We start from the raw sequence: 125,305 nt of genomic DNA, 5'->3' as shown, positions 1-125,305 counted from the left end.
ATGCTGAACGTAACCACAACGTGTGAAGCGAGAAGTTCATAGACACGTTTTCACCACCTGCTGTTTCGAAGCCTCTGAAGTTTCACATTTCTCCAGCGCCATCTTGGTTTTCTTAAAACAGAAGTAACCTTCTTAACCTCGTGGACACGGCACTGCTTTGACATAGACACAACCAGCGGAGGTGCCCTCTACTGGTCACTTCAGAGAATACAGGTATACCCATTGGCTTCACTTATGGTTTAACCCAAATTCTGCCTGTTTGTGATGAAAGTCTTTCTTCAGCCGACACTGAGCAGCTACTGTTTGGATTAATTGTCGGAGTCTGGCCCAGAAACCAGTCTGAGTTTCCAGAAGCACCAGTGATGAGTGTTTAACAAAGGCTCGAGGGCACGAGAGGAAACTTCACGACCACTAATGACCTCTTGTGGTGTCAGAAACCCGGGTTCAGGCCCTCGTGGTGAATCGTGGAGGAAAGTGTGTTGCTGAGACGTGTGGGTGTTTCTTCATGTCGTTCCAGATCGAGGCTTCTCCTGCTTCCAAACCCACAGACGGGCCTGAAGCTGGAGGGCCTCTTCTTTTTAATGCCACAGGAAGACATTTGTGGTCGTAATATTTCCTCTCTGACTCCTCTGTGAAATCTCTCGCCTCGCTGAATATCTGTGGTTGTTGGTGGGTAGGTGGTTTGGTGGGTAGGTGGTGGGGAGGGGGGGGGGGGGTCCTGAAGAGCTTCTGCTGTATCACAGACAGAGGAGGATGTTTCACAGTAAATCAAGGTGACTCCAGATGATGCAGGCAGAAGGAACTACAGAGGAAACAGCAGAAAACTGCACCAACACACGTCAGCTGTTTTTCAGAACTTCACGGAAACTGGATCCAGAGTTTGTGTTTCACATGTGAAGAAGCAGCAGGAGATTCATCAACGGGGAACTGTGACAAACATTCAGACCGTTGGTCCTTATCTCCAGAAGCTCTGGAATCTCATCGTCTTCCCAAGTTGACGTCTTCATCTTCACGAGCTTCTCTTTTTCATGCTGAGATATTTGTTTTCTTTCAGTTTCATGTCTGTCACATGTTAGTTGAGTGTCCTTAAAGCTCCTGCCTCACATTAGGATTTTATTAATTGCATTAGAGTTGTTCCCACAATCGCTGGTAGCAGAAAGAAGTTGTGGATTACAGCATCAGGGAACCCGGTACGCACTGTCACGGCTGAGGCACGTTTCTCTCAGACAAGGCACACTCGGGCCAGAGGCGGCGTGCCAGCGGCAGGTTTGTGAATGTGCTGGCGGCGTCCGGCGTGCTGGCGCTGGCAGGTGGGGGGGTGACACAGACGGGCTGTTGAGAGGCCACAGGTGTTGGAGACGGGAGTTGGACAGAAGAGGGGCCCGTGTAAAAGTTAAACAAGCCTCAGTGTGCTGGAAGGACCGAGGCAAGTTTCCTAGGACTTTCCACAGGTGGACCTTTGTGTGGCTGAGCTATAGGAAGTCTGCCTCAGACTATAAGGAAGTGTAGATGTCTGCATGTAAAGGCTAACATGAACAGACACAGGAAAAGGAGGGAACTTTAAAAAAAGACTCAATGAAGCCTTTGATTTGGAAACTCTGCAGAACGGAGGCTCTGAACACCTGAATCCAGAGAAGCCACAGAAACAACTCAACCACATGCACGTATTCGGTTGATTTTTATAATCTATATAAATGTATATCTTGGAGTTCTGATTCTGTCAAACAGCTGTGAAACTTCAGTTTTTCTATCTTTAAACTAAACTGAACAGAAGTTTCGAGGAATCTTTGTTTGTGTTTGTTTCTCTGAGGAGTAAAAGTATCGTCCAGTAAAAACATCCTGAAAAACATTCTAGTGCAGTTGTTTTAGCGCTGCGGCTAAAGAGGATGCTATCGTTTAAAATATGATTTAAAGTTATCTATTTATTATTATATGTTACACAGAATTTTATTCATTTGTGATTTTGTCGGTTATTTTTGATGTGGCTCTGTAAAACACTTTGTGACTCATATCTATATAGTTTTACATAAATAAACTTTACTCATACAGAAATAAATGCACATATTCTGTAAATTCATATGCACATATAGGTTAATTCAAATTTACTGACAAATAGACACAAATCTTTCTGCCCCTCCGAATGTTTGATGCTTTTGCACAAACTTAAATATGATATATTAGAATTATTCTAGAGGAAATAACTTAATTTATATCGATCCACTAATTCCACAAACATCTGTCTGTCTGTGACTCTCTCTTCTCCAGAACCGTTCATCTTATCGGCTTCACACTTGTACACGTGTTCAATTCGTTAAAGCACAACGTTCAAAAGGAGCACGGCTCGATTCCCAAAGGTCACTTTTACAGGTTCAGAGAGAAAAGCTGCAACCAGCGTCACCAGAGTGTTAAAAAACTGAAAATAAAATAACTAATTTTCAACCTTTTGAGGTCAAATCTCAGGGAAACGCTTTCGGTTGCAACTCACACACACACACACACACACACACACACACACACACACACACACACACTCACACACACAGACAGACAGAGCTTCTAGGAAAGGGCTCATAGTACATCCCGTGTCCTCAGGTCCAGTTAGGCAGCCTTGTTAAAATAAGCAAACAGCTCGTCCCGCCCTGTTTGCAGTCTGGCTTTCTCTGGCACTAAATATTGGTGACAGGTGTCTTAAGCAGGCGCAGCCACACCTGGACTTCATTATCCAACCAGACACACACACACACACACACACACACACAGGGAGACGGACACTCAGTCAGACCCAGCTACACATGTGAAGGCATTGAGCCAGTGTACACTCATACACGACGGCCACCGTGCACGCTCATGCTTGAGCCACGTGCTCGTACAGGTATGCAAATGTCCCAGCATGAATGTACACACTCAGAAACACACACACACTTTCTCTTACTCTGCCTCACTGCTGCTGACAGACCATCACAGACACAACACAACCATCACAGACACAACACAACCATCACAGACACAACACAACCATCAGACCTGAACCTGAAGCTGGGATGTTGCCCTCACATGGTCTCTGGAAGACGTGGACTGACTAAAAGACGGGACTTCATCCCGGTAACCCTTGTTTTTACCACAGCGCCCTCATGAGGCCAAAATGGTCTAATTTCCCGAAATATTATTCATTTTACGGAAGGTCCCCACAAACATGTACTGGTCTGAAATTACTAAAAACGTCCTAATTTGACCACATTAACACTTTGATAACCCTAAAATGTCCTCATTTTGCAGATATGCTCAAATCTTTTGGAAATGTCCCAGTTTATTGAGATATTGAAACACTTTGGCAGTGTGACCACAATCTCCTCAATGTACCTCGGTGTCTTCACTTCACCAGATTGTCCTCGCTGTGTCTCACCTCCTCACGTCCCTGAACCAGTCTCACTTTGTCAAACTGTCCTCGCTTTGCAGAGACCCTGTAGTTTAACGACCTCATCACTTGCTGCGATGTCCCCACTCTGCTTACTTCACCATAATGTCCTCACTTTGCTGAATTCGTCACTTTAATGATCCTCAGTTTGGCACATTTGCTGTGATGTCCCCACTTTGTGTGTCTTCAGATGTGTCTTATGGAGGCTGAAACACAACGTCCTCAGTGTCCTCACTCCAACACGAGTGAGGACACTTTGCTGAGATGACTTCACGTTAGCATCCGTTGAAAAGGCCCTAACTTTCACACTGTCCCAGTGATGTCCTCACTTCAAGATGTCCTCCATCTTTATAAAGATTCTAGTAAATGTCCTCACTCTGCTACAATTGTCTCAGCGCACTCACACACACAACAAACACACATACACACACACACACACAAACAATCGTCCTGTAGCCTCCTGCTCATCCTAACACGGTCTTCCTCCTCCCGTCTGCTCTGGGCAGCTCCCTGAGGACAAATGTAAACACCCGTCCCCTCATACCCCCCCCCCCCCCCCCGTAATGTCCCCACCCGGGGCCCCTCGCCGTCGTCTTGTTTTCGTAGCACAGGATGCCTCAGCAGACGGACAGACAGAGGGACAGACAGACAGAGGGACAGACAGGCAGATGGACAGACAGACAGATGGACAGACAGACGGACGGACGCAGTGACGTTCAGTGATGCTGTGTCTCATTTAACAAATTCAAACAAACACATTTAATTCAATGAGAGACAGACATTCGTTAATATGAACTACAGACACAAACTACAGACACAAATCTTTTCTCTGCTGAGGTCCAACTGTCTCACAAACTGAATCAAGCTTCACCAAATTAAACGCACACATGAATTATTTTGTGTGAAAAGGTAACAACACCAAAGGACGTCTTTTAAGAGAATTGTCTCTCTCTCTCTTCAGTTCACCTGTCACTCAGAACATGATGAGAGCGATGTTCGTGCATGTGATTTTTCTTTCCTGTGGACGAACTCACATGTTTGGTTATATGATTGTTTTGCAATATATCGATTATCGTGATATATTTCATTATCGTGAGCCGTGTATCGTGTAATGAAAGTTACCCTGAGATTCCGAGCCCTACTTCATGTAGATAAACATCATGTTTCTGCAAACATGAGATTATTGATCTGAAGACTCGACCACATGATGCAGTGATCACACCGGCTGCCGTGTGGGGGAGGCCCAGTCACATGGTCAGAGCAGGAAGTCCTAATGTGCAGAGCTGCACCCGAGAGGGGGTTTACGTGTTAGGACCTTTTTGTTTATTAAATTTGTAAGAATCACTGCAAACTTTCAAATGAAAAAATATGAAAAATGTATTTCAATCTCAATCGATTCTCTCTTTTTCATTGTCATTACTGCCGACTTTCTGGTTGGAGGACGACCGCTCTACCCCTATGCCATAGCTGCCACACAGTACTATGGAGTACTGGAGTACTGGAGTACTGGAGTACTGGATGAGTACTATGGAGTACTGGATTACTGGAGTACTGGAGTACTATGGAGTACTGGATAAGTACTGTGGCTGAAGGTTCTGATGCTGCTAGTGATACCATCATGAAGCTCTTCATTAATTTTCTCCATTCAAACAGAAGGACTACATACCCCCCCACCCCCCCCACTGACAACACGCTCTACAAACCAATCAGAGTCAAGCACGGGTATACTCCGCCCACGTAGTAATTCTCCAGTGGAGCTAACAGATGAAATGAAACCACATGAAGCTTCAGACTCTCGGCTGTGAGCAGATGTTTCAGCTGCAGATCTTTGAATCAGTTTTTCACTGAGCTGATGATGAAACGTTAAACGTGACGTGTCTGATATCTGATCCTCCAGCAAACTCATCAGTTCCCTCCTGACTGTGAGACTGACCCTGACACTGTTTCCTCATGTTCACACCAGGACCTGGTTCTGACGCTGGAAAGAGAAGGTTGTTGTGTCGGAGCTGAAAGTGAAACTCGACACTGGAGCAGGAGATTTTATCCTGTAATTCTCTGCAGCAGTTTAGAGCCACAAGAACCACAACCCCCAGTTTGACAAGTAGCACTGGCACCAACACACACACACACACACACACACATATCCCAACAGCTGACAAGTTTCCAGACAGACTCTGGCCTCTCCAGACATACACACACACACACACACACACACACACACACACACACACACACACAAACACTCACACACACACACACATATACATGCGCCTTCAAAAAAAACAACACACTTCTGGATGAGAGTCAGCATTATTTTGTGGGTTTGTTTTGGTCTGGTGCAAAACACAAGTCTCATTGGCTCTGGTGCACCTCGTAAACACACACACACACATACACACACACACACACACACACACAAACACACACACACACACACAGAGCTGAGGCTACCCACACCAGCCCATGCAGACATGCAAAGAGCCAACAAAGACACTCAGAGCTAACACACTTATGCAAGAAAATGCAAACACACAGAATTACACACAAACTCCACACAACTTACACAAGCTTTAACACAACATACACACTCTCTGTCATGCACACAAATATTTACCCGCTCACCTCGCCTGAAGCAGTCCAAGGGCGTCTCTCTCTGAGCTAAGGATGCCACTCAATGTGTGTGTATGTGTGTGTGTGTGTGTGTCTGAGAGAGTGTGTTTGAGTGTGTGTGTGTTTGTTAGTGTGCTAGTGACAGCAAGTGGTGTGTTGTGGTGTGTTAGTGAATGGTGCTGCTATTGCTGTGGAGTGGAGAGGGAGAGACAGAGAAGAGGAAGAAAGAAAGGGAGGGAGGGAGGTAAGGTGTACTCTCCCTGCATCCCTCTTCCTCCTCCTCCTCCTCCTCCTCCTCCTCCTCCTCCTCCTTCTCCTCCTCCTCCTCCTCCTCCTCCTCCTCAGTCAGCAGGAGCAGCAGAGCGGCAGCCGACGGAGACAGACAGAGGGAGGATCTGAGTTCCACAGAGAAAGAGGAGTAACTGACAGAGCAGCAGTTCATGAGCATCTGATGGAACGGAGGCACCTTCCTGCTGTTTCCCTCCAGACGGACAGACAGAGCCACAGACAGAGCCTGAGACAGAGCCACAGACAGAGCCACAGACCGAGCCACAGACAGAGCCACAGACAGAGAGACAGAGCCACAGACAGAGCCTCAGACAGAGCCACAGACAGAGCCACAGACAGAGCCACAGACAGACAGACGGGAGCTCCCCAGTTCCCACAGTGCTCTGCTCCCCTGAGTCCTCTGCTCCATCCTGAGCTGGAACGTTCTCATTCATTTCTCCAACGTTGCACTGATATGGTTTTTTGTTTTTCTTTGTAAGATGATCTTCTCTCAAAGTTCACGCTGCTGTGGTTGTTTTCACAGAATAATTAACTTGAATCAGATTCTATAAAATAATAATCAGACGGCAATTTGTAACCTGAACCGAACCAGAGCATCCAAAACTGCATCTCCCCTCATAACCTGTGGATATGAGATAGAGCTGTGTGTGCACATAGAGAGGTTGTGTGTGTGTGGACATTAACACAATTCAAAGCTCTTTAAGTGACAGTGTCTGTTTCATCATCTGTAGATCGTGTGTTGATCTCCTGTGCCACGTCTTCACGGCTCACGCAGGCGGACAGCGCTTTTCAACTCTCAAAGGTCTGTTAAAACATCCATAATGATTTTATGGTTTTTGGTAGGAAGGTAGGATTTAGCATGAAGTCAGTAGATACCACTTCCCCTGTGCCCTACATACACACACAGTTCATTCTGCAGGGGTGTACACCTGTTTATTAGTTGTATTACTCTTGAACTTAACATTGACTTTCTCCTCAGTAACACGTGAAGAGTGTGACGCGGGATGAACAGTGCATGAGATGTGCGTTTCACATTCAAACAGTTGTGTGGAGTTAGTCGGTAGATCTCAGGTCTCAGGTTATTAAAAGGCCACGGTTAGAATATCTGAGGCTTCTAGAAGGTCCATGGAGTCAAAGCTGTTCTGATAAAGAGCTTTATTTAATAAACAATGAAATGATGATATTATGTTATTGTCGCAGCAGAGCTGTAAGAAAACAAGAAACGGCCGGTAGATCATCTGCTTCTTTTTCTGAAATGTGAACGTGTCGTTTCTGAAGCAGCTGGATAAAAATCATATCCTCATAACTTACACCGGTAGACAGACATAACTTTCAATGAGGAAACGTTCCTGCTCAATTATGACGCAGACGCGTCTTCAGTTCTCGACCCAGTGACATCAGCAGCTGGTTAACGACCCCGCGGAGGTTCCACAGGGGGGACTCCCCCCCGCTCAGAGCTGAAGAAGTCGTCCAGTTGCTTTCGGTTCAACTCGTCTCCGATGACGAGATGATAGAATGTTTTCTGGCAGCGCCGGCCAGCGGGAGAGTCTGAGGTGCGATAGGATTTCAGAACCGAGACAAGACCGAGATGTCAACTTTATGTCTGTGTGATAAAAAAAAGGAACGAAAAGTCGCATCTTCAATTTCACACCTGTTTTTATTATTTCACGCAGATTGTGACCTTGTCTTGTTCCTTTGACATTTCTTGTTACTTACCAATGTCACTCTGGTGTTTGATCCTCTGTTCGTGTTGCTCATGAGTTTGTGTTTAATTATATTTGATGACTTAAAAACTGAGGGTGAAACTGATTCAGCCGAGAGTTCAGAGGCCGGTGGGAGGTGATCTAGATGCTAGAGGCTAGCAGGCCGATGCTAGCTGACACAGGATCAGGCTTTAGAAGAAGCTGTGGTTCACGCTCACTTCTTCTTCATGTGTCTCAGGGAGGAGAATAATCATCAGACTGGATTCTCTCATGGTTTAATACTGTTTAATAACGTTAAAGACGTATTTCATCTGTTTTCATTTAACTCATATTCATGAGTCCAGTCCACTACATCCAGATTAATATTTGGATCTGCACCAAATAACACATAAATATCTTCTGAATAAGTCCGATTTAATTTCATCAGGATCCATGATGCAAAATGAAAAATGTTAAAAAACACGTGCTGTCCCACAATGTTAAAGAAAGTGATGAAAAACAAACCAGGACACGCAACTGATTTTGAGTTCTGCCTTTGCTCATCTTCCATCCTTCCACCAAGTTTCATGGAAATCTGTTGAGTAGTTTTTAGTTTTACAACAAACAAAAAACATAAACCGGGGTGAAAACATAACCTCCTGCTCAGAGGGAATTAATACAGAAGCAGGTAAAGTTCAGAAATTGTTCACAAGTAGTTTGGAAATTCAAATGTAACTGGTGAAGATGTCTCAAGGAGAAATGGATAAATGAATGTGATGTGTGTGAAGTGTGTGATGTGTGTGTGTGTGTGTGTGTGTGTGTGTGTGTGTGTGTGTGTGTGTGACATGACGCGATGAGCAGATAAAGTTCTGATCCCGGGAACTTCTCCTTTCAGCGACCTGGGAATCCTCCTTCTGCGAAGCACTCAGACGAAGCCAGAACCAGATGGAGGACAGCGACTCAGACGGAGGAATGAGACGAGGAGAGTGAATGATGAGAGGAGGACGAGCAGACGTCTGAGGACCACCGTGTCTGCCCTCCATGTCGTCTTCCCCTCTTGTCCTCATCTGTCTGTCTGCCTCCTCCTCTCCCCTCCGCTCACGATTCCTCCTCTCCTCTCGCCGTGTTTTTCTCTACCTTCTTCTGCTGTTATTTCTCACCCCTCCCGCTCTTCCTCTCCCTGTGTTTCTTGCTCTCCTCTTTCCATCACACTCCTTCCTTCTCTTCTCTCTGTTTCTTCAGCTGTGTCTCTGCAGCTTTGCACTTGTCCTCTCTGTTATTCTCCTGTCTCCTCTCTCTTGATCTCTCACTTCATTCTCTTCATGGACATTTAATCAGATTAAAACCGGACACGTCTCAATCGTTTTACAGTCAATTGTCCGAGGGCGTTTTCATTGAGTGGAGTTCATCAGCCACAGAGGTCAGCCAGAAGGTCGTCTGGACCTGAAACACCTACAGAAAGTGGATTGTGTGGAGAAATGTTTGACTTGTGTAATAATCGTGTGGACCTGCTCTTAGTTCTGCTGCTTCATCGTTTGCAGATCCAGGATCAGAGCTGCAGCTGCATCGTGGATCGTGGTGTCAGCCGACACGTCTCCTCACAACTTCTACCATCAGGAACTCCTCAGTTCATCTGCTCCTTCATCTCCATCAGACTTTAAAGATGATGTTACAAACTGTAGTGAATCCTGTTGTTGTGTTGATGTGTTCAGTTCCATCAGCATGTGTGTGTGTCCTGAGAGGATCCTCACAGGGGACTGAGCTTCACTCACTCAGTTCCTCTGGAGTTTGACTCGAGTTGAGTTAAGACCAGAGGAAGTTGATCCTTGTTAACATCTATGAGACAAGTCAAAAGAAATGTGATTGATTGAATTTGTCTTAATGTGTTTTATGAGAGTACTGTTTATTTATACATTTATAAACAATACAAATATATATATATATATATTGTTATTGTTTGTATAATTTCCTGCCACATACGATCATTTTAAGCCTCTGATACTTCAACATTTCCCATCTGGCAGCACCCCCCCCCCCCCTGCTCCGTCTGCTGCCTACATTAGCCAGCGCTCTGCTGCACTTCCAGATTCATGAGCTGATAGACAGAGTTCAGAGAGGAGAACAGACCCTGCCCACCAGCACCAGGCCTGCCACCCTCCACTGTACAACACAAATAAAGAGGAGAAAGAAAATGTGGTGCTAAGTACACTCCCACGGGTGTGTGTCTGTGTGTGTGTGTCTGTCTGTGTGTGTGTGTGCACACTAGCAGCGTGCCACACGAAGTCTGGAGTCATTAGGTGGTTTCACGCAGACAAAAGAGCAATTACAGGAGTTATAAAACACAAGCCTAACCCTAACCAGGAGAACAACATGGAAACGGGAGAAGCTGCACATTTCAGACTTTCTCTAAAACGTGTGAAACAAAAGACACAATTAAAGAACCTGGAGTTGAAACTGAGTCTTTGGTTTCATTCTCTTCAAAGGAAACAAACACCAGCAACAAAGTATATTAATAAAAAACAGCAGCACTCGCGTGTGAATGTGTGTGAGAGTTTATCCTGATGAAATATCTGGAAAATGTCAGAGTGAGCAGGACGATTTCTGGAGAACTCCCAGAGTTTGTGTCTGGAAACGGCTTCTGGTGAATTTGATGAGGATGGGATTCAAACCCACACCTGCAGAGCACAATGGATCAGCCGTCCACTCGTCCACCTCGTCCTGTTACAGACCCGTGTCCCACCACTGTTTGTCCCTTAGATTGACACAACACGGCTTAAATACCTCAACTACGTCTTTCTATCTATTTGGTTTATCTGTGATATGAATTATTGAAGAGAAGAATCACTGGAGTTTAAATCAGAACAAAGAACCACAGTCAAATATCTGATGAACTAAAAGGTGAAACAACACAGTGACTCTTCAGCTGAGACACGAGCTCGGCCCTACAGTTGTTTGTGAAAAGGGTCGAGGGGTCAGAGGTCACCGCTATTTATTACTGAATCAAAAGGAAGCGCAGTGTTTTTTCAGATGCGTCCAGGAAGTCTGCTCCAGATTCCCACACTAACCCGCCGTGTTTACACTGAGGGGTCCTGAGGCGAAAGTCACCCGGGGCCACGAACCCTCCTGGACCAGAAGGACACAGGGTCCGGGACAGACAAAGAAATCCAGACTAACCAGACGTGACAGTTGTGAAACTGAAATATGCAGACAGAGCAGAATTTAAGATTAAATGTCCAAATAAACCTGATGATTGAATGATGATCGATGTTGAAACATGTAGGAAGCATCAGACACCTGCTGCCAGAATCAAATAATTATCATGTTTAACTTTATGTGTCTTTATAAAACAGATCAGCTGGTGGTTATGGCTTTTAAGGAGCCGTTAAACTGGTTTGTTGTATAGTTAAACTGGTCCCACGTCCTTACAGATGTTGAGTTGTAACAGCAGATGTTGTCTCTTCCATCTTCATGATTAGAAGTTAGGAAACGATGACACAGACACTCACAACCTTCACTTGACTCCAAGAGGACCGTGGTCATGTCCTCCATCTTTAAATAACGTCTAAGCTTTCTCCCCCCCTCACTTATTTAACTTTCCAAAGTGCACCTTTGACCTCCTGACCACCAGGGTGAGCTGGAGGTCTGGGTCGGGTCATCTGAGGTCGTCAGACTCCCCCTGACAGTAAGTGTGGTAATCAGATTACCTCAAATGGCTGCTCACTCACAGGTGGGTCGGACACATGCACATTCCTCTCACAGAGAGTGACACGCCCCCTGCTGGAAACCGAAGCTCAGTGAGCCCCACAGAGCGTTTAGCTCCAGGGACGTGAACGTCCTCACAGCCTGTGCTGGACGGACAGATCATCAGAAACAAGGGAACAGAGACTTAGACCAGGTCCCGTCTGCAGAGGGGTCCCGGCCGAGGGCGTGGTGCGGCCCCGGCAGCTCGTCCACCACCGTCGGGTGTGTGAGTGTGTTGTCGGCCTGGTGCCCGGCGGCTCGGGTAACAGAGGCACTCTGAGAATCTGAGGCGTGGGGGGGGGACACCCCTCTGCAATACTGCACCCTTTGTCTCGCTGCCTCGAGCCTCTGAGCAGGTGTAACAGCTGAGAGCCGAGCGGAGGAGGCAACTGCTGCCGCACCATCGTGGGATCAACTCATTCAGACACATTCATCCGAGCAGCGTCAAATATGGCCTCACCCAGAGGAGGCGGCCTGGCCTTACAGGGGACAGGGTTTTATTCTTTTACGACTGTTATAATTAGTTTTTATGTGATTTTCTGTGTTCTTACTTGTGTGTTTTCTACCTCGGATGGTTAAAATATCATGGCTGATAATTAAAGAGCCTACTGGTGGGACACTGATCACCTCTACAGGCCGGAGACACTTTTAAACCAGACATTTGTGTAGAGAACCAAATGAGTTGAGAGCAAATAAACCAATGAATAAATTCAAGCAGAATTTGAGTCATTGCATCTTCTGTTCATTTCCTTGAGCAGGATAATTATCATGTTGATATTTTATTGTAGATGTGACCCAGTGCATGTGAAGCCCGGCTCCTGCCCGGAGCCCCTCCCACGGTCAAACAGCTGATGAGCGATGACGCTGCAGGTCCAGGCCCCCGAGGACCTGACAGCCTGGAGGGACATTTAAAGTTTAAAGGCCCCCCCCGGACAGCTGGGTGTGTCCGTGCAGCCTGGGAGTGTGCACGAGGGCATGTGTGCAGCTTAATGAATCCTGAAGCTCAGAGTGTGGCACACCGTGAGGACTGAGGGACCTGAGGACATTTACCAGCTCAAACTTCTTCTCCTTCATCTGAATCCTGCAGAACGTCTTCTGCTCCAGAAGTGTTTGTGTTGACGTTGTGTTGACGTTGTGTTTGTGGTTCCTCCACCATGGGAGCGTTCATCGCCAAGATGCTGCTGCCCACAGTCAGCAGCCTGGTGTTCCTCCCGGCAGCCAGCGTCGCCGCCAAGAGGGGCTTCCACATGGAGGCCATGGTCTACTTCTTCACCATGTTCTTCACCGCGGTGAGAAAGTGCTCCTCATTAGAGGTTTCCTCCTGAAGCTGATTAACTCAACCTCATAGAATCATATCGATATGAGCATCAGTGAAGTTGTGATTTATTATCCAGAGGCTCTGATCAGAAGCTGAGATCTGGTTAGAGAATCTTAATCACTCTCTGATTGATTAACCTCAGATCTTAGAGCTGGTGGAATCCAGATCCTTCATAAATCATCTTCTCAGTAGCTTGTAAATTAATACCTTGCAGATAAAGAACAATAGAAGAAATAAGAAATCTGATTAAAAAATATCCATTTAATGTTACCAGACATTTTAACAACTTACAACTAAAACCTAAAAAATATGAATAAAGTGGCTGTTCCCAGAAGATTCCATATTTAGTTTTATCTGTAGAAATAACTTTTAGGTTGTGTATAAAGGGTTTCATGATTTGTTTGCTCTTATATTAAACACCAAGTTTTAAGTGTTTAACTCATTATAATCAACGTGTGTGTTTGCGTGTTGTGTAGATCTATCACGCGTGTGATGGACCAGGTCTCTCCATCCTGTGCTTCATGAGATACGACGTCCTGGAATACTTCAGTGTTTACGCCACGGCCCTCTCCATGTGGGTCACACTGATCGGTACGTTTCACTGTTCAGTGTGTGTGCGTGTGTGTGCGTGTGTGTGTGTGTGAGAGAGAGTGTGTGTGAGAGAGAGTGTGTGTGTGTGTGTGTGAGAGAGAGTGTGTGTGTGTTTGTGTGTGTCTTGCAAGAGAAAGTAAATAAAGATTATTAATTGGAATTCGACAACTGCTCGTCTCAAGGTTAAAAACAACCAGCTCCTCCTGCAGCAGTTGTCCACAACATGTGTTGTGTCACTGAGTCGCTGCTCATGTGTTCAGATGGGCACAGTGTGGTTCTCTCGTATGACTGCACACACACACACACACACACACACACACATATTACAACATTTGCTGCTCTAAGCCCGTGAGGTTTTCCAGCGATGGTCATGGAGGCCTGAGGCTCGGACAGCTGACGGCTCTGATCCTCTTCACTCTGTTTACACCCACTGCTCTGATCCAGAGTGAATCCAGATCAGATTTGGATGTGATCCCCTTCACACCCGGTGTTAACATGTGTGCACACTGAGATCTGATCTCTGTCCAGCTCTCCTCACTTCCTCCTCGTGACAGCAGATGAAGATCAGAGGAAGTTTCTCTCACGTTTTCTTCTTTCCGTCTCGTCTTCACTTCCTGTTTTCACTGGCTGAAGCGTCTTGATCACCCCTAGTGGCTGCCTGCAGTATAAACCCCACCTCCTCCATGTTAGCAGATGGGACAGGGACCAAAATTCAAAGTAGATGTTAAATAAATGTTCAGATAAATAAATAAATGTGGTTTCTACTGTTAAATCCTGCAGGAGCAGATCAGATTTAGTCGTTAACATGAACACGTTGAAGAAGTCTGATGATTCGTCTGCGTCTCTTCGTTCCAGCTCTGGGCGACTTCGACGAGCCTCAGCGCTCCAGCATCACGATGTTCGGAGTGCTGACCACCGCCGTGAGGATCTACCAGGACCGCTGGGGCTACGGGATCTACTCCGGACCCATCGGATCGGCCGTCTTCATCATCACCGTCAAATGGGTGAGTGGTGTCCAACATGGCAGCGATCAGAGGTTGAGGTCGTCTCGTCTTCCATCGTTGAACTCTCTCTGTGTGTCTCCTGGTGCTCCAGCTGCAGAAGATGAAGCAGCTGAGGGCCGTGTACCCGGACAAGAAGGTGTACACGCAGCAGGTCGGTCCCGGCTGCTGCTTCGGCGCCCTCGCTCTCATGCTGCGCTTCTACTTTGAGGTGAATCTCTTCAATCTCATCCCGACAGATTAATATCAGATATATTATTAAATTACTTTTTGTATACATATTGTTACTGGAGCAGTGATGTCTTCAGCGTGATGTTTCCTCTTCCGTGCAGGAGTGGGACTACGCCTACGTCCACAGCTTCTACCACCTGTCTCTGGCTGTGTCCTTCGTCCTGCTGCTGCCGAAGAAGAACCGCTACGCAGGGACGGAGCGGAACGCTGCCAAGCTCAGCTGCTACACGTTGTGCTGCTGCGTGCGTTTACATTCACTACATCTAAACATGAGGGGGGGGGGGGGGCACGATGCCTTTAAATCAAATCTTTCATTTTAACGATGTCTGGAGCATTTCAAGTTTTAGTTATCAAAGATTTAAAACAGGGTCAGACTGTGCATCGACAGAAATAACAGTTCAATTCAAACTTCAACCAAACCTGTAAAGCTATGAAGGTTGAGTGGTTTCTGACCACGTGTCACTTCAGTCTCCTGTAGGAAGACGATCAGGGACTTTAAAGATGATCCCAAATAATTAGGATCGATGTTTCAGTCGTCGCTATCTTTGCAACAAGTTGAATTTTTATTTCTCTATTCTAGATTTCATTTTTCTTTTAGGAATCATGATATATAACGAGTGATTGATAGATTTAGAGCATTTTGAATCTGTGATTAAAACCCACTGTCCTCCTGGTTCTCCCTGCAGTCCATGTCCCCGGGCACCGTCAAAGACAAGACGGACAAATCCAAGACGAAGAAGTCTCGCTCCGTGTGGACGGTCCCAACGGAGAAGCTGTGGCCACGAGGCTGCAGCACCCCCACCCTGCCTCTCTACACCCCCCCGCCCTCCACACCTGTCAAAGGCACCAGCATCAGCAAACTCAAAGAGATGAACGGCTGGAAGTGAAGCCGGAGACTCGAGCGCAGGAGGACTTCGTCCCGAGGAGCGGGCGTGGAACATCACCAGAGAACTGTCGGCCAAACGCTGATAAACTTGTACGTGGCTGGTAAGTTCATCTCCTTCAGCAGGAAACCAACCTTCATGAGGACGTTCCTCTCCACTCCAAAGAATCCTTTTGGCCAGTCGAATATTTAAGGTCAGCAGCGACTTCAGGAATCCAGCCGCCGCCGCCGCCGCCAGTCGCGGAGGAGACGTCACATCAGTGCCCTGATGTGCTCGTTACATTTTTAGGGCACGAGCTAAAAGGCGAGTCGGGCCCCCGAAGGCCCCGGAGAGCCGATAAGAGGACAGCTGTGAGGAGGCGATCGGACGCACACACAGCACGAGCAGCGAGACGGTGGCTGAGACGAGCCAGTAAAACTGACTGGGAGATTTACGAGGAGAACAAACAGGCAGATGGTTTATCTCTCCAAGATATATAAATTATCTTTAGAAATGTTCCTCAGGGGACGGCCTTCGTCTGCTCGCCTCCGTCTGTCCACCCCTCCTCTCCGTCAGGAAGAGGAACCGGTCCGACTCGTTTGTGAGAGTTACAGGACTGTAAAGCACGTTTTACCGTTTCATACGTCCTCGCGGTGCTAAATGTGTCATGAGGAGCATCAGACGCTGGAGGAGAGGAAGCAGCGGCCCAGACGTCCAAACTGCAGCGTCCCGACGTGTCTCTGGATCCACAGGTGGACTCGTCTGTCTCCAAGGTTCAGACTGTGTCACGTCTCTGCTGGAAACCTTCATCAGCACCTCATTTACTGCAGGATTTTGTGTATTCAGTATAATGTGTGTTGTTTTTTAGCAAATAAAATGAAATGTTGTGTATCTGTTGGGATCTGGTCTCTGGAGAGCTTGGGGAGTTTCACAGCCTCACTGATCTGATTCATTCTCATTTCATGAACTTAGTAGAAACTGACCATTGACAAAACCCCCGACTGGCACAGACTTCACGGCCTCCGCAGCTCTAATCCCGAGCTCTCGTCTCCTGTTCCCCGCTCGCTTCGGGGCGACGTGGAGTTGTGCGTCCGCGCACGTCACCTGCCCGAACACGACCCAAAGACTACACACGTCTCGAGCGTATCGCAGACAAAACAGTGGTCGGCCAAAACGTGAATGAACCTCCCTTCCACCAGGGAATGTTTTGAGTCCGGGCCAAGCCGCCAGCTCCTGTGCCCAGAGAAAGGTGTTTTTGTCTGGGCTCGGAGACCCAGCTGGCCGGGCCACCGGCACCTCCCTGCTGGCTGCACCGCGCGGCCCTGACAGGACGGTAACTCGAGCCTTTTATTGCACAAGTGTGAAACACTTCTCAGCTCCTTTACGACCGCTGCCTGTCCCACACCGCTCTGCTGAGGGGCTGAGGCCCACACACGTTCAGGACTGTGTCTCTACTCTTGTGGAGACTCAAACACACATTCATATAAGAACTGAATCTGAATCTGACCTTCACAGAAAACTGTCCTCATAAAGGAGCCGCTGCACAGGTGCCACACGTCCTCACAAACACAGAACCAGCCACACACACTCGTCTGAGGACCTGTCCTCGATAGTGCCAACTCAGTGAGTCTTGATTGACAGTTCTCCGTGGTCGTCTGCACCCACATTCCCCGGCAGCGTGGAACTTCATTGGGTATCGAAATAAAATAAAGAAATACATCTGAACAAATAAAAACAGACTTGTAGACGAGAAGGAGGTTTCCTCTCGTGTTCCTCGTGTGGCGGCTCGTCCCAAAACGGTGAAGGAGGAAAAACTCCGTGTCAGTTTCCATCAGAGTCGACGAAGCAGCGAGGGTTCGAGCAGCGCCTGCGACAGCCTCTGGTATGTTCGGCATGTTTGTGCTCTCGGGTTCTCGATGGCGAGACAGCAGCGCCGGTGCCACAGGTCGATTCTCCGAGGGCCGGCTGTTGCCACAGCTGCTGTTAATGCTGCGAGGTCAGCTGACTCTCTGAGAACACGCTCATCACATCTTCACAAGGCGACCACCAGGGGTCAAAGTTCACCGACATGTGAACAGGTTATTCGCCTCCTCGAAAAGAGATTTACAGGAAAACTCACATTCACACGTTCATACAACTCTTCTACACAACTCATCAACAGGGGCAGTTTGGGGTTCGCTCTTGCCCAAGGACACTTCAGAAATCAGGCTAGAGGAGCCGGGGATCAAACCACAAACCTTCTGTGTAGTAGACAACCCGCTCTACCGCCTGAGCACACTGAAGAGAGTGTGTGTGTGTGTGTGTTTGTGTGTGAACAAAACATTGACCTCTGACCTTCAATATGACTCATATTAAATCACTTTAAATCAATTATTAATCCTGAATTTTTATTATTTTTATTTTTATACAATATGAAGATAAAGAACCAAACCTTTGAACTTAGATGATAAAAATCAAACCCAGTGGAACTTCCCCACAAACCACCGTGTCTCTGCCGCCCTCTACTGGACTCAGGCTAGAACTGCTTCTCAACGTCACATCCATTTTTCAAATTATTTCATTTTTCTTTTTAAAATGTTTCTCTTTATGAAGCTTTCATAATTTGTCATGATGTCTTTTATATTTTAAATGAAGTGAAAGGCTTAAAGAAACAGGACTGTGGTTTGATTTGTTGTTGTTTGTTGTTGTTGTTTGTTGTTGTTTGTTGTTGTTTGTTGTGGTGGTTCTACCTCACTTTAGTGGATAAGAACATGATGATGATGAAGTTTTTCCCATGAGCCCTTGCAGGAGGCCCCTCACAGTTAACTCCGCCTCCTGTTGGTTCACACTCGACCTCGGCTCATCTCCTCCTGAGGAGTCACCTGACTGAATCGCTGGCGTCTCATTGGTCAGGGTCGTCAGTCGGATCTTCTCGCTGCGTCTGATCAAACATCACAAACAGAATCAGGTTTCTGTTCCTCTCAGCCAATGAGTCGTTCAGACACGTCGGGTCCAAAGTGAAGTTCTGACCTTCGCTGCTCAGAGACGGCGCCGCAGGCCTGGATGGCGTCCGTCAGCTGACCTCTGACCTGCTGTCCTGCAGGACTCGACAAAACATCAGAGACACAGCGTCCAGGGAACAGACTCATGAGCATCGGAGGCAGCTACACACACACACACACACACACACACACGTAAGTTTATTTTTAAGATGAAAGTGAATGTCAACTTTGCAAAGGAAGGTTTGATATCTGAGGGTGTGCGATTTGGTGCAGATCAGAATCAGGAGTTTTCATAAGGAGACTGTTTGGTATAAACTTTACTGAGGGACGTTCTCGTTGTTTCTGAAAACTTAAAATCAAAAATGAAATTTGAAAATGAGATAAAAAAAAGTTCTGGTTTAATTGAGCTGAAGGAAACTTTGAGTCCCTCAAACTGGACTCGTCTCCTCGAGCCTCCTGACGGTGAGGAGGCGCTCTGACCTCCTCGCTGCTGGGATCCAGGATCAGGGTTCGGATCACGTCCTCTCGGGCCCCGTCCAGCTCCCGGAGCCTCCTGAGGGCCTTGGCTCTGTCCTCGTAGGACCGAGTGGCTGAAGGGTCGTAGTGGACGGACAGAGACAACATGTCCACCGCCTCCTGGAAACGCCTGCAGACGAGCACGACACACAGATACAGCATCTGTGAGTCTGTCTGTGTTATTGTGTGTGTGCGTGTGTGTGTGTTTCTCACCCCTCCTGGAAGTGGAGGGATCCCAAAGTGTGGTGAAGGACAGCGAGGCGCAGCCGGAGAGCCGGGTCGTCCGGTCGCATCATTTCCTCGGCCTGCTGGTAGTCGGACAGAGCGTAACACAACTCCCCCTGTTTAAAGAAACAGTCTGACACACACACACACACACATACACACAGTGGTGGGGGGTCTGACTCTGAGCTTAAATGTGTTAATTACATAAATCCAGTTGTACAGTGCAGAGCAGTGAACCGGTTCAAACTGTGTTTACTGCAGTCGGAGAAATGCTGACCAGGTTTTTCTGGTTTGTGTCCGTGTGATGGTTTCTGATCCGACAGGTTCATATTCACACGTCACCTGACACGTCCTTATTCGATCAAAGAAGTTTAACAAACGTCTCACCCGAAGCAGAATCCAACGTTTTCTGCCCTGAAGCAGCAAATAATCAGATTCACTGAGTTTTTGATTTATTTTTAAGATTCAAATATTCTGTTACTTTTAAATCTGTAATTTTTTTTACATTAAATCTTTTAAATTCACTGATTCTGTTTGTTTGGGAGAGGAGGAGGAACCTGAGGAGGATTCAGGTCCTCCTGAACATCTGGATCAGGAGGTATCAGAGAAACACCAGGTTCTGCTCGAGGGGGGGGGGGGCTCACCTCCTCGGTTCAGGTACAGCCCCGCCTCCTCCTTCTCCTCCTCGATGGCCTTGTTGAGGAGCAGAGCAGCTTCAGCGTACAGACCTCGGCTGAAACACTGAACAGCAAAGTCATTGTAGGTGAGAACCAGCTGAAACTCCGCCTCCGCCTCCAAAGAGCCGTCCTGCCTGTGTCTGACCTCCACCTGACCTTTGACCCCACCCTCCTCCTTCTCGCTGAGCTCCACAGCCTGAACCAGATCCTCGATGGCGGCGGTGAAGTCCTTCAGGCGTCGGTAGAGGATCCCTCTGATGAACAGAGAATAGACTGAAGGACAGAATCGATCTGAAGACGTCAGCTAAACAATAAAACAACTGATTCATGTGATAAGTTAATAACAAAGAGAAACAGTCACCTGTTGGTTACTGATGGAAACACGGACGTACATATGATCAACTTCATCACCAGAATACTACGTCACCCTGTATCAGCTGCTTCCTGTTTCCTGTCGGTGCTGCTCACCTGAACAGGTGGAGGCGTGCGTCCTGCGGACAGTTCTCCAGAGCGGCGTTGATCCTGCAGACGGCTTCAGTGAGCCGCCCGCTCAGCGCCCGCTCCACGGCCTGAAGTCTGGCTCCTTCCCCGGCCTCCTGCAGCTGCAGCAGCAGAGCCGAGGCCTCCGGACACGTCGGGGTCAACGCCAGCGCCGACGTCACGTCCCGATGACACTGGGACGTCTGGGCGGGAGTTCAGCTCCATTAAGAGTCAGTGGGAGGAACTTTAACAGAATCTCCACCAAATCATTCTAAGATAAACTTAAGTTTTCATGCACCTCACAAACCTCTTGGAGAAATCTGGTGATTTCAATCTTTCTAGGACTTTTGTTTTTGTTTTGACAGAAAGACAAACTTCAGATTCAAGTTCTGTAACAAGTTCAACCGCCTGAATTAAAAGTTGAATCTGTAACTGTTCCACATTAAATCGTCTAAAATCATCCGACCTGTTTTATCTGTCGCTGAGTCACGTTATGTTTTCAAATCTGCAGAGATCTTTAGATTTGATCAAGGCATGAGCAGCTCTGACCTGCTGGAGTCGTCGGTGCAGCCGGGCTCTGAGGACGTAGAGGTCAGAGGTCGGACCGTCCGATGTCATCCAGTCGTTGACCAGCTTCAGACAGTGAGCGTGAAGACCTGCAGCTGCCAGACAGGCCAGACTGAGAGACACCGAGTCATCAACATTAATGTGACACAGACATATGAGAATATCTGTAATAACGTCCTGATTGACTCCTGATTGGTTCAGGGTCCAGTCAGGGTCTGATCTATAATAATCCTGGACAGTCTGAGAAAGTTGAGACACGTCGTCCATCTTCATCTACAGTCTGTGGTTTGTTCAGATATGACAAACTTCTGACATCATAAATACAGAATGTGTTTGCTGGTTACCGTCTGGCAGCGAGGACTCTGCAGCCGGGCTTCAGCTCAGCAGCTCGGCTGAACGAGTCCAGAGCTTCTGAGAAGAGAGCTCTGTCGAACAGACACTGACCCTGAGGACATGAGGCACAACGACCACGTGAAGCATGAAGATGAAGATGATTTTCACATCACAACTACTCTTTTAAATCACAAATGTCCTTGTGTTGTGGTGATTTTGTTCATAAACACACACACAGGTGTAAAAACATGATCCTGGCTCTGGGTAGCAGGGTGATAGACCCCAGTGGGAACAGAGGGGGCGCTGTGGAGCCGCTCACCTGGAGATAGTAGATGAAAGCCAAGCGGCAGCTGAAAGCTCCGGGCTCCAGGAGCTCGGCCTTTTGAAAGCAGGCTGCTGCCGACTGGAAGTCACAGAGCTGCAGGTACGATTCCGCCTGAGCCACAAACAGCCGAGTCTGAAAGACCCACACAACTGAGGTTCAAATCGACAAACACACAAAAACATACAAAAGTAACAAGATGATACCGAAAGTGAAGCCAAAGCATCTTGATCGCCCCCTGGTGGCTGGCTGCAGTATTGATGGTAAATGCTTCCTTCTCCATGTTAACAGATGGTTTCTGTGATTTTATCATGTTCACTCACAGACAGTGGTGAATGTGTATTACAGATATTTCTTTCCATTTATTGCTTGAATAGATTTTTCCTGCACTTTACTTTATTGTTATAATCATGTTTTTTATAACTTCAGTGAATTTACAGATATCAAATTTTTAATGTATGTATTTCTTCCCATCATCACCAGTGGAAACACACACATTGTTACACACAGTCAGTGTTTGTGTAGTTTTGTGTGCAGCACCTGCTCCGGCTGCAGCGTGGCGGCTCTAGAGAAGCAGATCACGGCCTTCTCGTACTGACGCTCCCTCATGGCCTCTTCTCCACTTGAGTAACTGCACAGAAAAATACATTTTAAGTTTTATTCAACCACAGAACTTGAGTCACTGAGACTCAGTGAAATCTACAGTCAAGTCCAAGCTGATGGAAGTGTGTTGTTTCCTCTCAGTGCTGGTCCTCACTGCTCTGCAGCTCTGCTCTGGAGGATGAGTTTCCCCGTCAGCTCCATTCTGTGACGGAGCTTCAAAGTTTCACTGGAACCAAGAAGCTGCTTGAAGGAGTTTCTCCTCTGAGCCTCGTCCGGCTCCTCCTGAGACACCGAGGGAATCGAACCCTGCTCCTCTGCTCGCTGCTGGAAAACAAAACCACAATGGTTTCCTCAGGGTTTTAAACTCACACGAGGACAATTAGACCGACTCACAAAACAGGTTCCTCTAAATTTGTATTGTTTCCTCTTTTACAGACATAATGTATTGTTGAAAAAGGAAATCAAATTAAATGGTTTAAAATTAAAAGCTCCATAACAAAGTTAATCTGTAGTTTCTTAACTTAGCTGGGGTTAAAATACTTCAACAAATAAAATAAAGCATGATTCAAACTTCTTCATAATAAAAACGGTTTTAAGCAGATTTAAAGTTCAACCACCGAACCGCTGTTTCCGGTTTATTTCCCCGTCTCATCGTTTCTCTCTTCAGGCTCCATCCGGTCGGTCAACTCGCTGATTCAAGCTGTTTTAACTTTTCATTTTTTACTTCGTTGACATTTTAAAGTTTCTGCGTGATGTTGGTGAACCTGGACGTCACCATGGAAACCACAGGCTTTTATTTTTAAAACAAAAACAGGGATAGTTCCCTCCCTTCACTTCCGGTGTCGTTTCTATTCGGACGTTTTAGTTTTAGGAAACAACACGGAAGTTCGTCCACTTTGTAACTGATTCTCATCGTTTACACATTTGAAACCCACAATAAAGAATTAATACCTTTATTATACAAATTAATACAAACTAGAAACCTGCATTTCTCAGAACGTGACGGTGACGTGTTAGTGTTACTCTGTTCCGATGCCTCCCGGAAGTCTCTTATTCTGAAAAGATCCACCCAGGAAGCCGGACACGGTGATCAGCTGACTGACTTGTTGACAAAGCAAAGTGAGGAAGTAACAGGAAGTGAAGCTCCAGAGAAACAACCCGGCTCGCAGGCAGCGTCAGGCCGAGATCCGCGCTCCATTCACGGCTTCATGTAGCTTCAGTCTCCGCTGCTCCTCTTCCTCTTCTTCTTCCTCCAGCTGCTGCTGCTTCTGCTGCTGCTGTTGTTGTTGTTGTTTTTGTTGTTGTTGTTGTGACTCAGTCCGACCTGAGGTTGATGGTTTGAAGACAGCACAGGAGGTGAAGTCAGGCTTTCTGCATGGAGACTCCCAGTGAGCGGAGGAGGCTGCTGGAGGACGGCGGAGGAGAGGAGGACCCGGCCGGACTCATCTCCGAGCAGGACGCTTACCTGAGGTCAGTTCACACGACTCAAAGACACACAGAGAGACTAAGATACAGAGAGACAAAGACTCATGTCTGAGCAGGACGCTTACCTGAGGTCAGTTCACACGACTCAAAGACACAGAGAGACTAAGATACAGAGAGACAAAGATACATAGAGACAAAGAGTCATGTCTGAGCAGGACGCTTACCTGAGATCAGTTCACAGGACTCAAAGACACAGAGAGACTAAGATACAGAGAGACAAAGACTCATGTCTGAGCAGGACGCTTACCTGAGGTCAGTTCACACGACTCAAAGACACACAGAGACTAAGATACAGAGAGACAAAGACTCATGTCTGAGCAGGACGCTTACCTGAGGTCAGTTCACACGACTCAAAGACACAGAGAGACTAAGATACAGAGAGACAAAGATACATAGAGACAAAGAGTCATGTCTGAGCAGGACGCTTACCTGAGATCAGTTCACAGGACTCAAAGACACAGAGAGACTAAGATACAGAGAGACAAAGACTCATGTCTGAGCAGGAGGCTTACCTGAGGTCAGTTCACAGGACTCAAAGACACAGAGAGACTAAAATACAGAGAGACAAAGACTCATGTCTGAGCGGGACGCTTACCTGAGATCAGTTCACAGGAGTCAAAGACACCCAGAGACTAAGATACAGAGAGACAAAGACTCATGTCTGAGCAGGAGGCTTACCTGAGGTCAGTTCACAGGACTCAAAGGGACAGAGACACAAGGACACACAGACTCAAAGATGCTACTATTTCTCTTATGTGATGTGCTTTTTATTCGACCTGTGTGATTTGTTGTGAATCCGAATCCTTGTGAAGTTCTCTCTGAATGAAGTGTGTGTCTGTGTGTGTCTGTGTGTGTCTGCAGCAAAGTGAGGAACAGGAACTTGTATCTGGCCACGTTTGCGTCCGTCCTGGGGCCGATGAGCTTCGGCTTCGTGCTGGGCTACAGTTCCCCGGCGCTGCCTGAGCTCATGCAGATCTCGGACCCGCGGCTGCGGCTCGACGCCGTGCAGGCCAGCTGGTTCGGGGTATGACATCATGTGTTGATGAGTCACTGTGTGAAGTGTTTGATCAGCAGAGTTACATCATGACTCAGCAGGTTCACGTCAGGTCAGAAACCTGCTGCCGAGCCTCGTCTGTCAACAGAGACTTTCTACCCAGTAGATTTAAAATTCACTTTTCAGATCTAAGTGTTTATTTGAAGCAGAATTTAAAGCTTATTACTCTTTGAATCAGCAGCTCTATTTATTTAAGAGAAGAAATTTCAATGTCAACTTTTTAATTGAATAACTTTCCATATCAAAGTTGGTCACACCCAAATGTAAGAAGCAGATCAAACTGCCGAGCTTGTTCCCTGAGGTGTGGTGTGGTTCAGTCCATAGTGACGGTGGGGGCGGCGGTGGGGGGGCTGCTGGGCGGCTGGATGGTGGAGAAGATCGGCAGGAAGCTCAGCCTGATGTTCTGCTCGCTGCCCTTCGTCTTCGGCTTCACCATCATCATCGCGGCGCAGAACGTGTGGATGCTGTACGTGGGCCGGGTGCTCACCGGCCTCGCCAGCGGGGTCACGTCCCTGGTCGTCCCGGTAAGAGACGCTTCAATGTCCATGATGAAGCTTCTGTCCACTGTCTACTTTCACACACTGACTTCCTGCCTCGCGGCCTCCAGCCCGACGACTATTACATCACAATTAAATTAAATTAAACTCTACTTGTGATTTTACTTGTGTATCTGAGGTACTTTTACAGGAAAACCTTAAAAACTAAGCTTTAACTTTATCAGTGAATCAAAGAAGCTTCATACAAACATTAAAAACATGAATCAATGACTTTTCGAGCTTCTGGTAATTAGTGATTAGCATTTTCTCTTTTTTCTGCTGTTTTACAAACCAAACTTTAATCAGTGAAACAGGAAATGAATCAATGTTGGTTAACGAGTAATGAAAGAATCAGATAAACATTCTCATGTGTCTCCTCCTGTGTCTCCTCCTGTGTCTCCTCCTGTGTCTTCTCCTGTGTCTCCTCATGTGTGTCCTGTGTCTCCTCATGTGTCTCCTCATGTGTCTCCTCGTGCTTCTCCTTCTGTGTGTCCTCATGTGTCTCCTCCTGTGTCTCCTCCTGTGTCTCCTCCTGTGTCTCCTCATATGTCTCCTCGTGCTTCTCCTCATGTGTGTCCTCATGTGTCTCCTCATGTGTCTCCTCCTGTGTCTCCTCATGTGTGTCCTCCTGTGTCTCCTCCTGTGTCTCCTCCTGTGTCTCCTCATGTGTCTCCTCGTGCTTCTCCTCATGTGTCTCCTCATGTGTGTCCTCCTGTGTCTCCTCCTGTGTCTCCTCCTGTATCTCCTCATGTGTCTCCTCGTGCTTCTCCTTCTGTGTGTCCTCATGTGTGTCCTCCTGTGTCTCCTCCTGTGTCTCCTCGTGCTTCTCCTCCTGTGTCTCCTCATGTGTCTCCTTGTGCTTCTCCTCATGTGTGTCCTCATGTGTCTCCTCATGTGTGTCCTCATGTGTCTCCTCCTGTGTGTCCTCCTGTGTCTCCTCACAGCTCTACATCTCTGAGATGGCCCACGAGCGGGTCCGCGGCACGCTTGGCTCCTGTGTGCAGCTCATGGTGGTGCTCGGCATCATGGGAGTTTATCTGGCAGGTATGTACGCTCTGAATACTCTACGTGTCTTTATACAAAGTCATTTAATAACGACTGACTCCAGGTCTGTGGAACTGAGTGAAGTGAAGATTAGAAAGAGAAACAAAAGAAACGCAGGAGATGAAACCAGACGTTTGATCACGGCTTCAAATGACGTCTTCAACATGGCAGCCTCTGATCTCAGATCAGATCCTTTCCTCTGCTGGAAGTTTTCACCCGAGTCCAATCGTTTGTTTCTCATTACTTAAAAACTAATGAACTCATTTCCTCTCAACTTGGTGGAAGGATGTGGTCATGAAGTAATTCATTACATTTTGGCCTCGATCCAGAATTTATATCCGGACAAAAATCCCACGATTTCTTTCTGTGAAGGTCTTTTTCCACATTTCCCTGATTTGTCAGAGAAGAACTCGGATCCTGATTCGTTCAGACGACTCGTGAGTCTGTGATCTGCTGCAGCTTGATTGAGTTTGAACTGTTGGGCCTCGGTGGAGGTTGAACCCTGAGTGAGCTGTGAATGAAGAAGCCCTTCGAGGTCAAAGCTGCAGGTTACGAGCTGTGAAATGAAGCAACATTGAGTTTTATAACATTGAGTTTTATATCTTGAGTTTTATAACCTCCACACACAGACTCAGGATCTGTGCTCTTATCTGAAGTGTGTTGATTCACTCTGTGATGATTGAACAAGCTTCTCCTGCTGAGACGAGCAGGAGCTGATTGTCATGTGACCGATCGTCCTCAGATAGGAGCAGCCCCCCCCCCCCCCCGAGTGACATGGCTGCTCGCTCCCTAATCTTGTTAACTGCATGCCATTAGGTCACGTGACACCGGGGTCTCATGACGGACGTGGTGCAGCGGGCGTGAGACTCGGTTTTTGGGTTGTTGGTGTGTTTGATTGTTTGAGTTGTGTTAATGATTATAATAAAGTTAAAAATTAAACCGTTAGTGGTTAAATCCAGGAATCAGATGAAGGCGAAATAAATCAGCTGTTTTTACGATGCTGGACTCGAGGCCGAGGCCGATACCTCGAGTCTGTGACCTCCGATAAATTATATTAACCTAGAAATGATCAGAAAGTTTGAGGATTCAGAAAGATTAGAAAAGACCAAACAGGATGATGGGTCATGTAAAACGATCAGCAAGGTTGAGCTGTAGACATCATGATCTCTTTCCATAGGAACTCCTCTTAGATCTTATGAGGCTGATTTCCTCTGGATAATTCACTGTCAACAGTTTTCACTGGAACAACAAAGTCTCTTCTTTCATTGGATCGAGGCTCAAATGTCAAACGACTGGAAAATCTGGACAAAACCAACAAAACCAACTTCATGAGCTCTGAAAACATGTTTGTTGCTGGATTTGGAATAAACGTCTCTTTTATTCACTGGACAGATAAATGGTTTCATGAACCAGATGCCTTTTTAGAGTTTTCTAAATGTAAGGGCGGATTCACGTGTCAAGGAAGAGAAGTCGACCACGATCTGGAATAACCTGTCTCAGGATGAGGAAGTGGATCTCACGTAATGTGGTTTGTTTCATCACAGACCAGCGGCTGCTCGGCCCAGAGCTCCACACTGTGGTCATTGTGGAGAACTCAGTGGAACAATCAGATCAGTAGAGAAGGATATTTTTAGACGGAGATATTCGTGAGGGAACTTGGACGTGACAATGCTCCTCTGTGTCGACCAGTGGCAGCTCCTGGTCGCTGGTTAAAGCCGACGGACCACCAGTCCTTACGTTCTTATTATTTAAATGATTTATTTAGAACTCATACGTCCCCAAAAACCACATTACACCCACTCATAAATGTCTGTCCTCTGAATATGTCTCATTGTTTCATAAAGATGGAGAAATTATTCTCTATGAAATCAACTAAAGTTCTGAAAAACATTGTTTCTCAGAACTTTAAAGAAAGTGAAAAGTTAATAATGTGCTTCTTCCCGACACAGAAATACTAAACTTTAATAATAGTAATAATAATAATAATGGGCTTTTAAAATCTACATTAAACAGACACTTGAATGAAGTGAGCAGAGATTAGCAGAAAGCAGCTTTGGGGGAGAGAAGGTGTGAATAAAGATTCCATATGAAGAACAGTGCTCAGCATATTGTTAAAGATTCCATATGATCCCATACTTATTGATTTCCTGCTGACAGATATCATAACTTCCTTCCAGAAGCTCTGAGCAGTGAACCAGGATCAGCTTCATTGTGAACTTCCTCTGCAGGTCTCTTCCTGGACTGGCGCTGGCTGGCGATCTGCTGCTCCGTCCCCCCCACGCTGCTGATGGTGTGCATGTGCTTCATGCCCGAGACGCCTCGCTTCCTGCTGTCCCAGGGGAAGCGGCGCGAGGCCGAGGAGGCCCTGCGCTTCCTGCGGGGGCCGGACGCCCCCGTGGAGTGGGAGTGCGCCCGCATCGAGAGCGGCTGTGACGAGCGGGTGAGTCCGGGTGGAGGTTTAAAGGACGGTGGAGGTGGGGCTTGTGATGGAGCTGAGGAATAAAGAACAGAGTGAGAGGTCACGCCTGAAGGCCGAAGATGTTCTGACCACGACAGCACCACAGGACAGGGACTGTTAAGGTCAAAGGTCAACCCGAGTCTCGCTGGTCACATCTGACCTGTCCCGTGTTCCTCTCAGGGCTCGGGCTTCCAGATGTCCGACCTGAAGGACCCGGGCGTCTACAAGCCGCTGGTGATCGGCATCATGCTGATGATCTTCCAGCAGTTCACGGGGATCAACGCCATCATGTTCTACGCTGAGACCATATTTGAACAAGCACATTTCAAAGTAAGAGGGTTTTTAAATCGTTAATTATATACATACGTTCAATTTGACAAAAGACTGGTTGATAAACTTCAACAGATTTAATTTATATATGGTGAAAAACAATTTGTATACACAAAGGAATCATTAAACATCTCGTTAGAGCGATGAGTCTCAGTGGGATGAGCCTGAATCAGGTTCGTTCATACCAGTCCGATCACTGGGATGTGGGATACCACAGGGTTCTATACTGGGTCCCTTCTTTTTGTTATGAAATACAAATGAGTCTGTTCACGTTGTTGTGGTGAAACCTCTTGAAGATGTGAGTGTGTTGTTTTTCAGGAGAGCGACCTGGCGTCGGTGATCGTGGGTCTGATTCAGGTCGTGGTCACTGCGGTGGCGGCGCTGATCATGGACAAGGCCGGAAGGAAAGTGCTTCTCATCATTTCAGGTAATTTAGAGCACGATCCTTTTCTTTACTCATTTGATCTGATGGAGAGGCGGTGGTCTAGTGGCAGAAACTTGGACTATGGGCAGAGAAGGTCTCTGGTTCGACTCCACGGAGAGACAACAAAAGACGAACCTGGATTGATCTGTCCAAAAATCCAAGAGTCTCCCTACCCTGTCTAGTGCCCCTGAGCAAGGCACCTTACTCCCCCAACATCTGCTCCCCGAGTGCCGCACATGGTCGCTCACTGCTCTGTGTGTCCTGCACCAGATGGGTCAAAAGCAGAGGATAAATTAACCTACCTGCATGAGTGTGTTGTTTATGTCTGTGCATGTGTTTGGTACAAATAAACGTATCTCTTAATCTCTTAATTTGAATTCACTGATCACAGATTGTTTTTGTTTGATAATCAAGGAACTGCCATGGTGGTCAGCACCACCTCGTTCGGAGTTTACTTCTACCTGATGTCCAGGATCCACGATGGCGGCACCCCCCCGCTGAGCCTCCTCGGAGCCGAGCCGCACTCGGACCTGACCTGGCTCGCCCTCGCCAGCATGGCCGTCTTCATCGCAGGTGAGACCGCCGTGCACACGCAGCTGTGACGCATCCGCATCATGAACCAGTCGGACGGAGCAGATGGGGCCATTTTTAAACTGGAGAGTCGGTCAGCGGATGAGCACGGGGGTTTGTGTGTCTGTGTGTGTGTGTGTCGTACCACCTGAATCACTGGTTGTGTTCTCAGGTTTCGCTCTGGGCTGGGGTCCGATCCCGTGGCTCATCATGTCGGAGATCTTCCCCGTCAAAGTGCGGGGGGTTGCCAGCTCCATCTGCGTCCTGACCAACTGGAGCATGGCGTTCCTCATCACCAAAACCTTCCAGGATATGATGGTGAGTCTCAGCACCACAGGGACACCAGGAGTCTGGTGATGGTGGGGATTTGTGTAATGGTCTCACTCTGATCCGTCCCTGTCGATGCTCCTTTGACCTCCAGATACTTCTCACCAGCGCTGGAACCTTCTGGTTGTTCGCCTCCATGTGCATCCTCAACGTCATCTTCACCATGGCCTTCATCCCCGAGACCAAGGGCAAGACGCTGGAGCAGATCGAAGCCACGTTCAGAGGAGCCTCCGGTCGGTGAGCCGGACCAGCAGCTGCAGGAAAATCCTCTGTGAACATTCAGCGTGAAACAGTTTGAATTCTTCACAAACAGCTGCATGATCTGAAAAGTGATTTTAAAAAATGGACTAAGACGCTCGGGTGAGCGCGAGCAGACAAACGACCTCCGGAGGGAAACTGTGACCTCGGTGAGGAAGACGCTACCTCCAAGGACACAACTCGACACTGCCCCCTGCAGGCCTCACCTCTTAACTGACATGCAGGTTTAAATTCTCCTCTGGCGTGTGGGACAGTCTGAAGTTTTAATATATGCACTAACTATGTTGTTTTAAAGCTGGGATTCATGAACACAGGAACAGTATAATGGGTTAAGTATCTGTCCTTTGTTACTAAAGGTAAAACATTTAACTTAAACCAAAGAAAGGAGACTAAGTGAGGGCATTACAGTTTAATGGGTTCCGGGGTTGTATTTTGGGGAAAGAAACTAAAATGTTTATGGATTTTCTTTGTATTTTCTTCTCTGTTCTTTTTATAATATCAGTCTGAGAATTATTATTCCCAAACTGATTTTTACTAAGAAAATATGTTTGATTTAACGAATTTAAAAATACATTTTTTTCCACTTTTAATTCAGTTTTAAAAAATCCCATGATTATGTGGATGAATAATGTGTCAAACACTATCATCAGTAGAATTATAAATTGTAGAGATAACATGGATGTGTATTTTAAATATTTTCTCTTGGGATAAACTTTTTTTTACAATTTAAATAATTATTAATAATGATCGTGGTGTTTGCTATGAGTTCAGTGAAGCTATGAAACAGAGACAATAAATAAAAGTTCACTCTAGGTTGAGTCTGAACAGGATCGAATGAAGTTCTTTGTGTGTCTGTGTCTCTTCTGTGACTTAGAACACATGTTAAACTCTGGAATAACGATCTTAAAACCATCAATTTACCCTGAGTCATTTATACAGCATTATATTTCACTCTGACTTCAGGTGTTGTGGGTCCACTGTCATTATCAAAACTGAAAAATAAATGATTCTTATAATTCGGACAGTAAAGATAAGAGGCACTGGGTTTATTCCTGAGAATTTATTTAATTACGGTTGGTAAGTATCTATGTTTTCATTCAACTTTGAAATTCTGCACCCGATTAGATTTCATTAAGACGATTTTATTTATTTAAAATGTTTAATATATTTTATTTTCTACCCGTTATGACCTGTAGCAGGTCGGACTGAATGAAGTGATCCTGTGTCGTGCTTCCGTTCTGTTTTATCCACATTATGTTTTTCATATTTTATTTATTGCACTTCTCATTAGAACGTTACAGATTCTACGTGTTTTTTCCGGTTGGTTCGATTCTCAGATTAAATCGAACAAAAGAAAACTGTTGATACTTTTCTGTGCAGTTTAAATTCCCGAGTTTCCGCAATACAGGATATAACTCCCTTCAAAATAAAAACTCTGTCTTGTAAATATAGTGGTAATGTAGCTATTATATTGTTTTTATCGGATCCAGTTGATTCCATTTAAGAATATGTAAAACACGTGATAAATTAAAATATCTTTGAGTTTTATTTTCACTTCAAATCCTTTAAAGTCTGCACCCGGTGGATTTATTGTGACATCTGCCCGACACACGTTTCCGGTGCGCGGTCAAAAGCAGCGGAAACGCTTCCCGAGCTGCCCCCGGTGTCACCTCGCTCTTGGTCCGGGTTAGCCTCCGGTGCGTCGCCGCTGCTCGGGCTCGCAGTCTCCGGGATGATGCTGCTGCCGCTGCCGCCGCGGAGGTGATGGAGCTGGGGCACACACGCGGACAAGTGTCGCACAGAGTTTGAGACAAAGAGCCGGAGCTTCGAGTCGCTTCCCCCGCCCGGTGCCGCCCGCTGGACGGGCTCTTTCTCGACCCCAGGCCGGAGGAGGGTAAAGAAAGTGTCGGTGACCATGAAGCTGCTGAAGCCGAGCTGGGTGAGCCACAACGGTGAGAGCCCGCCGGGAGCCGGGGAGCCACTCGGGCTTTTGTTGTCGGGAGGGGGGGTCCGCGGGACTCGACGGCGGAGCTCCACACGAGCTCCCCCCGGGGATGAACTCCCTCGAACCGGATTAAAGTCAACAAGTGAAACTCACCTGCTGGTTGTAGCTCGGCAGCGGCTCTGCCATCTTAATGTTTGCTAACCGCAGCTAGCTCGTTAGCCTGTTAGCTCAACTGCTAGCTCCACTGACCTGCCACAGCCTCCAAGTTGGGCTCTCGCCCCGACTCCATCTTACATCCTGACGCCCATCGAGCCCGGCTGGGTTCCGGTCCCGGTCCCGGTTCTGAGGGTTCGCGTGGAGCCGAGCCGCGGGGGCTGTCAGTGGAGTTCACCCCAGAGAGGAGTCGAGGTTCAGGGCGAAGCTAACGAGCTCTCACATGGAGGCGATCCGCTCCTGATGGAGAAGTTCACCAGCTCCTGTTGTTAAACAGTGTTCACCTCATCAAGTTATAAACTGTAGTTACTGGACACACACACACACATAAACACACAACCAGCAGGGTAACACAACCAGGATCATACCTCTGCTAATGACAACAATAATCAGGGTTATCTGTATTTCTTATAAAACATTTCACAACAACAATAAAAGTGTCTCAACAAGGAGCAATATTCACACAAAGGAAGTGGTTTCAAATAATAGAACACAATAGAACCTCTCAATAAACCAACAGATGTTTGTTGTTGATAAATAACAAAGGGAAATTGATAAATGTACACATAACTGAAATTCAACCGATAATGTGATAATAATGATAAAAGCAACATTAAAGTGTTTCCTACACGAGATAAAAAACAATATAAATAAGTTATTTACATTTATGAATTGAACTGAACCCTGCAACCATCAGATATGTATTGTTTTGAGAAATTTCCTTAACAAAATGTCAGAAAACAAAGAACGAGTGATTTGTTCTACATTTAAATCTTAATATATAACTTACACAGACAGAGCAGAAGGCAGGTAAACATTGTAATATTCATTTTTATTTGTAAACAAACTTTTTCTACACCAGATTCATCTTAAACTGCTTCACACCAACAACAACAAAACATATTGACTTAATAAGAAATACGTATTTGCACATATAGCAATAATATTAATAGCAGGCGGCATGGTGGTGCAGTGGTTATCACCATCGTCTCACAGCGAGATGGTTCCCAGTCCGAATCCCAGACAAACCGCCTGAAGCCAAGTTTATAGAAACAAGTTCAGTTCATTATTTCTTGATCACGTTTGATGTTTTTTCCGTGAAAATCTATTTTTTCTTCTTCTCTTATGATAATAACCTGTTTGTGTTGTTGACGTTGTGTTTCTCAGGCAAACCCATATTTTCAGTGGACATTCATCCTGATGGCACAAAGTTTGCAACTGGTGGACAAGGTAAGAGAACTGCTCACTGGTTTGTTCGGAAATGGACAGATAATTATAGAAATGTTCACTTTTTTTAAAAACATGCACTGAATGGATATCATAATGTTATCCTCCTGTAGCCTCAGGTTATAGATATACTTGATGCTTTCCTCTCTCTCCATACATGTGAGGTTTTCAGATTAATCTCCTGGACCCATTGAACTGTTTTTTTTTTTGGGGGGGGGGTTGTCTTCACCACTGTCATGACACAGAAAATCAGCTGTGTGTGTGTTCGGGTTGTGTATTTTTTGTGGTTGTTGTTTTTCTAAGTGTTGTATTTGTTATCAGGGGAGGATTCTGGAAAGGTGATGATCTGGAACATGGCGCCGGTCCTCCGCGAGGAGGACGAGAAGAACGAGAGTATTCCCAAGATGCTTTGCCAGATGGACAATCACCTAGGTAACCAGCCCCGTTGTGATATCTGTTGTTGAGTCAAATCATCGCGTTGTGCGTAGAAATGTAATATTTGTGGATTAAAACACAACACGTCTTCAGGTTCTTATCCAAGAGGGATTTCTTTTGGTTTATTGAGTAAAGTACTGCAACGATTCTTCTGCTCAGAAATGCGTTGTGCTGCAAAAGACATGTTCTGACGTCAAACTATCAAAGTTAACACGAGTGTGTGTGTGTGTCTGTGCAGCGTGTGTGAACTGTGTGCGCTGGTCCAACAATGGACTGTACCTGGCATCAGGAGGAGACGACAAGCTGGTCATGGTGTGGAGGAGAGCTGCGTACGTACAAACACACAATCAGCAAATACACATGATGCATTTACAACAAAACAAGTAGAGATGAAACCAAATCTGTAGAAGTTGATATCGTGACATTTCCATGATTCTCAATAAAAAATTCATGATACAAAAACCAACAGTGGCCTTCAGGTCATAAATACAAATCAGAGATAATGCTCTAGTGCAAAGGATTAGTTCTTGTCCCTGTTGAGTCAGCTGCTCGTTTGTGTTGACCGTGTGTGTGTGTGTCTGCTTGTGTGTGTTTCTGCAGATTCATCGGTCCGAGCACAGTGTTCGGGTCGAGCAGTAAACTGGCCAACGTGGAGCAGTGGAGGTGCGTCACCATCCTGAGGAATCACACCGGAGGTAACACAACAATACATTATGCGGCATGTACACACACTATGTTCCCACAAGTTACACAATGAGTCAGATGTGCAGGTGAACACTGTAACACATATAAACACACTGTGTACTAGTATCTTAACGAGTAACATTTTAACTTTGACTTTTCTCTAGACTCACACGTTGATATCTGATTGTGTGTGTGTGTGTCTGTGTGTGTGCTGTAGATGTGATGGACGTGGCCTGGTCTCCTCACGACGTGTGGTTGGCCTCCTGCAGCGTCGACAACACCATCGTCATCTGGAACGCTCGGAAATTCCCAGGTACGAGAATCTGCTCCGACGTTAGAGCTGCAGCTGAAACTCGACCGGCTCCACAAACACGTGGATCCATCAAAAGTTGATTTCATATCATCACACAATTAATTCACGTTATTAAAAAGCTGCCCTGAGTTTATCAGTGTTTGTTTGAATGAATCTGTACTTTTTGTTATTAAATCTGGTGCTGCTTGTCGTTGGAGTAGGATTTATGTCTGAGTCCGTCTTCATCCATGTCCCTCTGTCCCTCTGTGTCTCCAGAGATGGTCACATGTCTGCGGGGACACACTGGGCTGGTGAAAGGCCTGACCTGGGACCCGGTGGGGAAGTACATCGCCTCCCAGGCCGACGACCACAGCCTCAAAGTGTGGAGGACGATGGACTGGCAGATGGAGGCCAACATCACCAAACCCTTCAACGAGGTACACACACGTGCTCCTCAGTGCTCCTCCTGTGTTTACCTCGTTTCTTCAGGTGGATATTTCTGTATCTTCTGTCCTGTTGCACAGTTTCACTCTCTTCTCTCTCTCTCTCTCTCTCTCTCTCTCTCTCTCTCTCTCTCTCTCTGTGTCTCAGTGCGGCGGGACGACCCACGTCCTGCGTCTGTCCTGGTCCCCGGACGGTCAGTATCTGGTGTCGGCTCACGCCATGAACAACTCCGGCCCCACGGCCCAGATCGTGGAGAGGGACGGCTGGAAGACCAACATGGACTTCGTGGGTCACCGCAAAGCTGTCACCGTGGTGGTGAGGACGTCTTACCCTCGTCTTCGTCCAGTTGACGATGTACTCCCTCGGGTCTCGTCCACGTTCTGACCTTTCTGTCTCTTCTCTGCAGAAATTCAACCCAAAGATCTTTAAGAAGAAACAGAAGAACGGCAGCTCCCCGAAACCCAGCTGTCCGTACTGCTGCTGCGCCGTCGGCAGCAAGGACCGCTCGCTCTCCGTCTGGGTCAGTTTGGGTTTGAAAGTTTATGATGCACCTTACTCATGTTTAAAGAAGGGGGGGGGGGGGGGGGGGGGGTTGTCGAGTCTCTTCAGTCGATCTGAGTTCCAAAAATTGTTGGCGAGTTGATAATTTAGCTAAAAAGCACAGAGTGAATTAGAGACGACCTCCGTGTTCGATGGAATGTTCCTCACCTCGAGGGAGAATACATGACGGGATCACGAGTGTCCTAACGTCTTTCCTCTCTCTCCAGCTGACCTCACTGAAGCGCCCCCTGGTGGTCATTCACGATCTCTTTGATAAATCGATTATGGACATCTCCTGGTGAGTTACTCCTGCCACACACGGACACACGAGTCTGTGTCTGTTTCCCTGAATCTGTCATCGGTGAAAGACCCAAAACTGAAGTCAAAGTGTGTGTGTGTGTGTGTGTGTGTGTGTGTGTGTGTGTGTGTGTGTGTGTGTGTGTGTGTGTGTGTGTGTGTGTGTGTGTGTGTGTGTGTGTGTGTGTGTGTGTGTGTGTGTGTGTGTGTGTGTGTGTGTGTGTGTGTGTGTGTGTGTGTGTGTGTGTGTGTCAGGACTCTGACGGGTCTGGGGATGTTGGTGTGTTCCATGGACGGCACTGTGGCCTACCTGGACTTCTCACTGGATGAACTGGGAGACCCGCTGAGCGAGGAGGAGAAGGTAAGACTCTCATCCGGCTCCTAACACAAACACATTCAATTATTTAATCTCAGAACACAAAATCAATCGTTGGAGACAGAGAAGAGATTTTCACCCTCTGCACAAACTACCATAGAAAACTGAAACATAACATTTTTCCTTTGAGAGCAAAGGAGAAACTTCTGTTTTCTCTCAAGCACCAAAAGAACCCAAATCAAAGTTCTGCTCTCTCTCCCTCCGACGTACAGAACAGCATTCACTCCAACATCTACGGGAAGAGTCTGGCTATCACCAGCACGGAGGCTCAGCTCTCCACCACCATCATCGAGAACCCGGAGATGCTCAAGTACCAGCAGGAGCGACAGAACTCGGCCCAGGCCACCGCGGGGCCGGGCAGCGCCGGGCCCGAGTCCTCCGCCCCCAAACTCAACAGCGTGATGAACGGGGAGTCTCTGGAGGACATCAGGAAGGTATGGAAAGAAATCATCTTCAAGGGACGAAGTCAGAAGTCTGAGGCATTTGATAAAGGATCATATATTAATTCATTGTATATTAATTAATTTCTTGCCATTAAAATACTAAGTTTACAGTTTCACACACTGTAATGATGTTCAGGTTCAACAAGGTGTGAACGAGCCTTTAGACGTTAGAGCAGAAGAAACAGAGAATAGATTCAGAGCCGACTTGGCACATGTTCAAGTCTTCATGGTTTTATAATTTTATTTATGATTTTTTTGGATCTTGAATTTCTCTGACGGGTCATTTTCCTGCAGAACCTTCTGAAGAAACAAGTGGAGACGAGAACCGCGGACGGCCGGAGACGGATCACGCCGCTGTGCATCGCTCAGCTGGACACGGGGTGAGTCTCAACGTCCTGATGTCCTCTATCTCAGTACGATGGAGCAGACGATCACTGTTCCTCTGTCTCTGCAGGGACTTCTCACCGGCTCTGTTCAACAGCGTCCCCATCCTGCCCTCGGGCTGCTCCATGTCCAATCATCTCATCCCTCAGATCAGCTCGGACTCCTGCCCAGGACCGGCCTCCTCTCTGGGGCTGAGGCCCGGCAGTGACCTCCTGCTCACCTCTTCTGCAGCCGGCGGCCTCAAGGGCCTGGAGGACAACAAAGACGGGTACAAGACCACCTCCATTTTCTCTTCTGTTCTCACACTCGTCCTTTATTCTTTGTTTTACATGAAGATCGCTCTTGATTTTCTCGTCAACCTCCTTCTCTTCGTCTCATTTTCTGGTTTCCATGTGTTTCAGTGTGAAATCCACTCTGCTGCTCACGTCCGCCTCCAAGATCGAGCCGATGAAAGCTTTGGACTCCAGGTTCACCGAGAGGTCAAAGGCCACGCCGGGCATCACGGCCGTCATCACCTCCATCTCTGGACTCATGCCTCTAGAAAGGTCTCAGTTCAAGTGAAGTAGATTTCAATAGTTCATAAATGTGACGCAGCAGAACTTTGAGAAGCAAAGAATCCGTTCAAAAAGCAAACTGAGATTCTTCTGTTTGTCCTTCAGGCCCAAAGACGGTGTCTCTGTCCTGAAAGACGTAAAAGCCAAAGAAGACTCCAGCAGCGACAGCGAGGACAAGATGGCCACCATCAACAAAAACCTGTCGTTCAGCAAGAGGAAGCCGGATCTGCTGATGGACGGAGCGGAGGTGGTGGAGAAGAGGAAGAAGGGACGGCCCAGGAAAGACAAGATCTCCGCTCCCATGGCCCAACCCTTCACTCAGGTAGAGACGAGGCTCCAGTCAATGATCAAATAACCAAAGAACAAACATTAAAGTGAGACTGTGCAGGTAGCTCTTTGGTGGGAGATGCTCTGTGATGCTCGGGGGGGTGATGAGTGTGTTGTGCTTCCTCTTCCTGTCAGGTGACTCCTCCGGCCGAGCGGGAGCCGAGCAGAGTGACGGCTGCTCCAGCTCCGGTCGCTGCTCTCCGGCTGCCGACGCCCAAAACACAGAAATCCTTCAGTCTGCAGGTGAACGGCCGTCTGATCCTCTGTGTCCTTATCTGTGGGTTTAATGTGTGTGTCCAACGTGAGGCCTGACTTCAGCCCGTCGGGGGTTAGAGCCCGTCTGGCTCCACTCGTCTCGGAGCCTTTTGTTCCTTAAAGGTTCTTCTGGCTGAAGCTGAAGTCTTTAAGGGAAAGTGTGTGTTTGTGTGTCTGTGTGAAGGTGAGCATGGAGCCGTCGGTGTTCCTGGAGGTGGAGAACGAGGTGTCGCTGGTTGCCGGTTCGAAGCTCAGCCAGCTGCGATGCTCCAGAGATGGACGAGACTGGAACACGCTGCTGCCCAGCTCAGTGGTCACGGCTGCAGGAAGCAGGTGGAGGCTCCGCCCACACGTCACCCAGTCGTTGGGTTGGTTCTGTTCATCAACAACAGAATCTCATGTGTGTCCTCTTGTCCCTCAGTGACGTCCTGGCGGTGGCCTGTGAGGACAGGATGTTGTCTGTGTTCTCGTCCTGTGGCCGGCGGCTGCTTCCTGCCATCCAGCTGGGCACGCCGGTGTCCGCTCTCCACTGCGCCGCCCACTTCGTCATGGCTCTGACGGCCGGGGCGGCGCTCTCCGTCTGGTCAGTGCTCGTGCACGATGAACTCATTGATGGAGACGGTGGTTCCACTGGTTTCAGTTTGTTTATCTGTGGTTTGTCTTCACAGGGACGTTCAGAGACAGAAGGCGCTCGTGAAGAACGAGTCTCTGAGGAACATTCTATCTGGTGAGAAACGTCCAAGAACAGTTTGTCCAACACTTTGAAAATCAAAACATAAACACCCAGGTTTTATTTAAGTGTAAATTAAGTTAAATAATTAGTTAAAGTAATGATTGAGATGTTAATTGGTTGATTACAGTAACTTAGAATCTGAGAGTCCAGTCGTGCTCCTTGTCTCTGACCAGCTCTCTCTTGCAGGCGTGGACATCACGGTGTCTCAGTCTCTGCTGACCCAGCAGGGGGTGCCCGTCATCGGACTCTCCAACGGGAAGTCCTTCTGCTTCAGCTCCTCGCTGGAGACCTGGTGAGACCCTGAGCTGGTTCGGTTTGTGTGTTTGTTTAGAATTGTTGGACATAACAAAACAGATGAGTGTCTCGTATCCAGCTTAAAGCTTCAGTGTGTAGTTCATGAATCCTAATGACCTCCATGGTCTGACTCAACGACCTGTTGTCTGTCCCCCTCAGGACTCTGATAGCAGATAAAGGAGACTCGCTGGTTCAGTGTGCAGACTTCAGGAGCTGCCTGCCTTCCCATGATGCACCTGTGTCCTCGGGGCCGCTGGCTGTCATGCAGGGACGCAACCTCAAGTACGACAGTTTTTAATCTCAGTTAAAATGAACGCGTCCTCGGTTATAAGACCAGGCATCGAACTGAGTCACCAGGGGATTCAAACCTTCAGTCCACTGATGATTAACTCTGTGGTCCCTGCAGTGCTGGTCGCCTGGCGTCCCGTCTCTCCTCCACCCCCCACCACCTGCAGCAGAGCATGACGCTGGCCTTCCTGGAGAACCAGCTGGCGGCGGCTCTGACCCTCCAGTCGGCGCAGGAGTATCGGTACTGGCTGCTCATCTACGCCCGGTTCCTCGTCAACGAAGGTTCGGAACCCTTTCTGTCTCCTCACTTACTGCCATGATGAACGTGTGACTGTAGATGAAGTGTGAGGAAACCAAGGCTTCCTCTGATGTGTGTCTTCCTCCGTCCAGGCTCCGAGTTTCGTCTCAGAGAACTCTGCAAGGAGCTGCTGGGTCCCGTCCACAAGTCTGCTGCCACCTCCTGGGAGCCCACCACTCTGGTACGTTCACAAAGAAACTGAAACCTCAGAAGCGCTGACAGAATCACCAACGTTTACAAAAGCTTTAACATTTGTCTTTCGCTGTAAATCATCTTTAAACTTTAGCAAGAACATCGTCTGGGTCGGAATCTTCTTCTTAGTTATTCTCATCGTTGTTTTTATTCTGATTCGATATCGCTCCCGTCATCTAGATTCTCGTCCATTGTCTGAAACTCTTCTTGACACTTAGACTCAGAGCAGTTCTCTGTTGCTACAAGTGTTTCAGAGAATCAAACTGAAGTTCATCAGTCTTGTGTCTTGAATATAACAAAGTCTCACACGGCTGTAAAGGGAGGAGCTTGCAGACATCGCACCTGGTCTCAAAGGTTCAGGTCTCAAAGGTTCAGGTCTCAAAGGTCCTGGTCTCAAAAGTCCAGGTCTCAAAGGTCCAGGTCTCAAAGATCCAGGTCTCAAAGGTCCAGGTCTCAAAGGTCCAGGTCTCAAAGGTCCAGGTCTCAAAGGTCCAGGTCTCAAAGGTCCAGGTCTCAAAGGTCCAGGTCTCAAAGGTCCAGGTCTCAAAGGTCCAGGTCTCAAAGGTTCTGGTCTCAAAGGTCTAAATAACCACTGTCATAACTGAAGTGCATCATATTTGTGAACCCTGCCTCCACCTCGTGCTCTCTCCATGGAGCTCACTGCTCGGTCCTCTGTGTTCTCAGGGTCTTCGGAAGCGGGAGCTGCTTCGGGAGGTTCTGCCCGTCATCGGAGAGAACCTGCGTTTCCAGAGACTGTTCACGGAGTACCAGGACCAGCTGGAGCTGCTGCGCAACAAATAACACACAGGCCGACGCACACTGGGACTCGTCGTGGAGCTGGTTCGGTTCGGCTCGGCTCGGCTCGGCTCGGGTCAACTCTGACTGTTTCATCTTGGGAAGCTTGAATCTCTGTTGAGGCCCGACCGGCTTCTGGGCACCGGGACCTTTCTGTGCCGTCGCTCACTGGGGACTAATGGGTGCTTCTTTTTTTTTTCTTCTTCTTCTCATCACATTTTTCACTAACGCCTTTTGTCTGTTTTCTGAGCTATGCAACCCCCCCCCCTGCTAATCATGAACTAACGAAGAGAAACACAGAGACTGAGGAGTTAACTTTCCTCTGCTCAGAGAGAGAGAGAGATATGAATCAGAATGAGGTAGAGGAGCAATATGCTTGAACCAAAGTGATGCCTTCATGTGTAGAAGTGAACACGCAGCAGCCCCCCCCCCCCCCACACTCTGTGCTGACAGATGGATCTCTGGGGAACGAGGTCAGAAAAGGGATCTCAGATATAAAAGTTATTTTACTTTGCTACTGATTCAAACCAATAAAAAGTGTAAATCAAGGAAAACATGAAACCAGTGTAGATGTGAGAAATGGAACTCGACTGATTTCACATTAGGTTTAACTCAAAGTTAGGCTCCGCCCACACGGACACGCTGCAGTTCTTTCAGTCGCTGGTGTTGTTGCCATGGTTAATCAGAGTAAACGCCACCGGACAGAGATGCAGACGCAGACGTTCTCTTCCTGATTGGTTCTCATCAGTCACATGACACCTCCTGTCAGTAGCACTTCCTGTCAGGGACACGTCCTGTCAGTAGCACTTCCTGTCAGTGACAGCTCCACCTGCTCTGACTCTTCACCATCACTGTTCCTCTGTTAGTAAGCAACCAACTGCAGAGGAGACAATCTACTTCCTGTTTGCATCACATGACCAGTGGACGGTCATGTGACGTGTGTGCGTTGTGGTGGTTGGAGAAGACGTGTCCGTGTGGGCGGAGCTCAAACGGTGAAGTCCTTCTCAGATGTTCATCTTCATCCATTCGGTTTCAGACGAGGTGTTGAGGCCGTTTTTTATTTTAAGCAACAGTTTGAAGTCGTGTGAAACTTTTTCATCAGCGGCTCAAATCTCTAAAAGATCAACTGAGGATTTAACTTAAAGTCACATTTTATTGTGATAAATGAAAGTTTCAATCAGTTCTTCATCTTTTTCACTTCGTATATTTACTGGAGAAACGTTCTCGTCTCGTTTATCTGAAAACTCTCAGACCGGGACTGAAACGTTTTCTCCTGCGAACACGTGAAGGTTCTCCAGACCGAGCAGAATCCACTTTGAACCACTTTGAACCATGAACGTGTCAAAGTCTGTTCCAGTTCGTCTGAAGCTCCGGCAGCATCCAACACTAACTCTCTGCTGGTCGTCCCAGAGGTCAGAGGTCGTCTTATTCTCCAGATCATGTGAGCGTCAGTGAATCAGAACCGGTGCAGAAGGTTCTATCCATTCTGTAAATAAGCTCCAGTTAGAAACGCAGCCGACACTTTTCAGGCTGAAGCCTTTATTCTTCTTTATTTCTTTGCTGAACCTGTTTTCATTTTGTTTCAAGCGCCGGTGACGACCACTGAGAATCAGATTTTCAGGACTTATGGGGAAAAGTTGTTTATTTTTGTCTCACATCCATTAACTTGACATTTTAACAGGTTCAAACTTCACATGAAGAATTAAAGTTCTTGTGTTTGTCTGCAGCAGCTCAGTTTGTGTGTCTGTGTGTGCGTGTGTGTGTGAATCCCCTCTGTACAGCATTTCTTCTTTCTTTTTTTCCGTTTGTCATTTTTAAATGTTTGTACGAGGCAAATTTCTTTTGTTTCCATTTTCTATAAGAAAAGAAAAGAATGAGCGGAATCTTTTTGCCTTTGATGAAAGAAACTTAAAAATAAACAAATGAGGAGCATTTGGGTTTTTGGTCGTTTTTCTTCACTTAGTTGAAATAATGTTTAAAAGAAATAAACACAATGCAAATGTTTGAGTGTTGAAACAAAGTCAAAATGCTTATTACGGGAACAACTCTGGAGTTCACATGATATTGTATCGTGTATTTTAGCATGTTAATGTTTTCCTCTTCATTGGACTGTCACATTAATCATTAACTATTTTCATGTTTGGACCTGAACATCAACGTCTGAGTAGATTTGACTTGTTTGAGAAAATCCACTTTGTTTTGATCAGTTAAATTCAATAGGATATTAACTTCAATTTGAGTTATAACTTGAATCTATAGTTATAATATCTGTATATAATATTGTACAATAAGAAGATCCTCTGTTAGTTTAACAACATAATAGAATTGTTAACCATCACACATGGTTGGTTTTTGAATTGAAAAATAAAGTTGACCAGTTTTTAAAATTAGACATTTTAATTTTATTAAATTATGATCCCAACTTGCCTTTGAAAGTTTGGCACCTTCAACATTTCCTCATAACTTGTCCACTGTTTAATTGAATCATGTTATTTAATCATCGTGAATTCTGAGCAGAGCCTCAACTCGATTCTACAGGAACAAGCAGCCGGTCACTTGACTGGAGGAGATTTAACAGAAGTGATTCCTCCAGTTGAAACTGGTTCGTCCCCAGTTCACTGAGCATCAGTCTGAAGGCTGCACTGGTCACAGGTTGGAGTTGATGCCGACCCAGTGTCTGATCAGCTGGTGAGCGATGGTTTGTCTGGGAGGGACGATGAAGGCCGGAGCTTCTCCTCTGAACAGGGAGTCGATCACCTGCAGAGAAACAGTCAATGAATCAGAGGTCAGAGGTCGTCTCCTCTCGGGTCAGGTTCTGAAAGACGTCACTGACTTTCTGCTTTAAAACAGAATCTGGGCTTTGTTGATCTTAAAGTTTCTGGCGACATCGAAACTATTATTCTCATTATTATGAATATTATTCTTATTGTTATTTACAGTACTTCTTCTCTGTGGTGGTACCTGTTGCCGTGGGAACCAGCGGGCCTCCTCGATCTCGTTCTCGTCCACCTTGATGTCGGTCGTCGTGGCGACAGCGAGGCATCCCAGCATGAGGTTGGACGGCATCGGCCACGGCTGAGAGGACACGTACTGGACATGTCCCACCTTCACCCCACTCTCCTCCTCCGTCTCCCTCCTCACCGCCTCCTCCATCGTCTCCCCTGCAGGGGGGGGGGGGGGGGGTGAGTGTGTGTCTGTGTCTGTGTGTGTCTGTGTGTGTGTGTGTGTGTACGTGTGTGAGAGTTACCAGGCTCTATGAAACCAGCCAGGCAGGAGAACAGGCCAGCAGGAAAGATCTTCTTCCTTCCCAGTAAGCACTGGTTTCCATCAGGATGAATCACCAGCATGATGACCACCGGGTCTGAAGACAAGAATCTGAATTCATCCAGTCGTCATGAGGTTTCATCCTTTGAGGACTAATATCAAACTGTAGTAACTGTTGATATTAATAATGTTCAGTGACCGGCCACCAGCTGAGCTTCAGTGATTGGTTCATTAAGAACTGAACCAGACCGATGACGTCACCACAAAATCAAACACTCAAATCTTTCTCTCTAAATATTTACTACAAATGAGTTATTCCCCATAAAGCTGAATTAAATCGAATCCTCTGAAGTGAATAAGTTAATAGTGACTGAATGAGGTTGATCCCGTGGAGGTGCTGCCCCCCCCCCCCCCCCCCCCCAGTGGACGTACCGACTCGTGGGTAGCAGGTGTTGTGGACGCCCCTCCGGCTCCGGCAGTCGGAGTCCAGGCAGCTCCTCTTGTGTCCGGCCTCCTCCGGCCGGGTGCTGCTGCCGCACGTGGCACAGAAGGCGTAGCGGCTGTGCCACGCCAGCACCGAGCGCGCCTGGGCCACCACGCCTGGAGACCAGGAGCCAGAGCAGAGTCACACATCTGGAGGCAGAAGCCGTGTTAAAGTTCATTGAGATGAATGAGGTGATGTTCCTCACCGGCCTCGTCCTCGCTCAGCCTCAGCAGGTCTCTGTTCGGCGTCTTCGGGAACAAACAGTTCTTTTCTCTGCAGCGTTTCAGAAGTTCGGCTGCGTCTTCATCTGAGCCGACGGCAAACCAGGCTGGAGGCTCCTTACCGGCCTCCTGCGTCTGAGAGGAGGAGGAGGAGGAGGAGGAGGAGGAGGAAGAGGGGTTCTTCCTCCTCTCCACTCCTAAGAAGACGAGCACAGTGGCAGGCTCCTGGAGAAGATCTCTCACGGCCTCGTACCTGAACCGACACAGCTTCATCTTCTCCTGTAGGAGTTAGAATCACCATCAAGTCTTTAACCCCTTAATGCCTGGATTAATTTCTATTATATAAAAGCATTCCTATTTGTGTTGTTGGCTCTCATACAGATGCTTAATTAAGTGGAGATTGTTAATTTCATAATAGCATATACAATAGATATAAATTTAGGTATGAGGCAAATAAGTGACATGAGGCAAAATGGGTCATAACCTGAATTTAAAAAAAATCCAGTCTCTGGTATGTAGATTATTATACTGATGCTGCTTTTGATTGAAATTGAATAACAACATATGTTTTCTGTACAATCATTGCTGTTCTATCATCACAGTATTTCAAATACAGCTTAATGCCTCAGAATTACTTTGCTGCACAGTCCCACGGGGCTAGTATGTATGTTCCACTCCGACCACTAGATGGCGGCAGAGTGCTTCCAACACCTTCCTTGGTATGTGTAGTATTTGCACCATCAGGCACAATCGTCACCTCTGGGCATTAAGACCGGAATGGGGTTTGAGGTGAATTCACGACGTTCGTCTACAAGGGGTTAAAGACTGAAACGACTCTTCATCTTTCTGCTATTGAGTCGTTAAGTGACCTTCAGACCGTAGTCTTCATCGGGTTAATATCAGAACCTCAGTGATGTTCCCTCTGGTACCTCTGAGCCCTCGTCCTCGGGGCAGCTGACCATGGGGCTGAGGCTGGAGAACAGCAGGTAGACGGTGTCCTCGTCCCTCTGTCTCGCCTCCAGCCACTCTGTGTCCGTCCTCTTGGCGCTCAGCCGGTCCAGCGTCTCCCGGCTGAAGTAGTTCTCCTGCGGGACGAGGTCGGAGCCCGGCGGGACCCGCAGGCTGCCGGTGTCCGCCCCCCCCAGGAGGCTGGAGATGTGCCTGTGGCCCCAGAACCTGGCCACGTCGTAGGCGGTTTGTGAAGAAGAGTTCACGGAGAACTTGTCACAGCTGGAAGGTGAAAGATGGAAAGTGACTGCTGTTAGATCTTCATCATTTAAACTGAACATTTATTTATATAAAACTGATCAAGATTTGTCAAATGATCTGCTGAGCTCCTCTGCAGCTCTACTCATATTTTACTAGTAGTTTTATTTCAGTTCTCATTTTAGTCCTTTATAGTTTTAATATTCTCTCAGTTGCAGGTTATAGCTTTGTGGAACTCGTAGTTTCAACTTTCTTTCAGTTCTCATTATTTTCCTCTTTCAGTTCCTCTCATCTCATGACTTCTGTTCAGGTTCCATTTTATCCTCTTTCAGCTTCTGATTCATGTTTAATTAATTTCTCACTCAAGCGTATTTACCTTTATGATCCTTCAATCTGCTTGAATTGTAAAACAACATTTTGCAAAGCTCTTCACCAGAACAACTGAATTATGAGCTGCTATAGTTAAAGTGAGATGAGAGTAGGATCCATAACAACAGGTGAGCAATGAACAAGAAGTATAAAACTAGTAAAAGGTTTAAAAATAAATAAAATCCACCATCAGTGATACAGGAAGTGATGTTAAGACAATAAACCAGAGTAGTATGATAAAGTACATTAAAGTATTCCAGGCTCACATACAGATTGTGAGTATTACAATATGACTGTGTACTCGTGGATGTGGAGAGTGTTTCACTGGTGTAGTAACTTGTCACATGAGGTAGAAGCTCTGTGTTTACTCATGATGATAAATACTTGTATGTACCCACGTGACAGCAGCTCCTCCGCCACAGGAAGGTGTCCGTGGCGAGCGGCGAGCATCAGCGCCGTCCAGCCGCTGCTTCCTGTCCGGTTGATGAGCGAGGGGACGTGGGACAGCAGCGAGGACACCTGGGGGACGTGTCCTCTGGCTGCAGCGTCCAGGAACTTCTCCAGCAGCTCCTCCTCAGCACTCGACTGGACGCTCATCGTTCAGGCTCCCAGAGGATGAACCGGAGTCAAACTGATCTGAGGACACGTTTCTACAGAATGATGACGTTTAAAAAAGTAATATTTTTTTTTACTTTAATGACATTATCAGTATTTGTTAAAGTGTAGCATTACTACTTTTACATATACAACTTCAGTGCTGGTCTTTAATGAGAAGTTGAGTATCTTTGTACAGTATATTATTAGTACTTTTACTTGTGATTGTGTATATCTTACAGTGTAGTAACCATTTGCATATATACAATTTTGCCTGTCTTTTACTGTACTTTAAAACTTGTACTAAAGTACAAGTACTCTAATACTTGTACTAAAGTACATCAGCTGGATTCTGCACCTTTAAATATTCCTCTCGCCTGTTGCTCGTCCTCTCATTGGAGGAAACAACTGTCAATCAAATCTCTCGTAGTTATAAAACGTTACAAAACACCTGGAGAGAGACACGTGGTTCTGTTTTCATAACAACAACATTAATACAAATAAAAACCACAATAACAATCATCAAATGAAAGCGCTGTGGTCTCTGTACGGAGTCATGTGACCTGTCGTTACGTCATCTACGTAAAACAAACCAGGAAACTGAAGAGAATCGAACGTAACTGCAGAAGATTCAATACGTTGCTTCTCAACTGAGATTCAATCAAAAACCTGAGATTAATGTGGATTTAAACCTTTAATAAAACCAAAGATCAGACCTGAGATTCAACCTGGATCCAAACCTGAGATAGACTGGTGTGAAGCTGGTGTGAAGCTGGTGTGAACGAACCTGAGTCTCTCGTTAGAAGCTGGTTCTCCTCGGATCTTCTTCAGAATCCGAATCGTTGAAGAACCTTCGACCTTCAGCTGCATGAAGAAACTCGAGATGCGTTCAGGAGCAGCCACTGTGACGCGTTCAGGGCCACATCACACCGCCGTAAACCACAGGGTTCAACCGGTCACATGAACAGGTTGAGGATAAAGTCCAGTTACTATATATTATTCATTCATTCATCAATAGAGGTATTATTCATTCATTCATCTATAGAGTTATTATTCATTCCTTCATCCATAGAGGTATTATTCATTCATTCATCTATAGAGTTATTATTCATTCCTTCATCCATAGAGTTATTATTCTTTCATTCATTCATAGAGTTATTATTCATTCATTCATCCATAGAGTTATTATTCATTCATTCATTCATCTTACGTGACTTTTCATTCACGGATATTCAAACAAAACCTGATATTTTTACATTAAGAGAATAATAAATAAATAAATCTAACACGTGACTGAAAGTTCATCAGTGCTCAACAGCTTCAAATGTAAAAATCAGTCATAAACACTTTTATTCTACTACTTCTGATTCAATAAGTAATAAGATAATTTCCAGTAAAAAAAAGTGAAGAGTTAAAGTAAACCTCATTCTGTCAGATATCATACATGTAAATGTCAAACATTGTCACATGTTTTGATTTGGTGAATAATTTCAGAAACATATTTACTGATTCATCATTATTTTTTTATGGAATTTATTTCTGTAATGATTCTTTTGTTCCAGTTAGTTTATATTCTAATGTACAGTTCTTATTTTGTGTTTTATTGATCAAACCGTACAACACAACCAGTTTGAACAAAGTCTCGAACAAGAGAAATTAAAATGATCCTTGAGGAGTAAAAAAGTAAAAACAAAGATGTGAATACTGCTTAGTGAACATTTTAATAAAATAATACACAAAATAATGTTATCAGAAAAACAGTCTCACGATTCAGACACAGCGGAAATAAAAAAATCCACACACTCTGTATTCATCATTTTTATCATCACAAATATTATTATATATTAAATTAATATCTAACCATAGTTACACACGTTCATAAAAACACAGAATCAACAGAATATACAGACGTTACTGAGAAACATCTCGAGTGGATTAATGTGTTGATGAGGGAATTAGACTGAAAGACACTTTACAGCAGGAGTGTGTGTGTGTGTGTGTGTGTGCGTCTGCGTGTGTGTCTGCCTGTGTGTGTCTGCCTGTGTGTGTTAGGAGTAAAAGGTCAGGACGCTCTGGTGGTTTCCTCGAACCAGCAGCAGAGGGGGGGCGTCTCTGGACAGAGTTTCCAGCCAACACATGTAGAGGGCGCTGGACACGGTGCCCTTCCTCGCCAGAGGCATGCTCCTGTGTGAGAAGGGGGGGGGGGGGGGGGGGGTCATTACTGTTCAATACATCACACAGAGCAGGTGAAGTTGTCCTGAGGACTCAACACAATGAACACACACACACAAAGGAAAACACACACACAGGTGTAAGTTTTTATCACATGATGAAAATCACTCCGATCCCACATTTAGCACTTTTCTATAATAATTTAGCTTTTTTAATATATTTGTTATTACATTAATAAGAGTAAAGATCCCTGTTGTGTCTTTACATGTTCACTCAGGAAGGAGCGGCTCTTACATGACCACGAGCTTGGCGTTACTCGAGTGCTCCTTCACCAGCTCGTTCAGTCGGATCTGACGATTCGTCTGAAATTCACACAAACATCAGTTGAGTTCAACATCTGAGTCACTGTGCTCAGAGGGGGGGGGGGGGGGGGGGGGGCAGTACCTTGGCCCTGTACAGCTCCAGCTCGTTGTCCGTGATCCTCCACGGCTCCTGAGCCTTCAGCCGCTCGGCAGCTTCCTGCTCCATGTCGTCCTCCTTCAGCCGGTACGGCTCGATCAGCTCCTTGAAGCTCAGCTTACTGCACAGACACACGTCAGGAATCAAACTCAAGATCAACACTCAACAGGACCTTCTGTGACTCTTCTAGAAAACAGATCTGATGCACAGACAACGTTCAGGGTGAAGAGGAAACTTCCTCCTGAGTCACACCAACACTTTAATCAAGCTGCTGGTTGGAGGTGAAGACGTTTCACAGTTTTAAATCTGAATTTATCTGAAACGTAACGTGTTCAGTTCGGTGCAGAACATTCAGGCTCATGAAGAGTTTCCTGTTGATCAGTGAATCTCCTGAACGGTGACGGATCCGGTCTGTGAACGTGTTATTAACGACCTCAGGATTTGTTTTATCTCATGAGATTCAGGTTGTGTATTCTCGGAGCTCATACTTGTGTTTCTTGGGTTTGGTGTTGATGTCCCCGAGGACGTTGATGTCCGAGTAGTCGATCCTGAACCTGCTGAGCAGCGTGGCCATCCTGGAGACACGAGAAAGAACGACAACAGATCAACACACAGGGAGGAAGACACACAGTGTGTCGGCTGTTGTGTGTTGGTGTCGAGCAGAGGCTCAACAGTCGTCTCACACTCGGCGGTCGCGGTCGATGCGGTTGACCTTCCCGCCGATGAAGACGCGGATCCTGCAGTCGCCCCATTTGCTCCGGTTGGTCAGCAGGTAGGGGATCAGCAGCGTCAGACCTGACACACACACAGACACACACACGTTCACACTGTAGCTTCTGGTAAATGAACATCACAGTTTATCAGTTCAACGACCAGCTGACCTCCATCGTCAAACAGCCACCACACGTCGATGGTTCCTTTGCCCTGCTTCTTCTTGAACTGCTGACTGGACTCCAGCAGACGCTGCTCCGTCAGACTCAGAGGAGACTTGGTTTCTACAAACAGGAAAACACGAGAAGGAGATAGAGATGGGACATTAGAGGAGGTCTGAGCTCCACAGATCTCCTCGGGTGGTTCTCCGTCCCGTTACCTCTGATGATGAGGGGACTGCTCTGGCAGCTCGTGGTCTTTGAAGGACTCGAATCCGAGTCCGAGTCTTTAGCCGGAGTCACAGAAAACACCACCTGGCTGGTGCCGACTGGCGGCTTCTCGTGAGGCAGCAGCTCGTCTGTGGAGGACAAACAGGGACATGGGACAGATGCAGGACATTCAGTGGGTGACCAGACAGAAGGAGACGCTTGTACCTTGTCCGTGGATGTGAGACACGTCCAGTCCTTCCTGCAGTCGGAGGATCACGACTCCAAACTGAAGGTCGAAGGCGTCACTGGAACAGAAAACAGAGGAGCTCCGGTTTGTGGGACACGTGTCTTCAGGTCGAGTCTCTGATTCTTAAGATCTCCAGTGGCTCTTCACACAGACTCCTTCTTACTGTATCGTGTTGACGTAGATCTCCACGTCTCTCATGTCTCCTTCACTCCAGTTGTTCTTGAAACCCATGACCAGCGTGTTGGGCTTCAGACGACCTAACCCGACAGCCTGAGGAGCAGAGGACAGGTCAGGGGACGGAGCCGGGACATGGGGGGACGTGAGGGACAGTGTGTTCCACGTGCTCTGACCTGCAGGAGGAACTGCGTCCCGTGCCTCAGGTTGTCGGAGAACACGGGCGTGTAGAAGGCCTTGATGCTCTTCTCATTGAGCCAGCGCTGAGAGCGGGCGTGGTCCTGGGACAGCTCCTTGAAGTTCGGCCGACGGGACGTCTGAAGACGGACGACGTGGACGAGGACACACAGACATTCAGAAGTGGATTCATAGAAAACGATATAAACCACGGTGAGATGATTCTGCTTTATGTACAGAACTTTTTTATATCACTTTTTATAAGCACTAAATATACCTGTCTCCTTGCACTGTGTACCCTGTACAACACTCCGCTCCATATACTGGAACACTTACTTCACATCATATGTGTTAATATAAACCATATTGATATCATATATCATTTTATGCAATAACATTGTCTTTTGCACACTCTGTCTACATATTCTTACACTCATACTATATTATATTATCTATTGTATAGTCAAATACTTATATTTATACCTCTACTATATATCATATCTTATTATATATACTCTTTGTATATTCTTTGTGTATATAAGTCTATATACACATATTTATACATGTGTACATGTTATTATTATTATATCAACTATTATTATTATATATACTGTTGCTGCCATTACTACTATATGGTGCTATTATATTGGTATAATTACTATCATACATAAATATATATTATGTTATATTATATACTATATATACTGTACTATTTTTATATACTGTCTAACAATAACATTACCATCATATCATCAGTACTATTACCATCATCTGCCACTGCACCTTATCTACCTATTTATCTTGTGTTTCTGTTTTTATTCTTTCTACCTCAATATTTTTATTTTATTCTATTGTATTGTATTTTATTGTATTCAAATATACCGGCTGCTATGATGACTTAATTTCCCTTCAGGGATGAATAAAGTAATCTATCTATCTATCTTTTAATTATGTTGCTTCATTAAAAATAATATCAATAAATGAATGATTCCTTTGCTCTTAAATATAAAAGTTGAGATACAACAATTATTGAATTAATCAATTAAACATCAACAAATAGTCTGCAAATATCCAGATGATTTATTGCTTAAATAAAAGCAGTTTCTCATTGTTCTTCACGTCTTGATGATGTGTGGTTGTGTCCCTCGTGTTAAGCGTGTTGAGTTCCCAGTGAGTGACGTGTGTGTTTGTGTTACGTACAGTCTTCACGTGGCCACAGACCATGAGGCCCACGTTCTTGGTGTAAGAATAAACCAGTTGCAGCAGAGCAGGGCGAGAGTTTGGAAAACCAGTCAGCACCAAACACTGCGGCCTGGAAACAGGGAATTCATCATTTAGGACAAAAACACATCAAATTAATACAGTTCGTGAATTTTACTTTTGGTGCCCGACAGAAATCACAAAGGTCAAAAGTGTTTTCACGATATTTCCCCCTGAATCTTCTAACTCACAAATCAGTGTTTCACATGTGGAATTATGAAATGACAAGAAACCAGACGTCAGCCAGGTTCTGGAGTTAGTAGAAGTTAGTTCCAGCTGCTGGACACTGAACCACACAGCATCAGAGGATCAGATTTCATTATCTCTGCTCTGATTGGTTATAAAACATCATGGTGTCATGGAACCGGTCAGCTGACCTGAAGTTCTTCACGTGGTCCTCGACTCCAGTGAGGTTCAGACAGTGAGTCAGAGCCTGGTTGTACATCAGAGCCTGAGTGGACGATCCCCAGTTCACATCTGCAGGAGACAACGACCACAAATAACAACAACACAACAAAGTGACACACAAGAGGAACAAGCTGATGGATAACGAGGTAGAACAACACGTAGATCAGGTCCAGGGTCACAGATCAGGTCTACGTCCCGTGGTCCTAAAGGATGAAATGTGGAAGGAGCTCCTCCTCACCAGGCTTCTTGTAGCTGACGTAGATGTAGAGCGCGAGGACGATGAGCAGAGTGACCAGAGCCGCCCACCAGTTAATGATGAACATCACCACCAGGCACAGGATCGCCCCAGCAAGGGACACCCACATGTTGTAGTACTTGAAGCTGGGGCGCCACCCTGTGGTGGGAGAGGGAGTCAGGCTAACTTACTGTACACCAGCAAACATCACAGCAAGTTGTACAAAGTGATCCTGTTGTCTTTAGCAGAAACATCAATTAAGAAAACACTCAGTTTAAGTTATGCTCATATTTTCCAAAGTCAGAATCAAATATTAAAGTGTAAATAAATTCAAACCTTAACGTGTAAAAGTCTCAGATCAAGAGCTCTGGTGATTTACCTGGAGAGTTTGCCAGAGACGCGTGGAACACGGAGAAGTTGATGAGAGCGTAGGACGCCAGGAAGAAGTTGGAGATGATCGGAGCGATGATGTTCAACTCGGCTAAGAGACGAAGGAAAGAGTCGATATTCAACAACAGATGTTTTATTTCATGTTCAGGAATCAAATATTTGTTTGTGACATTATAACGTAGTTACAGATGGAGCTGTGATGCGTTCAGGTACCCACCAATCAGGATGAAGGCCAGGCCGATGCAGAAGGTCAGGACGTAGCCACGGAGCGGCTCGTTGTTCTTCCCGTAACCTTTCGCAAAACCAGCCAGCCCCGGGTAGATCTTGTCTTTGCACAGAGCCTGGAACCACAACAAGATTCATTTACTCCTTCAATCTTCTGTGGTTCTGGTCCTGAGGTCAAACAAAGTCTGGTTTCTCACCTGGAAGACTTTGGGCGCGCTGACCAACGAGGCCAGAGCCGACGAGAGAGTGGCTGAGAAGATCCCGGCGGTGATGAGAGGCCCGAAGCCCGACACCAGACCCATCACCTGCTCACAGACACACACAACTGCTTTTAGTGAGGGCCACGTCTCTGGGAAATTCAGTTAGTTGGACAGAGTTGCTCCTCGGTGCTGGGATCTCTGGCTCTGGTTGTTCGTCCTCACACACTCAGACTGGTTCATTAATGGGAACCAGTCAGGACGAGAGCCTGGATCATCACAAACCTCTTAGTCACTGTTCGTCCAGACTGAAACACAACGGCAGTGAAGCCAGAGGTGAAGAGTGTGTGTCAGGGACACGTCTTCATTCACAGTCTGTGGACTGAGGGACACAAGGACATGAGGACACGAGGACATGAGGACATGAGGACATGAGGACATGAGGACATGAGGACACGAGGACATGAGGACAGGTCTCAGCCTCGATACCTACCAACACTGGGACGTCAGTTAGTTGTTAGTAGAATCATCATCGACACTTCACAGGAAACAGCCGCGTGTCAGATAAGAAAAGAAGAGATTCACAAAAAGATAGATCTTTGTTAGTCGCACAAAATAGATAAATGTATCTTATCTTAAATAGATAAATGTATCTTATCTTAAATAAATAAATGTATCTTATCTTAAATAAATAAATGTATCTTAAATGGAACATTTCAATCAGAGCAGCAAAACGGAAAATAAACATAAGAAGCTTCAGTAAAATGAGTAAAAGAATAAGTAAACAATTTAAAAACAGCGGTGATGTAAAACACAAGGTTTAAGATTCATACACATTTTACAACGCAACTTAAAACAAGACAAAAAAAAACAAGAACAAGTGTTTCTGTCTGAAGGATTTAACAACTGCACTGTGTGTGAGTGTGTGTGTGTGTGTGTGTGTGTGTGTGTGTGTGTGTGTGTGTGTGTGTGTGTGTGTGTGTGTGTGTGTGTGTGTAGGTGGATGTTGTCAATGCTCTCATTCAGCTCCGTCTCCAACCAGCGAGAACCTTGTGACTGGAAACAACAGTCACTATTATTACTGCTGCACTTTGTTTGGCTACACACACACACACACACATGAATGCACACACACACAAACACACACACACACACAGGATCATCAGTCGGTCACGATTCAAACTTGTTAAACAACCAGAGCAGAATTTGTGTGTATTTTATTTTATGTCCAGAGACATCTGCGATCAATTCTCATTTATTTACATTTGTGTGATTGAAACATAAAAAACATCCAACACATGAAACAAAGAAGTGATGTCATCATGAGCAGAGAGAGAAGTCGTACTTCCTCAGTCGTCTCTATTCTGGGATTTGTTAGCTGGTTAAAAGCCTCAGATGAAGATGAAGATGTTGTGAGACTGAAGCCCACGTGTTCCTCAAAGCTTCAGCTGGACCCACACCTGGTTTTATAAATGTTGTGTGTTCTGATTTCACCAACTCGAGTCAGATAAATCCTTCTGCTCCGGTTCTATAAACTCCACCAACAGGACTTTCTCATTCTGAGGGGACGAGCACTACAGGCTGAGACAACCTGCTGCTGTGAGAACTTCACTTCACTGAAGACTGACCAGCTGAGAGTAGCATCTACACTACCATCTGACATCAGACGCCTCGCCAACACAAGGCTCCTCCCCGTTCGGTGCACAGACGATGGACGTGTGATAACAAACAGAGACGTGATGTGTGCGTCACCTGGAAGTCGTTCATCAGGCCGAACTGGCAGCCGCCCTCTTTGCAGATGGAGAAGTCGTAGCCCAGCGTGCAGGCGGCGTCGGTGCAGTTCACCGTGTCGCTCACCGTGTCGTTGTGGTCGCCGGTCGCGTCTCTCACGATGCAGGATCCTGAAGAGGAGAAGAAACAACCTCTTCTTTGGCTTTTACATTTTCTATATGACTTTGTTTCAAACTAAACATTGATGACTCATCTACAGACTCTAAAGACTGATTTGAATTTCAAACTATAACTGAGACGTGGAATTTCTTCAGCTGCTCCATCTCTACTGGGAATGTGTGACACCAGTTTGAGCTTCAGAGACGACTCCTGAATCCACAGAGTTACCCTCAGGTAGTCCAGTATGAATATGAATCTGTGTGGATAAGGTTGTGTAGAGGTTGTGTAGAGGTTGTGTTGGGCGTTAACCTGCAGAGAGGGCGACAGCCACATAGGTGAGTCCAGTGACCAGGATGGCGAGCAGGGTTCCTTTAGGGATCGCTGTCTGAGGGTCCTAGAGGCAGGAGCACCATGACAGTCACTTCACAGCTACCACACAATACTTGTGTTAGTATGGAGAGGAACTAGCTTCTGAGATCCAGACTCAGTGAACAGCAGATCAGAGATGATCCTTTCTGAACCCTGTCCATCAGCATCGCTCCTCTATCCAATCAGAGAAGGCTGAAGCTGCAGGTGGGAGTTCCCGGCTGTAAATCACTTTCTACCTGATACTTACTGTGAGGTCTCCGGAGATGTTGGCTCCAGCCAGGATCCCAGTGGCTGCTGGGAAGAAGATGGCGAACACAGAAAAGAACGTCTCATCCTCTCTAAAGTCTGGACCCAGGTTCTCCAGGAAGATGGCCCCTGAAGGTGGAGAAAGACGAAACAGGACTTATTTAAGATGTGAACTTCAAACTGATCTGGATATGAACCAGACGAGGAATTCATCCGTGCAGACTGACCGCTGTAGCCGAAGAATCCTTTAGGCTCCTTCTTTTCTACCGTTATGAAGCTTCCTATGAAGTAGTTGGCGATGGCTCCCAGCAGAATGATGAGGAGGACGATCTGAGCCTGAAGGTCGAGGAGGAGGAAGAGGTCACGACCAGATGATGTCATTAAAAACAAAGGTCATATTTGCTTTGGTGACATTTGAATCATATGATTTATTTTCCTCTGCTCTTCGTTACCTTTGATCGATTCATCGACTTTCAAACCTCAAGCGTAAAAAAACCTTTTTGCAATATTTTCAAGAATTTATTAAAGATTTTGGAGTTTCCACTTTTTTTATCACAAATAAGAAATATGGATTAAAAACATCTACGTCTCCATCAACTTCTAGTTGTAGTGTTGGTGCCTGTGAGTGTGGAGGCTGCTCTTCACTGTGAACTGAACTAACTTTGTGTGTCAGAGGCTTTTGTGTGTTAAATCTTCCTGATGTTGTGGGTCCACGGTTCTACCTTGGCCTCCCACTCCATCCCAGCCACAGAGATTCCCAGCAGCAGGATGACGGTCAGAGTCCCGACGATTCGGATGTCGTTCAGCTCGTCCGTCATCAGAGCGTCAACGTCCTGCAGCCAATCACCAGAGAGCAGGAACAAGGTCGCTATCAGACTTCCTGCTTCATCGGCAGTTTGAGTAACAGACAAAGAGAGTGGTCCTTACGCTGAGCATCTCCACCACCGTCTCGGCGAAGCCAACAACGTACATGGCCACAGCCACGGCGTTGGCGAAGGCGAAGATGAGACCGATGGATCCTCCGAACTCCGGCCCCAGACTCCTGGAGATCAGGTAGTACGCCCCCCCTGGACAGACGGGACAACCAGTCAGCTGTGAAACTTCCAGATCTAACCACATGTTCTAACTGACCCTGAGGAAACTTTGAGACAACCAGAGAACTAAATCCCTTAACTCACCGGGTAAGGTTTTCAAAATAAAAGCTTGTGCACAGACATGATCTCACCTCCTCGTACGAAGCCGTTGGTAGCTATGGCCGAGGTCGACAGACCAGTGATGGTCGTGACCACACTGGCCATCAGGATGATCGCGATGGTCAGGCCTGGTTCACACGAAGACACAAACCAAGAAGAGAGAAATTAGATGACAGATCAGATTCAAGATTCTAGATTCTAGATTCTAGATTCTAGAATCAAGTTCTATAAATTTCAAAACACGAGGTTCATGAGGTAAATATACTCACTAGAATGTAAACACTAAGCAGACGCAGCAAATAAATACAATGAGATAAAATAGAATAATTATAAATAATGAGTGTTGATAGATACGAGTACAGATATTCAGGATGGGTCAGGATCTGTATGTGAGTCTGGAGGAAGCTTCGCTGTGATTGGCTGCTCTGGACTGAACTCTCCTCCTGAACTTCAGTTGATCCACGTACCAATTCCAGCCTGACCGACAATCCAGGACATTCTGATGAAGAGCATCACCCCCCAGATGTTCAGCATGCAGCGGACCTGCAACACAGACACACACACACACACAAACACACACACACATACACACACACACACACACACAGTTCAACATGTGGTCCAGCCCCTTCCTGATGACGTTTATCAGATCTCTCTGAATATATAATATTCTCTGTGCACGTCACACTGACCAAGACTCCTTTGACCCAACCAAACTTCACACTTCCTCCTTTCGCCTCCTTCGCCGCCAGCGCCGCCGCCTCCTCGGCCGCCGACATCTCCTCCCCATTGGCCAGGCCGTCCTCGAAATGCTCCTGACAGCCAATCACAGTGGAGAGGGAAAAGAGTGACAGACAAAAAGACAGGTGAAAATTTAATTAACTCAAAGTTTTAGAATAAATATTTTTTGTCAAATTGAACTACCTTAGCTACCTTAGCTTGTGAAGCTACTGATGTGTTGCTAACAATAGACTGGTCCTGACCTCCAGCTCTGACTTCGCTAACTTAGCTACCGTAGCTAACTTAGCTTGTTAAACACTGCTAACTAGCTTCCTGATGCTGATGACATGATGTGCATCAGAGGTTTGTTATGAAGAAACAAGCAGAATCATCTTCATGCTAAAGTTTCATGTTTCATGTTCCAGGTGGAGGCCTCAGGGAGTCGAGTGTCACGTGACCTCATCTGAAAACCATCTTTAAGATCTGAGCCACAAGTTGAACTCGACTGTAGAGAGTCATGTGACTCGTCACCTCCTGCTGCTCCTCTGCTCAGGACAATGTGCATCTATGGTACCTCCATGTGTCAGAGGAGTGGGAGCACGACCGGGGAAGCCTGCTGGGTCATGAGAGGCAGCATTGTGTGTGTCTGTGTGTGTGTGCGTGTGTGTGTGTGTGTGTCAGGAGGTCAGGCCTCCAGTGATGTCACTGGGCTCATTCACAGTCTCAGGTGGGAGTGACAGGAATGTTTTGTGTTTACTTGGTTTTGTTACGCATCTGAAACATCGACAGAAACTTTAACAATCACTTTAAAAGATGACGTAACAGCAACATCCCATAATACCCCCCCACTGCAGCTTCACCCTGCTGAGCTCTTATTTACTGATATGAAAATACTAACTTATCTTTTCACTATAACACATGTAAACAACAAAATAACTGCTAATGAACTGCAACTTCTCCTGTGGGAAACTAAACGTTAACTTAAACAGGAAGAAGATAATAGAATATATAATATATCCATATTCTCGAGGTACTTTTACATTTTTTTTTCTTATGTCATCCTTTATATGACCTAATAAAGATTCTGATTTCACACTTATAAACTTATGATGATCATTAACAATATTAAACTTGAATCAGAACCATGTTCGTGTGGCAGCTGAGTGTGAGCTCTGATCCTATGTCCCTGTCCCTCTAGAACCTGCTGTCTTCACGAAGTCGAGTTGTTTCTCGTGCTTTACTTTGTCCAGTTCGTCGTGCAGCTCGGACAGCGACGGTCTGGTCAGCTTCTCCCCGAAAGGCGCCGCAGTTTGCCGGTAGAAGTCGATGTTGGGCACCGCGTCGATGGTGTTGTGTCCGAAGGTCCTCATGTAGTACGTGTTAGAGTGGGAGTCGGAGATGTGCGTGTGTCCCGTGCCCGTGGAGTGGAGGCTGACCGAGTCGCTCTTCGTCGTGTCCGGCTCGCGAAACACATCCGGAGGGAGCCCGATGTCCATGGAGCTGCCCAGTGCGCCCGGGTCCGTGAAGCCCACCACCTTGAACCGGCTCCGGGACTCCTCCGGCGCCTTGGAGCCATCGCTGGGGCCCGGGGCCGGGGAGGAGCCCTCGGTCACCGCATCCACCTGGAAGCGGCTCTGGGGGGAGCCGCCGCTCCTCAGGGACGGTTTCTGTCCCGACATGAAGACGATGGAACCCGCTCACAGAACCACTGGCGAACCGTCAGACACCTGCTCCAGAACCACGGGGGAGTCCAGCAGCAGCTCCGCAGCATGGAGCTCCGACCAGCAGGAGAAGATCCGGTCAGAGAAGAACCAGTCAGAGAAGAACCAGTCCAACCCAGTTACCGAGGAGGGAATCAGACAGACACTCACAGGTCAACCTCACTGCTGCGCTCCGGACAAACTCCTGGATGCGCCAGGACCTGTGCGTAATGCGCGTAAAGACGCACCTGCTCACCCACACTCTGTCTCTATCTGTCTGCTGTCTCCTGTCATCTGTCCATCCACACGCGAGCTGGTGCGAGGAGCTTCTCCTCTTGTGGCGACTCAAACGGGTTATTGTTATCACTCTCTCTCTCTCTCTCTCTCTCTCTCTCTCTCTCTCTCTCTCTCTCTCTCTCTCTCTCGCTCTCTCCCTGCACTCCAGAGACATCCCAACGTGTCGGTACTGAGGAAGAGGAGGAGGAGGTGATGTGTGGAGAAGGATGAAGAGGAGGAGAGGAGGAGGAAGAGGTGATGAGTGGAGGAGGATGAAGAGGAGGAGAGGAGGAGGAAGAGATGATGGAGTGGAGGAGGACGGGGAAGAGAAGAGGAGGAGGAAGGGATGATGAGTGGAGGAAGAGAAGAGGAGGAGGAAGGAGAGGAGAAGAGGAAGAGATGATGAGTGGAGGAGGAGGAAGAGAAGAGGAGGAGGAGGAGGAGGAAGAGATAATGAGTGGAGGAAGAGAAGGAAGGTAAGAGAAGAGGAGGAAGAGATGATGAGTTGAGGAGGAAGAGAAGAGGAGGAGGAAGAGATGATGAGTGGAGGAGAATGAAGAGGAGAAGGAAGAGATGATGAGTGGAGGAGGAGAGGAGGAGTTGGAGAGGAAAGGGATGGATTGGTGTCCATTACGAATCCAACTGTGGCACGCGCCCTAGGAGACAGTGAAAACCTCGAACATGAAACAAACCCTGAGTGACGCACAACTTTGTGTGCGTGTGTGTGTGTGTGTGTCTGTGTGTGTCTGTGTGCTACAGAAGTCATATTGGTGTCACACCGAGACACAGGCCACGACAAGCGGAGGAGGTGAGAGTGTGTGTGCGTATTACGTGTGTGCGCGCGTGCGTGTGCAGCCTCGTCATTAGCATAGGGAACAACAGCTGCTTTATGTCAAACACTGTTCTTCTGTTCATGTGACGGTGCTGCAATAAAGTTTAATTCAACTTAAGAGTAATAACTAGCTTTTATAATAATCATAAATGACAAACTTTAAAGATACAATAATACAAGTTTGATTTGTTGAATTTTATTATTAAAATTCTACTTCTTGTGGATAAATGTTTTTCAACTAATTATTAATCACTTTATAATCTAGGTTAACAAAAATAACACGTTTATCAAAATAACATAATAACACAGTGACATATTTAAGGACAAAAGTTATTCGTATTTATTTTCTTCAAACGTTTGCGTTAAATTTATAAACGCTACCTGGCAACTACAAAGATTACACTGACACCCTGTGGTGAACAAGAGAACTGTTCTCCTAGTGACGCTACTTCTACTTCTACTTCTACTTCTACTACTACTACTGCTAATAATAATAAAACATGTTTGCAAACAGAAACAACAACTCAATATAATACCATTATAATGTATTGTTTTGAATATTATTAGAGGAAAGCCAGTGCTGTTCTTCAGTTGTATAATCAGATTGTTTGTATAGATCAGTTTATTAGTGTGTGTGTGTGACGTGTCAGGTTGTGTGAAGTCGTCTGCTCGTCACCACGGAGCTGTTGAACCTGCAGGAAACAGGAAAAACATCTTCATCACTTTCAAACTGTCTGGATTTCTCACTGAGACACAACCTGAACATTTACCTGGAGAAGTGGGAGGAGTGATGAGCCGTCAGTCCTGATTGGCTGAGAGGAGCCGAGGAGCTGGACGATGAAGAGGAAGATGAGGAGGAAGAAGAGGCGAGGTGGCGGTTGACGTCCTGACTGTGGACGAGACGCTCTCGACCACAAAGACACAAAGACTCTTCAAGAGGAACCACAGGTATCTCTGCCAGAGCAGCGTTCTGACACACACACACACACACACACAAACACACACACAAATGACTGATGTTACATATATGTACATTATCATTTGCTGCACTCCTTCCCTTAGTGTCAGATTATTTACTTCATGAGAACTTTTGTCCTCACGTTGTGAAGATGATCAGATTCATTAGTTTGGTCCTCAGGTATCTACCTTCACCAGGAGCCTCTGGTTCTTCATGTCCTGTCTCCACGGCATCACGTACAGTTTGGGGATCATGGGATGTCGGGCGGAGAACGTCTGGACGTGTGAGGACCACGACCTCGGAGCATGAGACATAAGTTACTGATCAAACCTCTCAACTGAGAACTGAAGGAAACAGTCAATGTAAAGTTTTCACTGAAAACCCGAGAGAGAGAGAGAGAGAGAGAGAGAGAGGGAGAGAGGGAGAGAGAGAGAGAGAGGGAGAGAGAGAGAGAGAGAGAGAGAGAGAAAGCGAGAGAGAGAGAGAGAGAGAGAGAGAGAGAGAGTTAGAGCTCATCTGATGGAATCAGAATCATCTGTGACTGGATTAACTATGGTAAAAGATGAATGTATGTTTATAGTGAACATAAAAAACGTGTTTTCATGTTCTGTATAAAAATCAAAATAATGTGTTATTTAGTAACGTTTTGAGGTTTAAAGAATCACAGATCAAATGAAATTAAATCTAGACTGTAGTTTATTGGAGGTTAATAACTCACTCGTGTTGCGGTGTCGTCCCGGCAGCTTCAGCCATGTTTGTTGACTGTCATGGTCGCCTTAGAAACCCCCCACACGCCCCCCAGTGCATTGTGGGTCGTGGGTAGGATTACAAGAGGAGAGAGTGTCACTGAATCAAGGAACTGGTGGAAGAATTTAGTTTAGATTCTTAATAACTGTTAGAAATATTCTTTCATTTAAATCATCTTTATATAGAATGAGCTCTAAAAACTGCTAAAGTTTACGCAGATACAAACTCTCCACCAATCACGAGTCGGCCTCACCTGTCAATCATAACTTCTTTATATCATCAGCACTTTGTCGTACGTTGATCTTTTCCACTCGGGTTCTTTTTCATGTAAAATAAGTCCTTTGAAGTTCTAAAGAAAAAGAACTCAGACAAACGTTCGGAGCCAAAATAACTTTATTGCTCAACAGAGGAAAAACAAAACCACATCGTTTAAATCAACACAGTTTTCATATTTACAGAATCACGGGGATGTCGGTCTGTGTAACAGTCGAGTGTCTCCAGCAGAGAGAGATTTATCTTCATGATGTTTAAACACTTTTACATCTGGACACAAACCAGAGGAGGTTTCTGTGGATGTTTCCAGCTGCGACTCAGAAACACCAGAAACAGCCGAGGACTTTTATTCTGCTCCTGCTCTGACACGGATCATTTGAAATGTCACAGCCTTCAAAATAAAAACTGTTCCTACAACATCTTTCATTGAGCAGATACAATCCTGGAGGAATGTCATATTTATAAATGTGCCATGAAGGTTTGATTTCAAATCAGCCAATCGGTCGCTGATCACAGATTGAGCTGAAACTGCTGCAGGTTTAAAGAGCTTCTCATCATCAGCTGGATCCTGTGTTTGCTGCCCCCTGGTGGTTCAACTTCTCCCTGGGCTGCAGGGGTGGAGCAGCGGTTGCAGATTGTTTGTCCAGTTCACATTATTCACATCGGTCGTGTGAGTTTGTAACATCTGTTCTGATAAACTAGATATTTACAGAATATTTACACATCTGTTCACAACACGTTCATCTGGATTCGTTCAGGCAGCTTCGTCCAGAAGTCTCTGAAGATTCTTCTGCACCTGGAGAAGCAGACACGTGTTAGTATAGCTGATATAATAATAACTTATTAATAATACGCTTTATTAGTTAAGTATTTCCTTGTTGCTGAATCTGGTTCCTTGATATAATCTGATGAGTGTGTCCTCTGCAGGGACTAGAGCAGCAGCAGCTCTTCTTACACACGACCTGCTGCTGCTCTGGGATCAGATCTCTGACTATAAATGTTTGATTAACAGCAACAAGCGTCTGGTTTCACTCTGGAAACTTTTCTGTCGACTGGTTTCAAATATAGATTTAAGTAACTAATTACATTTACTCAAGTATGTTTTGATTAATATTATACTTTAATTATTACCCAATTACTTCTCAGATTAAGATGTTACATACAAACATGAGATAGTAATAATATTACTGCTATAAATTAAATTATTTAAAATATGAACCAGTTCTTTTTTTACTTATCTGTAACTAAACTGTAAACATTGACGTTTATAGTGTTATCCTGCATAGATTTCATTTACTTTATATAAATGAGTACTGGACCTTGATGAGTTTGAGTTTAAAGAATAAAGACAAAGATCTTGATGTTAGTAGAACGGATTTGAACCATGTGAGTATAAATACATATGGACGATATGACAGCTCCCTAAAGTAAGGCTAAAACACATTGATCGCCCCCTGGTGGCTGGCTGTGATATAGGTCATTGACCTTTACGAAGAATTAGCTAAAGTAAGAGAAAACAAATTGAGATGTATTTAAAGTGAACTTGCAGCCAGCCACCAGGGGGCGATCCAGATGCTTTGGCTTCTCGTTCTGGGAGCTCTCATCTTTATATACGGTCTGTGTGTCTTTGATTGACAGACAAACCTTCTCCAGCTTCATCAGGTTGATCGTCAGAAGTTCAGAGAAGAACTCTGCGTTCACGTCAGAGCTTCCCTGCAGGAAGTCGCTCCTGAAAGAAACAACGTGAATCAATAAATAACCTCAGAAAGATTTGTAAGTATGAACAAGTAGAATAAAGAGATAAATCATATTCTCCTGTACTTTCAATATAAATCACTAGAGTCAGTAACTGTAAAGGAAGCTGAAGTGAAAGCAGAACTTCAGAATAAAACAGAGCTCTTCAGTCTGTATCACTGTGTCTCAGTCTTTGTCTTCCAGGACGTTTTGGACTCAGTGTCCCTGACGGGATGTGAACTCACGCCCTGTGGTGAGTGAACTCTGCCACGGAGCCGAGTGCAGTCAGCGTCTGCTCCAACGAGAAGATCTTAAAGGCCAAGTAGCAGGAGGACAGGACCAGCACACTCACTCTGAGGACACACACACACACACACACACACACACACACACACACACACACAAACAGTACAAATTACAGATTAATTCATTAATATACGATGGGTGACTGGATGAAATCTTAATGAATTAATGATTAATCTGAATTATCCAAGAGACTGAATAGTTTAATAAATCAGGTGAATGATATTAAGATGGATGGATGGATAGATGATAGATGGATGACGGATGGATGGATGGATGATAGATGATAGATTGATGGATTGATGGATATATGGATAGATGATAGATGATAGATGATAGATGATAGATGATAGATGATAGATGATAGATGATAGATGATAGATGATAGATGATAGATGATAGATGATAGATGATAGATGATAGATGGATGGATGGATGATAGATGATAGATGATAGATGATAGATTGATGGATTGATGGATAGATGATAGATGATGGATGATAGATGGATGGATGGATGACAGTAAACCTACAGGAACAGGTAGATGAACAGCAGGGTGTTGATAGAGACGTGTTTCATTGTCCTGCTGTCAATCACCACCCCTGAACCTGGAATCAGAAAAAGACAATTTGACATGCTTTGACTCAAAACAGTAATGGGCAGTGACTCAGGGGCCCGAGGAGCTCAGGGGCCTCGAAGAGACCCTGGTGTTCACCTACAACATATATGGCCACCATGACACATCTGTATGAGGAAACAGTGTTTGCACAGAGATGCTACAGAGAAGCACAGAAACAAGGGCAGGTCTGGATCTTCTCCTGGAGGAGGAGGAATCATCGTACCACGTTGAGTCTCGTTCCGCTTGTTGTCAGAGGACTGCTGGTTCTGAGGCTGGTTCTGATTCTGGTTCTTCACCTTGTGCTGCTGGCCCTGATGTTCAGGAGCCGCCGCTCGGTCCGTGTGTTTCAACACGTCCAGGAACGGAGGAACAGGAAACTCTGCAGCAGAAGAGACGGTGGAGACGACTTATAAACAGGAAACATGAGTGTCCCCCCCTGCTGACGTGTCCTTGAGCAAGACGCCGGCTCAGTCTTGGTATCTACAGTAGGTGCCTTCACGTTACCTGCTATCTTCTCGTAGTCGGGCGTCTGCGAGTCGGAGCTGCTGCTCTCCTCCATCTCCTGCCTCCTCTGCCTCATTGCTTCGTCCAGGTCGATGAAGTCACCAGTGAAACTCTGCACACGAGCAACATGTGAGCTGAGGCTTCAGGAAGAACATCGTAGAGAGATAGAAACTGGTTTAGTGCTGACTCACCAGAGGGAAGCGAGGCGTCAGCGGTGACCTCTGACCTCTGAAGCTGCTCTCTGCAGAGGAGGGGACGGGGCTGCTGCAGGGACTCTTCTCCTGTAAACACAGGTTAAACATGTTGTGAGAAACCAGACGTATGATTCCTATGCTCAAAATGTCCAGAAACTATTAAGGACTTAGTGGAAGTGCAGTTATCAAACCAGCTGTTTAATCTCAAGGTTGAAATCCAGTTCACGTGCACATGGTTCTAGACACGTGTCCCAGCTGTTTGATTCCTTGTCCACGTGTCTGGTAAAAACATGACGCTGAGGAGGGAACTGTCCTGGACACTGATTGGTGCTCACAGCAGCCGATAGCTCTGAATGTATGACCACGTGACAGAGACCTCAGGCCAGCACCTTCAAACACACCTGCACATTTAATCTATAAGTGAGACAGCCTAGGTCCCGATGCACAGAGTCTAAAGACACTGTGGAGTTAGTTAAACAGTCCAGGGAGCTTTCTGATTGGATGCTAAATCAGCTTTGACCTCAGCTCAGAGTCTCCTGACACTAGTGCATAGCCACATGTGGTAAATGTCTCCGGTCCTACCTCCAGATGAAGGCAGATGGACATCAGGATCTTGTAGGTGTTGTCTCTGGACAGAAGGGACACAAACACATACTGCAACAGAAGACACATGATTGATTAGTGACCAGATGTTTGAGTCTACTGGCAAAACTACCAGAACATCCTCTCCATGGACGTGAGCTCAGATGTGAAGGTGAGAGGATGAAGCTCGCTCACCCGGTCGTTGGCGGTGGCGATCACCAGAGCGTTCGGCACCAGGATGGCAGTTTTGGTTTTCTTGATCTGATTGACAGACGTCACGGGGATGGCAATCTGTGAGGGACAAACATCAGGATGAACAGTCGAGTCCTGCACTCACATGCTCACCGCTGACTGTGAGTTCTCTGAGAAGCTACTTCAAGTAAATGTGGATTCAAACCAACGTCCAGAGGGATGTTCCAAAAACTGCATCCACGTCCCAGGTTCAAATACCTTTGTGTCTTTGCCAAACACCTTGGAGTGGAAGCAGATCCAGTGGTCGGAGACAAACATCCGTCCCTGGTAGAGGATGTCTTTCTGCAGAGCACAGGTGTAGCCTGACCAACGGGTGAAGAACATCAGGTTACCCACGGGATCCAGACTTAGGTTCACTCAGCAACTCGGTTAACAGGATTTCATCATCACCTAATGTTTAATTGATCCATAACTAAAGCCTCTTCAATCAATTGTCAACAAACAAACAAAGGACGGATGCTTCTGAGAGAACAACGTATCCCAGGATTCATAGCGTGCCGGCGACCAATCACAAAGGAGCTAACAATGTGACCTGCTGGTGAAGTTCCATTTAGTTTCATCCTTCATTGTCCTCCTGTCCTCTGAAGGACACTGTCCCTGAACTGGGACGCGTCCATTATCTAAACCCTCATTCAGTATTTAAGGTGGAGCAGATAGCGGTGGTCATGAGAGACTTACTTTGTCTCAGCTGCTCCTCTTTGCAGATCTCCTTAAATATTTTATGGTATTGGCAGTTGCTCTTAGACAGCTGAAACACAACACAACACAAAACAACACACACACACACACACACACACACATGATCAGGAAACAATAACATGCTTATATACATAATGCTGAATGATGCTTGCTGTATAAAACATTTTGATTTGAAGCTGTACGTGTTATATTTTGTTGTGCTGTGAGATAAATATGTTAATAATGATAATAATTATATTGATACTCAACTGATAACCAGCTCGGACTTAGCTACTTCAGCTAAATAAGCTTATAAATCACTCTGCTACGTGACACTGCTGCTAAGTGACGGGGTCAGAGGTCAGACCCGTTTCACCCAGTTCCAGTGAATCAGATAAGGAGGTTAGGAAAGAGTCAGTCAGCAGAAGTGATGTGTGACAGGAACCAGCAGCTGTATGAGAGCAGCTCTCATGATGTCACGGTGTCATGATGTCACAGTGTCACGGTGTCATTAACTGTGTGTTGGAGTTGACGGTGCAACGCTCACCTGGCTGTAGTGAGACTTCTTCCTGTCTAACTTGGAGTCTGAGTCCATCTGGACCTGAGTCAGCAGAGAGTGGTCAAAGGTCTTGGACCTGCAGACGGCAGAGTCAATAGAGACAGAGAGGAGTTATCTCATTATGAAACTAATATGACATTATATAAATCACTCCTTACGTGACATGTCTGCCTGCAGCCCTTTGCACACTCAGTCAAATGGATTTATATAATACCTCCAGATGTTACAGCTGTAAAACGGAGGTAAAGAGACTTTTAAAGCTGCCGAGCAGAAACACAATCAGAGACTTGGCTTCTTATTAAGTTGTGACTACACACAATAAACAGTCAGACTCATGTTTGTGTCCAGATGAGTCACGTGTTCCCGCTCTTTTAGCTCCATGTTGGGGCTCCACCACATCCTGAGGTCAATAATACAAGTTAATGAATTCAGGTTAATGGAAAATGGATTTACTAACTCATTTATACAACACAAGAACAAGCTAACTCAATACCTGATGGCCACATTATAAATTAAAATTAACTTTGCTGACCTCTGTCTATTCATAATCTTAAATGTCCTCATCACAATCCTGTTTCCGAACACTAACCCTCCTAATTTTTGGTGACGTCTAACCTCTGATTTATCATTGTCGTATTGTAATATTCTTTATGTTGAGATGAGCTGCTCTGTGAAGCTTCCAGAACCATTGATGAGAATCTCATGTACTGATCGTCTCATAGTAGAAATCCAACCAGCTGCTCACCGGACTAACGCTGGTTTCCTCTGGCTGGACAGCTCCTGATCCGTCTCGCTGATCGTCCTCCCACTTCTCTGAGGAGCCTCCGTCACGTTCTCTACATCTGAACTGAAGGAAATCACAGTGAGTTAACCTCCACCTGGAAACTTCAGTGGGCAGAAGAAGTCAGAAAGGGCAGAGGGACGGAAACCTGGGAACATGAGAATCATTTGGTTCTGAACCAGCAACCAAGACACACAGTTAGAAAGAAGCAGAGACCAAGACCTCTTGAGTCTGTACATCCTCAGGGGACCATGACAACTCCTGGTCCATCATGTGGCAGATAGTTTGTGGTCATCCAGTTAAAAACAGAAATGAAAGGAGCCTTCAGGCAGCACCTGAGTTATTACCATTAAGAGGAGCCTCTACTAAAACTCTTCTGTAGCTTTAAGGCTTTCATTACTTCAGTTAACTGTTTGTTTTAAATAAATGGAAATCACAGGGTCACCACAGGGACTTTGCCCCCTGGGGGTCAATCAGGCCTCATCACAAAAGTGATAGGACTTGAAAAAACTGCTTCATGTGTAAAATCATTTGAATAAATTAACATTTAGACGCATCTGGTCAGATAGTTCTTGTGAATGAAACTCTGATCAGCCTCATCAGAAGCCTCCTCACTGTCACTTTGTGTTGTTGTTGTTTTTTTAAATGAAAAACAAATGCATGTGAAGTCATCTGGGTCATTCTCATGTTGACTCATGACCTTCCACGTGTCCCTGACATGACTCTGGTGACTCTGTTACCTGACGCTCGCTCAGCTTCCAACACTCCTGTTTTCTTTGATAAGCTAATTTTGGCCCATTCATCATTAAGGGTCGACTCAGGACTATTCACGTGGTGGTTTTACATTAAGAGTCAGTGTGATTGTGTTGTTCCACCAACAAGCAGGAAACTGAGTTTAATCCAGTTTATAATTCTACATGATGAAAAAGGAGTAAAAGTCACATTGTAGGAGCTGGAACAGGAAAATATTTAAAATCAAATGTGTCAAGAAAATGTTTGAGGCAACTTTACTGTCCCTAACAGAAAGTAAAGTAACCACAGTCACATTGAAACTGCTCCAACACAACTGCTGATAAAAACAACAACCACACAACACTCTGTGTTTCCACACGTCTCCTGTCTGGATCCACACACTCACTGATAGTCCCTCTGCTCCTGCTTTCTGGCTCCTCTGCTACACTTCCTGTTCTCCTCCTGAGACGTCTGCTGGTTCACACATTGTTCTGTCATCACGCCGGCGTCGTCCTGCTGTCCTGGAGGCTGCTGGGGGGACTGGGAGGACTGGGAGGTGGACTGAGCCTCTGCTCCTTCACCTGCCTGTGGGAGTGGCGTATCCTGCAGGGCCTCCCCCACGCAGCCAATCAGAGCTCCTGGACAAGGTGGTGTGTGTGTGTGTGTGTGTGTGTGAGTGTGTGTGTGTGTGTGTGTGTGTGTGTGTGTGTGTGTGTGTGTGTGTGTGTGTGTGTGTGTGTGTATGTTGAAACCTTTGATCGGCTTTGATTCCACAGAGCTTCTCCTCCACGTTGCTGCACACTTCAGCTCTGGTCCTGTTCTTCTGTGTTCTGGTCACGTGAGGGATCGGGTTCAGATATTCGGTGTCACTGGGAACACTGGGTGATTTCCCATGAGGCTCTTTCTGGCTCAGTTTACAGAAAAAAAACCTCCTTCTGTTTTTTCACTTTTTTCTTTCATGAATCGAAAACAAAAGATGAAATCTGATCGGTTTCCTCTTGTTGATTCTCATGTGACACTTCATCCAGAGGTTCCCTCCACTGGGCCAACTGGTGCTCTCTTGTTCTGATTCGCTTCATCAACATCTTCCTGCAAGGTGCAGGGTGGAGGTTCCACTGGGCTCCATCCACCAGCTCCTCCCAGTCTCAGGCCTCCTCCACTGACCACTCCAGGTCCCTGGACGTTCATTGGCTGTTCAGGAGGCAAAGCACTGGTAGCAGTTCTTTGTGTTTCAGTACCTGGATGTGTCTCCACCTGCTTTGAGAGAGTTACTTTACAACCAGTGAGGATGCGCCTGAGGGCAGCTGAGCTGGGAGCATAGTGGGCATGATGGATCTTGCTCAAAGCAGAAAGCTGATTCTGGTCTCTCCCCAGATAACACACAGATGTTGGACACTTCAGGAAGTGGCCCTTCTAGCTTCTTGTGCAACAGACAGAATGGATCTGTGGGCCTCAAGTAGCTCACATGTAAAAACACTAATGTGGCCAAAATATTCCTAAACCAATATGGGCCTGTTCTGGTGCAATCTGCACATCAGCCGGGGTCGCACAACAATCTGTTAGAGTCTCCGAGGCAGCAGAGGGTTCGATGCTCTGAAGCTGCTGCTGAAATCCTGCTTCAGTGGTTTGACCTGCTCCTCATGTCTGAGGCAGATTCATCTCAGGCTGTGAGGTTCATCTGGAACGAGGCTCTGTTGTCCCCTGTGAGTGTGTCTCTGTGTGTGTCTGTGTGTGTCTGTCTGTACATGTGTACATGTCTTTCTATGGTTGTCAGGACATTTTGACAGGTCCTCACAATTTCAGATAATTTCTTTAGGGTTAGGACTTAATGTTAGGGTGAGAGGTCAAGGAGTGTTCTCACCACTAGAGTGTGTGTGTGTGTGTGTGTGTGTGTGTGTGTGTGTGTAATATGAGCCGACTGATATCAGCTGTGGGTCACTGGTCACAATAACACTCCACAAACATCATGTGAACTTTCCCCCCCCCTCTCTCTCCCTCTCTGTCTCTCTGCCTCTCTCTCTCTCTCTCTCTCTCTCTCTCTCTCTCTCTCTCTCTCTCTCTCTCTCTCTCTCTCTCTCTCTCTCTCACACACACACACACACACACACACACACACACACACTGTGCTACTTTAAACTGAGCTGATTCATCTTTCGAGCTGCGGAGCAAACACAAAGCAGACGATCTTTGAAACACAAACATGAACCGAATGATCCGTCACTGGAACAGGAAACATCAGGAGACCTCACAGGGACCTTCAGAAACCTGCCCCTGAACCTGGATGAGAACATTTCCAACTCACTGCTCCTGCAGATCAAACGTCAGGTTCACTTCATCAAACACATGAACAGGGCCAACTACCCACAATGCAACATGCTTGTTGATGAGCTTTGAAATGGTTTGTTCTGAAAGGTGATGCACAAATAAAGTTATTATTATTGAGTGTAAAAAAACATGAAGGACATAACCGCGCCCCAAAGTGAGGCAGAAGCGTCTTGATCGCCCCCTGGTGTCTGGCTGCTGTACAGGTCATGAATGCTGCCTCCTCCGTGTTAGCAGATGGGACGTGTACAAAACAAAGGTTTCTCAAAGATGGTTGAGGTCCTTCTTATCACACTGATGTTTGTTCAAGTGATAAGTTTGGTTTTATTTCCTATTTGATGGTATATAAAACGAGCTTTGACGTCATGATTGACAGCTGAGACTGACTCCTGATTGGTCAAACGTGTGTATCGGTCGAACATCACTTAACAAACCTTAGAACTTCAGGGACTTTGTAGTTGTCATGATCTCGTGCAGAGAAGTTGTGGTAAATGTTCTTACCGGTGATGTGGAGCTGGACTGGACGTCCTCGATGGGCTGGATATCGTGTGACTTCTCTTGAAGAGAAACAAGTTGTCTTTTGAGCAGTTTTCCATCTCAGCTACACAATCCCCGTGGACCTGTCTCTGCTCGTCCCACAACAAACTGGGTGACAACTCTTTTTTCTTCTTCTAGTCCATGTTGATATAGAACATGTACAATGAACTGTTCTCCTCCTATAGGCTGCAGGACACGCCTCCTGAGCCGCACAGCATCACGTCTCATGTGTCCGTCAGTCTGTACAGTGTCTGTTGACAGTCTGATGTCCTACAGACGTTCTACTGACCCCTCGTCTTCCTCCTGCTGCCCCCCCACGTCTCTTATCTCACTGTCTGGTCAGTGATTGACAAACTCCTCTCAGTGTTTTAACGTAGAGAAAATGTACATTTGGAAAGAGGGTGTTGACAGATGAGTTTGCTCTTCCCTCGTCCAGAGTCTTTACAGAAGGTTGTTGGTTTTTATCCTTGAGTTGGAAGCTGTCGTCCATGATGGGGGGACAGACTTCATTTATCGATTAGAAAAAGTTTGAAGTTTATTTCATGTTCATTTGAATTTTAAACTGTTTAAATGTGGACATGTCAAAGTGCTGCAGGACTAGAAGAGCTTCTGTTAAATCACCTGTAAAATCACTTTAATAACACAACTGCAGCCTCTGTATAAAACAATATTCTCACTATAACAGAAGACTGACACAAAAAGTCCCAGACGATAAAACAGTAAGAAGACTTTAAGAAAGATGTTCATGCATTTGGACCTGGATGTGTTATCTAATTTAAAACACATTGAATTGTGGGAATATAAAAGTGCTACAAGTAAAAAAAAAAAAAGGCTTCTGTCAAATCATCTGAAATAAATCCACCCAGTACATGGTGGACCTATGAATGTTACTCCAGCGCCACCTGTGGCAGATCATTGTAATTTTTAAAACCCCAGAAAGGAGCAACAGATGCATCAGCTCATTAAATGTCTCCAATCAGCTGCACCTGACTGATGATTAAACAATAAAACACTGCAGCGCCGCCACGTGGCCAAAAAGGGACACTACAGGGAGATTTTAACTTAACTAAGTCTTCAAGAGAAAAAAGAGAGAAAACTGAATCAGATCATTTTATTACATCAACACAAACACACAACATCAGAGTGTTGATTTATGAGTTGTTATTTCAGGAGCAGCAGAATAAATGTTTCACTCCTCCTGGTGAGGTGTGTGAGGACCAGTGGGGATCAGTGGAGACTACTGAGGACCTGTTAAGAACCAGTGAGGACCAGTGGGGATCAGTGGAGACTACTGAGGACCTGTTAAGAACCAGTGAGGACCAGTGGGGATCAGTGAGGACCAGTGGGGACCTGTTAAGAACCAGTGAGGACCAGTGGGGATCAGTGAGGACCAGTGGGGACCAGTGGGAACTTGTAAGGACCAGTGGGGACCAGTGATGACCAGTGAGGACCAGTTGGGACCAGTTGGGAACAGTGAGGTCCAGTGGGGACCATTGGGGATCAATGAGGACCAGTCGGGACCAGTGAGGACCAGTGGTGTCAGTGAGGACCAGTGGGGACCAGTTGGGACTTGTGAGGATCAGTGGTGACCAGTGGGGACCAGTGGGGAACAGAGGGGACCAGTTGGGACCAGTTAAGAACCAGTGAGGAACAGTGGGGACCAGTTGGGATCAGTGAGGACCAGTGGGGACCAGTGCGGACCAGTGGGGATCAGTCAGGACCAGTGGGGACTAGTGAGGACCAGAGGACCAGTTAGGACCAGTGAGGACCAGTGAGGATCAGTGGGGACTAGTTGGGACCACTGGGGAACAGTGATGACCAGTGGGGACCAGTGAGGACCAGTGGGGACTAGTTGGGACCAGTGGGGAACAGTGGGGACCAGTGAGGACCAGTGAGGACCAAAGGACCAGTGGGGACCAGTGAGGACCAGTGGGGATCAGTCAGGACCAGTGGGGACTAGTGAGGACCAGAGGACCAGTGGGGACCAGTGAGGACCAGGTGGGGACCAGTTGGGACCAGTTGGGACCAGTAAGGACCAGTGGGGACCAGTGGGGACCAGTTGGGACCAGTAAGGACCAGTGAGGACCAGTGGGGACCGGACCTGACCCTGCGGCTCCATGCTTCGTGTCCCTGGCGGCCTGACGATGAGCTGAATGCTGATGGTCCAAGGAGACGAGGAGAGGAGGAGATGAACCGTTTCCTCCGAGCTGTGGAGGATGGAGGTCTGCTGAGAGGCTGCAGGGAGCTGTCCCCCAACCACACCTCCTCCTGCATCTCCATCACCTCCTCCTCCTCAGCCGACGGACACGCGGCCCTGCCCTCGCTCCAGACCCGGGGACCTGGCGGGTCGGAGCCGAGGAGATCCGCGCTGAAACGCAGCCGAGCCGGCCGGGAGGGACGAGGGGACCCGGGGCTGGAGGACCGGTCCGCGGCCGCTGCGCTGCGCCTGAGACCCGGGGAGCAGCAGCTGCGGCGCCGGGAAAGCCAAGGACGTAGCGTCGGAGGAGAAGGAGCCGGGATGATCTCCGCGGTCATGAGGGAGGCGGGAGGAGGCGTCTGCTCCGACATCCCCGCGGCCTCCGGCGCTGCGACATGCGCCAAAGGCAAAGAGGAGCGGAAGGGGAAGAACATGATCCGCGGCTGGAAGAGGGACCGGGACCTGGACCGGGACCGGGACCGGGACAGCGCTCCTCCTGCCGCTCCCTCCGTCCGGCAGAGGAAGGAGAGAAGCGGGGATGGTGCGTCTCCTCCTCCTCCTCCTCCCTCCGTCTTCCTCTCGTCGTCCGCCCTGCCCGAGCATCATCTGTGCCGCGACGGCCCCGGACTGTGCCGCTGCGACCCCCGGACCACAGCTGGAGACAGCAACAGCAACAACAACAACAACAACAACACAAACACACACACACACGGCTGCTGCGGCGGGGGCAGGAACGCGCTGGATTGTGGAGCTAAAGGCGGCGGCGCTATTGTTGTCAGGCGGCAGCATGACGACACGCCGGCCGCTAAGAAACACAGAGGAGCCGAGAAGGTAGGAGGCCAACACTCACAACGACACGCAGACAGACACACACACAGACACACACTCAGCTGCAGCGGGTGCATCTGCACGTTCTGATCATTTGAACACGTTTATTATAAGAATGTAAAAAGAGCTGATGTTAGATATTCAGAGCACAGGCAGGTGCAGGTGTGAGGCCACAAAGAGGCAGCTCAGGGAGGAGGGATGGAGGGATGATGATGAGGGATGGAGGGATGAGAGATGGAGGGATGATGATGAGGGATGGAGGGATGAGAGATGGAGGGATGATGATGAGGGATGGAGGGATGGAGGGATGAGAGACGGAGGGATGGAGGGATGAGGGATGGAGGGATGAGAGACGGAGGGATGGAGGGATGGAGGGATGAGAGACAGAGGGATGGAGGGATGGAGGGATGGAGGGATGAGAGACAGAGGGATGGAGGGATGGAGGGATGGAGGGATGAGAGACGGAGGGATGGAGGGATGGAGGGATGGAGGGATGAGAGACGGAGGGATGGAGGGATGAGGGATGGAGCCTGCCACATGATGTTTATTTCCTATTGCGGCTGCCCAGCTGGTGTCATTGTTCCCAGTGAATGTGTCTCACTGTGTCGGCTGCTATTTACCAGCCTGATGAACAGACAGCACATTTTTTGTCTTTTCTCCTTTAGGAAGGGAGATGAAGAGGAGGAGGAGGAGGAGGAGGGAGGCAGCAGCAGTGTGTCGTCCATCTCCATCCTCCTCTTCCTCCTCGTCCTCCTCCTTTCAGAACCGTTTAATCCAGCCCTGGTTTTTGCAGTAAACGAGACGGACGTGTTCCCGTGTGAGACGAGGCGTGAAGGAAGAAGATTTTGCTTTGTTTCCTCTTTTGATTTGAGATAAAGACACGTGATGTCAGAACCACTCTGCGTCTCAGGAGCCTGCAGGTTGTCTGAGGGTTAATCTCCAGACTGGATTTTCTGGTCATTTGAGGGAACAACATGCAGGTTTGTGGCCACTCGTGAAATCCTGCAGAGTTTCTGATGATGAGAAAGAAAGATGGAGGAAGATGGAGGGCTAGAGAGGTGAGGTGGGGAGAGAGGTGTTTGACAGGGAGGGAGGAACGGGACGTGACAGCCTGAGAGAGAGTGAGAGAGAGTGAGAGACGCAGGGAGGAGACAAGAGGAGCAGATGGAGGATGTCCAGAAGGAGGTTAGGTTTTTTGGGGGATTGGAGGAGGCAGGAAGAGGCCGAGTTGCCTCCCTGCAGCTGACAGGAGGAGCTGCTCTGTTTATCTGTTGATCTGAAGGAGTCCCATTCGCTGGTGAACACACACACACACACACACACACACACACACACACACACACACACACACACACACTCAGTCACTCGGTGGAGGCTGTGATTCATCCCCTGTCAACACTGATCTGGGCTCTGACTCCTGCCATGGTTGTCACTGAGCTCCAGATGATTTTTACTCTTTTATCCACTAACAACTGGGATTATAGTGGAAATATGATTATAATATAAAAACTGTGGTTACCTGCAGACACCGTCCAGACACTATTAACCTGAATGAACCTGGTCCTGAGAGCAGGATGCTAACAGCGTGTGAGATCAGTGACATGAAGACAGACGTCGTGTTTCCTCCTGTTGAACAGAGAAGAAGCTGAAACGTCTCTGGTGTGAACGCTGCCATTTTGTTCATGAGTCTGTGGAGCAGCAGCGTCACAGTCGACCAGCTGCAAGTCAGCCTCACACTGTTTTAATACCATCGAATAACTTATTAACACGTTTTTCTTCACCTGTGATCGATGCTGTCTTACCACCATGATATGTATTCATCGTTTTACGTCTAGAAGAGTCGGCCGCTCTGTTTCCCTGCTGCTGCTCGTTCATGTTGAGATCCCATGAGCTGGACTTGGCATCTCTCCTCCTTCCTGTTCAGATACGTGCACTTTGGACTCGGGTTCAACTGGAGACTCTAAACTGACTGCTGGTGTGAGTGTGAGCGGTGGTTTGTGAAGTCTACGTGTTTGTTTGTGTTTCATCAACTCGGCTACTCCTTCAGAGAAGAGGCCGTGTTTTAGTTTGGAAACGATGACATAGACGCTCACAACCTCTCACTGATTCGTCAGCCTCCTGTCACGTGACCTCCCAGAAGTAAACAACCAGCGTCGTTCTGTTGATTGGTGAATCAGAGGAAAACAAGTAGAAATGTTAAAGATGTCAAAATCTCGTTAAAGCATCATGGCCGTCTTCCAGATCGATCACGATGTAAAATCATGATCCAAACACGAGCACAGAATGTCACCACTCGGGTTTATAAGAATCTGTCATGTGGCTCTTCACACGTTTACTAAATGAATCTGTGATTAGTAAAGAAAGCGCCATGAGGAAATAATCGTCTGGGCACGTTTCATATCTCACGTGTCGGTCTGGAGAACGACTCGAGCTCCTGAATGAGATCTTCCTGTGTGGACTATGATTGTAGAACGTTTCCACTCATCAAGTGGTCGTTCAGATTCTGAATGAGCCGGGCGTCTTCTGAGTCACAGCTGAAAAGCTCCGGCTACAAATATCCACAGATTTACAGATGGAATCAAGCCTCCATTAAAAATCAGAGTCGGGCTTGTTGACAGAAATAAAAGCCGCTCTGCCGCCGCAGAGGCTCAGACTGTCATCTGCATGACAATAAGATGCAGTGGAGTGTGTGTGAATGACAGAGTGTGTTATCACTGTGTGTGTGAATGACAGAGTGTGTTATCACTGTGTGTGTGAATGACAGTGTGTTATCACTGTGTGTCGGTCTGGACCCCTGCACCGACACGAAGCAACACAAACACTCTGCTCCTGTTCTATCGTCCTATCTCCGGTTCTGATCGTCTCACATCGGTTCTGATCGTCAGCCCGACACCACATCCTGCTCCCTGTAGACCTGCCCCCCCCCCACCCCACCCCCCCCGCAGCTCTTTCCAGTTTTGTCTCGTTTACCTGATTTTTTTTTTTCTCAGTAGGTTTTGCGCAGGCCTCGGTTTCCATGGCGATGTGGACAGTATTGGTTCATTCAGGCCGGAGGTGTGAGGGGGGGGGGGGGGGGGGGATGTCGCATATAAACAGCTGACTGAGGGGTGAGGAGGAGAGGTGCATGCTGGGAAACACAGGGGACTGTGAATTCTAAAGTGTGATAAAGGCCTCACAAGAAAATAATCTTTCATTTTAGTAATGATGCGTGAACATTGATTTTATAGATTTTTTTAAACAACTGTTAGGTTCAGATGTCAGTTATTATGAAGGCTGTTCAGGTGAAGAATCTGTGTTAGGTCAGATTTGTGTGTGTTGTGTTTTCACTGGTCAGTTGTTAGAATGAACAGAGTGTGAGTGACGGCCGGGTCCTTTCCTCAGACGTCCTCGTAAACCCTCCTGCACCTGAACGTCTCTGTGTCGCGCTCTGATGTTCAGCTTGAACAAACATGATGAAGGTCCAGATGTGCTGAGCTTTAACTCACAGTGTGAGAGGAGGAACAGTTACTGCTTCATTTGGTTTGAGAAGATTGACATAGCACAGGCTGATCTGTCAGGGAGCGAGTGGGCTCTGAGGCTCCAGGTGTGATCACTGTGTTTCCTCTAATACGAGTAGAGGAGCAGGAACCAAGCGCCAGAACTCTACAGTGTGAAGGAGACAAACAAATGATTTCAGTCAACAGACAGACTACTCTAACTTTGAAAAGGACCAGGACATGTTTGTCTGCTCCATCTTCTACAGACAGATGTTGAATCTGTGGTGGAGGATCCTTCAGGTGTGAACAGGCAGTCTGCAGCCGAGGAGCAGGAGACTCACCAGGCCTGTGTCCGATCTGATCACACCAGCGCTGACATGAGAAGAAGGTTCAGTGACGCTCAACCATCCGATGTGGCCTCGCTTCATTTCAACATCTTAGTCTGAGGATTCCACCGTTTGAATGAACTTGTTGGATAAAGGACTCGTTCACACCTCGTTGTGTTCAGAGCTTCAGACTCTTCAGTTCAGTCTGAAGCTGAACATCAGGTGTGAACGGTTCCTCAGAGCAGAAGAGGGGTTCTGGGTCTGGATCAAGCTGAACCTGGTTCTGTCTTTGTTGGAGAGTTGGGTTCATTGTAGTCGTGAGGGGTTCTGTATCTGGTGTGATGCTGGTAGTGATGTCATCATGATATCAAAATGGCAACTGTTCTGGGTTTGTTCCCTCGTGGTTGAATGCATTTATTAATAATAATAATAATGGCTTTAATAATAATGTATTAATATGGGACCCAAGGACACTTTACATGTGTGTAGGACTTAGTGTAAGTCTCTGTGGATAAAAGCTCTTTATACCTTTCCTCCATTTAAACACATGGTTGTAATCTGAGCGTGGTGCTGCAACCTGTCAATCAATCAGACCAACCTGTGAGTGATGAGGTGTCACGCTGATGAATGACCTCATTACTGTATCTTCTAATTATCAGTTCCATCCATCGTGTGGTTTCCTACCCTCTGTCGGGTTGGAGCGGTTTGATTTACTGGAGCTTCTCGACTCCACGTTGTGTATCAGCAGGATTTGACTTTGCATCAGTAAACTCATCCTGTCAGGGAACAACAGCCCGGGGGGGGGGGGGGGGGGGGGCATGCTCTTCTTTGTCTCAACAGTTTAGAGCCGACGGGACGAAAACAAGCTTCTCCCAGTTCCACCCAAAACAAACTGAAAGACTTTATCACTTTTCTGTGGTTAGGTCAGGAGCTCACGTTATTCACTTTTAATAACTTTACATTAAAGCTGTGAAACAAAACGTGTTTTTCAGTCTCAGGAGCAGCTGAGCAGCTTCCACTCAGTGAATGACTCTGTGTTGATGAAGCTCAAACTTCAGGAAAACGTGTAAATAACGTCTCACTGTTCAAAATACATTAATATTGAGACAAAGGCAGAGATGGTGTGAATTCATTCTGCTGCTCTTCATCCACCGAACTCACCTGAGCAGAGATTTATTCTATATCTTGTATCTAAACATGGAAATCGATTTTAAGAGGAAATGAAAAAGTTATTCATGATTCTTCTGTTAATCGGGTGTCGTTTTCCTTCTGATGATCTCAGGTGATGATTTGAAGCTGTGGTCATCAGACCTGATTCCGACGATCAGCTGCACTTTCATGTTGTTGGTTCTCAGAGCCTATTGGCCGGAGCGAGCCTCAGTCCGTCAGCTCGATGCCACTCGTCTGAAACATGTGCAGTGAGTCACGTTCATCATCAGCCTCCAGGGGAATCAGTGTCTGACCTTTGATTTGATATTTGAGTTTTCTCATTCATTACCACGAGGCCACTGCAGGAACCTCAGAGGTCCGAGAGCTTCCAAAAGTAAAACAGAGGGAAAGCAAAGGGTGTTTTTAAAGGAACCGTCAAAAAGGGACTTGATTTGATTGATTTCCAAAGGTGCTGCTCCAGTTCGGGTTTATTCTGGATCCACTGATTCAATCCAGAAGAAACACTGAATAAAGAAGCTTCACGTCAAAAATCTGACGCTGTTCAGTTTCTCTGAAAAACTCTGACACGTGCACAAAGACGCCACCAACAGGCGACCAAATCAAACGCACCCTGATTTAATCTACAGATTTCTCCAGGTTTGAAGATGTGAGATCACAACTTGACTTCAGGTAAAACTCAGTCTGGATGTTTTCAGATTGAACCTTTAATTGAAAACACTGCTTCAGGGTCAAAATTGTATAGAGAGCATTCTTCAGATGTTTCGGTGCTGAATGAGATTTGTTGTAAATCAAAAAGTGGTTTTACATATTTAGATATTCCCTCATTTTGTGACTTGACTCTTTCTCAGTTGGTCTCTGAACAATCGAAGCATCAAACTGAAGCTCGGACCCAGTTTCACTCTCCGGTGGAAGGTTTGGTTTCCCTCTGTCGGCTCCAATGAGCTGTGATTGACAGGAGGTTATTGGTTCAGAACACAGAATCAGACAGGCAGAAGACAAACGAACCCCCCCCCCCTCTCCCCCGAACCCTTCAGGGAATTTGCTAAAGATCTACAGACGTTTTCTGAGACACAAGCTTGTGACCTTGACGTTTCTTTCTGTCCGACCTCACTTCATCTCCACGCTTCATGTTTTCATCATCCTGGAGGAAACTGTGATGTCGACGTGCAGCTGTAAAACTGAGGGTTCATTGTTTTACTGTGATTCTTGTTTCACACACGCGTCAAAACCGATCCTGTTCTTTAGTCTTTGAATTTGAATAAATGAACTGTCAGCGTCAGTGAAGATGTTTGTTGTCCAGCGTCTCACTGGTTTCACTGGTTTCTCTTATTTTCCTTCTGTCTCCTGGTGTTTGATGAGTCGATTCTCAAAGTCCCTCGTTGAACCTTCATTTTCCCTCAAGTTGAATCACGTGTTGTCTTCACGAGGACGAGTGGATCTCTCCCCGCTCACGTCTGGTCGTTGACTTTGTATTCAGCCGAGCAGCTTCCGTCCCGAACATCTTTAATCCTGTCGGTCTCTGATTCTTCTTCTCAGATGACGGGCAGAGGTTTCTGCCAGCTGTCCGTCACAGGAGCTGATTCACGAGCCTGATCACGGGTCGCCTCCCTCTGCAGGAGATTCAAGCTGCTAAATCACAATGAAACTGTTGTGTTGGAGCCAAATGGGACTATAAAATAAACACAATCATATTAGCCTTGTCGGCATTAATCAGCTGAATCCATTCCTCATATTTACACTGAGGCCATTTTCCTCTGACATCACAGACCTCAGAGCTCAGATTTTAGAAACATAATAAAGTCAAAATGCTGCGATGGAAAATAGTGTCATCACAAGAAATATGACAAATTATTATTTCACAGCACATTATATATTTATATTATTTCAAGTGTAATTGTGTTTTTAAATTTCCTTGTGTTTATAATGCATGTTACTTATTTATTTCTTCTACCGACGTCATCTTTACTGCTGCAACACAGAAATCTATCTTATCTTATCTTATCTTATCTTATCATCCTAACTGATTACAACCTCAAAAGACCATGAATAGTAATAACAGTTCATATCAGGACGCATCATGTTTCAAGGTTAGTGTTAGTTTGGTCACGATACGTTTTAATTCTGAAATTTCGAAACAATTATTATTTACGCCTGAAAGTAAAATTCACTGGAATCATGCTCGTTGTCTAATGCTAAAGGCTAAAGGCTAAACGCTAAACGCTAAACACTAAATGCTAAAGGCTAAAGGCTAAAGGCTAAAGGCTAAAGGCTAAATGCTAAACGCTAAACGCTAAACACTAAATGCTAAAGGCTAAAGGCTAAAGGCTAAATGCTAAACGCACCATCCAATGCTAATTTGCATGAAGCAAACTATTGTTTTGATGTAAACTGTATGAACATTACACAGAAACATAATAATGACAATAATAATGCTACTTACCAAAACTTGACATTTCTGAGATTGTGTGTAACTGCTAATTTTACATCAACAGTTTATTTACATCTGGTTCATTTTCCTCCAGGCTTGAATGAATCAGTCTGAGAGGAGCATGATGCTAACGTTAGCTGTTGTCCGTTGGAAGCTAATAGGCCGTTCCAGACACATAGTGGAGTGATTCTGGAGAGCAGTGTAAAAGCGAGGAGCGCTGACTCGGCAGCTAATTCAGGAGACCAAAGTCCCCTGAAGTCGGCTCATTGTAATCTGACAGAGAAAGAAACTCCCAGAGCTCGAACCTGACCCCAGAGCCTGGTGACTTTCAGACGGCTGCTCTGTGGTCAAGCTCATATAAAAGCTCCTTTTCCACTGGTCAGAAACACACTGACATCTGGCTTCTGTCTGTGATGAGAAGGGATTCAAACCTCATTCGCTCCCAGGTCACATGACTCTGCAGCAGACGGATCGGAAACGATGGAAACATGAAACCATGAATTCTTCTTCAGTCGAAACCCTGACCCTGCACTTCTTGTTCTTGTCTTTCAATTCAATAAAGTCGAATCAAACCAAATCTCGTCTAATCAGAGGGAGTCTGTCGCCTGTTTAACCAGTTCACTCACATTTATTAGTGAAAAATATGATTAATATCCTCTAAAATGTCAATATTTGCTTAATGTTTTGATTTATCGACCAGATTCTCGAAACAGAAAATGTATTTTTCATTTGAAGTGATAATTGGACATAAGCTCAAATTGAAGACATTACAGAGAAGTGGACATGAGAAGTAAACGTTTCCTTCCTGGAGGCACAGACGTGTCTTCAGAGCAGGGACAGCCCATGTGGAGGACGGACTCAGAGTCCATTAGGCTTCAGAGTGTGAGCGGTGGAACCACGGTCCGCCCACACTCTCCCCTTTATTCACCAGAACCTCCACTGCTCATGAAACTCATAACATCCCCGTCCTCCGTCTGTCCTCACCTGAAACACCTTCTAAGAATCTCCCATGATCCTCTCTGTCTGAGCCTCACTGCAGCTGCTCGTTTATCCACAGACGTTTATTCAGTCGAGCGTCTCATCGGTTTGAATCCAAAGCAGATTAACGTTTCTTCCATCGGAATCCGTGAGCGCGGTGGAAAACCAGGAGGAGCGAGGTCGAGGGCAGACATGTTTTGAGGTGATGTTTCCGTCTTGGAACATTTCACGTGTCGTTAATGTTCTTCAGAACTGAAAGATTCCAGCTCCAGTATCTGGGTCTAGAGAGGAAGGAATCTGTGGTTTGAGATTTAAAGGATTCTGTGAAACTGTGTCGGAGCAGTGAACCGTTATTTTATTTAATCCGAACAGATGCATCTACAGAAACATACTTTGTGTTGAGGAGAAGATGAAATGTTTGTCGGTATCGATCGGTCGGATGCTGTGAAACAACAACTCCAACATTCTGACTTTGCACAAACTTATAACTTTGAGTTTAATAAGCTGAAAATATTGATATTGAAGGCGAGACTCTCACGTATTAAACGAACCGCGATGAGGGAGGTCTCCGTAGATCTGTGCACCAAACACACATCGGATGAAATCCTGTCAGAAGCTGAACACGTTATCTTACTGCTAACGACCAGAACATGAAGATGAGGAAAGACTAAAAAAAGGTTTGAAAAGAGATTTGTTAGCGTCTGAGCTGTATAGAGATATTCTACAGAGCAGGAACCAGAACACAACACTTGTTTTGTTTGAGCTGGTTCTCTTGAAAAACGTATTTTCTGCTTCCTGAAGCACGTCATCTAATTCTGTGTCTCAGTCGCAATTTACCACCTGATAAATAATTGACTTCATTGGGAGCAACACATTTCTGACACTTGACAAACTTCATCACTGACAAATACATCATCATATATTATGAATGGAGTCACGGTGGAGAAGGTGTGTCCAGCCTCTGTTGTTCCTCTGTTCTGATCTTGATTAAGAAATGAAATGGCGGGGGGGGGGGCGTGGTTTAAAATGAATTCACCTGATACTCTGACTTGTTGGTTTCTCACGTGTCCAGCTTGGTGTAGCACAAACATTACGGACGTTCACAGACGTCTTCCTGCTCGTCTCTGGTGTTGGACAGTTTATTGTTATGTTTTTGTCTCTGTTCTGCGGCTGTGTCCTTGGTGGACAGGGTCTACGTGGCCAACAGAGACCGCCTCCTCCCTGAGCCGCGTAGACCGTTACCTCCAGCCGACAATAAGACACTGTGGTCTAGAGAAGGTCTCAGCATCACCAGCCCGTCCCACCCTTATCACAGGGGAACACAGCTGAACATGTTGTGTTAGCTGTTCAGTTGAGGGGATGTGTTATCCTCTAGAGTCAGACGCCTCCTACTCTACTGGGGCCGTTACCTCGACCTCCCACTACCTGAACAGCCGTCTGTCACTGAAGTGCAATGCATCCTGGGATAGTTTGGGCTGCGAAGGATCCTTCGTTTCTCTACGATGGGAGAACATCAGCCTCTCAAGGTTTAGCTCCTGAACTGAGACTCGGTAAAAAGGCCTGAAACCTTCTCTGGCGTCGGATCAGCTGCCAAACTGTGTCTGATGCTTTATAATTAAATCATCACGAAAACGCTGCTTGCAAACACAATGAAACTGTGGGAGATTAAATATATGTAGATTTGTGTGAAAGTAATTATTGTTAGTGTTTGTGCAGCGGCGATGGGTCGTTGTTAGTTTCAGATGTTTTGCAGCAGCAGAGTTATTACAGCGCTGAGTAATGTTTCTACTCTGATGGTTAAAACGAAATTAAAGTCTGTCGTTCAGAGGGTGTGTGAGTGTGTGTGTGTGTGTGTGTGTGTGTGGATAGGGAGTGAAAAGGCTGTGCAGAGACACTGGAGAGAGAAAATGGGGAAAAGACGGCTGCCATTTGCAAAAAACACCAAATACACTGCACGTACTCACACAGACAATAAATACTGAGATGATTTCTGACTGGGAACAAAAAAACTGTCTTTGTTGCTTAGGGACTAAATAAAAGGGGAGGAAAAGAAAAGGGAGGAGAGAGATGAAAGACGATGGAGAACAGAGGAGCACACGGAGAAGGACAAAAAAGGGAGGAGGAGGAGAGAGACCAAAAGATTAGAGAGAGGAATAAGATGTGAAGATAAGATGTGAAGATAATAACAAGAAAATGGAGAGAGACTAAGATGAGATGAGGATGAAGAGGAGAGAAAAATAAGGAAAGAGCATGTGAAAAAAGGAAAGGAGTGAGAGGAGGGAAGAGGAAAAATTAGACATTAAGTAGAATGAAAAGGAGGATGAAGCAAGGGATTGAAAGAGGAAGAATAGGTAAAAGGTGAAGGGAAAGAATGAAAGGAAAGCTTGGAAAAGAAAGATGAAGAATGGAGGAAAGGAGGAGGAGAGAGGAATGAAACGACGAGGAGGAAGAGAGATAAGAGGAGCGACTCCAGTCAAACACACTGTCAGGATGGAGGAGACCTGAGATGATTAAAATTCTTTATTGACATCTTTAAACACAGAAACATTTTCCTTCAGTAGAAAAGTGATTGAAAATGAAAAAGAAGCAAAGAAAAGAGTCTTTGTTTAATTATAGATTCTTGGAGCAGAATAAATGGAGAGCTCCGCTGCTCCCCCGACGCCTCCCTCCCTCGCTCTCTGATTAATTTGGGTAAATCTCTGTATGCGAGCGAGGAGGAGAGCGAGGAGGAGAGCGAGGAGGAGAGCGAGGAGGAGACGAGGAGGCGAACGAGGAGGCGAGCGAGGAGGAGAGCGAGGAGGCGAGTGAGGAGGAGAGCGAGGAGGCGAGCGAGGAGGCGAGCGAGGAGGAGAGCGAGGAGGAGAGCGAGGAGGAGAGCGAGGAGGAGAGCGAGGAGGAGAGCGAGGAGGAGACGAGGAGGCAGACGAGGAGGCGAGCAAGGAGGCGAGCGAGGAGGAGAGCGAGGAGGAGAGCGAGGAGGAGAGCGAGGAGGAGAGCGAGGAGCGACACCTCACGAAGCTGCGGCAGAAAAGCTTCAAGTGGAATGTACCTGAGGTCGAACTGCAGATGAGAAGTGGATTCAAGTGGTGGAACGGATTTAACACAAAGCTTTTATCAAGACGATATATTCTAGTTATACTTAATTATATTTTTATTGAATAATACATTGTTTTAAAAAAAAGAAAAGGACACTTTACACAGATCAGGGCTCTGCAATGCGATATATGCAATATATGTTTTACGTGCTACAGAAATCTGTGCAGCTAACGAATTTGTGTGTGTGTGTGTGTGTGTGTGTGACCTCTGATATGAGTTTTGTGTAGTTGCAGGTGTGTGAGGGGATCATGAGTAAAACCATGTCATCGTCTGCATAGAGTCTCCACATCGAAAACCAAATCCCATCACATGGTTTCATGTTGTATTAAAAAGCTAAAGGTTGTTACTGATTGAGAAATAGAAACCAGGTTTTGTTAGAGCAGGAAAACAAGCTTCTGCTTTTCGTTCAACACAACTTTCAAGTCGACCTTCTTGTCCCAAGATGTTGGAGAATCTGGAGATAATGAAATCATTATCTGGAGATTATCTTGTGAAACACACTGTTGTGTATCCGATGTGTTGCGTTCTACCTCTTGTACGAGTACGTGGAGTTTTCTGTATTGTGTTTTTTGTGTCTGACAACCTGTCGTTGATTCTGTGAGGAGGAGGAACATGGCTGATGTGACGGGGAGCGAGTGAGACAGGTTGTGTGTTTGTGCTCGGCCCCGGGGTCCATGCATATTTTACTGGATGTTGTGTCTTTGTGTTTTCCCTCCTCCTCTTCGACTCCGTTAAAGCAGAAAAACTCCAGTTTCTTCCTCTGTCTCTTCTTGTCTCGAACATGTTGGTCTTTGTTGTCCTGCCAGAGGTACTGAAGGCTTTGCAAAATATTGGAGACTTAGGAAAAAAAGAATACAACAACGGAAATCAATGATCGCAGACGCCCGAGGCGAGAGCGGTGATGCAGAGTTTCAATCAGCCCGAGCTGCCGGGAGGAGGCAGAGGGAAACTAGCAGCGTTAATACAACTGAGCACATTCAGCAGATGAAGTCATCTGGCTCCTGAAGCTGCTCCGGTACCGTCGACTGCTGTGGAGCTGAAACTTGAACCTTACATCTGGACTCGTGGTTATTTGGACTGAACGACACACGACTTCTTCCTCTTCTGCTGTGAGAGATGATCACGCAGTGGAAGAGGTCGATTCCCGGTCAAACTGAAAAATAAACAGACTTTATTTTAAGCTTGATAATTAGACTTTCCTTCAGCAGATTTGTTCAGTGTGGACTGTTATATGACCACGGTACAGCCTCATGTGACACTGCATCATCATGGTCAAAGTCCACAGTACAGAGGAGCAGCAGGTTTATCATCCACCCGTCTCCTTCATCAGCTCAGAGTTGTAGTTTGTTGGACTTCACTGAAAAGATGGAAGATGTAGTTTTTTCAGGGTCGGTAAGTTTCATCATAAAGTCGGAAAACTCTCGTTAATCGATTCTGGAAAAGTAAAACTTTTGTTTAGATAAAATAATTATTTCATTGTGAATCAAAATGTTGTTATGTTCCTTCCAGATAACGATTCTGATACCTGCCGTTCATGTCGCCATTTTAAATTGCTCACATGTTAGCTCGCTCTGGCTAACGCTAGAGCCTGTAGGCAGCACAGTGTAGCTGCTGCTTTGGAGCAGTGAAGAAGAATTGATTTCCTGTAATTGGATGTAAACATGTTAATTAGATCTTGGTGAGCTGCTTGGTTTTATCTCGTTAGTTCCCTTTAGAGCTTGTGGTGAGTGGTGCCCCAGCAGAGGCTGTTTATTCAAACAGGTCACAGTGTACGATCATTTGTAGACATGAGGACGAAATCAGACTTATCGTCAATTCATTGATCGCCAGAAAATAAACCAGCAACAACCGACAGAAAGAAGAGAACAGACGTAAACGACATGATAAAGGTGGAAACACAAAAGCTTGAAAATGAAAAAGAGTAATTTTTTCACGTGGTTATTATTATACATCGCTAAGGTACGTTTTGTTCATGTACGTCTCTTAGCAGGATTACACAAAAACTACTGTAATACTTGAATAGTACTAGGAGCAGTGAAGAGCTCCTTAAATGTTCTGTATCTATAAAGATCTGTTCTGGTCCTGATGACACTCACAGCTCTTTACAGTTCACTGGGTTCAGTATCAGGTGGGGAAGACTGGGATCGAACCCCCGACAGCGACCGTTCTACCCCCCCGCAGCCGCAGCTACTCTGTCTGGAACGAAGAATGTTCAGATGACATCCAGTCCAATCAGATCTGTCTCCACGCTCTATATTGAACACACCTGCCAGTTTGAAGTAGATATGAGGTCTTCGTCTTATTTAGATTATCATTAATTATCCTTTAGTTAATGAGGATGAGTGACGGCTTTCCACTCTCGTCACTTTTTATTCAGAAGTGAGACACTAACATCAGATTAACCCCAAATCTGAAGTGTTCGCTCAGATGTATGAAATCCCAGCAGATCGTCCGATAGAAGGAAAAACCCTCTGCTCTGGCTGCTCTGGCTGCTCTGGCTGCTCAGCGTCAAGGTCACATTGGGTTCCACCGCTCTGCACCATCGCATGCTAATCAGTCTTGTGTAACCATGAAGTCGCAGCTGTTTTTTTTATAGGAGTTCTGCTGCTGTCTGACTTTTTAATTAAGAAACTGTGGAGTACGGCTGATTTGTTTGAGGCGTTCAGCTCGGGGGGGGGGGGGAGCGGCCTCGTGCTTTATTGTTATTTTCCGTGTGACTCTGTCCCGACTGACTCTGGCTGCAGCCGAGCGTTTTTATTCCGAGCGTCTGAAGGAGGAGAAAAAGACGTTATCAGCGGAAGAGAAATCACAGGGGATCCCGATTATTCTCTTCCAGTTCATTTGCTCTGTGATTTGTTAGAAGTCATCCTGGGTGGTCCTCGTCAGCAGCTGTGTGGGAGCTAACGGATGGCGACAGGAAGCGCACACCATCATCGCTTTTTTGTTTTATTGCTGTTTCGTTAGGATACATTTGCATTTTTTTATATAAACAAACCTGCTTTAATACCTGGAGTAGAGACTCTGGGACTGAGACTGAATCCTGAGCAGCTCAGGGACCAGAGGAGGGAAGAGGAACCGTTTTCAAACAGGAAGCTTCAAACCTGAGTTGAACTTCACAGGGAAAAGTCAACGCAAATAAAAAGGACTTGAACTTGTCATTAAAATCTAATTTGACATGACACGCTATCGGTTTGAATGTATTTTGGTAGCATTGGCTTTGTTTTGTGGCGTCACTGACTCACTGACGGGTCGAGTTGATCGTGCTGCCACCGCTGGGTTTGAAACCAAAATCATGAAACAGGTTTTATTGCCTTTATGTTAAAGACGGCTGAAGCTTGTTAGCTGTGTTCTAATCCAGAGGTTTGAAGACCGATTGAGTCACAGCATCTTGACTAAGTTTTCCAACTTCACGACAGATTCATCCTTCTGTTCCTGAGCGACAAAGGATCCAATAAATCCTCCTTGGGCCAAGTTATTATTCCAGGAGTCATTGAGTGACAGAGCTAGCGAGCTAGCCAGGTGGGTGGCTGAGCTGCAGCCTCTTAGGATGAAGGATGTGTTCCCTGAAATTGAAACTAGTTTCACTTTGGAATCTCTTCACATCTCAAACTGGTTGTGATGGTTGTCAAAACTCACCGTGGCCTCCTTCCCTACATATATTAAATGGGCCTGGAGTGACGTGGTCGCTCAATGTGGTTATTCTAGGTTCTGGTTTCTAATCCCTTTAACACTGAATATCTGCTGGTGTCCAGTCGCCGTGTCGGAGCTGCACCTGTGACCTTGGCTGTGACCTCTGCAGCTAAAGGCTGGGAAGAGGGACTTTAAAGAACAGCTGAGAGGAACTTGAGTCTTTACAGGCTTGATGTGGCCGAGCAGGAGAATCTCTCATCGCTCGTGTCGAGTTATCTGTCGAGCCCGTGATCTTCACTGAGTCGTAACAGCACTCGAATCAAATGTTGGTGTTTCCTGCAGCTTCGGAAAAACTTCCCTGCACCAAAAATAGTTTGTCTCCTGCACAGAGTTTAATGTTGCTGCTGTGATGGTGATTATTTACATGAACTCTTTAATAGAAGCTGCAGGATTCTGCGTTTCTCAAACAGAACAAAATATTTTGAGCAGTGAACATAAGAGCAAAATATTAATCATTTGTAAAGTTATTATTTAATGTCTTAATACAAATTTAGAGAAACGTTGTGATCTCTAACGAATCCTCTTCTCTCCAGGTCGACCCCATGTTCACTGTGCCGGCCCCCCCCGCCCTGGGCCACCCCGGCTCCTCTCTGCCCTCGGCTCCTTCCTTCTCCCCTCCGGCCCTGCCCACCTCCAACCCTATGCAGATGGCAGTGAGGACCAGGTCCATCGGCACCAACACCCAGGATGGAGGCGTCTCTGGGCCCCTGGAGGACGACCCGGCCGGTCTGGGCCCGTGTCAGCCCGGGACCAGCGTGAACCTGGAGGGCATCGTGTGGCACGAGACCGACGAAGGTAGGAAGCGTTCCTGTGAAGTTCACCATGAAAGCTTCTCCTAAAAAATGTGTTCTAAGTCTTTAAGATGTTTTTATAGTATGTAGTCTGTGATTACTCGCTTGTGAGAACGTCCTGCACCCTGAAACATCTAAATCATAAAAAAGATATATAATAACCAAGTGTTGAGTGTTGATGAGGGGGGGTCAAGTGTTCTATCTTCCTTTGTTTCCCACGTTACGTTTCCTCGATGTTTAGTGTGAAGCTCAGAATGGAAAGCTGAATCTTTCAGGCTTCACTGAGGCAGATGAGGCAGAAACAGATCAGCAGCTTTTCTGATCCCTGAACTCGACGACACTTTAGAAAACACACAGATCAGACGTCTCCTCTGAGTTTTATACCATTGTTCAATATTGTTGTCCGGCCGGATTCGTGTCTAACTGGAAACAGATTAAATCGACTGCTATAAAACCTTTTTTATTGAAGTGGGTCTGTGTGAAAGCTTCACTTTATCCTTTTCACCTAAATCTCCTGCAGTAAATGTGTGAAGACTCATTTGCAGTCTGCAGTGAATGTTTGTTTAGCTCGTCCTCATTAAAGCTAAAGATAGGGCTGTTTGACTTCAACAGGCGAGGATGGAAACTCACACTCTTCATTTAGAAGCTGGATCCGGAGCCCAGAGAGCCGGAGTCTCCTCAGGAATCGTTTCTCAGGTTTTAAAATGCTGCTCAGCTCAGCAGAAAAACTAAATAACCAAAACATAACTCTGTTTTCATCCTGGAGCTGGTTCAGTTCTTATCATGTGACCTAAATATGGAGTGTGTTTGGTTTGTCTGTGTCTCTCCACGACCTTTGACCTCTCCAGAGCTGAGGCTGGTGATGGTCTGATGTTTGTTATGGAAACGAAAACCTTTGGTTATGTTTTGATCAAAGTTCAAGACTCTCTGTGTTTTCTGTCCTGGCTCCGAGATGTGGGAGGACTCTCTGTCCGAGTCAGATCTGAAAACTCTGAGGAGGCGTTTACATTTCATTTATTCTCTAATTGATCTTTATTGACCTGAATCTTAATGTTTAAGAAGTTGAGTCTCATGTGGGAACTTTCAGTGTCACCTCCGGGCAGCACGGACCTGGAGTCCATGTTGGGAAGTGAAGGCGTCTTCAGATTATTCCGATTTATCACTAGAAAAAAAGAATCTTCGATTAGCGTCCTGGGATCTGATCCTTCTGTCTTCCATCCCAGTTTGTGTTTAGCATCATCTCTTATTTGTTTAACCTGGAGACCACAGACTCGCCCTGTTTGCCTGAACTGGGTGATGTTTGTAAAACCAAAGCTACAAGAACAAATATCAGCTGCTTATCTTTGTCTTTCCAGAGGGTTTCAGACACGTTTTACCTCCCAAATAGAGATAACAAAAATCCAGTTTATATTGGAACACGATTGGATCCAAAACACGAAGAGAAGTGGAGCCAGAAACCGGTCCAACGCTTTAAAAAGCGATTCTGTGGGAGGACGAGGCAGCGGATCAGACGGCCGGATGATTCAACGCCGCCGCACTTTGATGGGCTGTTAACGAGGACGGCGCTCGGCTTGGCAGCCTCTCAGCGGAGGTATAATACCTGACTGCAGGCTGCTAATGAACAAATCCCATCTCACGCTGCCAGCCGCCGGGCCTCTGAAGTGGAGCCGGGTTCGGTGGAGAGGCGTTTGTATCCAGGCCCGGTTCTAATTAACGCAGCTCTTCACTCTGGACACAAGTGAAAAACGAGAAGAAAACACAAACAAGACACGAGGAAACATTATCACGAGCCAGGAGCTTCTAAACAAGAGAGAGATGAGGGAGGAATCACACAGTAACACAGTGAGCGTGAGAGAGGCGGAGTCAGAGAGACGATCGGTGACAGTCATGTGAAAACACTCCGGGTTTATTTCACATGTGAATATGTTCCTTCGTGATTTAGAGTCTGTTTTGTAAAAACCTTCAGATCCACAGACTCAAACCACAAATCACAGCAGAGATGTTAGAAAATGAAAGTAGTGAAACGTCCGATAAACAACACTGTAAATACTCTTATACCTTAAAAACATGAAACTACTGGCTGCATGGACGCAGGTAAACATCAAGCCACCTTCAGGCAGATTTTAAAAGGTCACTGAGTTTGTAATTAATAACAGTCTCTAATGTGGAGGTAATGGATGCAGGAAGCATCAAAGTGTTGTTGTGTCTCCAGTTTGTGTGAATACACAAACTGGATCTGCAGCATCCAGACGAACAACAGCATACGTAGATGACAGGAGATGTAAATCTGCAGATGTACAAACACATATAAAGACAAACACAAATATAAGTGTTTCAGGAAGAGTCTGAAGATTCAGGAGAGAAACGGAGACATGGACAGAAGAGAAGAACCTCAGTCTATCCGTGTCCCAGCAGGACGGACAGAGACACGGACAGAAGGAGAGGTTTTGTCTGTATTCTTAAAATCGTCAGAGGAATGAAGAGATGGATGGGAATATAAAGATGGAGGGAGAGAGGGGGGGGGGGGGTGAGGGAGGATGGTTTCAGACGGAGCGACACATCAGAGGAACAGCGTCAGAGAGACAAAGAGAGCGAGACGTGAGGAGCTTGTATTTTCTGCTGTTTCCGTCCTAACGGGTCGTCCCTGCTGTTCGGGGACGAACGCTCAGGAGGAGCCGCAGCCATAACAACCCCCCCCCCCCCCCCCCCCCCCCCCCCTCAGTCAACCAGCGCCGGTGGCAGGATTCAATGGGGACACGGAGGTTGCATGTTAATTAAGCAGAATGCTAATTGGATAAGCAGAGGAGAGAAGAAGAAGAAACCACTCCCCCCACTCGTCGCCCTGCAGGAGACCAGAGTCTGATGAGCTCTAATCAGATCAGCTGATTGTCTGTCTGTCTGTCTCTGTCTCTGTCTCTGTGTCTGTGTCTGTGTCTGTCTCTGTGTCTGTCTCTGTCTCTGTCTCTGTCTGTGTCACAGACTGTAAATAAAGATGGAGGACATGTCTCCCACTGTCCAGAGATGAAACACACACATAACAGACCAGTTAGCCCACGAGCTGGCTTCCAGGTTGTGTCTCCAGTGATCAGGACAAATTAAAACAGTTAACGATAAAGAAGTCAACATATTTTTACTGTATCTGTTTTTCTGAATGTTATGAATGTTTGTGTGCAGCTGTGATCGATGTCCTGATGTTGAAACTTCTGAAACGTTGAATTAAAGTCAGTATTAAAATCTTCCTGAGGATCAGTTCACTTCTCTCAGCTCCGTGAACGGATCCTCGTCTGACTCATAAATACTTTTATTCGTCTTTATAGAAGTATTTGAATTTTAATGAAGATGACCAAGTGTGAATTTGCACAAAATGAAGCAACGTTTATGGAGAATTTTATTTTTTTAAATAAGACTCTGCCTCAATTTATATCTTTGTCACAACAACATAAGTCATTTTTTTTAAATAAATAAAATTAAAAAATGTTTCTTATTAGAAAGTCTTTGCCTGTAATATTAGTTTTTTACTTCATCAGTCTCTGGCTCTGATGCAGAATGTAAAAGTGACTCTGTGATAAATCGTGGAAAATATATTTTTGCAAAACTTCAAAGCTTATTTATTTTAAGAGAATTTTGCTGATTAATCAAAAGCCTGGGCCTCGTGATGAGAAACTCAAATCTCTCTCTTGTTAAAATGAGACCCGCACTTGTCCGTGTTCATGTCGTTTCTCTTCTATCTTCATTCCGCAGCGCAGTCTTTTCATTTTGAGATCATCATTTATTCATTTCACGGCTTTGGAAGCTTCCCTCCAAACTCTGCCCCCCCCCCCCCCCATGCTGCCTCCGACAGCGTTTCAGCTTTGCAACATGAACATAAAATGAATAAATCATGTTTAGAGAGATCGACGGCCTTCATGTGTGTTTCCTCTGCTCGTGTTGTGACAGTGACCACATCACGGCTTTAATTGACAAACAGGAAGTTGTGTGTTTGTTTCTAAGCCGTGATGTTTCCACAATCAGGTTTGCCTGACGTTGCCTCCGGTGCTTCACAAAATGGAGGTTAATGGTTTTCAAATGTCAGTCTGAGCGAGTGAGAGAGAAGGTGAAGGAGAGAGAGGAGGAGGAGGAGGAGGAGGAGGAGGAGGAGGAGGAGGAGGAGGAGGAGGAGACGTTTGTTCCACATGTCTGAATCTTCTTCTTTCCCCCGATTAGAGTTTGAATATCTGAGTTTTAATTATCCTTCCAGCCCAGGAACCTGACAGGAATAGAAACGTGTGTTTTCCTTCACACAGAAACACAAACTGCTTCCTCTCTTCAGGCTGCTCAACTCATTTCTTATCCTCATGACAAAGACACGAGGACTCCTGCAGCTCCAGAGGCCGATAGAGACGACCTGTTGAGAAGAAGCTGAACCTCTCTGTGTCCTGTGTGACTGACAGGTGTCCTGGTGGTGAACGTGACGTGGAGGAAGAGGACCTACGTGGGAACCTTGTTAGACTGCACCAAACACGACTGGGCCCCCCCGAGGTAACAGCACTCTATTCCACATCCTCTCTTTCAAACTGTATTTATACAAAAATACAAATATGCAGAGTCCAGAGCGTTTGGTTTATTCACCAGCCAGTCAGAGGCAGGGTCAGAGCTACTGTAGAGACTGTGAGATCATGTTCTATTCTCCTGTAGAAGTCTGAATGATATCTGCTGTGTGTTAAGACAAACGTGTTTTATTCACGATGTCAAGGAGAAGTACTACACTACCCACAATCCTCCAGTGTAGTAGCCATGTCTCTGATTGGTGGAGCTTGTATGGAAAGGTTTAACCCAACCACGGAAATCATGTCGGCTGCAATTGGATCGTTTAGCATCACTACACTTTACTACACATTACTACACAAAGTTACTATACTACACTATATTACAACACTATAGAAACATCAAGGTTAAATTCAAGAGGACGTAGCTTTAAGTCGTAGGAAATGGATCTTTCCCAGTGGTTTATGGGATGTGTAGTTCCTTCATTCTTAGAATAATTGCTTTCAAAGTCTTGTACATTTTACTTTTTTACATTTTCCTAAATATTTTTGTTCGGAATCAAATGTTTTATGGTCACATTTCCTCTCGTGGATCGAGCTGGATCCAGGTTAACGTTGAGCTTCAGTGTCAGAGACCAGACTCGTCACCTGTCACAGTGCACAATGATGATTGACAGCCTGTTTCCATTAGAGGTGTTGAAATATACAGCAACTGTGTTTCTGTGCAACGCGGCTGCAGCTGCCGCCTGGAATTCTGAAATAACATCTGAAACCAAACCCTGAGTTTATCTCCCTGTTTGATCCCACCCTTTTTTTACTGTTATTCTTATTGGCCTTTATTTGCTGGTGATTGTTTTTCGTGATTAACTGAAAGGAGCACTTGTTTTTGTCAAAGTGCTTTAATGTTGCTGAAATGATAAAAAGTCTAATTTGGCTCTGGGGCAGTCAGCTGTTGTTCCACGATGAGCTGGAGCAGAACCCAATTGTTCCAGTGCAGAGTGGTTCCTGTGATGCCGAGTGGAGGTTGTGACAGTTTCTGCTCACGAGCTGAAACCGCTCAATTATTGCTCTTGCATGAAAATGATTGTTGTCTCGGCAATTACAGATTAATCTCAGAAACCAGCGTCTGAATTGTTTTTTCCATTTGGACGTTTGAGTTTGGCTTTGTTATATAATTCAATGAGAAGAAACGATTCCTCTGACAAGTCGTTATCACCGCAAGATAAAAGATGTGATGATTAAACTAAAATAACAAAATATAATTATGTGTTTATTATAAACATCTGTGTCAGATCCAAATTGCTTTTTTTAACCTCCTTGGAATCCCAAAGAAGATGTGTTAGACGTTAGTCACACGTTCCCACAGCTTCAGTGACATTCAGGGACAAACTGATGTAGAAAAGTAATTACAAACATCAGAGGGAATGTGAGATATCATCGTTTTATAATCACAGGGGGGGGGAAAGGCTGCTGTCAACGTGCTCTGCAGTCTGTTCCATTAATAAGGTGATTAAGACCCAAAACAGTCCTTCCAAGGTCAGAATTTATTCATGGAGTGTTTAACACCACGCAGCCTTGTGATGTAGCTTTGTAATTAATGCAAGAAAGGCCATGACGAGGTGTACACTGTGGACAGTCATACATAAATCAGTTTTTGACATGGTATCAGACAGGTTCTATATACACGACAATGTGTGACTGTAGAAAAGCATCACCAGTGTTGAGATCTAAGGCACTGACGTAAACAGCAGGAGAAGACTTCCGAGCTCAGGGACGGAGTGTGAAAGCAGAATGGATCCGTATCAAACACAGAGATAACTGGGGGGTGCACAGGTTGTCTTTATGTTATCAAAAGAGAAGCAGACGTTGTGCAGTGGAAAATCCATTTGTATCCCGGGCGTCAGGGTCTGAACGAGCCCTGAATGATGATGTGCTCTGAGCCGGAAGCTGTGAGGTTTCAGTTTGGGTGATGATGTGAAGTTGTATTTAATGTGAACAACAACAACAACATTCAATGTGATACGATATGAGTTGATCGATAAGTTTGATATGATCCATCTCCTCCTGATTGTCAGTTAGTGATTATTAAGCAGAATTTTCCTCTCTGTCCAGGTTTTGTGAGTCGCCCTCCAGTGACCCCGAGCTGCCCGGCGGTCGTGGCCGGGGGAAACGGATGCGCATGGCGATGGCCGAGCGTCCCTGCGTTGAGCCGGCGCCGGCTGCCAAGGTCAGAGGTCTCACACAGCACAGGAGCCGCGGAGGAGGCGTGGCCGGGACCTCTGTGCCGATCCACAGCAAGGGACGGAGAGGCAGTCTCAACCTCATCAACAGCACCTGCCGAGCTCCAGCTTCTTTCTTCACCGTGGACGATGTGAAATCTTCCCACAGCGCCCCCTCCCTTTCGTCTGGGAAGCGAAAGAACAAACCTCCGGCCGACCTGGACCTCAGCTTGGTCTCTTCCGACGACATCAAAAATGGCAACGGGAAGCGGATTCGAGCCAAATCCCGCAGCGCCCCGTCCACACCGCAGGGCAAATCTGACCCCTCCTTCATGGACCCAGGGGGAGGTTGTGCCTCTTCACCACCCCCGCCCATTCTCATTGATTGTCCCCACCCCAACTGCACTAAACGCTACAAGCACATCAATGGACTGCGCTACCACCAGACACATGCACACCTGGAGGCCGAGGAGCAGAGGAAGCCTGAGCTGGAGCCCATGAAGGACGGAGAGAGTGAGGAGCGACTATCAGACTGTGAGGACACCAGCAGCAACATAACATACGACCTCACGGAGCCAAACAACAGCACTAATGCCAACAGTTCCTCTAAGAAACCTGCACCTCTCTACAAGGTGACCACGGTAGGGTCTCCTAAGAACAGACGGCTACTCCTGAGTACCGACCACAGCCCCACAGCTAACTCTAAAACCAGAAGAACCTCACTGCTAAAAGATGGGCTCATCGATGACCTCAGCAATCTGCCCATCATCTCCAACATGACCGTGGTCCTGGAGAACTGCATGGTCCCAGACAGGAACTCCATGGTGGAGATGCCCAAACTCGAAGCTGAAGGTTTGATCGACAAGAAGGGAGGCGCATGTGATAAAGGCAAGAAGGCCAATGGGAAGGTGGAGAAACTTTCCAAGTCACGGACAAACCGACCAATTGCTCCAGCTCCTGCTCCTCCCAAGCTGATCGCCATACCCAATGCAACGTATCCCGCCGGCACAGCAGATACTGCCCCCCCACAGCAGCCCTCTCCCATTGCCGCTGTGGGTCTCACGAGTAAAACCCTTCCTCTAAAACCCATCAAACCAAAGCTGAGCATCGTTGTGGAGCCGAACCTCGTCAAAGCAACACTGGTTCCCTGCAGCAAAGAGACCAGGAAGAAGGAAAAGCGGAGGCTGAAGGACAAACATAACAAAGACGAGTCCACCAGGACACCTAATGGAGACAGCAGCGGCATCAAAATGGAGGATGGTGGTGGTGGATCTAAAACGGGTGGCAAGGAAATTTCTGGAAGCCTTCTGAAGGAACACCTCAGCAAGCAGGACGTGATGAATGGACTCACAGAAAGCCAAGAGAGCAGGATGGCCAGTATCCGTGCAGAGGCCGATAAGGTCTACACCTTCACCGACAACGCCCCCAGTCCCTCCATCGGCAGCTCCTCGCGGCTCGACGCCGGTGGGAGCTGCCTGGTAGCAGCTGACAGCAGCAGCAAGAACAACAGTCCTGCTTACTCCGACATCTCCGATGCAGGGGACGACGGATCCTCTGAATGTCGGTCAGATGGCCTCAGATCCAAGTCGGGCTCGTCTGCCTCTTCTGACGTGAGCTCTAACGGTAACCATAGTAGCTCTGGTAAGACCCCTCCCACTTCATCTGCCCCATCTTCAAAAGACTCCCAGTCTCCATACTACCACAGCTACGAACCCTACTACCTGCCAGGGTACATGCAGTCGGAGAGGCAGATCAGCAGCAGTGTTGCTTTCCAAAAAAGCTCTGCCCATGACGGCAAAGGGAAAGACAGAAAGGAAGACGTGAAGGAGGACGACAAAAGTTCTTCCATTGAGTTCTTGGACTCTAAGAAAGGCGATGGACCGCCTCAATCTCAGCTGCAGCTGGCCATGAGTCAGACCCAGACCGCGCTAGCCCAGTCCCTGTACTATGGCCAGTACTCCAGAGGACTTTACATGGACCAGAAAATCTTACTGGCCTCCAAATGCTGTGACCAGCCACCAGGTGCCAAGCAGAGGGGCGAGAGGGGTCAGGGGTTGAGAGACAGTGAGGACCTCAAACACATGGTTGGAGGACCAGCCAGTGGACCCCTGCTAGGGAAGGGTCCGGACGGAACTAAAGGCTGCTGTCCCAAACCCATCCTGTCCTACGTGGAGATGAGTGAGAGAGGAGAAAGGGGACAGGGTCTGAGCTTGAAGGCGGTTCACGGTGCACTGGTGGACCAGCACCAGGTCTCGATGAAAGACTGTGATGACATCAAGTCCCCCTCTTCTTCCTCCTCTTCATCCCTCCACAACGCGAACAGTCAGACAGATCTGGACTCAAATGTTTCCTTTTCCAGTGTAAGTTTATCCCTCTGTTTATAACCTGCCGCCGCTGATGGTGCTGATGGTGCTGATGGTGCTTCATTAAGAGATTCATTACAGTTGGTGCAGAGCAAAACCGATTGGTGCTAATTACAAAGACCGAGTGGCTTCTGTGCTGCTGCAGCTCCACTCTGCCAAACTCCTGAAGTCATTTTGGTTTAACTCAAAACCATGAAGCTTGATTTGATGGATGAAAATGATTGTTAATGTTTAGAATGAGAATGATCGGAAGGAATGTGTAATTCCAACTTTAGCTGTAAATGTAAAAGATAAAAGTAAACTTTCTAATAACTGTTGGTTTTGATACGAGTCATCTCACAATGCATCTAACAGCTAACTCATGCTGGCTCATGTAAAACTGTTGTATGAATGGAATGCACGCTGGGGGGGGGGGGGATGTGTTTTCCTTGGATTTGGCTGCAGCTTATCATTTGTGAGCCGTGTCTTGATTGGTGTCATTGAGATGAACACCACGCCCCCCCCCACACACACACACTCAATGGCCGCCTGCTGTTGAAACGTTGTCATCCTTCATCAACATCCCACCCAGAGTCAGTGATAGTCTGTCTGTGGCTCTGTCCACTCAAGTGCTCAGTGTTTCCTCTATATTCACTCAGCAGCGGTGGGCCGCCGCAGCAGGAAGTTCTCCACCCTGCACAAAAAGTCTATGAGCAAATGAAAGTATTGAATCAGCCTAAATCGGGGCTAACATTCAGACTTATTATGAAAAGGCCATTTAGTATTAAGCTCTGCAAATGGCCATATTTAAACCCAAACTGGGACAGAGACATGGACTGAAGCTGAACTGAGCTCAGATCAACTCCCACCCACCACTGTTAACAAAGAATTATAGGGGAAACACTGCAACTAGCACCAACACTTGTCCCCATCGATCTAGCCCCCCGACGGACCGGCCTGGGCTCACCGCCTCGCTCACAGCAAGTACATCGAGCTGCAGCACGGGGAGGAGGCCGAGGAGGGGGAAGCTGACAGGAGCAAGGAGTGGGGAGCTACCGTGGAGCCGGCCGGGGCCAAGATGACCTCAGGAGGAGGAGACAGAGGAGCAGGCGGGGAGGCTAAAAAAGCCAGAGTCCACGGATCCCACGATCTCCCACCGGCCATCGAACCCGAGGACTCCGACCGACTGGAGGGCCTGGACGATCAGGGTCAGGAGCCAATAGGAGGGCTTTCTGAGGAGTCTCAGAGCGCCCGGGTGGCGGTGTCTCCTCCCATGACGCCCCAGCAGCCCTACATCCAGTACCAGCACTCCTCCTACCCGCCCTACCTGGCGATGTGCGAGAGCAGCGGGGCCTCCTACCGAGGGGTGTCCCCAACGCTGGTCCACAACTACCCAGGTAAGAGTCCGGGCTCACCGCCGTCAATACCACCATCTTCTCATTTTATTCACGACCAGAAAGCAAATTACACAAAAAAACAACACGCTCCGTTACACTGGAAAGTTCTTGCTGCCAAAATTTGCAATTAGCCGATGTTTGTTTACGGCAGCTGAGCTGTGTGCTAGCTAACAGCTGATCCTTTAGCAACTGCTGAGGAGCTAATACACTGTTCTCAAATCAGATCAGTGAAGAAGATCAGATCATAAGAATCAGTTTCTCCAGCGGATCAAATACAGAATAAATACAGGCTCACGCAAAATGATATCAAAGTCGAATGAACTGAATAAATAAAACAATATAAGAACAACTACACAGATACTGAATATAAAGTCATGCAATATAACAAATACAATATATGATACAGTGCAGTATAACAGTGAAAATGTGTGTTGTGTGCAAACTTTCAATTTAGATTAGACAAGATCTACCTTTTGAAAAAAATCTAAACTGACAGCAGCACAAGGGGAACATTTATTTACAAATAAAACTAAGCAAAAATAATCCAGAATAAATAAGATAATAATAGAACTAGTATATACAACATAAGTTTGTTGTTTTTAAATGTGCAAATTAAAGATAAAAGTCGTGTATTTGTGCAATTTGTCAAAATGTTTTGTCAGATACAATTTGCAGTAAGTGCAGCAGACCCTCATAGATTTAGGTATTTCAGTAAACGTCCTCGTTCTCCTGTGTGCTCCAGGTTTCCACTACCCTCTGTACGGCAAGACGGCCGGCAGGGAGGAGTCAGAGGTGACCCCACCCGGCAGAGGGGTGGCGGTGAGCAGCAAGCAGAGCAGCGACTCCACCTCCTCGTCGGCCATGGAGCTGCTGCAGCAGCAGAGCCACCAGTACCACGGGAAATCTCCTGCTGTGAGACTTTCACTTTACTGCAGCAGCCACACAACACAGACACACACACCTGACGTAGAGAAGGTCAACACAGGAAGCGAGATTTAAATCCACCGCTTACAAAGAGTGACACTAATGCTTCACTCACTTTAACTGCTGCAGTTCCATTTAACGCTCAGAACATTTACAATATCTCGTAATGACTTTATTGAGTTTCTGTCAGGAGGGAGCGTTCATCATAGTATGAGGCTGACACACTCAAACTCATATCTCTGCTGCGTTAACACACAAAGTAAACGGACAAATCAATAAATGTACCTTTAAAACTCAACTTTATTAATATCGCTTCTTTCATACAACACTCAGCCCCAAGCAGCATTACAACAACACATAAAAGACAAAGATTAAGCAAGTGTGAAATTGAAAACCCTGAAAAATAAAAGTCAATGGTATTAAACACGTAAAATAAACACCAGGGATAAAAAAGTGGAATAAAAAACAATGAAATTAAAGGAAATCCCAGATCAAGAATCTGTGTTTGAACAGAAATATGGCGACGTTTTAACAGTGTTTATTTGTTCTTTCAAGGCATCTGTTGTTTTTCCATTTAATTGACAATAACAGTAAATTCATCCTGTTTTTATGAGATTAATTATTGGCAATAGATTCAAACACCTGTTTTTATACTGATCTCACTGTTTGTCTTTTTAATGCTGTTGAGAATACAAACCCAAAATAGGCACTGCATTGTTCTGCGTGTTCAAACAGAGCTGTTGTTCCTGACGTGTTCTTCACGTGTTTCTCACATGTTCCTCACGTGTTTTGTATATGAGAACATCTGTCTGAGTCAGTGTCTCTTTGGAGAGACGTGGAGATGCGAACATGTTAGAAATATGTTGGTGTCGGAAAATACAACAGCTGACTTTGAGATGTGATTTAATGATCCTTTCAAATTCACCAGTAATTTCCACCGTGGAAAAGTCCTTGATCACCTCGGTCACCAGTGTTCATGCCGTGCTGCATGAACACTTAATAATGATAAGAGGCCTTGACTAAGGTTTTATAACTTCAGTCACATTAAACTGCTTCATCCTGAGATCCAGTCCAAGTGGAAACATGTGATTAGGTAATAACGTTGAGGAGGGAGGAGGATCTCAGTCGCTGCTCAGCTTCTATTACAGAGTTCTGCAGCTACATCAAAACACAGAAACACGGCTGCTCCGTTTGTTCAGCGTCTTCAAAGTCCAGTAAACTTAATATCCTGTTAATGTGAGGTGTGTGTGTGTGTGTGTGTGTGTTTCCACAGCCTGGAGAGAAGGGTTCCCCGGAGGGAGAGAGAGAGACGGAGAGAGAGAGGAACCACGTGTCGTTCGCCCGACACCTCCACACACACCACCACACACACTTGGGTATGAGCTACAACCTGATGTCAGGGCAGTACGACATCTACCAAGGTACGACTGCACGGTGGAGCCACACACTGCTGGTTGTGCGTCAGCTTAACAAGTTTTAAACATAAAGTAAAGACACAAACATGGTAGAAGAATAATAGTCTGAACCAGGTTCATCAGCTGCTGCTGAAGGGAAACAGATCTTCAGGAAGAGACTCTTTCACACCTGGTTCTGGTTCAGACCTTCAGGTCAGTCTGGACCAGAACCTCTGGTGTGAACAGGTGTGGTTCTCTTGGGGAGATGAACATCTTCAGTCTCATCCTGATGAACGTGTGATTCAGTTGATCTGTTCTGTTCAGGTTATGATCCGATCTTTGTTCCTGTCCAGGGTTGAGCTCCAGGTCGCTGGTCTCCAGTCAGCAGGTGGCAGGACACTCCTCTACTGGTACGTTCAACACAATGTAGACCTTAACAGAAGACACTGTTGTCTCTTGACCCTGAAACAAGCTTTAGACAAAATAAACTCACATCACAGTAACAAGTCGATGTGGAAATGATATGAAAAGTTATTATTTTTTTACAGTTTACACTCAACTCTTTGTTTGTGTGTTAAACATCGACTGTCAGTAAAATATCTCAGATCCAAAAGCTGTCATCTTCAATATTATTATATCAAGTAACTGTTCAGTCTCTGATCCGTTGGGTCACATCTCCTCAGATCGTCTGATCCTCTCTCTTCTGGAGATGATGGTTGAATCTTTGAAATCTGTTCATGAGGCGTTTGTCCTCTCGTGACACCAGCGTTAGTTTCACTGATGAGGATTTAGGGGACGACAGCGAATCGATGAGTTTCCTTTACGAGTAGTCAGCAGGACTCGTTAGGCAGTAACATGAAATGACCTGATATCATCCACCAGATGTAATGAGGAGTAACATTTTAATCATTTACCAGGTTCATTATTGTTCTGTTTTACACGTCTTCATTAATCCTCATTGTCCTGCTGAGCTAAATTCAAAGTGGCGCTGCTGTCACTGGTTAAATTGAGCTCATTAAACAACAGCGAGTTAAGATAAAACACACACAGCAGCGAACGTTCAGCCTGTGACACAAAACACAAACACACAACACTGACATGAGGTTCTTCCCCGCATTCCAGCTTCTTCTTCTCTGGAGCCTTGACCCGAACTCCAGGAGTAACCGTTCACTGTCTTATGAAGTGAACCTTCTCGTCTTCTCACAGCTGCCGGGTCAATAGATCTAAGATCTGAACCCTCTGGACGAACAGCTCCAGACTTATTGTCTCCATGTCGCCGCCGTGTTGCTGGAATTATCCTCCTGTAGCTCATTATTCACTCTGCAGGGTTTTCCATATATTTTCATAGGCGATTTATCACTGCCTTTGTTTGGAGGTGTGAAATAATGCCGAGGCACTAGAGCAGCATAATGTGATGATTAACATACCGGTGCACAGACTTATCTATTAATGGTAATTGGTGTGAAACAGAGGAGATTAACAGGAGTGAACACGGAGCAGAAGAGGAATGAAGACATCGACAGGAAACCGGTTGTTCTCTAACTTCTCCCTCCTGATAGCTGAAGAGGAGTTATCTCCTCATGGTTAAATAACAGATCTTAAATGTTCTCTTTCTTTTTACATTAGGGTGGGTTAGGGTTAATGTTATGATGACGAGACTTCATGATGAGTCATAGACTGTAAATAAAGATGTGTGAGACGTCTCCTCTTCCTCCAGAAATGAAGCCAAAATCCCCCTGATACCAACGCTGCCATCTAGTGGTGGTGACATCAATAGAGCTAACATGGAGGAGGCTCATGACTTTAACTTGTGATTGGTCGAGCTCGTGTTTCGGCCTCGATACGTCGACTCCGTCATCACTTCACCTCAGACTCAGTTAGACCCTTCAGTCTGTGATCCGGACACATGAGTGAACAGGATGTTGTCTCCTCTGCAGGATTCGCTGTGTGCTCAGTTTCGTCCTCTTGTCTCCACAGAGGCCGAAGGGAAGAAGTAGGACCATGTGGCCACGTCTCACATGAGGAACGGCAGATTTATCACACATCGATTCCGTGGTGTTGAATAAGCTTCGCCTCGCTGAGAGGCAGAGAACAAGAAGATAACCTCTTTCATTTCTTACTGATGACAACCACCTGTTTTATAACACGTCTCCCAGGAGCAGACGGGCGGCCTGAGGGACGGACTGAGGGACAGGATGTGGACCTTGTTGAACTTCCTGTATAAATCTGAATCTCAAACTTTTCAAGCTTCAGTTTTGCAGAGTTTTGACCGATGCAGGTGGCGCAGACGAAACTAAACATCCCCGAGCGCAGCGCACGCAGCTCTTTATGAAATGCACATGTATCGTAGTGTATTATGGCGATGATATGACTGAATGTAATGATGATGACTTCATTTATCCCGATGGTGTTGATGGTTTTTTAAAACTTCTATTGGGAAACAGCAGTAGGAAGCTAAAAAGTCTATTATTCTCCTTATTATTCTCATGATGATATTGAAGTGGTCCTCCTCCCTCCATAGTGCTGACGCTACATTTGTATTACTAACCTGTACTTGAGCGTAACCATGTTGATTGTATTGTCTTAATGTGAGAGTGAACTTCACATCGACCTGCCCAGTGCCATGTAGGAACCCAGCGCTGTAAATAGTGTGTACAGATTCATGGCAGAGCACTGACATGCTTTATCGTACTCTATGTTGATCTCCATCAGCCATGCGGGGGAGCAGCAGGCGGAGCACAGGGAGCAGCCGGGGCGGTCAGGGAGGTTCACTGCAGCTGCACGTGGGAAACATCTCACTGCTCGAGTTTCATTCACAGAGTTGGTTTCTGTCGTGTTTTCAGGAGCAGGAACCAAACTTCATGTGTTTGTTTCCATTTGATCTGATTCGGTGTGATTTAGGGACTAAAGACATTTTTTGAAAACAATCTAAATTCATTTAGTTTTTTTCAAATGTAACTTTTCTAAATTGATGTTTTCTGCTTGATCAAGTTTCTTTCAGAACATCTGCTTTAAATAACAAAACCAAATAGAATAAAACTACTTCTCTTGATTAAAAGATAAAAAAAAACAGCTGGAGAAAGTGATAAAAAACGGAAACTTAATTGTGTTTAAAGTAAAATGGCGACTTTTTGACCGTCAGTGATTACGGTGGAGTTGCCTTCTTCTCTGAATTCCCACAATCCTTTGCCCTGCCTCTGCTCCAATGCCCTCTACAAGCGAACTAGCTCAGTGCAGAGCCTCTGATAGACACAACAATCTTTCATTTGACCCAGTCTCTGAGATCTGGTGCTGTGCTCCATCGAACCACCGGAGACACAATGAGATCTTTGTCTCTGTGCTGAACGTGCTGCTGGGGGACACCTCCAGGGGGCACCAGAGAGGTGGCGACACTGGTCGATGTCTCAAATGGTGCTGATCTGTCTCCAGATATTTAGACACACATCGTACAAAATGCTTCTAATTGCAGATTTGGTCTGTTAGGTTCTCCTCTGCCATCCTCCCCCTATGCTGCCCCCTACCTTTCATTGGCATATTGCATCTTGGTGAAGCCAGTGAAGGACACATACAGTGAATTCTCTTACAGTCCTCATGGCTATCACAATAAAAGTGTGTCTATCAGCAGCTCTGCCTCACTTACACAACACCTTACCTGCATAGTATCAGTGATCATTCTATTACTTGAATATAGTGCTATGAACTCTGTTTACAAAACGCTGTCACGGAGACACAGTGTTGTCTTCTACAGGCTGCTTGGTAAGTTCAGTTCATCCACCTGGTGTATCCGTTTAATAACACACTCAAACCGTATGAATATCAAACCTGCTGTTGCTTTTTTATACTGTATATGCCTTAATTCATATGTTTGGCAATCATGATTAAAGGATGTTTATATATAATCTTTTGTCTGTGCTGTTTTATTTCTCTGAGGTGGTCCTGCTCTTTATTAATTAAAGATAATTCTCATGTAATAATTCACACATGGAGTTTGTTTGCAACAGTATTGTGCACATTTTAAAATGTGTATAACACAAAATAGATGTATCTTATAACTGAGAAGACAGTACAGTTACTATCACTCAGATATTATACTTCTATTATTACATTGTATTATATTATTGGTCTCAGTTCTGTTTTTAATTTTAAATATGTTTAATACCATATTGATTAATGCGATGAATGTACTTCTGTGTATAACTTCGTTACCTACTTAAAACTTTTAAACCCTTCAGGGTGAAACACAAAATTATCAACACAAAATAATAGTCTTTTCTTTAGAATTTTTCTTTTCTGGCGTATATATTTTAATATTTTAGACTATAGTTTCATTAACTATTGAAAATGATGCAAATAAAATACATTTCACCGTAACAATACTTAAATTACAACAAAAAGTACAATACTACTAATAAAATTAGTACTATAATTATTTATTTCGTCATTTTCCTTTATCATTAATATGAGTTGTTACTGATATATTGGTATGATTATCAAGATAGTCGTGTATGAGAAGTATAATTTCGTCTTCCAATTATTTTTATTTAGCAGCAGTAGTAGTTGTTGTACCTGTTTCGGTGTGATGACTAGTAGTACTAGTATTAGTAGTACTAGCATTAGTAGTATTAGTAGTACTAGTATTAGTAGCACAGCAGCCGTGGATGAAGGAGAAATCACTGTAGTCAGTGTCATCAGTATTATGAAGTCGTTCCTCCAACCTGCAGAGGGCGCTCAACACGTGACCGTCAGTCGCATCACTTCCGCTTTGAAGACAAAATGGGTGGCGCCAAAGCTCAACAACAAAGCGGCAGTTTGCGTTAACGGTCAGAGACTCTTCGTTTTCATGTGTATTTATGTTTCTCTGTGTTTATTCATGTTTCTGAATCTTCTGATCGCTTCTTCGCGTTTCTTTCAGTCTCAGTTTGTTTCGATACGTTTCTTTAAATCACTTCAGGATTAATTCAAAGTTTAAATACCACAACATACAGAAGCTCGTGTTTTGACGTGAAATCAAACACGTCACGGTCTCACCGGGTGACGACAGATCGATCTTCGGGTGAGTTCGTGTCTCCATCTTGTTTCGATGACACTCATCTCAACTTGAAGATGATCGGATGAAAGATCCTGGACCAGGTCGTCATGTAAACATGTGGAATATGGCCACTAAATGCAAACAGCGGCTTCCTGTTGCGTTTTTCAAGTAGAACATGTAGACTTGTTTGTTGGTCTGGTCTTGATTCACTTGTGTATCGATTTTGGTGAAGATCGGACAATGTGAACTCGGGGGCTGCGTTCCAGGGGGCGCTGTTGAGCTGTTTTGCCACGCCCTTTTAAAATGACTCCAGAATACGTACATTTTCACCACTTTCTAATTTTCTGCAACTTTGTTAAAGATTAGAGCATCTTGAAGCCTCAGGAAGCCCCCCCCCCCCCACACTGCGCTGCGGGTCCTAACAAACTGACCAATCAGCTGCTTCCTGATGACGTCATGGCGACTAAGACTGAACGACTTCTGATTGTTGTTTCTATTCTGGAAGGTGAGAAATAACACAACACACACAACATACACATCACAACCAACACACTACATACACAGGGAGGAATCCTCTTCCACGGGGACAGAAAGGACCAACAGGTCATTTACAGTGTAAACAATCGTGATGACAACTTCCTAGGTGGATTGTAAACATGTAAACAAGCTCCTGAAGCAGGAGTCACCCCGAAGCAGGAGTCACCCTGAAGCAGGAGTCACCCCGAAGCAGGAGTCACCCCGAAGCAGGAGTCACCCTGAAGCAGGAGTCACCCTGAAGCAGGAGTCACACTGAAGCAGGAGTCACACTGAAGCAGGAGTCACACTGAAGCAGGAGTCACCCTGAAGCAGGAGTCACACTGAAGCAGGAGTCACCCCGAAGCAGGAGTCACCCCGAAGCAGGAGTCACCCTGAAGGAGGAGTCGCACCGAAGCAGGAGTCGCAACGAAGCAGGAGTCACCCCGAAGGAGGAGTCACACCGACGCAGGAGTCGCACCAAAGCAGGAGTCGCACCGAAGGAGGAGTCACTGAAGAAGGACTCGCACTGAAGCAGGAGTCACACCGAAGGAGGAGTCACACCAAAGCAGAAGTCAAACTGAATGAGGAGTCACTGAAGCAGGAGTCGCACCGAAGGAGGAGTCGCACCGAAGCAGGAGTCGCACCGAAGCAGGAGTCGCACCGAAGCAGGAGTCGCACCGAAGCAGAAGTCGCACCGAAGCAGGAGTCGCACCGAAGCAGGAGTCGCACCGAAGCAGGAGTCGCACCGAAGCAGGAGTAGCACCGAAGCAGGAGTAGCACCGAAGCAGGAGTCGCACCGAAGCAGGAGTCGCACCGAAGCAGGAGTCGCACCGAAGCAGGAGTCGCACCGAAGCAGGAGTCGCACCGAAGCAGGAGTCGCACCGAAGCAGGAGTCGCACCGAAGCAGGAGTCGCACCGAAGCAGGAGTCGCACCGAAGGAGGAGTCACTGAAGCAGGACTCGCACTGAAGCAGGAGTCGCACCGAAGGAGGAGTCACACCAAAGCAGAAGTCAAACTGAATGAGGAGTCACTGAAGCAGAAGTCGCACCGAAGCAGGAGTCGCACCGAAGCAGGAGTCGCACCGAAGCAGGAGTCGCACCGAAGCAGGAGTCGCACCGAAGCAGGAGTCGCACCGAAGCAGGAGTCGCACCGAAGCAGGAGTCACACCGAAGCAGGAGTCACCCTGAAGCAGGAGTCACTCCGAAGCAGGAGTCACTCCGAAGCAGGAGTCGCCCCGAAGCAGGAGTCGCCCCGAAGCAGGAGTCGCCCCGAAGCAGGAGTCGCACCGAAGCAGGAGTCGCACCGAAGCAGGAGTCGCACCGAAGGAGGAGTCGCACTGAAGCAGGAGTCGCACCGAAGGAGGAGTCACTGAAGCAGGACTCGCACTGAAGCAGGAGTCGCACCGAAGGAGGAGTCACACCAAAGCAGAAGTCAAACTGAATGAGGAGTCACTGAAGCAGGAGTCGCACCGAAGCAGGAGTCGCACCGAAGCAGGAGTCGCTCCGAAGCAGGAGTCGCTCCGAAGCAGGAGTCGCACCGAAGCAGGAGTCGCACCGAAGGAGGAGTCGCACCGAAGCAGGAGTCGCACCGAAGGAGGAGTCACTGAAGGAGGAGTCGCACCGAAGCAGGAGTCGCACCGAAGGAGGAGTCACTGAAGCAGGACTCGCACTGAAGCAGGAGTCGCACCGAAGGAGGAGTCACACCAAAGCAGAAGTCAAACTGAATGAGGAGTCACTGAAGCAGGAGTCGCACCGAAGCAGGAGTCGCACCGAAGCAGGAGTCGCACCGAAGCAGGAGTCGCACCGAAGCAGGAGTCGCACCGAAGCAGGAGTCACTCCGAAGCAGGAGTCACTCCGAAGCAGGAGTCACCCCGAAGCAGGAGTCACCCCGAAGCAGGAGTCACCCCGAAGCAGGAGTCACCCCGAAGCAGGAGTCACCCCGAAGCAGGAGTCACCCCGAAGCAGGAGTCACCCCGAAGCAGGAGTCACCCCGAAGCAGGAGTCACCCCGAAGCAGGAGTCACTCCGAAGCAGGAGTCACTCCGAAGCAGGAGTCACACCGAAGCAGGAGTCACTCCGAAGCAGGAGTCACACCGAAGCAGGAGTCACCCTGAAGCAGGAGTCACCCTGAAGCAGGAGTCACCCTGAAGCAGGAGTCACTCCGAAGCAGGAGTCACTCCGAAGCAGGAGTCACTCCGAAGCAGGAGTCATTCCGAAGCAGGAGTCACCCCGAAGCAGGAGTCACCCCGAAGCAGGAGTCACCCCGAAGCAGGAGTCACCCCGAAGCAGGAGTCACCCCGAAGCAGGAGTCACCCCGAAGCAGGAGTCACTCCGAAGCAGGAGTCACTGAAGCAGGAGTCACTCCGAAGCAGGAGTCACTCCGAAGCAGGAGTCACTCCGAAGCAGGAGTCACACCGAAGCAGGAGTCACTCCGAAGCAGGAGTCACACCGAAGCAGGAGTCACCCTGAAGCAGGAGTCACCCTGAAGCAGGAGTCACCCTGAAGCAGGAGTCACACTGAAGCAGGAGTCACTCCGAAGCAGGAGTCACTCCGAAGCAGGAGTCACTCCGAAGCAGGAGTCATTCCGAAGCAGGAGTCACTCCGAAGCAGGAGTCACACTGAAGCAGGAGTCACCCTGAAGCAGGAGTCACCCTGACGTTCTCTCGTCTGTCTCTTAAAACACACATTTTATCAGGGTTGTACTGATTGATGGTGATTTACTCACCGGTCTGTGGGGGGGGGTGATTCAGACTGACGGTGTCTCTCTTGTCTTCAGGTCGTCACTTCCCGAAGAGTCCTCGTCTCAGTCTCGTGGTGCAGGCGAGCTTTGATGGAGAGCAGCTCTCCACAGACCCGGTGGAGCACAGGGAGAGGCCGCAGTTCAGCAGCGAGCTGGCCTGGGAGCTGGACCGCCGGACGCTGCACCAGCACAGGTCCGCTTGGAGGGTTACTAACATTACAAACACAATTCATGAAGACACACCTGAGTGTAACGTTGTGATGTTCCCACAGACTTCAGAAAACTCCCATCAAGCTTCACTGTTTCACTCTCGACTCCGTCAGCAAGACACGAGTGGGGGTCGGCTACATCGTCCTGGACCTGCGCTCGGTACAGGAAGTCAAACAGGTGAATGTCTCCTCCTCCGTCTGTCTCAGGAGCTCCACCTGCTGCCATGGGACATACGCTGAGTCTGTGTTTGTGTCTCAGGAGCCTCGCTGGTTTCCACTGCTGTCCAGTAAATACTCCAAACAGAGGCCAGCGCTCCTCCTCGCCACGCTGCTGGAGAACGATGCCAAGGCCTCAGAGCCGTCTCCTGATAGGTTCAAAGCCAGGAAGGCCCCGCCCCGACAAGGTCACTACTGTTCTTTCTGCTGTTTGCATCAGTTACGTTACTCACGTATAAGTTGTTATTAGATTAATTCAACTTTGTGGAATGTTGTGGCTCAGTTCTGATTCAGTTCTGGTGTTGATCCAGAATCTTCACTGTTCAGGGAGTGTTTTGCCATTTTTAGAATTTTCCATGGAAGAATTCATGGATCTTGGTGAAAAGATATTTTTGTATCAATGTTTTATTAGATGTCTCCTCCCACTGGTTCTGCTTCAGGTTCTCCTGCAGTAGCTGAGCTGCTTCCAGACAAACTGGAGGCAGAGCTGATCTCAGACCAGGGTTTCCACCAGGTCGGACCCGCGGGTCACTGCACCGACATGTTCGTCCTGTCCGTCACCGTGGCCTTCGCCACTAAACTGGAACAGGTGAGCACACAGGGCACGAGTTTGTCCTGTTAAAACTTTAGGTTGATTAATACACAGTTTGTCAATGGGAGTTGAGTTGAATCAAAATATATATCTAATAATAATAAGTGGTAATTTGAAAATATCTTCTGCCTGAAGACTCTCACAGTTTCATCATGTGGTTTAAATCTTTCTGAGTTTTGATTTCTGATCAGACACAAATCTTTCTGAAGTGATCACAGGAAAACTGTAACAGACGTTTTACAACATTAAACTTAAATATGAACGTTTAATAAACCACCATCTTCAAGTGACAGTTGTGTTGTTCCCTGTAGTTGATCCCCAGCACGATGAAACTGTCAGAAGGGGGGTCAGAGTTCTTCTTCTACTACTCTTTACTGGGCCACGACATCACCAGCGAGCCGTTCCACAACCTGCTGAACCCCGACTTCGAGCCGGAGCGCGCCTCCGTGCACATCCGCAGCAGCAAACAGGTCCTTCAGACCTTCCTGTCCCAGCAGCCCAGCTTACAGGTGAGAGACTAAGTGTCTGACAGATGACTCCTCTCCATGTCTCATCATGTCTCATCATGTCTCATCATGTCCTCGTCCCTCTCAGATCCACCTGTGCTGTGGGAATCACTCTCTGGGCAGCACCGACGTGTCCCTCTCGGCTCTGGCTGCAGGTTCTGTGGATCTGGAGAACAAGGGAGCGACGATGGAGGGAGCGTTTGATCTCAAACCTCCCAAACACACCAAAGAGACACTTCCTGCACTTCCTGCCGACCTGCAGCCGACCGTCGGCGTGGCCGTGACTCTGAGGAGAGAGGAGGCAAAACCACAGGTACACAGTTTCTGCATCGTCAGCCTCTGGGTTCTGTTTTCTTTGTGTCCTTTTCCCCCGGGTTTTACAGCTTTACATTAAAATCACACGTTTGGTACAAAAACAATACTGAACACTTTCTGTGCTTCCTCCAGTCTTTAGGAAATAAAGAAGGAAGTGGAGCTCGGACAAAGTTCATCCCTCCTCCCTCGGTTCGTCCTGTTGAACAGAGACCTCGCAGCCTCTCTCCAGTCAGAAAACCTCCCGTCTCTCCCCCCCCCGGTCCTCCTCTTCCTCCTCTTCCTCCTGATTCCTCCCATACAGAGAGCGAGGCGGAGAGTCTGCTGGTGGAGCTTCAACGAGGCGGAGAACAGACGAGAGCGGCCGGTGAAGCTCAACACACCTCTCCATTTGACATCCCAGACGTCCGGTCCCAGCCGGTTCTACATGTTGACCTTGTGCTTGTGTCCAGCTGCAGATGCAGATGTTCCCGTGCAGCTGCAGAGTCGGACCGAAGCCACAGCCGAGGGCGGAGCTTCGTCGGTCAGCGTTTCTGCTCCCAAAGTGTCCATCCCCTCATCCGCCCATCACTTCTGCTTCTCTCTGGACCTGCGCAGCCTGAGGGGCGTCGGCCTCGTTCACCCCATCGCTGCTACGCTCAGGTGAGAAACCTCAGCAGCTGCCCAGCTCCTGTTTATGATTGAGGAGGATTTAAAATGGGTTTTTTTCAATATTTATTAAAAAAATAACGAAAAAGCTTCCTAGTCCACAAAAGTCCTTTATACAGAGTCTGTGATGAAACCTCACTCTTTACAGTCCCAGTAACAAACCAGTAATAAACCACAGATATGTCAGTCCTGTTGTCGTGTGATGGTTTTTCTGTTTGATTTCAGATACTCGTACCAGTTCTTCGGCAGCGCAGCTCCCATCATGACCAGTCCTCCTGTGGAGCTGCAGAGGAACATGGAGGTGTCGCTGCCTCAGTCGTACTGCGCCTTCGACTTCGCTGCTTTGCCGCAGCAGCTGCAGGACACGTTCCTCAGGTAGGAACAGGTTCACCTCGACGTGCCCAGAGCATGGACTGTGGACGTATTTCAATATAAGGCCCCGTTCTATGGTAGAGAAAAATGCCATGTTACTTTTTGACCAGCAGGTGGTGCTACAGGGCTATGTTTGTGATGTGTGTCCTGCAGTCTTGCTCAGTGTGTGTGTGTGTGTGTGTGTGTGTGTGTGTGTCTGTGTGTGTGTGTTTGTGTGTTCTCTGCAGGGTTCCTCTGATGGTGGAGCTTTGGCACAAGGACCCTTCCAGCAGGGACCAGCTGATTGGACGAGCCACCGTCCAGCTGTCCCAGCTGCTGAGCTCTGACAGGAGCCGACTCCAGACGACGACCGGAGATCAGAGCTGGAGACAAACTCACCAGGACCGAGTCGCTGTGATGAAAACACACCGGTAACACACCACACTACACAACACTGACCCTAATGAGGTGGTTCACGTCTGTTTAACGTCTGTGTCCGCCCCCCCCCCCCCCCCCCCCCAGGCCCTCGGAGAAAGTGGCCGAGTTGAGCTACCTCGCGACTCTCGAAGACCTGGGACTGGTCAAAGCCAGAGAGGTCCTCCTGTCCGACTCGTCTCAGGTGACACAGCCGTGTGTGAATGTCCACGTGAAACCAACTGAGGTCTAATTAATACCCAGAGTTACCTGCAGGGGTCAGCAGCGTCAACAGTGTCGTCCATCTTTGTTTCATTTGTTGTTTTATCGTCCAGAAATATCATTTTCATTTCCATTTCCTTGTGTTGGTCCCTTTGACGCCCTCTATGGCGTCATCACAGTTTTATATTGTCTGTTTTATCGCCACTTGCTGGTCTGGAGTGGAACAGCTTATCGTTTCAGTTTTTAAAATCTCTATGGATTTTTAAAACTTAGATGTAAGATGAAAAGTTAGTAAAATGATGTTCAGAGGTTTTTACTCTGTTCTCTCAGATTGAACTTGAAGCCCCGACACGACCACCCCCCCACCCTGCAGCACCCAGCCTGCCCCTCGCCCCGCAGGGCCCCGCGGCCCCCAGGGACACCCTGGAGTACCGCACGGCCCTGGAGCTGGAGCTGTGGAAGGAGGAGCAGGAGGATCTGTTCGATCATCAGGTGAAAACAGCTGTTATCACACTGACAGGTTCAAGGATCAAGACAAACATGAACATTATTTACACATCTTCTCTTCAACAGGAAACAAGTTTATAGAAAATGTTGTTCTGACTCTGTGACTGAAGCTAATCAGATGTTTGATGATTCTTCTCCTTCATGCTGATGTTTTCATGTTCTGCTGCATTAGACGTGATTACAAGTGTTTATGTTTTCAGTTGAAGAAGAAGGAGCTGAGCCACATGCAGGCGCTCGCTGAGGAGTGGAGGAGGAGGGACAGAGAGAGAGAAGCTCTGGTCAAGAAGAAGGTGAAGAGAGTCGACGTCTCCGACACTCGCCAGACTGACGTGACTCTAACTCCTCGACTCGTCTCTTCTCTCCTCTGTAGGAGGTGGAGTTTAATCTGCTGGAGGAGCAGCTCCAGAAAACGCTCTCTGATCTGGAGAAAAGAGAGAAACAGTTGGCGGAGGGCGAGCTCCAGGTCGGTGTTCATCTTTCTTTAAGGTTTCACTCTGTCGAGCGTGAGACGTCCTCCTCAGCGGCTTCCTCAGCGGCTTCCTGTCCAACCAGCTGTTTATACGTTGAGCTTGTCTGTGTCCAGACTCAGCGGCTGCAGAGGGACCTGCGAGCTGAACACGAGCTGACCCAGAGGGAGCTGCAGGAGAGCGGCCGCAGGCTGCAGCAGGACTGTGACCACCGGGTGGCGCTGGAGAGAGACAAAGTGCGACAGATGGAGGAGGAGCGAGGGCGGCTGCTGCAGCAGGTGGAGGAGGACACTCAGAACCCGCTCTCTGTTTCAGAGTCGATTCACAAATAATAACTTCTTCTTCTCCTCGTCTGTTTGTGATGAGCAGGTTCTAGATGCTGAGGCTCGGTACAAACAGCTGGAGAAAGAATTCCAGCTGTTCAGAGAACAGCAGTACATGAGGCCTGAGGTCAGCCTCCAGTCAGAGGTCAACCTGCTGAAGCTCGAGAAGGTGATTGACACCTGTCGTTACCACCAGGATGATTGATTAAACAGACATGTAGAAGATTGTTCAGTCGGGGGGGCCACAAGCTGAGAAATGGAAATGAGGATGGAAACTTTCTGATTATAATTTCTGATCTATAAATCTGTTGATTTATAAATTCACTAATGTATTTTTATATGATGAATACAGATTTATTTATTATCTTAAACCTATTTACATTGTTGTTTGTACTTTTTATCATTTAATGTTGAAGAAACTATTTTACTGCTGAAATATTGTGATCGCAATATAAAATTTCATATTTGAACCACGACATGTTGACTGATTAATAATAATAATAATTTAAATAATTATCTTTTTGTGTGGTGGTTAAGGTGGAACTGGAGAGGAAGCTGGAGTCCACCACCAAGTCCAAGCTTCACTACAAGCAGCAGTGGGGGCGTGCCTTAAAAGAACTGGCCCGGTTCAAACAGGTACTGCTGATTCAGAGTGTTCACTCTCAATTCTGTGTTAGAGCAAAGTTTATCGTTTTACTGGCCATAAAAAAACTGGAGAAATTATGGAAAGAAACAAACAGAAGGAAGTTTGATGTCTGAGTTTCCTTGAATGCATCACAGAGGCTGTTTCTGGCAGGAGAACCAGTGATGAGCAGTTTGAATGTTCACGAGCCGTCGCTCACAGAACTGAAACCGGATGGATCCGGTCGAGCTGCTCCTCGTGTCTCTCTGCAGATGATCCTCGTTGTTCTGCAGGTTCTGAATCAGCTGCTGGAGACCAGCTGACAGTGTTAGGACGTTCAGCAGCTCTGTTTAAAGACACACGGCGAGCGGAGGAAACTGAGCTCAGCACCGCCGCCATCACTCAGCTGATCAGCACAGCGTGACGGGGGGGGGGGGGGGGGGGGGGAGCACCAGCACAGCGTGTGTGAAGCCAAGAAGGAGCCGTGATACAGGAAATACTCAAATTATTAAGATGTGCAAAGTTTTTGAAAGTGAAAATACCCATGAAGATTTATCACAACTCGTTTCAGATCGAACTCTGAGTGAACCTAAGTTATTTAGAAGATATATGATTGACAGCTGGCTCCCGATTGGTCGAGCACTGAGTGTGATACTCCCACGTTTCCACCCCCCATCACTGCACAGACTCTCAATGACGACTGGCACAAGACGGCAGCGCCTCTATCTTCTTGGATAGTGGGAGGGAGTGGAGAATCCTTTATGGTCTTAATGGTGACCAGTAAACACTCTCGTCTCTGTTCCACCTTTAACTGCTGGGATGTTGTGTCTTTTCTTGTGTGAGAGAGAGAAGGAGGAAAAGAAAGACTGAGGTGTGTTTTTACCTAAGAGCCAAATATTTATCTGAGGTGAAGTAGACAATGAAATGTGTGAGAGCCACACACACACACTCACACACTCAAACAGACACACACACACGCAGGGCACTAAGTGGGGCTTTAGTCGGACTATGACTAATGTAAACACACACAGACTTTATCTGACAAACTAATAACTGTTACTGACATTAACCAGCTGGAAAACAGGACACCCCCCCCTCCCTCTCTCTCTCTCTCTCTCTCTCTCCCTTTCCTAAGTCTCGATCTCTGTCTTTACCTTTTATCCTTTTCCCTCTCTTCCTCTCTTTCTTTACCTCTTCCTCTCCCTCGTTCTGTCTTTAATTGTCTCTCACTCTATTATATTATATTATGTTCATTTAATTTCCTCTGTCACTTCCTCCTTTTTATCCCCTCTTTTCTTTCCTCCTGATCCCCCCCCCCCTCCGTCCTCCCCCTCTCTAAGTGCCACATCATTGTAAAGAAAACACGGTGTGATTTATGCGGCTCTGGGGGGGGTTTGGCGCTGAGTGTCACCCCTTGCCTATTAATCATCCCTGGGATTGCGTTGAGCAACAAGCTAGCCGGGCGCTAACCATTCAGACGTCACACTCTCTCTCTCTTTATAAGATCTCAGGCGTGTGTTTACACGACCATCCGTCTGGGTTTTAAAGCCGGGGCTTGTTTGGTTTTCCTCGGCCTCTCCTCGCCTTTTCATTCTCTCCTCTCGGCGCTTCGCATGGCGTTCTGTTTAGCTCAAGTCGGATCATAAAAATTCTTGACAGAGGGATAATGTGCTTCTCAACCGGGGGGGGGGGGGCACAGAGGCAGAGCAGTCAGACCCAGGCAGTGGTGAGGTATTAGATCAGAGAGTTTTTGGGTTTGTCTTTTCAGAACAACTCAACCAGGTTTTCAGAGCTCAAGGAAAAGATCGAAAGGTTTTAGAAAGAATCACAGAAGTTTCATCTGAGAAGCCGACAGCTACAAGGGCCTCAGATCATTCAGCTGATGTGTGGACGGGCATGGATATTAAATATAAATATATATCATATTCTATTAACCTTTAGCTGTGTTTGTCATTGATCATCCTTTTGTAATTTGTAAATATCCGTGCAGATGTCTGCCTCACGCTCACTTGTGCCATCGTCCATAAAGTTGTTACCGGCCTCATAGTTTCAGCTGCAGTTGAATCTGCCAGTGGCCTCGCTGCTCTTCTGTCTCTCACGTGAGAACTTCTCTCTCACTCTTCAGTCTGTGAACCTGTCTCTTGGAATCTGTGGTCTCACGTGCACGGACGTCACTCTCACGTGCACATCGCTCGCGCCACTGATTGAATGAAACCTGTGGGAGACGCTGTCCAGACCAGTCTCCACTTGTCGATCACTGGACTGAACAGAAATGAACTTGGTTCTATCGGATCTCACCATGACTCAGCAAAGCTTCTCTGCTCGTTTTGTGCTCTTCAGGTTTCTTTTAAAAAGTTTTGATGATTCCCAGCTGATTCTTTGTGTTGGGACCAGTTCACTAAGCTCCGGGCCCAGTTCCCTCGGGGTCGGTTCAGACTGAAACCATCGTGGTGTCATGATGCTGAGTGTGTTTGTATAAAACTCTGTGTCAGACAACAGATGCAGTGTGTCGTCTGAGGGAATCTGAGTTGAACTGGTCTCCACGGAGTCGCTGATGGTTCCCACTGCTCATTCCTGGAATATCAGGGAGCCTCAGTAACGACGGCTGCTGGTTCCAGACTGGGAGGGTCACCGAGGTCGAGTGCTGCACTTGACATGAATGTGTTTTCTCCAAAGTTCCAGACGGTCGCTCATCAGATGGTTTTAGTTCAACGAGACTGAAAAACAACATCGATAAAAAACAGGAAAGAGCAACAGACCAAGTTCACGTGAAAATGAGATTTGAAAAGTGCAAACTTCACTTCAGTGGAAACTGTCTCCAACACAAACCTCACATCAGTCAGTGGAAGTTTGACTGTTCAGACCACGAGCTGGAAATAAAGATGGAGGACGGCTCTTCACTTCCTCCCACTGTGCAAACATGAAGCTGAATATAACTTGATTTAACTTGATTAACTTTATATACTGTACTCGATTAAATGTTTTCAGTAGTAGCTCTTCAGAACTTCCTTTAATCAACTGTAACAATATTGTTTTTTAACTTTATCACAACAGTTAGTTATTTACCAAACAGGTAGAAGACGTCTCGTGACCTTTAACCTCTTCAGTGTTAATCCTGACGGATTTTGATTGACACACTTTAAGACGAAGTCGAGAGTCAAATAAGAGTCCAACTGTCGTGAAGCTGCTGATTTGAGATCTGTTGAGTGATGGGCGTGGTCCTGACTCCACATCAGTGTTTGTGGACAGAGCAGCAGTTCAGATGAATTGTGTCATTTGACCTTGGTGTGACCTTTAGGAACCAGTGACCGACCTTCATCAAACAGAACCACTGAAGCTCTTCACAGGAAACAGACCTTTGATGATTCCCTGTGATCTCAGCTGAGACTCGTTTCTCTCTGGTTTCTAATGTGAGTCCCACTCTGCCCCCCCCCCCCCCCCCCCCGCGAGCTGCTCAGAAAACTCGATCTGATCTGAGGAAAGTGTGTCCACATGTGAAAGTGTTTGTTTGAGCCGCCCCCCCCCCCCGGCTGCTCCGAGCGGCTGACCTCTGAAAGGAGGGACGAGTAATGGAGGAGAGAACGAGGGGAACGGGGGGGGGGGGGGAGTCATCGGCTGGTCATCCATCCCAGGAATCAAACCTCGGTCCATCGTGAGCCCGTCCTCTTGGGGGGGGTCGCAGCTTGTCCACAGTGGTTGGACTTGTAGTGGAGGAGGGATGAGGGTGCGTCTCTCAGTCCCTCTGCTGCACTGAAGATCAGGTTGCTGGTTCCCATCTGCTCAAGAGAACATCGTCAGTTCTTTTTCCAGCCTTTGAAGAATATTTAAACAAGCACAGAGCTTCTCTCAGGACGCTGCTGTGTGGCACGTTAACGAAATGACCGCGAGTTGATTTGAACGTGTTTCCAGCGGTGGAGTCGATCGGTCATGTGACCACTCCTCCACGGTCACATGACCTGTGTCGGTTCAGACGCGAGTCCGAACGCAGCACGAGGGTTCGATGCTGGTTTATTCAAAGATCTGATTATTCAACCTGAGTCTCTTCAAAGAGGAAAAAACATGAATCACTTTTTCAAATGTTTGTTTATTGAAACTAAAGTTAAGACTAAATAAAGATCAGATCGTTTTTCCAACGGGACCAGTCCTGAGCCGCTTCTCAGTGACGTGTCAGCCGAGGCTTCTGGGAGACCCCCCCCCCCCCCCGAGGCCTTGGTATCACCTCGTCCTCTAATTGTTCCAGGACTCGGCCTCAGATTGTCCTTGGCAGCCGGCACTAGAGAAAATGTTTGGCCTGTTTGTTTTTCTTGTAATTAGCCTTAAAACGGCCTGAAATACAGACGGCTAATGGTCCACAGAGAGCAGAGCCTGAGTCAACACAGTGTGTGTCTGTCTGTGTGTGTGTGTGTGTCTGGATGACTGATGTGTTCATGAGAGATTGTGTGTGTTTTCACATGTTTTCTTTCTGTTACGAGGTGCGGAAATCAGGCATGTGAAAATAGAAGCTTTCCTCCGTGTGTGTATGTGTGTGTGTGTCTGTGTGTGTGTGTGTGTGTGTGTGTGTGTGTACTGTAACGCAGTAATGTGAACATGTGGAGCGCTCGTTCTGTTCTGTATCAGAACTCAGACAGATTCCAGCCTCTCTCTCTCCGTGTGTTGTCTTTAGTTTGTTGAGGCTTGTAGATTAGAGTTCTTATTTGAGAACCTGACGTATTGATCAGTATTTATTAACACTATATAACAATAACTTTATTATGAAGACGCTCAGCGACTCTTTATGTAGAGAACACAAGTCTCATCGGGTTCTTTAAGCTGCAGCTTTTAATTCATAATCTTTTGATTTATATTATATTTACTGTGAGAATCATTGTTACTTTGATTTATGAATGTGCAGCTGTAGCCAGTGGACCGAGCCCCGTGTGGCATTATGGGTAATTTTGTGGCAGGAGGTCTGAGCCGCTGAGAGAAATACGACTGAGACGTTTTTATGAAGTTTTCTTTCTGCTCTCGTTGTTGCTCTTGGTCTCCGTGTGAATTCTCTTCTGGTGCTGGAGCATTTTTCTCAGGGAAGTTTTTATGAAAATGTGAAACGAGACAAATTTATTATAAAGAGAACCAGCGACCTGGCGTCCGGACGCTCACCAGGGCCGACACGTTTCAGATCTGAAGTGGTGAACAATCTCACACAAAAATAAATTCTGTTCTGACTCGACTCCGTCAAACCATAAACTGATAATTCATCCAGAAAGTCAAAGTTCACTTTCTCTGATGTTTCACAGACAAACATCTTATTGATCAATCAGAATCATAAAGTGAGAACATGATGATAAACCTGAGACCAGGTCCAAAGGATTAAAGTTACTTGAATTCTAAATGTTGATGTTTGTTCAGCGCGAGCAGGAAAACGCCAAGATGCGTCTGAGGAGGCAGGAGGCGGAGCTAGAGGCCATGAGGCAGCGTTACAGAGCAACTGAGGAGAAGGAGGTGATCCGCCAGGACAGGCAGGAGCTGGACGACATCAGGAACGAGATCAACAGGTGAGGAGGAGGAGGAGGAGGAGGAAAAAGAGGAGGAGGAGGAGGAGGAGGAGGAAAAAGAGGAGGAGGAGGAGGAAAAAGAGGAGGAGGAGGAGGAGGAGGAAAAAGAGGAGGAGGAAGTTGTCTTTTCTGAAAGTGACGTGACAGGCTTCCATCGTTTTAACAAAACTTTATTCAATTACACATTTTTTTATTATTATCACGTTTCAAGG

The 125,305-nt window shown here is 46.5% G+C and overlaps 10 protein-coding genes across 21 annotated transcripts in view; 5 read left to right on the top strand and 5 right to left on the bottom strand.

Moving 5' to 3' along the window:
• The first annotated feature begins 12,890 nt into the window (after positions 1-12,890).
• mymk (myomaker, myoblast fusion factor) lies at positions 12,891-15,764 on the top strand. The gene is made up of 6 exons (XM_062381302.1): positions 12,891-13,025; positions 13,531-13,645; positions 14,501-14,649; positions 14,741-14,857; positions 14,979-15,119; positions 15,564-15,764. The coding sequence occupies exons 1-6, from the start codon at positions 12,891-12,893 to the stop codon at positions 15,762-15,764; spliced, it is 858 nt and encodes a 285-aa protein (XP_062237286.1).
• A 2,361-nt stretch (positions 15,765-18,125) lies between these two features.
• On the bottom strand, positions 18,126-23,279 carry LOC133935869 (tetratricopeptide repeat protein 16). Of its 3 annotated transcripts, XM_062381282.1 has the most exons (13): positions 23,067-23,279; positions 22,599-22,768; positions 22,382-22,472; positions 21,839-21,976; positions 21,531-21,631; positions 21,169-21,298; positions 20,608-20,822; positions 20,285-20,393; positions 20,107-20,203; positions 19,451-19,595; positions 19,202-19,367; positions 18,750-18,883; positions 18,126-18,660 (listed from the first exon to the last, which is right to left on the bottom strand). In XM_062381282.1, the coding sequence occupies exons 1-13, from the start codon at positions 23,094-23,096 to the stop codon at positions 18,471-18,473; spliced, it is 1,716 nt and encodes a 571-aa protein (XP_062237266.1). In that variant the 5' UTR covers positions 23,097-23,279; the 3' UTR covers positions 18,126-18,470. The 3 variants fall into 3 exon arrangements, with proteins under 3 accessions (XP_062237266.1, XP_062237264.1, XP_062237265.1); XM_062381280.1 differs by having other exon boundaries at positions 20,107-20,393; positions 23,067-23,278; XM_062381281.1 differs by having other exon boundaries at positions 20,107-20,393; positions 22,599-22,765; positions 23,067-23,278.
• Positions 23,280-23,566: 287 nt separating this feature from the next.
• slc2a8 (solute carrier family 2 member 8) lies at positions 23,567-31,769 on the top strand. Of its 2 annotated transcripts, none has more exons than XM_062381289.1 (10): positions 23,567-23,914; positions 24,791-24,953; positions 25,301-25,507; positions 26,464-26,563; positions 28,792-29,003; positions 29,202-29,351; positions 29,670-29,778; positions 30,190-30,348; positions 30,518-30,663; positions 30,767-31,769. In XM_062381289.1, the coding sequence occupies exons 1-10, from the start codon at positions 23,820-23,822 to the stop codon at positions 30,911-30,913; spliced, it is 1,488 nt and encodes a 495-aa protein (XP_062237273.1). In that variant the 5' UTR covers positions 23,567-23,819; the 3' UTR covers positions 30,914-31,769. The 2 variants fall into 2 exon arrangements, with proteins under 2 accessions (XP_062237273.1, XP_062237274.1); XM_062381290.1 differs by lacking the exon at positions 23,567-23,914 and adding an exon at positions 24,224-24,264.
• An 812-nt stretch (positions 31,770-32,581) lies between these two features.
• On the top strand, positions 32,582-43,878 carry LOC133935729 (protein HIRA). 3 transcript variants are annotated; one of them, XR_009913872.1, is made up of 26 exons: positions 32,582-32,882; positions 34,256-34,318; positions 34,637-34,747; positions 34,989-35,079; positions 35,351-35,445; positions 35,652-35,747; positions 36,003-36,163; positions 36,318-36,485; positions 36,577-36,690; positions 36,938-37,008; positions 37,263-37,368; positions 37,596-37,817; positions 38,121-38,206; positions 38,281-38,478; positions 38,612-38,767; positions 38,870-39,086; positions 39,227-39,334; positions 39,531-39,679; positions 39,768-39,929; positions 40,015-40,073; positions 40,266-40,371; positions 40,533-40,655; positions 40,780-40,943; positions 41,052-41,140; positions 41,836-42,737; positions 42,770-43,878. XR_009913872.1 is itself a non-coding variant. In XM_062381268.1 (25 exons), exons 1-25 carry the CDS (start codon positions 32,846-32,848, stop codon positions 41,950-41,952), a joined length of 3,069 nt encoding a protein of 1,022 aa, XP_062237252.1. In that variant the 5' UTR covers positions 32,582-32,845; the 3' UTR covers positions 41,953-43,878. The 3 variants fall into 3 exon arrangements, 2 of the variants coding, with proteins under 2 accessions (XP_062237252.1, XP_062237253.1); XM_062381268.1 differs by having other exon boundaries at positions 41,836-43,878; XM_062381269.1 differs by having other exon boundaries at positions 32,583-32,882; positions 38,612-38,755; positions 41,836-43,878.
• A 446-nt stretch (positions 43,879-44,324) lies between these two features.
• nudt12 (nudix (nucleoside diphosphate linked moiety X)-type motif 12) lies at positions 44,325-49,010 on the bottom strand. Of its 2 annotated transcripts, none has more exons than XM_062381291.1 (8): positions 48,872-49,010; positions 47,885-48,140; positions 46,845-47,145; positions 45,900-46,194; positions 45,643-45,810; positions 45,194-45,307; positions 44,908-45,107; positions 44,325-44,703 (listed from the first exon to the last, which is right to left on the bottom strand). In XM_062381291.1, the coding sequence occupies exons 2-8, from the start codon at positions 48,085-48,087 to the stop codon at positions 44,593-44,595; spliced, it is 1,392 nt and encodes a 463-aa protein (XP_062237275.1). In that variant the 5' UTR covers positions 48,088-48,140; positions 48,872-49,010; the 3' UTR covers positions 44,325-44,592. The 2 variants fall into 2 exon arrangements, with proteins under 2 accessions (XP_062237275.1, XP_062237276.1); XM_062381292.1 differs by having other exon boundaries at positions 47,885-48,126; positions 48,872-49,003.
• Positions 49,011-49,629: 619 nt separating this feature from the next.
• Positions 49,630-61,658, bottom strand: LOC133935703 (solute carrier family 12 member 2-like). 2 transcript variants are annotated; one of them, XM_062381266.1, is made up of 26 exons: positions 60,767-61,654; positions 59,498-59,620; positions 59,273-59,348; positions 58,838-58,933; positions 58,540-58,679; positions 58,335-58,445; positions 57,840-57,948; positions 57,614-57,741; positions 57,307-57,391; positions 56,860-57,008; positions 55,108-55,215; positions 54,903-55,026; positions 54,675-54,776; positions 54,299-54,454; positions 54,030-54,129; positions 53,593-53,704; positions 52,392-52,532; positions 52,205-52,311; positions 52,020-52,099; positions 51,806-51,943; positions 51,597-51,710; positions 51,399-51,510; positions 51,204-51,290; positions 50,701-50,836; positions 50,551-50,618; positions 49,630-50,268 (listed from the first exon to the last, which is right to left on the bottom strand). In XM_062381266.1, exons 1-26 carry the CDS (start codon positions 61,202-61,204, stop codon positions 50,133-50,135), a joined length of 3,276 nt encoding a protein of 1,091 aa, XP_062237250.1. In that variant the 5' UTR covers positions 61,205-61,654; the 3' UTR covers positions 49,630-50,132. The 2 variants fall into 2 exon arrangements, with proteins under 2 accessions (XP_062237250.1, XP_062237251.1); XM_062381267.1 differs by having other exon boundaries at positions 50,131-50,268; positions 50,522-50,618; positions 60,767-61,658.
• Positions 61,659-62,612: 954 nt separating this feature from the next.
• LOC133936197 (sperm-associated microtubule inner protein 10-like) lies at positions 62,613-64,072 on the bottom strand. The gene is made up of 4 exons (XM_062381306.1): positions 64,010-64,072; positions 63,480-63,588; positions 63,104-63,303; positions 62,613-63,025 (listed from the first exon to the last, which is right to left on the bottom strand). Exons 1-4 carry the CDS (start codon positions 64,042-64,044, stop codon positions 62,980-62,982), a joined length of 390 nt encoding a protein of 129 aa, XP_062237290.1. The 5' UTR covers positions 64,045-64,072; the 3' UTR covers positions 62,613-62,979.
• A 341-nt stretch (positions 64,073-64,413) lies between these two features.
• LOC133936027 (GRAM domain-containing protein 2B) lies at positions 64,414-71,813 on the bottom strand. Its single transcript, XM_062381293.1, has 14 exons — positions 71,656-71,813; positions 70,482-70,583; positions 69,725-69,812; positions 69,178-69,247; positions 68,698-68,801; positions 68,443-68,538; positions 68,248-68,319; positions 67,663-67,752; positions 67,472-67,583; positions 67,191-67,346; positions 66,881-66,956; positions 66,291-66,398; positions 65,956-66,040; positions 64,414-65,107 (listed from the first exon to the last, which is right to left on the bottom strand). Exons 1-14 carry the CDS (start codon positions 71,745-71,747, stop codon positions 65,066-65,068), a joined length of 1,293 nt encoding a protein of 430 aa, XP_062237277.1. The 5' UTR covers positions 71,748-71,813; the 3' UTR covers positions 64,414-65,065.
• A 3,460-nt stretch (positions 71,814-75,273) lies between these two features.
• On the top strand, positions 75,274-109,765 carry znf608 (zinc finger protein 608). Its single transcript, XM_062381264.1, has 9 exons — positions 75,274-77,136; positions 92,831-93,092; positions 97,519-97,606; positions 99,724-102,190; positions 103,113-103,569; positions 104,312-104,481; positions 105,767-105,914; positions 106,241-106,297; positions 107,865-109,765. Exons 1-9 carry the CDS (start codon positions 76,297-76,299, stop codon positions 107,882-107,884), a joined length of 4,509 nt encoding a protein of 1,502 aa, XP_062237248.1. The 5' UTR covers positions 75,274-76,296; the 3' UTR covers positions 107,885-109,765.
• Positions 109,766-110,584: 819 nt separating this feature from the next.
• The window catches only part of cep120 (centrosomal protein 120), a 16,327-nt gene continuing 1,606 nt past the window's right edge, over positions 110,585-125,305 (top strand). The window contains exons 1-21 of one of the 5 annotated variants that reach the window (XM_062381273.1): positions 110,585-110,707; positions 111,278-111,421; positions 114,207-114,363; positions 114,443-114,557; positions 114,639-114,783; positions 115,036-115,184; positions 115,499-115,696; positions 115,782-116,006; positions 116,141-116,372; positions 116,458-116,647; positions 116,879-117,028; positions 117,253-117,435; positions 117,527-117,623; positions 117,971-118,132; positions 118,348-118,437; positions 118,518-118,610; positions 118,731-118,892; positions 118,984-119,106; positions 119,475-119,573; positions 124,948-125,093; position 125,305. The exon at position 125,305 is cut by the window's right edge and continues 251 nt beyond it. In XM_062381273.1, the coding sequence (XP_062237257.1) occupies positions 111,373-111,421; positions 114,207-114,363; positions 114,443-114,557; positions 114,639-114,783; positions 115,036-115,184; positions 115,499-115,696; positions 115,782-116,006; positions 116,141-116,372; positions 116,458-116,647; positions 116,879-117,028; positions 117,253-117,435; positions 117,527-117,623; positions 117,971-118,132; positions 118,348-118,437; positions 118,518-118,610; positions 118,731-118,892; positions 118,984-119,106; positions 119,475-119,573; positions 124,948-125,093; position 125,305 (2,766 nt within the window). In that variant the 5' untranslated portion in view covers positions 110,585-110,707; positions 111,278-111,372. Of the gene's footprint in view, positions 111,422-114,206; positions 114,364-114,442; positions 114,558-114,638; positions 114,784-115,035; positions 115,185-115,498; positions 115,697-115,781; positions 116,007-116,140; positions 116,373-116,457; positions 116,648-116,878; positions 117,029-117,252; positions 117,436-117,526; positions 117,624-117,970; positions 118,133-118,347; positions 118,438-118,517; positions 118,611-118,730; positions 118,893-118,983; positions 119,107-119,474; positions 119,574-124,947; positions 125,094-125,304 lie in introns of all 5 variants that reach the window. The other 4 variants (XM_062381275.1, XM_062381274.1, XM_062381271.1 and 1 more) reach the window with 4 other exon arrangements.

This window comes from Platichthys flesus, chromosome 3 (assembly GCF_949316205.1).
Source record: "Platichthys flesus chromosome 3, fPlaFle2.1, whole genome shotgun sequence".
NCBI lineage: Eukaryota > Metazoa > Chordata > Actinopteri > Pleuronectiformes > Pleuronectidae > Platichthys > Platichthys flesus.
The sequence above is the reverse complement of the archived record's forward strand: the minus strand, read 5'-3'. Positions and strand labels throughout refer to the sequence as shown.

Excerpts from the sequence above, each read along its gene's own strand:
- mymk (XM_062381302.1), top strand. The coding sequence starts at position 12,891 with ATGGGAGCGTTCATCGCCAAGATGCTGCTGCCCACAGTCAGCAGCCTG. Across the intron at positions 13,646-14,500 it reads CATGTGGGTCACACTGATCG|CTCTGGGCGACTTCGACGAG; the intron begins GTACGTTTCACT and ends TCTTCGTTCCAG. Across the intron at positions 15,120-15,563 it reads GCTACACGTTGTGCTGCTGC|TCCATGTCCCCGGGCACCGT; the intron begins GTGCGTTTACAT and ends TTCTCCCTGCAG.
- LOC133935869 (XM_062381280.1), bottom strand. The coding sequence starts at position 23,096 with ATGAGACGGGGAAATAAACCGGAAACAGCG. Across the intron at positions 22,769-23,066 it reads GAAATAAACCGGAAACAGCG|CAGCGAGCAGAGGAGCAGGG; the intron begins GTTCGGTGGTTG and ends TTTGTTTTCCAG. Across the intron at positions 19,596-20,106 it reads GCTGTACCTGAACCGAGGAG|ACTGTTTCTTTAAACAGGGG; the intron begins GTGAGCCCCCCC and ends TGTGTGTGTCAG.
- slc2a8 (XM_062381289.1), top strand. The coding sequence starts at position 23,820 with ATGGAGACTCCCAGTGAGCGGAGGAGGCTGCTGGAGGACGGCGGAGGA. Across the intron at positions 23,915-24,790 it reads GAGCAGGACGCTTACCTGAG|CAAAGTGAGGAACAGGAACT; the intron begins GTCAGTTCACAC and ends GTGTGTCTGCAG. Across the intron at positions 29,004-29,201 it reads AGAGCGGCTGTGACGAGCGG|GGCTCGGGCTTCCAGATGTC; the intron begins GTGAGTCCGGGT and ends TGTTCCTCTCAG.
- LOC133935729 (XM_062381268.1), top strand. The coding sequence starts at position 32,846 with ATGAAGCTGCTGAAGCCGAGCTGGGTGAGCCACAACG. Across the intron at positions 40,074-40,265 it reads TCTGAGGAACATTCTATCTG|GCGTGGACATCACGGTGTCT; the intron begins GTGAGAAACGTC and ends TCTCTCTTGCAG. Across the intron at positions 40,944-41,051 it reads CCGGTTCCTCGTCAACGAAG|GCTCCGAGTTTCGTCTCAGA; the intron begins GTTCGGAACCCT and ends TCCTCCGTCCAG.
- nudt12 (XM_062381291.1), bottom strand. The coding sequence starts at position 48,087 with ATGAGCGTCCAGTCGAGTGCTGAGGAGGAGCTGCTGGAGAAGTTCCTG. Across the intron at positions 45,108-45,193 it reads GGCTGGTTTCATAGAGCCTG|GGGAGACGATGGAGGAGGCG; the intron begins GTAACTCTCACA and ends CCCCCCCTGCAG. Across the intron at positions 44,704-44,907 it reads GCTGGTTCCCACGGCAACAG|GTGATCGACTCCCTGTTCAG; the intron begins GTACCACCACAG and ends GTTTCTCTGCAG.
- LOC133935703 (XM_062381266.1), bottom strand. The coding sequence starts at position 61,204 with ATGTCGGGACAGAAACCGTCCCTGAGGAGCGGCGGCTCCCCCCAGAGC. Across the intron at positions 57,009-57,306 it reads GGCTGTCGCCCTCTCTGCAG|GATCCTGCATCGTGAGAGAC; the intron begins GTTAACGCCCAA and ends TCTCCTCTTCAG. Across the intron at positions 54,777-54,902 it reads CCTGGCCTTCATCCTGATTG|CCGAGTTGAACATCATCGCT; the intron begins GTGGGTACCTGA and ends TTCGTCTCTTAG.
- LOC133936197 (XM_062381306.1), bottom strand. The coding sequence starts at position 64,044 with ATGGCTGAAGCTGCCGGGACGACACCGCAACACGA. Across the intron at positions 63,304-63,479 it reads ACCAGAGGCTCCTGGTGAAG|AACGCTGCTCTGGCAGAGAT; the intron begins GTAGATACCTGA and ends TGTGTGTGTCAG. Across the intron at positions 63,026-63,103 it reads CACTCCTCCCACTTCTCCAG|GTTCAACAGCTCCGTGGTGA; the intron begins GTAAATGTTCAG and ends TGTTTCCTGCAG.
- LOC133936027 (XM_062381293.1), bottom strand. The coding sequence starts at position 71,747 with ATGACAGAACAATGTGTGAACCAGCAGACGTCTCAGGAGGAGAACAGG. Across the intron at positions 69,248-69,724 it reads AGAAGTCTCACTACAGCCAG|CTGTCTAAGAGCAACTGCCA; the intron begins GTGAGCGTTGCA and ends GTTGTGTTTCAG. Across the intron at positions 66,957-67,190 it reads GCGGAACGAGACTCAACGTG|GTTCAGGGGTGGTGATTGAC; the intron begins GTACGATGATTC and ends TTCTGATTCCAG.
- znf608 (XM_062381264.1), top strand. The coding sequence starts at position 76,297 with ATGAACCGTTTCCTCCGAGCTGTGGAGGATGGAGGTCTGCTGAGAGGC. Across the intron at positions 102,191-103,112 it reads CAAATGTTTCCTTTTCCAGT|CCCCCCGACGGACCGGCCTG; the intron begins GTAAGTTTATCC and ends CCATCGATCTAG. Across the intron at positions 105,915-106,240 it reads GCAGTACGACATCTACCAAG|GGTTGAGCTCCAGGTCGCTG; the intron begins GTACGACTGCAC and ends GTTCCTGTCCAG.